At 56.5% G+C, this 134288-nt stretch overlaps 7 protein-coding genes, 2 long non-coding RNA genes and 1 pseudogene across 19 annotated transcripts in view; 6 read left to right on the top strand and 4 right to left on the bottom strand.

The window, feature by feature from the left end:
* The window catches only part of COL1A1 (collagen type I alpha 1 chain), a 16770-nt gene extending 4515 nt beyond the window's left edge, over nt 1-12255 (top strand). Inside the window, exons 10-51 of the mRNA XM_030839747.2 lie at nt 49-102; nt 223-276; nt 606-659; nt 747-791; nt 908-961; nt 1077-1121; nt 1289-1342; nt 1594-1692; nt 1779-1823; nt 1921-2019; nt 2149-2202; nt 2347-2454; nt 2533-2586; nt 2854-2952; nt 3131-3184; nt 3271-3369; nt 3997-4050; nt 4252-4305; nt 4423-4476; nt 4576-4629; nt 5074-5118; nt 5210-5308; nt 5569-5676; nt 6083-6190; nt 6399-6452; nt 6667-6720; nt 6917-7024; nt 7112-7165; nt 7285-7338; nt 7478-7639; nt 7728-7835; nt 7989-8096; nt 8203-8256; nt 8361-8468; nt 8901-8954; nt 9069-9176; nt 9519-9572; nt 9865-9972; nt 10064-10346; nt 10453-10643; nt 10929-11171; nt 11286-12255. Of these exons, the coding sequence (XP_030695607.1) occupies nt 49-102; nt 223-276; nt 606-659; nt 747-791; nt 908-961; nt 1077-1121; nt 1289-1342; nt 1594-1692; nt 1779-1823; nt 1921-2019; nt 2149-2202; nt 2347-2454; nt 2533-2586; nt 2854-2952; nt 3131-3184; nt 3271-3369; nt 3997-4050; nt 4252-4305; nt 4423-4476; nt 4576-4629; nt 5074-5118; nt 5210-5308; nt 5569-5676; nt 6083-6190; nt 6399-6452; nt 6667-6720; nt 6917-7024; nt 7112-7165; nt 7285-7338; nt 7478-7639; nt 7728-7835; nt 7989-8096; nt 8203-8256; nt 8361-8468; nt 8901-8954; nt 9069-9176; nt 9519-9572; nt 9865-9972; nt 10064-10346; nt 10453-10643; nt 10929-11171; nt 11286-11432 (3699 nt within the window). The 3' untranslated portion in view covers nt 11433-12255. The remainder of the gene's footprint in view (nt 1-48; nt 103-222; nt 277-605; nt 660-746; nt 792-907; nt 962-1076; nt 1122-1288; nt 1343-1593; nt 1693-1778; nt 1824-1920; nt 2020-2148; nt 2203-2346; nt 2455-2532; nt 2587-2853; nt 2953-3130; nt 3185-3270; nt 3370-3996; nt 4051-4251; nt 4306-4422; nt 4477-4575; nt 4630-5073; nt 5119-5209; nt 5309-5568; nt 5677-6082; nt 6191-6398; nt 6453-6666; nt 6721-6916; nt 7025-7111; nt 7166-7284; nt 7339-7477; nt 7640-7727; nt 7836-7988; nt 8097-8202; nt 8257-8360; nt 8469-8900; nt 8955-9068; nt 9177-9518; nt 9573-9864; nt 9973-10063; nt 10347-10452; nt 10644-10928; nt 11172-11285) is intronic.
* Nucleotides 12256-15531: 3276 nt separating this feature from the next.
* LOC132594289 (uncharacterized) lies at nt 15532-38539 on the top strand. The gene is made up of 4 exons (XR_009560472.1): nt 15532-15940; nt 16309-16471; nt 19994-20151; nt 38141-38539. It is a non-coding gene; the product is annotated as an uncharacterized lncRNA (long non-coding RNA).
* On the bottom strand, nt 20904-29519 carry SGCA (sarcoglycan alpha). Its single transcript, XM_030840119.2, has 9 exons — nt 29483-29519; nt 28480-28602; nt 28222-28376; nt 27957-28029; nt 27416-27614; nt 26827-26989; nt 25716-25924; nt 25488-25514; nt 20904-21084 (listed from the first exon to the last, which is right to left on the bottom strand). Exons 1-9 carry the CDS (start codon nt 29517-29519, stop codon nt 20904-20906), a joined length of 1167 nt encoding a protein of 388 aa, XP_030695979.2.
* Nucleotides 24246-24773, top strand: LOC115843751 (histone H1.9-like). Its single transcript, XM_030840121.2, has one exon. The coding sequence runs from the start codon at nt 24246-24248 to the stop codon at nt 24771-24773; it is 528 nt and encodes a 175-aa protein (XP_030695981.2).
* On the top strand, nt 33910-35070 carry LOC115843618 (small ribosomal subunit protein eS17-like; annotated as a pseudogene).
* Nucleotides 38540-42935: 4396 nt separating the features above from the next.
* PPP1R9B (protein phosphatase 1 regulatory subunit 9B) lies at nt 42936-59297 on the top strand. The gene is made up of 10 exons (XM_030840236.2): nt 42936-44824; nt 48717-48849; nt 50164-50284; nt 52145-52249; nt 53287-53422; nt 54011-54163; nt 54274-54327; nt 56842-57071; nt 57383-57479; nt 57671-59297. Exons 1-10 carry the CDS (start codon nt 43451-43453, stop codon nt 57722-57724), a joined length of 2457 nt encoding a protein of 818 aa, XP_030696096.1. The 5' UTR covers nt 42936-43450; the 3' UTR covers nt 57725-59297.
* Nucleotides 53163-61961, bottom strand: LOC132594112 (uncharacterized). Of its 3 annotated transcripts, XR_009560285.1 has the most exons (5): nt 61769-61961; nt 57355-57543; nt 56603-56850; nt 54868-54979; nt 53163-54569 (listed from the first exon to the last, which is right to left on the bottom strand). It is a non-coding gene; the product is annotated as an uncharacterized lncRNA (long non-coding RNA). The 3 variants fall into 3 exon arrangements; XR_009560283.1 differs by having other exon boundaries at nt 53163-54979; nt 61769-61960; XR_009560284.1 differs by lacking the exon at nt 57355-57543 and having other exon boundaries at nt 53163-54979; nt 61769-61955.
* An 887-nt stretch (nt 61962-62848) lies between these two features.
* On the top strand, nt 62849-77614 carry SAMD14 (sterile alpha motif domain containing 14). 2 transcript variants are annotated; one of them, XM_030840244.2, is made up of 10 exons: nt 62851-63459; nt 66914-66968; nt 71463-71629; nt 72063-72351; nt 73072-73159; nt 73250-73324; nt 73431-73590; nt 74797-74916; nt 75004-75159; nt 75972-77614. In XM_030840244.2, the coding sequence occupies exons 2-10, from the start codon at nt 66926-66928 to the stop codon at nt 76125-76127; spliced, it is 1254 nt and encodes a 417-aa protein (XP_030696104.1). In that variant the 5' UTR covers nt 62851-63459; nt 66914-66925; the 3' UTR covers nt 76128-77614. The 2 variants fall into 2 exon arrangements, with proteins under 2 accessions (XP_030696111.1, XP_030696104.1); XM_030840251.2 differs by lacking the exon at nt 66914-66968 and having other exon boundaries at nt 62849-63459.
* A 254-nt stretch (nt 77615-77868) lies between these two features.
* Nucleotides 77869-94280, bottom strand: PDK2 (pyruvate dehydrogenase kinase 2). Of its 5 annotated transcripts, none has more exons than XM_030840253.2 (11): nt 94038-94280; nt 92047-92188; nt 84786-84857; nt 84254-84438; nt 83696-83785; nt 83431-83508; nt 80992-81068; nt 80803-80901; nt 80527-80634; nt 79744-79857; nt 77869-78940 (listed from the first exon to the last, which is right to left on the bottom strand). In XM_030840253.2, the coding sequence occupies exons 1-11, from the start codon at nt 94153-94155 to the stop codon at nt 78800-78802; spliced, it is 1224 nt and encodes a 407-aa protein (XP_030696113.1). In that variant the 5' UTR covers nt 94156-94280; the 3' UTR covers nt 77869-78799. The 5 variants fall into 5 exon arrangements, with proteins under 5 accessions (XP_030696113.1, XP_060146261.1, XP_060146262.1 ...); XM_060290278.1 differs by having other exon boundaries at nt 93946-94083; XM_060290279.1 differs by lacking the exon at nt 94038-94280 and adding an exon at nt 93647-93782.
* Nucleotides 94281-94967: 687 nt separating this feature from the next.
* On the bottom strand, nt 94968-127472 carry ITGA3 (integrin subunit alpha 3). 4 transcript variants are annotated; one of them, XM_060290536.2, is made up of 26 exons: nt 126636-127472; nt 125994-126201; nt 118604-118731; nt 118223-118302; nt 115858-116107; nt 114251-114337; nt 113682-113889; nt 113027-113223; nt 111268-111356; nt 111005-111141; nt 110751-110837; nt 109738-109805; nt 109527-109663; nt 108781-108930; nt 108592-108689; nt 108146-108293; nt 107796-107870; nt 107106-107185; nt 106919-106996; nt 105760-105862; nt 105471-105653; nt 105168-105290; nt 104317-104430; nt 103261-103359; nt 100776-100901; nt 94969-99517 (listed from the first exon to the last, which is right to left on the bottom strand). In XM_060290536.2, the coding sequence occupies exons 2-26, from the start codon at nt 126197-126199 to the stop codon at nt 99362-99364; spliced, it is 3207 nt and encodes a 1068-aa protein (XP_060146519.1). In that variant the 5' UTR covers nt 126200-126201; nt 126636-127472; the 3' UTR covers nt 94969-99361. The 4 variants fall into 4 exon arrangements, with proteins under 4 accessions (XP_060146520.1, XP_060146519.1, XP_060146518.1 ...); XM_030840232.2 differs by adding an exon at nt 100273-100414 and having other exon boundaries at nt 99381-99517; nt 125994-127472; XM_060290537.1 differs by lacking the exon at nt 126636-127472 and having other exon boundaries at nt 94968-99517; nt 118528-118731; nt 125994-126131.
* Between the last annotated feature and the right edge of the window lie 6816 nt (nt 127473-134288).

Raw genomic sequence — 134288 nt, 5'->3', positions numbered from 1 at the left:
TTCCAACTCAGGGGGCACGGGCACGATGGCCTTTTCTCTTTCTCTCAGGGTGAAGCTGGAAAGCCTGGTCGTCCTGGTGAGCGCGGGCCTCCTGGACCTCAGGTGAGCAGGAGGATGGCGTGGCTGCCTCCAGGCTTTGCTGCATTTGGGCTTCATTTGGGAGCTGTGTCCACAGTGGTGTCTTCTAACAGCCCTGCCTTTGTCCTTTTCTTTTCTCTCCAGGGGGCCCGGGGATTGCCCGGGACAGCTGGCCTTCCTGGAATGAAGGGACACAGAGTGAGTCACCTTTGTGTCATCTAAGTTCCCAAAGTCCCAGTATCGCATTCCAGCCCTTTCCCCAAAGGATCCTGGTGTGCGTCGTGGTGGGTGGCAGCTATATAAGTTCCAAGGGATAGAGAGTAGACATCAAAGAGAACTTCCCTCCATTGGGAAGGAAATCCCAATAAAGGGGTGGAGTGAGATCTTGGGCCAGTTGGGATTTGGTCTAGCTCAGACACAGGGAGATAGCTATGATGACCTCCTGAGGTTCCTCCTGAGGTCTGGGTGGCTGTCAAGGTTGTCCACAGTCTCCACAAGGTCTCACGTTGGCCCTCTTCCTATCTTAGGGTTTCAGTGGTTTGGATGGTGCCAAGGGAGATGCTGGTCCTGCTGGTCCCAAGGTAAGAAGCTGTATGACTGTCATGGTCCTCCACCTCCCCTGCAGTCCCACCATGAATGAATTTCTAACTCTATTCTCTGCTCTGTAGGGTGAGCCTGGTAGCCCTGGTGAAAATGGAGCTCCTGGTCAGATGGTGAGTGTGTCCAATTGTAGAAGGAAGAGAGGGAACAGGACGTAAGGGCAAGATGGGGGCTTGGGGAGAGGGGTGTGTCTCCTGTCTCACTTGGCTTCTCTTGGTTTTGTTGTCAGGGCCCCCGTGGTCTGCCTGGTGAGAGAGGTCGCCCTGGAGCCCCTGGCCCTGCTGTAAGTACTCCTGGCCCCTTGGGGGACTCCAGGTTCTGGAAGAGGTTCCCCAGGAGCTAAAGGGACTGAGCAGTGCTCAGTGAATGTAACCGGGGCTTTCCCCTCTCTCCTGCAGGGTGCTCGTGGAAATGATGGTGCTACTGGTGCTGCTGGACCCCCTGTGAGTACAGCCCTTAGACCTCAGTGCCTGGGATTGCAGAGGGGTCTCAGTGTCAGCTCTTGGGTCTGATACCAGGGGCAGGACTGAACCCCAGGACCTCTTCTGTCCCAGGGTGTGACTTGCGGCTGCCATCTTCCTTCTCACTAACATCTCCCTTTCATTCACAGGGTTCCACTGGCCCCGCTGGTCCTCCTGGTTTCCCTGGTGCTGTTGGTGCTAAGGTGAGACCCCCCCACCCTCCAATGAGCAGGGTTCCCACAGGCCAAGGGGTGGGCATCTCCCTGCTCCCCAAACCAGAGGGACCCAGAGTCAAGAGAGAAGCCCAGTCCCCAACACCTTTGTCCTGGGGTCCCCTTCTCTGATCTTGGAGTCCTGACTCTTGGTCTCCTGTCATGGCCCTTCACCCCCTGCCATCCAGCCATGAGGTTGGACTCCCAGGGTGGCTCCTGACAGGTTCTTTCTTCCAATCCAGGGTGAAGCTGGTCCCCAAGGATCCCGAGGCTCTGAAGGTCCCCAAGGTGTGCGTGGCGAGCCCGGCCCCCCTGGCCCTGCTGGTGCCACTGGCCCTGCTGTAAGTGTCACCTCCTCAGTACCCCCGTGCCTGTCCCTAACTCAGAGTCCTTGCCTGTCACTCACCCACCTCTCTCTGTGTCACAGGGAAACCCTGGTACTGATGGACAGCCTGGTGCTAAAGGTGCCAATGTAAGTATCCTGCAGGTTTCAGAGCCGCCCCTGGTGCCCACCTTCCGCCCACCCTGTGCCCTCCACTCCTGGGCTTAACTTGTTCTGCCTCCCGCAGGGCGCTCCTGGTATTGCTGGTGCTCCTGGCTTCCCGGGTGCCCGAGGCCCCTCTGGACCCCAGGGTCCCAGCGGCCCCCCTGGTCCCAAGGGTAACAGCGTAAGTACTGCTCTCTCTCTTCTGCCCCACCCCATGAGCTGGCTCCCGTGGCCCTTGTCTGGGAAGCGTGAAGATCCAGGCCAGCTGAGCATCCCCACTTTCCACTCATCTTCCTCTCCTCCCACTCAGGGTGAACCTGGTGCTCCTGGCAACAAAGGAGACACTGGCGCCAAGGGAGAGCCCGTAAGTCCCCCAGCAGCCCCTTGGGGGAGGTCCAAGGAGGAACGGGAGCCCCTGGTCCTGGACACCCAGCCTCAAGCCTGCTCTGGAGCTGGTACCAGGACAGCCCCTCACCACAGGCTGCCCCCTCCTCTCTGTCGTCTCCAGGGCCCCACTGGTATTCAAGGTCCCCCTGGCCCTGCTGGGGAAGAAGGAAAGCGAGGAGCCCGAGGTGAACCCGGACCTGCTGGCCTGCCTGGACCCCCTGGCGAGCGTGTAAGCACCCCCTTCTCAGCCCCAGTGCCGGCCTGGTGCCCACGTGTCTGAGCTCACTGACCTCCTCTCCTCCCACAGGGTGGACCCGGTAGCCGCGGTTTCCCTGGCGCAGATGGTCTTGCTGGTCCCAAGGTAACCTCTCTTCAGGGGTGGGAGGCTAACCCTGCCGCTCCCTGGACATTACCTTCCTCTCCCAGATGTAGTCAACCGTCTCCCACTCCCACCGCCCAGTCATTAGTGCCCATACTGGGGCTGCAGACCTCTCTCTTCACACGTAGCCTCACCTTGACCTTCCTACCACCACCAACGCCTCTCAAAGCACCACCCACAGCCCGGGAGGGAGAAGAGGCCAGCCCATGACAAAGAGACCCTAATTGTTGCTGTGACTCCCCCCACCAGGGTCCCGCTGGCGAACGTGGTGCTCCTGGCCCTGCTGGCCCCAAAGGTTCTCCCGGTGAAGCTGGTCGCCCCGGTGAAGCTGGTCTGCCTGGTGCCAAGGTGAGACCCCAGCCCTCTGCCCGGCTTGGCCCATGACCCTGCCCATCCTATGAGGGTTCTGGAGCAGGACCACAGATCCACCTTCTAGAATGTCCTCCGCCCCAGCCTCCACTCTCCTTCTCCCCGTCTTCCACCACCCTTATCCCCCACCCCACTCACACCTCTCTGCTCCCCCTAGGGTCTGACTGGAAGCCCTGGCAGCCCTGGTCCTGATGGCAAAACTGGCCCCCCTGTAAGTATCACTCCCCCAGGCCCACATCAGTCTCCTGACCTCTCACCCTCTGTCCTCACCTCCACTTTTGTACCTTCCATCCTCAGGGTCCTGCTGGTCAAGATGGCCGCCCCGGACCCCCAGGCCCTCCTGGTAGCCGTGGTCAGGCCGGTGTGATGGGTTTCCCTGGGCCTAAAGGTGCTGCTGTGAGTACTCAGTGAGGCGTATCACAGGGACAGACACCCTTGGGGCGAGGGTGGGGGTGGGGGGAAGAGTCCTTGCTCTGGGGCCACCTCTGCCACTGACTTGCTGTGTGGCCTCAAGCCACTCATTACCCCTCTCTGGGCCTCAGTCTCCCTATTCCATAAAATGAGAGGCCTCTCCTGGCTTTACTACCATTGCTCTATCCCTGGAAATAAGTATCGTTGGCCCCCAAACACACGCACACGCACACGCACACGCACACGGGGATAGGATGGGCCTTTTACATGATAGTTAGCCCCAAATCTTGGTGGGTTCTTTGAGGTTCAAAAGAAGATATCAGAAGAGATGAGAGCCCTTTGCAGCTCAGGTCACCAAAGGCATACAATGGGGAGAAGAAAAGGAAGAGGGTGGAGAGAGGGGCCTAAGGGGCGGGTCGTCTGGGAGGAGAGGGCTCAGGGAGAGGCCAAGAGATGGAGCAGTGGAAGCCAGCAAAGGCCTTCCTCAGGGGCCAGAGCTGATTGACAGATTCAAAAGCTCCTTAAAAATGCCACTCAAAGTAAACGGGAGGGACCCAGGAGGCCCCGGTTCCCCACTTCAGCTCCCTCAACCCTAACTCTGTCTCCCCACAGGGAGAGCCCGGCAAGGCTGGAGAACGAGGCGTTCCTGGACCCCCCGGCGCTGCTGTAAGTATCGCCTTTTGGTCCCTGTCCCCTCCCTGCCTCCGCCCACGTCACATCCCTACATCCTGCAGGAGGGATGCGGGAGGCTCCAGCCCATCCCCAGGGCGTCAGGACCCCCAGCCCCCAGGCCCCCTACCTGTGCTCTCCTCCTCAGCTGCCCGCCCACCTCACCACCCTGACCCCTTTTTCACTCTCTCCCCATAGGGTCCTGCTGGCAAAGACGGAGAAGCTGGAGCCCAGGGACCTCCCGGACCTGCTGTGAGTGTCCCTGACGGGGAGGCCTGGGGAGGGGGTGCTGTGGGGCAGGAAAGGGGAGATAGCCCGCGTCCCCCTTCTCCTGAGCTTTCCCATGACCGCAGCATTTCCTCCTTGCAGGGCCCTGCTGGTGAGAGAGGTGAACAAGGCCCTGCTGGCTCCCCCGGGTTCCAGGTGAGGCCTCACGGCTGTCAGGCTGTTGGAAGAGCGGCATGAGCAGCACCTCTTCCAGATTCTAATCCCTCGCTTCCCTCCCCCATTTCCCACCTACAGGGTCTCCCTGGCCCTTCTGGTCCTCCTGGTGAAGCAGGCAAACCCGGTGAACAGGTAAGAGGTAGCAGGCCGCTGAAGAGATGGGGAGTGCAGGGAATACAGAGGGAGAGTCCGGCCCCCTAGCTAATCAGACAACCATCAACTAGAGGGATCAAGGTTAGACTCGAGGAAGGACTTCCCATCATGAAGGGTGCTACACAGAGGGGAGCAAAGAGCTGCACCTCTGTGTGATAGGATCTGGAAGGAGCTGCATGGCTGCTGGCCTGGATGACTTCTTTTTAGAGCTGCTGGAATACTCTGGCTTTCCCTCAACCCCAAGTCTGGGGAGGGTGACACGTTCACGAGGAGGAGTAGAGGGATAATCCCGGTTCAATGCTGAGAAGGGATTGGTCTCCAATCACAGACCCCAAGGGCTAGCCCCCAGGTGGACAAGAATGTTTTCTAGTTGGGAGGACCAAGGTGGGTTCTGCTCACTGTGTGTCCCTCCCTCCCGCTCAGGGTGCTCCTGGAGACATTGGTGCCCCCGGCCCCTCCGGAGCAAGAGTAAGTAGAGCCTCTTGCCGCTTCTGCCAACATGCCCCGTGCTTGGCCCCGTCTCTGCAGCCGCCTCATGGGCCCTGTCCTTTCCTTCTAGGGCGAGAGAGGTTTCCCCGGCGAGCGTGGTGTGCAAGGGCCCGCCGGTCCTGCAGGTCCCCGTGGATCCAACGGTGCCCCTGGCAATGATGGTGCTAAGGTAAGGGCAGCACAGGGACCAGGTCTCACCCTTCCTGTGATGGGGGCTGCCTGGCTGTGACCAAAGCCGGCTGGATGTTGGGGAGGGATGGAGGGACAAGACTGGGGGGGGTCCATGTGCAGCCTGAAGTTCTGGGCTGTGAACCTTTCCTCTTAGCTAGTACCTGTCTTTGGCCTCAGAACCAAGCCTGGGAGAAATTAAGAGGGGGCTCAAAGCTGTGACCCACTTCTGAGACTCCAATCTTCTTGGTTGTCATACAGGGCGATGCTGGTGCCCCTGGAGCCCCTGGTAACCAGGGCGCCCCTGGCCTTCAAGGAATGCCTGGTGAACGAGGTGCAGCAGGTCTCCCAGGCCCTAAGGGTGACAGAGTAAGTTGAACTCCCCCCTCCCTCGAACCCTGTGTGGTTCCCATCTCTCTCTGCTTCAGATCCCTCAGCATCTCTCCTTCTACTCCTTTGGGTCTTTCCCTGTTCTCCTTAATCCTCCTTCTTCTCTGGCCTCTTGGCTGACGAATCCTTACCTATAGTCCAGGCCCTACCCTGCCCATGTGTTACCATGGCAACAAGAGGTGGGAGGGGGGCTCCTGGACGAGGAATCCCTCTACACAAAGCAGGAGCTTCTTAATCTAAGTTCCCCGGAATCCCCACACAGACACCTTTCCCCTGAGAGATCTTGAGTCCTTGGCACACGTGGGGGCAGGGCAGACACAAACAGGATGCCATAGGTCACCTCCTTGCCCCACACTGGAAGTCTCAGGCTTTCCTATGTCTTTAGGGCGATGCTGGTCCCAAAGGTGCTGATGGTGCTCCTGGCAAAGACGGCGTCCGTGGTCTGACTGGTCCCATTGGTCCTCCTGGCCCCGCTGGTGCCCCTGGTGACAAGGTGAGACGGCTGCCTCCCCACCTTCTTCCCTAACACACAGCTTCCCCAGCAAGCCTGGGCACAGCTCTGCAGGGGGAGGCAGCTCCTGCCATGCTAAGCTGGTGATCCAAAGGTGGGGGGCCAGGAGGGAGGAGGACTCTCCTGGGTTATCCGCCAGGAGTATTCAGCATGGGCCCCTGACCCTGCACCTCTTGTCCCTCCCTCTCAGGGTGAAACTGGTCCTAGCGGCCCTGCTGGTCCCACTGGAGCTCGTGGTGCCCCCGTAAGTACAGAAGAGCCAGTTAAGGCTCCATACTCCAGCCTTCTCTCCCTTCGTACCGCCCCTGGCCCTCTTTCTGGCCCTCCTCCACCTTGGCTCCCACCTGCTCTGGTCCCTGTGGAGTTCTCCTCAGGCCCTCCTTCCCCACCCTCCAGTCCGTCCCATCCCACCTTCCCCCAGATCAGGGCATCTCTCCATTTGCCTCCTTTTCTTCTAGGGAGACCGTGGTGAGCCTGGTCCCCCCGGCCCTGCTGGCTTCGCTGGCCCCCCTGTGAGTACCAAGATCCCTTTCATCTTCCATCTCCAACTAGGCCCTGGGGCCTTGAGTGACTGGTTGAGGAGAGAGGCATTGGCCTGATTCAGAGAAGCAGGGTGGAGGGGGAATTGTCTCCTGCCTGGAGTTCCTGTCCTTCCTCAGCTGACTTCCTAGGCTCACCTTCCACTCACCACACTCCCTCCTCCCCCAGGGTGCTGATGGCCAACCTGGTGCTAAAGGCGAACCTGGTGATGCTGGTGCTAAAGGCGATGCTGGTGCCCCTGGCAGTGCTGGACCCACTGGACCTCCCGGCCCCATTGTGAGTATCTCGCCGTCTAGGCCCCGAGCTGCCAGCAGGCTGGATCCAGGACCGGCCCAGCCGTGACGCCTCTGTGCTCTCCTACAGGGTAACGTTGGTGCTCCCGGACCCAAAGGTGCTCGTGGCAGCGCTGGTCCCCCTGTGAGTATCTCACTCTGATTCTCGGCCGAGGCTCTCCCCAGCCCGCGTTTGGAGATGGGGCGGCTGGGCCAGGTGAGGGGCTGTCCTCCCTCTGATTGCTTCTTTGTCCTTTTCTCCAGGGTGCTACTGGTTTCCCTGGTGCTGCTGGCCGAGTTGGTCCCCCTGGGCCCTCTGTAAGTGTCTGTGGTGGAGACTCCACCGGTCTGGGAGGGTATGGGGCACAGGCCGTCAGGAGCGCGGTGGGCCCGACTACGGCTTCCGCAATGCTCCGGAATCCGATGGATTCTGACGGCCCCAATTCTCCCCAACCAGGGAAATGCTGGACCCCCTGGACCTTCTGGTCCTGCTGGCAAAGAAGGCAGCAAAGGCCCCCGCGGTGAGACCGGCCCCGCTGGGCGTGCTGGGGAAGTCGGTCCTCCCGGTCCCCCTGGCCCCGCTGGTGAGAAAGGAGCCCCTGGTGCTGATGGACCTGCTGTAAGTGCACTACGCTCCAGACGGGTCCAGAGTGGGGGCAGCGTCCCTGGCCACTGGAAGTCACCTCACCCCCACCCGTCCCCCACAGGGCTCTCCCGGCTCTCCCGGACCTCAGGGCATCGCTGGACAGCGTGGCGTGGTCGGCCTGCCCGGTCAGCGAGGAGAAAGAGGCTTCCCTGGTCTTCCTGGCCCCTCTGTGAGTGCCCCCTCACCTTGCGGATCCAGACGAGAACAGTTGCAGGACTTGGAGGGCGCAGGGTGGGGGTGTTGGGGTCAGCGGGGACAGAGGAGGCGGGTCCTAAGGTCCTCTCCCACCCCATCCCTGGCCTGACCCTTTCTTCTCCCTCAGGGTGAACCCGGCAAACAAGGTCCTTCTGGAGCAAGTGGTGAACGTGGCCCCCCTGGTCCCATGGGCCCCCCCGGATTGGCTGGACCCCCTGGCGAGTCTGGACGTGAGGTAAGCGGTTGCCGGCCCCACGCCAGTGCCATCGGTGTGGCCGTCTTGGCCTTGGCCTGAGCCTCCCTCCCCTTGGCTGCCGTTCACCTTCCCCCACTCTCTGCAGGGAGCCCCTGGTGCCGAAGGATCCCCTGGACGAGATGGTTCTCCGGGCCCCAAGGTAAGACGGCTGCACCCTGGGGCCACAGCCCCACCTGCCGCTCCACCTGGCCCTCTCAGCTGGGGCTGACCCGGATTCCCCTCCTACCCCCATTCCCCTCTCAGGGTGACCGTGGTGAGACCGGCCCTGCTGGACCCCCTGGTGCTCCTGGTTCCCCTGGTGCCCCCGGCCCCGTCGGCCCTGCTGGCAAGAGCGGCGATCGTGGCGAGACTGTAAGTAGCTGGGCTCTGGCTTTACCGTTTCTGCTCAGGCCAGGGACTCTCCAGCCTGCCGAGGGGTCTGCAGATGGACACCTGGCTTCACCTAAGCAGGGGAGACGAGGAGGCCTTGCAAGATGTCTGGGCCCCTGGCCTCCCTGGAAACACTGAGCCACAGCTCAGCCTTGAGACCCCTCCTCCCGACAGTCCCGCTTCCCCCGAGGAATGGGGTTTGTTCCCAGGTGCTCACCCCAGCTTCCGTGAGGCCTGAATTTACACGAAGATTCACCTGGGGTCAGGAGAGAACGGATATGGTGGGAAAAGATGAGAGGAAAGAGGGATTTGGCCAAGGGGGGGGTCTCACCTGCAGCTCAGGCCGTGCCAGCCCTCAGCTGGGCTCTCCCTGACCAGGATCTAATGCTCTAATGCTCTCTTTGCTCTCCCTAGGGTCCTGCTGGTCCTGCTGGTCCCATTGGCCCCGCTGGTGCCCGCGGCCCCACCGTAAGTGCCCTGCTCTGGCCCTTGTGTGCTCAGAACCCTTGTCCAGATGTGGACTGCACCCCCTCAGTGCTAACAGAACTTCCACCTGACAGCCTGTCCCCATCTCTCTTCTAGGGACCCCAAGGCCCCCGTGGTGACAAGGGTGAGACAGGCGAACAGGGCGACAGAGGCATTAAGGGTCACCGTGGCTTCTCTGGTCTCCAGGGTCCCCCTGGCCCTCCCGTGAGTATGCCCAGCCCCTCCCCAGCGCCCAGCTGCCATCTTGTCTTCTTTTATCATCTCCCCAAGTCCTACTGTGTGATGGGGGAGGACACTTTGCCTCGGTTTCTCTCTCTGGACCGTCCTTCTCCTCCCTAGTGGGGACTGGGGTCTGAAGACTAATGGGTATTTCCAAGTAGCCTCTGAGAGAGTGAGGGGTGCGCAACGAGGGATCGTGGGAGGGGTCTCAGCCTATGGACACCCTGGGGCTAGACTTCCAGAATAACAAGGTGGCTGGCAGGGGGGCAATTGCTGGCCACATTTGACCTACACTCGGCCTAAACTGTCTTCGCATCTCTCCTTCAGGGCTCTCCTGGTGAGCAAGGTCCCTCCGGAGCTTCTGGTCCTGCTGGTCCCCGCGTGAGTTGTGTCTTCTATTTATCTGCTCTTCCTGGGTCCCTCGCCTCTCTGGAGAAGGGTCTGGGGCAGGGGATGAAAGAAGGGAAGGGGGTTCTGGACCACCTTATGCAGCCCTCGCCTCCCCCTCCCCACTGCTTCCTACCACAAAATTTCCTGGCCCAGCTGTGGGAGTGAGCCATAATGAGGCCGAGGAATCAGAGCCCAGGCAGAGTGGGTTGTGGGCTTCTCTGCCAGAGCTGGGGTGGGCCCGTGCTTTCTGGCAGGCTTTCTCCAACCAGCTTCCTCCCTGCAGGGTCCCCCTGGCTCCGCTGGTACTCCTGGCAAAGATGGACTCAACGGTCTCCCAGGCCCCATCGGTCCCCCTGGTCCTCGTGGTCGCACTGGTGATGCTGGTCCTGCTGTATGTGGTCCCCCACCTTGTCTGCCCATGGCCCTCCAGCCCCGAAAGCACTGAACCCCGGTAATCCCCCCTCTCCTCCCTCTCTGCACAGGGTCCCCCCGGCCCTCCCGGACCCCCTGGTCCCCCTGGTCCTCCCAGCGGTGGTTACGACTTCAGCTTCCTGCCCCAGCCACCTCAAGAGAAGGCTCAGGATGGTGGCCGCTACTACCGGGCCGATGATGCCAACGTGGTCCGTGACCGTGACCTCGAGGTGGACACCACTCTCAAGAGCCTGAGCCAGCAGATCGAGAACATCCGGAGCCCTGAAGGCAGCCGCAAGAACCCTGCCCGCACCTGCCGTGACCTCAAGATGTGCCACTCCGACTGGAAGAGCGGTAAGGGCTGGCCCGGCTGTGCCTCCTCCCGCCGCGGCGGGGCTGAGCCCTGAGGCGCCCACATCCCGCACCTCCCCTGACGCCATCGCACTCTGCTCCACTGCAGGAGAATACTGGATTGACCCCAACCAGGGCTGCAACCTGGATGCCATCAAGGTCTTCTGCAACATGGAGACAGGCGAGACCTGCGTGTATCCCACTCAGCCCAGCGTGGCCCAGAAGAACTGGTACATCAGCAAGAACTCCAAGGACAAGAGGCACGTCTGGTACGGCGAGAGCATGACCGGCGGATTCCAGGTGAGCGTGAGCTCGATCCCGTAGCCGCTCTTAGGGGATGGGCTGGCCCGGGGCTCAGAAGGGCCTGAGGGTAGGTCCTGGGTGGACCAGACCTCTGCTAAGTGTGATCAGCTGGGAGGCAGGAGACCCGGGTCCTTGATACGGGGTCAAACACAGGGTGCCTGGGGGCAAGGGGTGCCACCTCTGGACGTAAGGTTCACTAGGATGCTCTCAGGGGACTCCGGGGGGGAGGCCAGGACCGGAGGCTCCAACAGCCACTCACTCTTCGCTCTTCCGCTCCCACAGTTCGAGTACGGCGGCCAGGGCTCCGATCCTGCCGATGTGGCCATCCAGCTGACCTTCCTGCGCCTGATGTCCACTGAGGCCTCCCAGAACATCACCTACCACTGCAAGAACAGCGTGGCCTATATGGACCAGCAGACTGGCAACCTCAAGAAGGCTCTGCTCCTCCAGGGCTCCAACGAGATTGAGATCCGGGCCGAGGGCAACAGCCGCTTCACCTACAGCGTCACCTACGACGGCTGCACGGTGAGTCCAGCAGGGCCCCCGCTCTGCGCTTTGGCTTCCCGGGCAGGCTCAGTCCCCCACCCCCTCACTGCCACTTGGTGACACCCCTCTCCCATTGTCTCCCTTTCACCCCAGAGTCACACCGGAGCCTGGGGCAAGACAGTGATCGAATACAAAACCACCAAGACCTCCCGCTTGCCCATCATCGATGTGGCCCCCTTGGACGTTGGCGCCCCAGACCAGGAATTCGGCATCGACGTTGGCCCTGTCTGCTTCCTGTAAACTCCCTCCACCCCAACCTGGCTCCCTCCCACCCAACCCACTTGCCCCTGACTCTGGAAACAAAGAACCCAAACTGAACCCCCCAAAAAGCCAAAAAAACGGGAGACAATTTCACATGGACTTTGGAAAATATTTTTTTCCTTTGCATTCATCTCTCAAACTTAGTTTTTATCTTTGACCAACTGAATATGACCAAAAACCAAAACTGCATTCAACCTTACCAAAAAAAAAAAAAAAGAATAAATAAATAACTTTTTAAAAAAGGAAGCTTGGTCCACTTGCTTGAAGACCCACGTGGGGGTAAGTCCTTTTCTGCCCTTTGGGCTTATGACACCCCAACGCTGCCCTTTCTGCTCCTTTCTCCATGCCTTCTTGGGGCCTCCCCTCCACTGCTCCCCGAATCTAAGTCTCCCCGAAAGACGCAGGAAACAATGCATTGTCTGCCCAGCAACCAAAGGCAATGTTGAAACACCCAAGTGGCCCCCACACTCCCAGCCTACTCCCTTCACCCAGAACCCCCGAGCCCTGGGGGAACCCGGAGTTCTCAGACTGCCAAAGAAGCCTTACCATCTGGCATCCCTGTTGCCCCGGCAACATACCCCTCTTTGTTTTTGAGGGGGAGCATGCCAGGGGCACCACTGGCCCTTCACCACCGGGTTTGGAGAAAAGTCAGGAGGGGCCAAGACAGAGCAGAAACGTCGGATTTGAGAAACATGCCAATCCCCCTGTGCTACCCAGCTGGGTGGGAGAGACTGCTCTGTTCCTTGTGTAATTGTGTTGCTGAAAGACTACCTCGTTCTCGTCTTTGGTCTTTGTGTGTCACCGGGGCAACTGCGTGGGGGGCGGGATGGGGGCAGGGTGGAAGGGGCTCCCCGTTTTATATCAAAGGTGCTACATCTCTGTGATGGGGTGGGGTGGGGAGGGAATCACTGGTGCTATGGAAGTGGAAACGCACCCCCCCTTAGGCCAGCAAATGTTCCTTTTTGTTCAAAGTCTTTTTTTATTCTTTGTTTTTTTTTTTTTTTTTTTTTCTCTCGTGGATGGGGACTCGTGAATTTTCTAAAGGTGCTATTTAATGTGGGGGAGAGAGTGCCGGCTCCAGACAGGGTCACTTGCTCTCCACCCTCTCTTCATCCCCCTCGGCGGCGCCTCGCACCACCTCAGGCCTCTCTCCTCTCTCTCCCCCGACCTCTCCCGCCTCTGAAACCCTGTCAGCTGCATCCCATCCTCACGGCCTCTCTTGTAGTCTGTTCTGCGTTCTCTCTCACTGGGTTTCAGAGCACAATTTCCCAAAGCACAAAGCAGTTTTTCCCCCTAGGGGTGGGAGGAAACAAGAGACTCTGTACCTATTTTGTATGTGTATAATAATTTGAGATGTTTTTAATTATTTTGATTGCTGGAATAAAGCATGTGGAAATGACCCAAACCTATCTGCAGTGGCCTCCTAATTTCCTCCCTTGGAGTTGGTGGAGGGGAGTCCTGGGGAGGGAGCTTTGGGATGTGGGTGGGCTCTCCTTCAGCGTCTGTCCCTTCCCTTCCCCTCTCCCTCTAGCACCCTTGACGGACCCTCCCCCTCCCTCTTGCCTTTCTTACGCCTTTACCCTTTCTCTTAACTCTCTCCTGCCATCTTCCTTGCATGTCTCCCATACCCTCTTGTCCCTTACAGTGCCAGACAGGCAACCCACTTGTGCAACAACACACACACACACACACACACACACACCTCCCTGCAGATCCTGCCCTGCCCAAACCTCATGCCCATGCCCATCAATGCCATTAACTCTCGCTGCTCCTCCCTCCTGCTGGGGGCACCCTGCAGCGTTGGGGGGCTGTGGTCAGGGCACTGGGAGGCCCGTGGTTGGTGGAGGGAGGTGGAGTCCCTGGGAGCCCCCCTGGGCAAATGCCTAGGGTCATCTGGCCTCTTCTCTGTTCTAGCCCCCTCTGAGCTCCTCCAAGGGAGCAGTCAGCAATACAACATGAGACAGGGCTGCTGAGCCTGCCCTGAGGGCCAGAGGAGACCTGGAGAAAACATTGCTTCCTCCTCCTTCTTCTGGTCTCCCCTGGGAGGGAAGGAGGGAACCACCAGCCCTCAGGAAATCCTCCCCAGGGCCTTGGAGAGCTGCAGTCCAAGTACTTATCAGCTGCTACCAGGAAGGTGACAGGCCATCTAAGTCCCCAAAACATGACCCCTGGGTGTGTGGCGGCCTGGGGAGATCGTTTTGCCCAGCCCCTGCCTCCTGCCCTTTCCTTCTCATTTTTAGAAATTCCTGCTTCCTCTTCCTCCTTTCTCTCCCTCCCTTCCTTTTTCCCTCACCCTCTGTCTGCCCCTCCCTGCTGACCTGAGAGCCTGAGGCCCCCACAAGGAAGGTGACTGGTCAGCTCCCCAATCTCAGGGAAGAGGCACAGCAGTGTGCCGTCCGTGGGCACATAGAGGATCCAGGGAGTCAGAACTCCGGAGCAGACCAGGCGCCCAGAGACCTAGAGACGGGGAGAAGTTGACAGCTGTCCCATTCCTGCCCCCCTCCCAAGGTCTCAGGAACTAAACCTTTGGGCAGGAAAGGCCCTCATCCCTCCCTCAGGTCCACAGAGAGATGGACCAGTCCTCAGAGGCCGTTGTCTGCAATACTAATACCTTGGCTGTCATTCAGTAGTCGTGACGGTTAATTATGGCCTTTAATAATTCATCATTAGCACTTCTACCACATTCAGGAAAGTGTAGGACTGGAATCAGCCTAAAGAGGGCAAGAAATTGTGGCTTGTAAACAAAAGTTTATTCAATATGCAAATGACCCCAAGTTACCTCATGATCCTTTGATCAATCCATTGAATGATGGCCTGCCTGACACCAGCCTAGGCAACTCCCAGGCACCTGGACCTCCTGCCCCCTGAGGCCCTTGGCTGTCTTGGTCCCATCCCTATCTGTCGCACCGGCAGGTGCACCACGCTTCTCAACTTCCAGGCCTTTCTTTTTTTTTTTTTTTTTTTTTTTTTTTTTGCTGTATGCGGGCCTCTCACTGTTGTGGCCTCTCCCGCTGCGGAGCACAGGCTCCGGACGTGCAGGCTCAGCGGCCATGGCTCACGGGCCCAGCCGCTCCGCGGCACGTGGGATCTTCCTGGACCGGGGCACGAACCCGTGTCCCCTGCATCGGCAGGCGGACTCCCAACCACTGCGCCACCAGGGAAGCCCCAGGCCTTTCTTAGGTTTCAAATGTCTCATTGTCATCTCATTCTCCTGGCCAACCCAGGCTGAGTTTGACTTGAGTTTCCAAAGCTCTCCATGTCTATGGAATTCATCTCAGCCTTAAGACCAGACATTGGTGCCACTGTCTTGCTGTCATGTTTTCACCCTGTTATTCTTTTCAAGCCAAGAGGAGCTGGCTGAGGCCGGAAGCCAGGGGCTGAGACGCAGGGCTGGGTGCAAGTCTGGGTGTAGATGCCCGGGAGACTAAAGAGAGAGACCATGAGGTCAAGAGGTGGCCTTTCTGGGTGAGCGTGTGGAGTGTGACATCGCTGTGAACAGGAGTGAGCACGTGTGAGAGGAAGAGCACGTCCAGACCAGGCCCTGTGTGCAAGCAGCCCGCGGTGTGGAAGGCTCTAGGCTTGGGCTTGCTGCAATGATAAACTCATTCTCCATCTGCTGTCCAGTACGGTAGCCACTAGCCACTGTGGCTATAGAGCGCATGACATGTGGACAGTGCCCCCGAAGGACTCCATTTTAAATTTTATTGTAATTAATTTTAAAAGCTACCTGTGGCTCATGGCTACCATATTGGGCAGCACGGTAAAGGAGGGACTACACCTCTCACTGCATATGCACAACTCTACACGTGGGTACGTGTGTGCACACGCACGTATGAGGGCACGCCAGGTGACGCCGAGTGTCAGGGCGGTGGTGGTGGCAGAGCCCTGCTGTGCAGCCCCGCCTGTGTCATGTGGTTTGGGGCCAGAATGTGGTTGCAGAGTGTGTGCAGGACAGGAGGGGAGGGGGACAAAGGGGCCATTGTATCACATTCCCACCTCGAGCCCTCCTCCCCGCTGACATCACAGCTGCCCTAAATACAGCTGCCCAGACCCGCTGCCTGCACGGAGGCACAGCGTGGACTCCCACCCTGCTGCTCCGTGGGCTCACACTCGCTTCTCTGTGAGGGAATGGGTCATGCTCCTGTGGCTGATTTTTCAGTCAAATCCAGACCGAAAATTCTAGAAAGAGAGGAGGCTTCATTTGGATTTTTTACCTTTTTGCTCTCTCTCTCGGAATCGTGGGTCCATTTCGGGCTCGACCCCATCTCCTGGCAGGATTCTCTATAACCGAAACGTGGCGGATTTTCCCTCTTTTTTCTCCAGCTCCTTAACTGTCGGCTCCCCAGGTGCCCCCAAGACATTCCTGGCTGAGGTTGAGAGGGGCTTCCCTGCTGAGCATGGGCGCCTCAGGCCAGGGGCACACAAGGCCCGGTGAGGCTGCATGTGGGGCTCTCAAAGCCAAGACCCACAGGAGGAAGGAGAGCGAGGTGGGTTCCCCCGGCCTCCCCTGAGCGGATGAGAATGCGCCCACCGACCTAGGAGTAAACTGCATCAGTGTCCAAAGGGGCCCTGTACCCGTGGGGGTGGGGGGACGGTGGGGGGTCTGTGTACGTGCGGACTGCTTCCACACACAGATGGCGACCTGAGGGATGGGCCTGGGCATTTGAGACGTGTGTACATAGGCATGACAGAGGGCACAGGAGAGTCTGTGTGACGAGGATGAAAGGGGGACAGTAGAGCAGAGAGGAGTGTGGGGGAAATGAAGAGAGGCTGGAGGGGTGGGGCACCATCCTCAAGTCCAGGGCCGCAGGGCTCTAGTGCGGGTGAGCAGCTGTGTCTCTGTGTCTCCTCCCAGGTGTGTGCTCCAGAGGGTACCCAATAGGGCTGAGAGATGTCCATGGATCAGGAAGCAAGACCCTGGAAGAAGGACGGCTCTTGTCTCAGAGGGTAATCAGGCCCTTACACACACAGAGGTCCAGTGCTTTGCGGAGGATGTGCATGGCAAGGCCCGGAGGGAGGTGAGTTTGGTCCACATGGGTGCTGGAGAGAGTGGGGTTTTCTCTGCGTAAGACAGTGGAGGAAAAGGAAAATGGGGTAGGGTGGGGACCAGAGCACATTTTAGACCAAGGAGGCCACATATTCAAGTGCTAGGTGACTTCACTGCTGTGAGGCAAAGGCCTGCCACTCCTCAAGGTTTCTGAAAGCTCTGACACATGCAGAGGCCTGGTGTGAGGAGGTGTTCTGGAAAGTGCCTGAGTTCTGGGTTTGGGTCGATCTGAAGTGGAGATACAGGAAGGACCATGAAAACAGCACTGCGGTGGTGGGATGAATTGGGAGATTGGGATTGACATATATATACACTAATATGTAGAAAATATTAACTAATAAGAACCTGCTGTATAAAAAAATAAATTTAATTTAAAAATTATAAAAAGAAGAAAAGCACTGCCCGATAAAAATACAAAGTGAGGCACACACGTGATTTCTCATTTCCTAGCAGCCATATTAAAAATATAAAAAGAAACAGGGGATGTTAATTTTAATAAGATATTTTATTTAACCTAAGATAACCCCAAATATTATCATTTCATCAGTACATTTGCAGCACATCTCAGTTTAGAAGTCACATTTCAAATGCTCAGTGGCCACAGGTGGCCAGCAGCTGCCTTACCAGACAAAGCGGGATTGGACAGCAGGTCAGCGCCAATGAGCAGGTGAATTTCAAGCTCCACCCTCATTCACAGGGAGAGCTTGAACTTTTCGTAGAATGGAAATTGAGTCCATTTAATCCGGATCTTAGGGGACAGGGAGATCTCACAGACCTCTGGTTTTGGGGTGACCATGTGCATGTTTGTATGTCATAAAGTCTCCGTTCTCGGGAGCTGCCAGATGACAGGCACTCACCTAGTTCTCCCAAATTCTCACAAAAGCCTCAAGACAGTTATAATTAATATCTATGAGTAAAATGTCAGAGCTGTGATTGGAACCCTGCTCTCTCTGGCTCCAAATCCCAGCAGATACATCAATGGAGCTCTCTATAACACGGGGTCTAAGTGTGTGCGTGCATATACCTCAAGAATAAGGAAGAAGTGTGCAGGTGGGGGCTGAGGCCAGCTGTAGGGGTCCCTGTGTCCCCTGGTAGCAGAGGGCCTTCTCACCAATTTGAGAGGTGGTGAGCTACCATCTAGAGTCAGGCCATGCGCAAGGGCTGTGTTTGGGATACAGGTGGAGACGCTGGGTTCTGTGGGCATCGTGGGCGTGGCACTGGAGGCGATCAATTCTCAGGAGGGGAACACAACAGCTATTTGTCCTTGGCGGTGAGGGACTGGGGTGTGACTGCCAGGTGGAATCTTGCCCCCTTGCCCTCCCCGCGTGCTGCCAGCGTGGCCGGGAGCTGGGAGCCCAGGCACAGCTCTCTGTCCTCCGTAGTCACGCCATGCCCCCAGCCCCTGTCTGGGCCACTTCCTCCCGGCCAGCAGCCAGGCTCTCGTGTGCTCCTGGTAGCTGAGCTGGGAGGGAGGCGCTGCCAGGATCCCAAGGCAAAGTCGCGCAGCAAAGGGAAGCGTGGTGCGGGCCTCGGACTCTCCCGTCCTGGCCAGCACAGGAAGAGCGCATAGGCCCAGGGTGGCAGCATGAGACTCGGAGAGGGCGGTCCCCTGCTCACGGGGTGGGGGGCAGGGATCAGGGAGGAGCCACCCCAGACAGCCCGCTGACCGAGTGGAGCTTCCAATCTGAGCAGATTCTGTGCAGCTCCAGGTTTCAGCCAGATGAGGGGCCCCGGGGGAAGGAAATTGCACATGAGAAGTCGGAGAGCCCATGTGGTTGGGGGTTGTTACCTAAAGAGTTCTTCAGCCAACAAACGTTTATTGAGCACATACGCGGTGCGAGCTCGGAGCCTCTTCCTGCCTCCACAGATGCTTCTGGGATTAACTAACTAATGGGTGTGGGGTGGCCAGCAGGGAAGGGGGAGGCACCCACAAGATAACGGTAGAAACTTTGGCAATGGCCTTGCTCACCTCACCCCCTTTGCCCAGAGAGGAGCAGCAACCTCCTTAAGAGCTCGGAGTGGCCCAGACCTGATGGCTTCCCTTCACATTCCTTCCAAGCAACCTTCCTGAGTGCCTGCTGTGTGCGGGTGCTGCACCCCCTGGGGGCACACAGAATCTTGCCCTCCTGGAGCTTACATTCTAGGGCCAAAGCGGACCCCAACAAGGCGCTCCTACAGGGCACATCCTATGGGAGAGCACGGAGGCTGGGCAGAGGGCTCTCTCTGAGCAGGGGAAAGGCCTCTGTAAAGACCTGCCATTTGGGCAGAGGCCAGAATGACTGCACTAAGGGGAAGTTGTGTGGACATGGGGACTGGGGGTCCCCGGCAGAGGGAAGAGCGAGTCGAAGGCCCTGAAACAGGGTTGTGTTAGAAGGCAGCGCGGCTGGGGCACACAAGCAGTGGGAGGGGTGGTGATGTGGTCAGGGGGGTGGACGGGGTCTCTACGCCTGGCCAAGAGTGTGGATTAACTCTCGGTGTCACGGGAAGGCAGAGGAGAGTTGACAGCAGAGGGGTGAGACTCCCTGATTTTTCTTGTTAAAGGATGGGCCCAACTGGTGTTGGAGGCGAGACTGAAGGGGCAGGGAGGAGGCAGGGAGGCCACAGGGAGGCTGTTGTGGGGGTCTGGGGTGAGATCCTGGAGCTGGCCTGGGAAGGTCGTTGTGGAAGCCGTGAGATGTGGATGGATTCAGGACATTTTTTGAAGGTGGGGATTCTGGGAAGTGAGAGAAAGGAGAGCAACTTGGGGTCCTCGTGACCCCCTTGCCTATACATTTCTGAAGAGCGGGATGCAGTGTTCAGAAACTCGGCTTCCTCTGGGGTCCTTGGCTCTGGGGGCATCGCCATTAGACTGGGGGCTGCCCTGCCTGTTTCAGCCTCCCCTCAGCCCCCAGGTTGGGCCCTTGCCTCCAGGTGAGAGAAAACTCCCATGCATCCCCCCTACCTTCCCCCTCCACACACACACACACACACACACACACACACACACACACGGGGAAAAGGGGTGATTAAGCATCAGGACAGCGGGTGGGGCCCAGGCCTAGTGTGAGGGGCGTAGAAAGGGGTGGCGAGGCCTCAGGGTGGGCTTGTCTGTATTCTGTTGGAGCTGCCCTCGGCGTCAGGGGCCTGGGCCAAAAGGCCCTGCTTCTCCCTCCCCCTCCTTACCTGGGTCCCCTCTGGGGCTTAGTCCCTGGCCTGTCCTCCCCAGGGAGCATGAGATGTGAGACGGGATGTGCCCTGACTGGTAGGGGCAGGGGTGGAGCCGGCCTGCTTTGGTTGCAGCCACCTGAGAAAAGCAAGCTGTGGCCGCTTCCTGGTCAGCCAGTCTCTCCAGGGCTCACGTGGGGACCAAGCTGAGCTGGTGACCCCAAGCTCAACAAGGGCTGTGCAGCGTCCTGTGGACCTCGACCCTGTCCCTGAGGAGCGTACCGGGAGGGGTCGCTGATCCGGGTCACTGATTCAGGGTCCTGCACCCCAACCCCCTCTCCATATCTAGGTTATGACTCCCAAAGGGACCTCCCCCCAGGAGATCTGGATGGGTGAGAGCCTGGATCTCCTGCTTCCAGAGCCCCTCAACCCTCCAGAAGGCGGCGTGGAGGTGGACATGCCAGGTTTGAAACCAAGCTCTGCCACTTGCCTGCTCTGTGACCTTGGGTAAGTCACTCATTGTCTCTCGGACTCAGTGTCCTTGTCTATAAAATGGGGATGGCGATCCAGATATCCCTCGCCATTAGGTTCATGGGAGGATTAACATCAGGGCTGCATATGCAGGTCCTTCGCTCTTACTTTCAGAGAATTTGAGAAAGGGTCAAGAGTCCAGAGGGCAAGGCGGCAGCTCCTGGCTCCCTCGAAGGGCTCCCCCAAGGCAGAAGGGGAAGCAGAGGCAATGAGGGCTGGGAAGGAGGCTGCTGAGAGGAAGGTACAGCGATAGATGAGCAGAACAGCAGGTTTTATTCTGGGCGACCTGATCCCAGATACCCTCATCCCATCCCATCCCATCCTCATCTCTCTGCTTATTCCAAGCCTGGGGTCCACTGGGACAGGAGCTGGAGTCGGAAGGAAGGATGTGGCCATGGGTCGTGGCTGCTCTGTGCGTGGGGAGAGAAGGGAGGATGAGGCCAGGGTTGGAACTGGAGCGGCAAAGAGAAGAGAGGGTGGGGGTCTGCGAGGACCAGGCCCCGGTTCTCCTGCCTTCCCCACCCTGACCCTCTGAGTCCAAGTGCTTGGCACTGGGGCCCACACACCTGGCACTGCTGAGCACCCCCCACCACTGCCTCGGAGGGGCAGACAGGTCTGTGTGCCCTTTCCCATCCGCCCCCCTCACCTGCCCCAGCCTTGAGACGGAGGCCACCTTACTCCCAGAAAAGAGGCTGGCACTGCCCAGCAGGACCCACCTGTGTGGGCCCTCAGTGCTGGTCCAGGATGAGGGGCACCCGGGCGCTGTCCACTTGCGGGGGCAGCCGCTCGCCTGTGCTCACGTTGAACATGGGCAGGGTTGAGAGTGGCCGGGGCACCTCTCGGCTAGCTGCCATCTGTCGCAGCTCCTCTGTATTCCCACGGATGGTACAATGGTGGACCATCTGGATACTGGGGACACAGGGCCAGCAGAATCATCAGCTCTAGGAGTCAGCACCCACTTTGGGGTCCAGCCTGGCATTATCTCTGAGCCACCCTGAAGTCTTCCCCGCCTACAATGTGTGGGGAGACACACACGGGATGGGTGGGGGAGGACAAACAGGAAGTTCTACGGTGTCAGCTTAGTGTCCAGTGACTGAGGCATGGGGTCTGGGTGCAGACATCCTGGATTCAAAGCTGTGTGTCCTTTGAAAGTTGCTTAACCACTCTGTGCTTCAGTTTCCTCAACTGTAAAATGGGGATGATAATAATAGAACCTACCTCCTAGGACTGTTTTGGAGATTAAATGAGAAAATGCAGGCTGGGTGTTTAGAAAAGTGCCTGGCACATGGTAAGAGTTCCTGAGATACTAAGACATGAATAGATACCTACAGTGGTATTTATTACCAGAAGCCAGTGTTTGCTGGGCTCTATATTGTTTTTATATTCTGATGGTGATCCCCTGTGTCCCTTCTAGCAATCAGTTCCCTCTTCTAACATTCTCTCCCAGCACCGAACCTCCCTCCCCTCCCCGTCATCCCCATCTTAGTCTGGCAAATCTACCTCCTTCACCTTTTCCTAGATTTGCCCAAGTTCTTTCCTGCTGGGCTTTGACTGCGTGTATTTTGGACCCTCAGACCTGGGCTGCACTCCCTCTGTAACTTGACCCCCTCCCACCCTGCCCCAGGCTGTCCCCAGCATTGCTTAGCTCCAGACACACACAGAGTCTTGCTTCCTGTCTGTGTTTCGGACCAAGGCTCCTTGAGGCTGGAATGAGGTCCCACCCTCACCGGACTGGAAGCCCCAGCAGCGCCCAAAGGACTGACTACCACCCCCTTTAGTAAGTCCTACCTGAGCTCTAGCTCCAGTTTCCCCTAAGAAGGCTGAGCCTCGTTCTCATCTGACGTTCTCATGGGCTTGCTTTCTGCTGTCCGAACTTTAGTTCGTTTTGAGAAGTAGGGTAGGGTAGCACAGTGGTTAAGCATGAGAACCTGCTTTGGGTCTGAGTGTGAGTTCCACTGCTTACTGGCTGTGTTACCCTGTGTAAGTTACTTAACCTCTCTGTGTCACCATTTCCTCGACTGTAATGCAGTTGTTGTATGAATTAAGTGAGTTGATGCAGAAAAAACATTTACATCTACTGGTCAGCATGCAGCAAAAGATAGCTATTATTGTGGGGAGACTTCCATGGCTATTATTATCGTTGGTGCTGTTTTATTGTAGTAGGCCCACTGATAAACTTGGCCTCCAGTGGAAGGATGTTTCCGAGCCCTTTTACATGAACCCACCCACATTTGTGGGCTCAGCCTGGAGACCTTTTCCCAGACTACCTGCTGGGTCAGACAAACAACAGGGACTTTTCAGTACGGACAATAAGAACTGGTTTTCTTAAAGGGGTGGGGGCCCCAGGCAGGGTGGAAGCAATCCTACTTACTGCTGGATCACTGATCAAATCTGGGAGGAGGAAATGATCCCTACCCATGCCCGTGTCTCAAGTCGTGGACACAGACTCCAGTTAGAGCCTGAGAGATCAGACTACAGAAAAGTTTTTCTAGCTTCCTACTGAATGTGCCGGGGAGGGTCAAGATGAGCTATTGAGTCTGGAATTTGGCAAGCAGAGTTGTCCAAAACACAAGTTTCCATTAGCAGGCAAGGGGAGGCTGAGAGGGGACGGGAGCAGGAAGCGTGTGGCAGCGGAGGCAGCCTGGCAGGTAATGATCCCTCCGGTGGGGGAGGCCTTAGTTGATGGGCCTCCTCCCCACTCCCAGCCCCACATCTGGGTCTCATTACTCTAGTAACACACACAGGTGGAAAAACGTTCTGCGGACAGTTTTCCAGAGCAGCAGCAGAAGTCAGACCCGCGGTGCCCTCCCCCGCAGTCCTTCCACATCAGCACTTGGGCAGAAAAACCAACTGGCAGGCATTCTCCCTCTCCACACACACACGCACGCACGCACGCACGCACGCACAGCCCCTTGAGCCCTGATTCTGACACACAGATCACAGGAGAGGGTCATTGGGCTGGAGGTTGGGCTAGAGGATGTTCTGACCAATAAAATCTGATGTAGGTGAAAAACAGGCAGCAGAATCACAATTTTGGATCATTTGAAAAATGAACCTGAACAGGCAGAAAGAAAAAAAATAGGATTTTGTAGAAATAAATCAACACAAAATCCAAACCAACAAGGGCTGATACCACGCGCACGCGCACACAGGGTAAAATTGCTTATTGACTCGAAACTGATGGAGGAAGCATAGTTTCCTGACACCAGCAGAGCTAGAAAGTTGACCCAGGAAAGGCAGACCTGGTGGAAGTAACTGGCCAGAAGAGAATCCCCGCAGTGGCAGGAGACGACACTCATCAAATTTGGCACAGGCCCCCAAATTGAGAAATAAAATCCTCCTTGTAAAATTTACATAGAAAATCACTGATCCCAGTGGGGGAAAATTCTACCAAATAAAAATGAAAGCAGAAAAAAAAGCAAATCTTTTTCATTGCTTTGTGTAAAAAGTTGATCAAGGAATTAAATCGACTTAGATAGATCAAGGAATTACATTGATGTTCACTCAGGAACATTTATTCCCCATAAAAATTCAAAAATGTTGGTATAATGCTGATTCTAAAAATGTATTGTTTAACCCAATGGATTTATATGGTGGGGTCAAAATGGGGGGGTTAAGGCGCCCTAGAGTCAGCTGGCGAGAACATACACACCCCGTGGGTCCACCTGCTTGGCTCACTCAGCCACAGCCCTTCTCCCCAGGCTCCCTGGCACGTCAGATGCCCACACTACCTGGCGTCTGCCCCACCCAGGGGGGAACAACGGGGCTCCTGTGACCCTCACAAGATTCTGGTGACCTCACAATGCTCCCCTGAGGTCACCACAGGGATAACCTTACCACCCTCTGCACCTGAGGCACAGCTCTGCTGAGGCCAGCGTGGGTGACCATCCTTAGCCCTCCTTCTGGCCACCCAGGGAGGGCAAGGCTCCGGCCAGAGCCCTACAGGGAAGCCTCTGAGGGAACCAGGAACTGGGACGCACCTCCTCCACCGAGGAGTAACTCAGGGGAGACTTCCAGCCACCATCCTGGAGGTCCTCGCACCCAGTTCCCTTCACTGGCCCCAGGAAGAGATGAAGAAAGACACTTCGCTGCCACCCCCATCTGGGCCCTTGGCCTCAAACAGTGCCCTGGGTGCAGTCCAGCAGGCCAGCACGTCCGGACTCCCGAGCAAGAGAGGGACTGGGTGCCACGCCTCCTCCAAAACCCACCGGAAGCCCAACATATCCAAAGTGATCCTGGGGGTCATGGTGAGCAAGGGGGCGCGCAAGCGTGTGTCCCTGGCTACCCTGAGGAAGGCCATCGCCACCAGCGGCTACAACATGACCCGCAGCGCCTGGCGCTTCAAGCGAGCACTCAAGAGGCTGGTGGACAAGGGCATACTCAAGCAGGTGACAGGCAAGGGGGCCACAGGCTCCGTCTTCATGGCCAGCAAGCATGCCTCCAAGTTCAAAGAGACGGCAAAGAGACGGCAACGGCAGCGGCAGTGGCAGTCGGGGCAGCGCCGGCCTGGGCAGCGCCGGTTGCCCATGGGCTCCAAGCAGGGGCACAAGAAGCTCGCCAAGGGGGTTCGCAGGGCGGCCAAATGCTGCCACAGTTAACCAGGAAGGCTGGGCAAGCAGGGAGGGCTGCCAGGCCCGCCACAGGCTCAGTGCAGTGGGGATAAAAGGAGCCTAACATTTCACACCTGCCTCCTGGAATCTCTGGGGTTCAAGGGAGAGGGACAGAAAGAGGTCTGGAGGCACAGAGGACAGGTAAGGCCATGGGTGGGGAAAACCTGGGCAAAATAAGAGTGAGATAGATTTGGGAAGGGCTGGAAGGATTGAAAGCACCCAGATATTAGCTGGTCCAACCGCATCATCTTGCAGGTGAAGAAACTGAGGCCAGAAAGAGTCACAGTAACTGTGTGGCAGAAAGCAGCCTGGAACCCAAGTGTCTGACTCCCAGCGAACTGTGGTTGTGTGTGTGTGTGTGTGTGTGTGTGTGTGTGTGTGTGTGCGCGCTGGAAGCCTTTTAAGTTGCTTTCTAAAGTTGCTTCTCAAGCCCTTCTCCCAGGGTGGCAGCAGATCCCTGAAGCTTGGCTAGGTCCCCTCTCCTGTCCCACTTTAGGCTCCTCCATGGAGACCAGAAAATGAGAAAACCAAGCCAGGACAGGTCGGGCCCAGCGCCCAACAGCCGAGGGCTGGAGCGCACAGGCCGAGGGTAGCTTCATCATCCCAGAGTAATTTGGTTTGTGTGCTGCTCATGGAGGTTGGAGGGTCCAGCCTGCTAGTCTAGGAGACCTCCCACCCAGCCCCCAGATTTCCCCTACTCACTCAGAGGTGGCCAGGTCTCTCTTCAACCTGGAAAAACAAGGGAGGGGATTAGCTATTATCCACAACCCCTCCCGGTGCCAGGCCAGGCAAGGGGCCCTTCCTCCCTTCCTGGCTGAGGACTCTGCTCCCTGAGGGATCTGGGTCCCCACGTGGCACCAGTGCCACAAGGAATCCCACAACGTGAGCACCAGCCCCAGTGCCCTCCCTGCCCTCAGCCCCCACACTCACCGTCCCTCCCGCCGGCAGCACATAACGTAGGCCAGGAGCAGGGTGAGCAGTAGGGCCACCAGCAGGGGCACCAGGAGGGTGACCAGTGCGTCGGTCAGGAATTCTCGGGCTGTGGCCTCGGTGGGTGGGCAGAAGAACGGGTCGTGCTCCAGGATCCCATCACCTGGCGTGGGTACCTCGTCTGCCGGCTCTGGCACTGACTTGTCCACCTGCTCAGAGAGCCCAGGGCTGACCCAGGAGTGGATGGCCAGACACAGAGAACCTCAGGGCGCAGGGCAGGAGTTCTGGGGCCAACCTGCTCTATGCAACTGCAGGGATTCCTCCTGCCTGGCCTCCCCCAGCTCATGTGACCGAGCAGAACAAGCACTGGTCTAGGTGCCAGGAAAGAAATTCTAGGAGAGGCAGGACCACACAACGGTTAGAGCACAGCTCTCATGTTTGACTGCCTGGGTTTGAATCCTGTTTCAGACAAGTGCTATGCTGCAATGACTTACCCCTAGGTGCCTCGGTTTTCTCATCTGTAAAGTAGGGACGCTAATAGTGGTACCTGTCTCCTGGGTGGTTGTGAGGATAAAACATGTTGATTGCATAGTGCATTGCCCATGGCAGGTGCTCAAGAATGTTGATTACCAGTTCCTGCCTGTGCTGTCGGTCAAGTCACAGGAAGGGTTCCTAGCCCTGGGAATAAGATCTCTAGGGACCCTAGACCCCTCAGCTCAATATCCCAAAGAGCAGTAGTGAGCATCTTTGGTTTATAACATGGGGGTGAGAGCTATCTGTCCCTTATTTTAGGCCAATTTGCTGTGACACCTTAGAGGAAAATAGAGCTGTCACACAGAGGCCCCAGGTGGAGAAAGGAGTTTGGAACCATCCTGCGGGAGTGATTGTTCTAGCTGTTCCGTTGGGCACAGCTGGGGCTCCAGGAGCGGGTGATCCCTTGTCTGGATCATGGGCTCTGTTGCCCTCTTGTGGAAGAAGGTAGAACATGTGTGTGCGCACGCGCCCGCGAGTAGATAATTGAAGAAACGGAAATGGGATGGGATGGGGATGGAGGAGACCGTGATGGGGGCCATGCCCCGCCCCCACCCCTAGAACCAGGGTCCCTCCTCACCAACAACACGTTGCACCAGTCAACTCGGAAGTGAGGTGCCAAGGTGTCATAGCAGGACAGCAGTGGAGGCTGGCCCTGGGCACAGCGAGCTTGGCTGTCCGGGGATGCCACCATCTTCAGGCAGGTGGAGAAGGGTGAGGAAGAGCCCACCTTGATGTATACCCTGGGCCCAGACAGAAACCACTATCAGAAAATTGGGGGTATCACTGGGCACTGGAGATTTGAGGGTTATGGTCACCCTGAGATCTGGGGTTATGGTGAGAGTACACAGAGCACCCATCTTCTGGGGCCTTGGCCCCCAGGAATGTCCTTTGATGGATGGATCTATCATGTCCTTATGGGCACCAGGAAGTGCAGAGTTCAGGGTAACTAGGGTTTGGGCCCAGGAAGGGCAAGAGGGAGGAGATGAGGGGGTGGCCAGAAGGAAGTGGACAGTGATGTGATGCTGGGAAGTAAAGATGCGCACGGTGAGCGTGCAAGTGGTAAAGCCCCACTTGGAAGTTAGGGAGACCCATGTTCTATGCCCACCGCCTAGACAAAAGGCAAGCTGCCCCCTCCTCCAGGAAGCCCTCCTGGGCTGCATGCCTACCCTTCCTTGCGGCCCTCGATAGGAAGGGGGACTCGGCCCCCACGGTCCAAGGCAGAGGTGATGTTGAGCAGCTGGAGTTCCCCTGGCTCCCAGAGCCCCCCCAAGGCTGTGAGGAAACGGCCGGCAGGTGTCGAGGGCAGCACCTCCTCTACATCATGGCTGCGCACCAGGAACTCAGCCTGGTATGGTAGCAGGGGGCCTGGGAGGGCCAAGTGAGCACCTTAGGCCGCACCCAGCCCCCAGCCCTGCGTGGATCCTTCCTAAGCCTCCCACCATCCAAGCTGGTCCCCGTATCCCCTCAGCTCCCTTCCTTCCTCCCTAATACCCCCTATATCACAGGCCTCAAACGCCCTTCCTCCACACCCACAGCCTCAGTTACTCGCCCAAGCCTCCACCGTCTATCAGCAGAGCAGCCGAGAATACAACTCCAGAGTCTTTCCAGGGTGCCCTGCTCCCCACTACTCACTCTACACCCGCCTTCCAGGGGAGATCCCCCAAGACTGGCATTGGTGGGGTAGGGGTGGGGCGGGGCTGGCGGTACCTTCTGGGTCTCCAATCAACAGCACCAGCCTATGCCGGGTGGTGTCAAAGCTGTCCCGATTGTAGGCTGTGACCTGGAGGATGGGGTAGAGGGCTGAGAGGTGGGGTTAGGAGAGAACCTAACCCCTAACCCCGGGTGGTGCGGCTGGGCCTGGCGGGAGAAGACTGAGATAGCCCACCAAATTAGAGGCATGTGAGTCACGTAGATGAGTGAACGCCGGGTCCCTGTTGCAAGCGACACAGCCCACTGGGGCCCCTACTGGTACCTCGATGACCTGGCGTCCGCGATCTGCTGGGGTGGGGGCGCCATAGAGAAAGCCAGGCTGGTGGGGGCCGCGCTGGGCGTAGCGGAGCCACCTGGGCAGGTCTGGGTGTCCCTGGAGGTGGGCGTGGTAGGTGATAGGGACGGTGGCTGGGACAGCTGGCGGAAGGGAGGAGAGGGGATTGGAGACACAAGAGGAGCCTTCACCAGCCCTGGGCCAGGCGCCCCCAGCCCACCCCGGTGCCCCTCAGGCCCCTCTCACAGACGACGAGCTCAGGAAGGTGCAGGAAGTTTTCGCGATCCAGGGTGTGTACAAAGACGCGGCCCACGAGCGGGTGCAGGGTGGTCTGCTGGGCCTCGGTGCGCCCCAGCCCTGCCAGGAGACCTGTGGGGACCCACGACCCCCAGACACACGGCCCAGCCTCAGTCCTGGCCAGGGAATAAGGTCCCCTTTTCCACCAGCCCCTAGTGGCCCTGAGGGAGTGGAGACATGTGTGAGAGGAGGCAGATGGATTTGCTGGCTCCCAGGCAGGATGGGTTGGGGCCCTGGCTGTGCCGCACACTTTAATCAGTGACAAGACCCAGACCTTAGTTTGCTTTGGATTCACGGAAGCCCCTCACTCCTCATTTTGGGCCTCCATTGAGGGTCACAATGGGCAGGGACTGATGTCTGGCTGAAAGGGGTGTGGGGTGTGTGAGTGTGTGTCTGTGTGTGCGAGTGTGTGTGTGTGTTAAGAGCACTTGGAAAAGACCCCCAAGCTGACTGTGGGAGGCTGGAGGGGGTAGGAGGGAGGGAGAGGTAAGGACCCCTCGGAGGAGGCAGGTAGCCATTCTGGGGCCTCCACCCACCTCCCCTAATATACAGAGGGTAGAGGGCCCACACTGGAGGCCACTTAGGAGCTGAGCAAAGGGGAGCCTGAGCCCAGAGCCCCAGGGAGAGGACCTGCCCCAGTGACCCTCACACTCTCCCAGGGCCAAATTTAGCCTGGACCCAGAAAGAAGCCAGCCCATTAAAGGGCCCATGGCGCTCTGGGCCTGTGCAGTTAGGCCCAGCCTAGCCTAGGACACCTTGCCCCTCAGAGTTCCCAGCCAGCACCCCATATCGCAGCTCCCAGCCCCAGTTCCCTAGAGCCCCATGGGCTGTGGAATTTACACCCCAAAGTCCCTGTGGCCCTTGCCTCACCCCGACCCCCAACCCCTCCCCTGAGGAACTTCTCACCTCCCCCCCAACCTGGACCTCTCCCCTGAAGAAGACCCCAACTTACCCACAAGGAGAGAAATCCAGATTAGCACTGCTGCCATGGCTGTCCCAACCTGGCCCTGCCTGTGAGTGACAGAGACAGGAGCAGGGAGCAGGGAGGAGGGAGGAGGGAGGAGGGAGGGGGAAGGACGGGAAGATGTCCCAGAGCAGCTGGGCCCGGCTTCAGCCAGCGGGACCCTCCCCTTCCCCACCCAGAGCAGGCACTAAATCTAGGGTGGACACCCTCCTCACAGAGTGAGGGCCCTCCAATCATCCCCTTCTTAGGGCCAGAGTATATTTTCTAAACCATCAACCTGACTGCCTGAGGCCCCCCTTAAAACCCTAATGGCTTCCATCGCCCTGAGCTCCGCAGCGGCTGATGGCTCTCAGGCCCTGCCTGTACCTGGCCATGCTGTCCAGAATCCCCTCTCTTCCTCCTTACCCCCTCCCCGCATACACACACTACCCCAGGCTTCTGCCCTGCCTCCCTCTGCTGCCCCACAACCTGATCATCTCTCCTGAGTATACACCCCTTTGCACGAGCTCTTCCCTCTGCCTGGAGCTCCCTTCCTGCCCTAATCCTACCTTTCATCCTACCTTCTACTCACCTTGCAAGACGCAGCACAGGCATCCTCTCCTCTCTGAAGCCTTTCTGTCCTCCCTCCTGTGTGGCACAGCCAACCACACAGTGTTGCGGGGTGGCCTGGGATCTCATGATCTTTGCATCCCTGGACCTAGCCCAGGGCCTGGCAACTAGTAGGTGTAGGGGGCGAGGTGACAGCTTCATGAACAGCACGTGAGGGCACCCATTCACCCAGCCCTCTCCTCAGACTAGGCACCCCCAGCATGCCCCCCAGGTCCGGGAAGAGAGAGAGCTTTGGACAGAACCAACAAGGTAGAGACAGGGAGTAAAGGAGGCCTGCAGGCCTGGACATGAATCCCACCTTGACCCATTCACTGGAGAATATGGCCTTGAAAAATCATCTGCCCTCCCTAGGCTCTGTTTCCACGACTACGAAGTGGCAAGAACAGTGCTCTCCTCCGGGTGTCCTTGTGAGGAATCCACAAAATCGTGAATTCAGCACATATTACAGAGCACCTGCTATGTGCCAGGCACTGAGGAGGCAGAGATGAGCAGCCCCTACTCAGGTGGAGCTCTCACGTCAGCAGGTGATGACAGCTGCCCTCTGCCTGCTACTGTGCTGAAGGTTTTACATAGATTTACATATAGTAACTCATCCCATCCCCACGGCCGTTCCATGAAGCAGGTATTATCTTTGTCCCCATTTTACAGATGAGAAAACTGAGGCATGAAGGGTGTATAACTTTCCTGAGGCCACACTATAGACAGCTGAATGCATGTAAAGACCTCAGCCCGGTGCCTGACTCAGTCCAGGATGCCGCCAACGTCCTTGCCGGTGGGGTACCACTTCCCCTTCCTTCCTGCGTCTGCCGAAGGATCTCAGTACAGGTGTGATGGAAGCGGTGTGCCCTTCTTTCCCTGGACCACCCATTCAGAACAAGCAGAGGGGCACTCTCCCCAGATGCCCTGAGAAGGAGGCAGGGGACTGTGGGTGCCAGCGTTCCAAAATCCTCGGTACCTGTGTGAGCATTCTTCCTGGGCCTTGAGACATAGGGGGTTGCCACCTCATCCCCAGAGGCGAATGCCCCAGGCAAGGACATCTGGGACCTGCCCTGAGTCAGCCTGAGAGGGAGGGTGTTGGCCTGAAGATTGGGGTGACCGGTGGGCATGTTACTCAGTCCTTGTCCCTTCCTGTCTCTCCCCACATGACCATTCCACCTGTCCTTGGATAGCCAGCAAATTCCAGAATGAGTGTCCACTTAGGCTCTCAGACAGGGCAGGGTATGTCCCAGAGTCACCTTTGTACCTCTCTGCCTTCTCAGAGATGGAGGGCAAGAGGAAGAAAGGAGGCAGAGGAAAGTCAGAGGGCTCTGGGGGAGCAGGCAGAGGTGCCAGAGCCTGGCTAGCTGCCCAGGCCTCAGCCCCTCAGTGGCTCCATGTGATTCCCTCCCTCCCTGGCTGCTGCCTCTCCTGCTATTTTTAGAGCCACCCAAGCACACCCTCAGCTGTCTTAAGGTGGCATTGCCCGAACCCAGTGCCACCAGGCCCACTGAGGCCAGCCTTTCTTACTGATCCTTCGCTCTCTCCCCAAAATCAAGGGAACCAAGGACTGGGCCAGGAGGCAGCTGGAAGTCCCTTGAAAGTCTCCTCTGCCCCACAGATGACCTCCCCACCTCAGAGCTGTCTGGATTGCAATCTGCTGCTATAACAGATTGAGTGCCTTCCGTTCCTTGAGGCTTAAGGGTGGTGGTGGTGGGCGGGTGTCACAGGGTCTTTAAACCTATTCTGGAAATTTTAAAATAAAACTAAAATATATAGAATAATACAATGAGCCCCCGTATATCAATCAGCCAGCTTCAACAATGATCAACTTATGGCCAATCTCATTTCATCTAGAGCCCTCCCAGTTAATTTCCTCTGTCAATATTTCAGTGTGAATCTTTGAAAGATAATGACTTTTTAAAAATATAATCACAACTAAACTACCCAATGACATTATTTTACCATAAGGTTAATAATAATTCCTTAATATCAGATCTATAGTGCTCAACTTTCCAATTTCTCATAAATGTCTTTTTTTTTTTTACAATGTACTTGATTGAATCAGGATCTATATAAGATGCACACACTGCAACTGATCGATAAGTCTCTTTGAAATCTCTTTAAATCTTTGGAGTCTCCCTCCAACTAACTCTCTGTCTCTCTCTGCCCTTGGGGTAACCAGGTCATTTGTCATGTAATTTCCAAGTCTGGATTTTGCTGATTGCATCTCTACTGTGTTCTTTAAAATATTCCTCTGACCTCTGTACTTCTTATAAATTGTATCTCCTGGACATTGTTTTTTCTTGTAAATTGTAGTTGGATCGAGAGTCCTGATCAGGTGTATATTCCACTTTCTTTGGCAAGACCACTTCATAGGTGGTCATAGGAGCCCATCTTGAGCTCCTGATTTTGTCCTATCCAGCTGAAGCACCCATCTAGGTGAACTGGAGGGTCAGTTCTGCACCTGGGTTTTTCTCAGCCTTGTCTCCAAAAGCCCAGCCCAGGTTCCCATGCCTCTGCTTTACTCCTGCTACTCCAGCCCTGACCTCAGCTAGCTGATTCTCTGTCCCTGCTGCTTTGCCTTCCGCACCTGTCTCCCCAGCTTTCTGCCCCATCTTGGCCCGTCAGTGTCTCAGTTTAATCCCTTGGGTCCTTTGGCCCTGTCTCTCCCCATCTCAATGAATGTTTGCTGAATAAATGAATGATTGATTGAATAATATATCATCTCCCCAACTCTCTCATTCCACTTCCGTCTCTATGAACCTGTTTCTTGATCTCTGAGAGCCATATTTTCTTCATCTGCATCTAAAACGGAGGGTTAGATGTTGGCATGAGGGACAAAGGAAAGGGATTCTCGTCATTGTGATCTGACTGTCGCATCTGCCTCCCAGACTCCACCCACATCTTTCTCCTGCATCCTCTTCGCCGCCTCCAGCACTATAACAAAGGGTGCGATCTGACGGTCTGCCACGAGAGGGCGCATTCGCCAGTTCAGGCCCGGACTTGCGCCTGCGCATTATGGGGCCCGAGCCGGGTGGCCCGTTGGAATGGCAACAGAGAGCCCCGCCCCAGGCTACGGATACGCGTCAGAGGTGCTTGCTAAGCTCGGCGGCTAGAGGGGGCGACGGAAGAGGGGACCCACGGCCTCTAGCCCTTGCTTGTCCTCCCCTTCCGGGTCCGGAGGATGTTCTTCCAAACAGGGAGGAGAACCCGCGAGGAGGCAGGGCACTGGAGACAATGCCCTGTTTCCCACTCTCTCCATCATTTATATCATTTCTCCGACTTGAAACACTTCCATTTTTCCCCACCCCCACGACGTTTGGGGACACCAGCCTGAGGACCTAAGTGTACCCAGAATCCTACCCCCCTTTTATCGGTGAACTTCAGTCTTCAGAGGGGTTCCTTGAGCCTCGTGGCCGCCCAAAGCCATCAATCATGAGTCTGAGCATGCCAGAGACCATCCCTGGCCAAACTTTTTAGCTTAGAGGAGAAACACAGAAGGAGGGGGACTGTCTGAGGCTTCACAGCGCAGTGTTCCGCACAGCTCGATTGCTGCACTTGGAGCTTACAGCCCTTCCCTTTCTGTAAAGTGGGGGCAATATGGGTCCACGAGATAACGGAAGAAAAAGTGCTTTGTAAACTGTAAAGCTCTGGAGAGAGTAAGGGGTCTTTTATTTATAACAGTGCAAGGCAGGAGCCGCCCAGGGCCAGCCCACTGGCACAGCCCAGGAGCTGGGAGAGGTCAGATTTAGAAGCTACCACTCAGCGATAGAGGATTAGGAAATAAAAGAAACAAAATCTCACTCTTTTACCAAGGACCTGCCAACATGGGCCACGTTCACACCAAAACCGTGAAGAAGGTGGCCCGGGTCGTCAATGAGAAATAATACAAGTTCCTGGGCAACGAATTCTGCACCAACAAGCGTGTGTGCGAGGAGGTGGCCATTATTCCCAGCAAGAAGCTTCGCAGGGAGAAAGCAGGCTATGTCACACATCTGATGAAGCAGTTTCAGAGAGGCCCAGTGAGAAGTGTCTCCATTAAGCTGCAGGAGGAGAGAGAATTATGTGCCTGAGGTCTCAGCCCTGGATCAGGAGATCATTGAAGTAGATCCTGACACTAAGGAAATGCTGAAGCTCTTGAACTTTGGCAATCTGTCCAACCTGCAGGTCACTCAGCCCACAGCTGGGATGAATTTCAAAACACCATGGAGCCAGTTGACTCTGCTGTGCTGTAATATTTTCACCGTAAACCTTGGGACCAAAAAAAAAAAAGGAAAAAAAGACTCAGACTTTTTTTTGCAGATGGTATGATTATATAGAAAACCCAAGAGATTCCATAGGCATGTTGTCAGAGCTATTAAGAGAGATCAGCAAGGTTGCTGGACAAAGTTTAACATCCAAATACAAATAAAATACAAAATTCAGCAGTGTTTCTATACACAAGCAATAATTTATTAGAAACTGTAATATCTTTTTAAAAAGAAATAATTCACAATAAAATTAAAATTGTACAGAACCCAGAAAAATATTAGAAAAGATATCTGAAGATATTTGTGAAGAAAAACTATAGGCTATAAAACCATAAAAACTATAGGCTAAAAAAAGAATAAATTGAGAGATGTATTAAGTTTAGGGATGAGAAGCCTCAATGTCACTAAGACAGTTCTCTCCATAAAAATATGTCGATTCAAGGCAAGTCCGCTGAATATTCCAACAGGATTTTTCAAAGAGCTAAGCAATGATTCTAAAATTCATATGGGAGAGCAGAGGACCAAGAATAGACTAGACAATTCTGAAACGAAGACTTATTTAAGCGATAGTAATTAAAACAATGTGGTATTGGTGCTGGGCTAGACAAAGAGATCAATAGAATAGAGTGCCCAGAAACAGATCCAAGCATATGTGGAAATGTGATTTATGATGGCAGTGGCATTGCAACGTAATGAGAGAGAATAGGCAACTCAATAAAAAGTGTTGTGACAGTTGACTTTTCATCCATAAATATTAATTCCAGATGGATTAAAGACCTAAAAGTGAGAAACAAAACTTTAAAATAATTAGAAGAAAATGTAGGAGATCTCAGAGCAGGAAAAGTTTTCTTAGATGAGAGACACAACTCACAAAAGATTGATTTCATTACATCACAAAAAAAAAAAAAAGATTTCTTCTATGAAAATGACGTTATAAACAAAGTTAAAAGACAAGCAACAGCCTAGGTGATAATATCGGCAGCACATAAAGCAGATAAAAAGTTAGTATCCAGGATATGTAAAGAGCTCCTACAAATCAATAAAGCAAGCACAGAACTTTTGAGTGCCACCCCAAAGGGCAGTCTTTCCCTTATTCCTTGCTAACAGAATCCTGATTCAAAAGTCAGGGGTCTAGGCTTTGGGTGAAGCTGGGCCTTCCCCATCTGCATCAGGTGAACAGTGATTGGTCTAAATAGAGCATGATAATACAGTTCTTCTGGTCAACGATTAGTTTAGGTGTGGACCTGGATGCAGTTCTGTCCACTGAGACCAGAAGGAAGAGCTCCTGTGGGCCTCTAGGAAAAAGACACTGAGAAGAAAGCATCCACTTTCTTCTGCCTCTGGACACTGTTGTCTGCATGAGACGCCCGGAGCTGAGGCAGCCATCATGGACCATGGTGGGGCCAGTCTAGGAAGCAAACAACATGAGGAGGGTCTTATAGAAAGATGGAAAGAACCTCTTCCTTGATGTCATAGTTGAGTCTCTAAATGAACCAAACCTGGGACTCCTTGTTATGTGAGATAATAAAATTCCCTTTTTTGATTAAACCACTTCTAGTTGGGCTTTCTGTAACTTGTATCAACAGCTGCACTGGAGAGCAAAGGATGTGGACGTAAGCAATTTGCCTGGAGGAAACCCAGATGGCCAATAAGCATGATAAGATGCTCTACCTCAGAGGCAGGGAATGCAGATTCAAATGAGATACCACTTCACACCCATCAGATTGGCAAAAATAGAAAGTCTAACAAGAGCAGATGTTGGCAAGGATGTGGTCAGATAGGACATCTTGTACAAATGCTGGTGGTGAAAGCATAAACTGGCTTAGAGAGCAGCTTGGCAGTACTAGTCTAGGTGACAGGGTGCCTGCAACCCTGGCTTCCTGCTCCGAGCTGTGCACTCCAGAGATGGGTTAGACAAGCACAAGGGTGTTCATCGCAGCCCTGCTTATAACAGCAAAACACAGAAACAACTAAAAGGCCCATGAGTAGAGGAACTGATGAATAAGTTGTGGCTTATTCATATGATGAAATAGAAAACAGAAGTTAATATGAATGAACCAAAGCCACATGTATTAATGTGGCTGCATCGTGGAAAACACCTCAAGTGAAAAAAAGACGCAAAATGATACACACAGCATGATGGTCATTATATACATTTTAATAATACAGAAAACATTACCATACGCTGCTTTATGAATACTTAAATGTGTAGGGAAAGTATGAAATTATGGGCTAGACTTAAAAGGTAAGGAAATTCTGACATATGTTACAACGTGGGTGAATCTTGAGGACATCCTGCTATTCGAAATAAACTAGTCACAAAGGGACAAATACGGTATGATTCCATTTATATGCTGTACCTAGAGTAGTCAAATTCATAGAGACAGGAAGTAGAATGGTGGTTGCCAGGGGCTCGGGGGTGGGGCCTGGGGAGTTATTGTTTAGTGGGTAGAGAGTTTCAGTTTGGAAAGATGAAAAAGTTCTGGAGATGGATAATGGCGATGGTTGCATAACAAGGCAAGTGTACTTAATGCCAATGAACTGTACACTTAAAATGGTTAAAATAGTAAATTTTATGTTATGTATATCTGACAATTAAAAATGGTAATTTAAGAATTATGGGCTAGGGACTTCCCTGGCGGCGCAGTGGTTAAGAATCCGCCTGCCGGGCTTCCCTGGTGGCGCAGTGGTTGGGAGTCCGCCTGCCGGTGCAGGGGGACGAGGGTTCGTGCCCCGGTCCGGGAGGATCCCGCATACCGCGGAGCGGCTGGGCCCGTGAGCCATGGCCGCTGGGCCTGCGCGTCCGGAGCCTGTGCTCCGCGACGGGAGAGGCCATGGCAGTGAGAGGCCCGCATACTGCAAAAAAAAAAGAAAAAGAATCCGCCTGCCAATGCAGGGGACACGGGTTTGAGCCCTGGTCCGGGAAGATCCCACATGCCGCAGAGTAACTAAGCCCGCGTGCCACAACTACTAAAGCCCGCGCGCCTAGAGCCGGTGCTCTGCAACAAGAGAAGCCATCGCAATGAGAAGCTCGCGCACCGCAATGGTAGCCCCTGCTCGCCACAACTAGAGGAAGCCCGCGTGTAGCAACGTAGACCCAACGCAGCCAAAATATTAATTAGTTAATTAATTTTTAAGATTATGGGCTATAAAGGATGCATTCCAAATTTGTGAGAGTGGGTAGGGTGGGCAACAGGACTGGGGATAAAGAGAAAGGGGATTGGGGCTTGGTAGCGCAGTGGTTGAGAAGCTGCCTGCCAATGCAGGGGACACGGGTTCGAGCCCTGATCTGGGAAGATCCCACATGCTGCGGAGCAACCGGGCCCGTGAGCCACAACTACTGAGCCTGCGCGTCTGGAGCCCATGGTCCACAACGAGAGAGTCCAAGATAGTGAGAGACCCGCGCACCGCGATGAAGAGTGGGCCCCGCTCTCCGCAACTAGAGAAAGCCCACGCACAGAAACGAAGACCCAACACAGCCAAAAATAAATAAATTAATTAATTTTAAAAAAGAGAAAGGGGATTGAACCTGTGCCCCCTGCATTGGGAGTGTGGAGTCTTAACCACTGGACCACCAGGGAAGTCTCTGATAGCATTTATAAATTCTGTTTGTTATGTGATTCTCTGAACTTTTCTTTTTTTTTGGCCCCTACCAGGGATCAAACCTGAGCCCATGGCAGTGATAACACCAAGTCCTAACCACTGGACTGCCATGGAATTCCCTGAACTTTTCTTATTTTTAAAGAAACTTTTCAAACTAAAAGTAAAAAAGTAAGTGCACATTCTTTTTCTTTTTTTTTTCTCTCAGAAACAAGAGTTCTCCAAAGTAGAACTGCCCTGAAGTGGCAACATTTGTCACCCAACCCTCGCCCTCAAGGCCACCTGAAGTGCAAAGGATTGAGTGTGGAGCCTGAAAGCTGGCTTTGCAGACAGTACCTAGGCCAGGCGCATGCAGCCTGGCCGAGCCCGGTGGAACCAGTTGGGAGGGGAGCTGGCAGGGCCAGGATTCTCTCTCCTTTGACCTGGGGCAGGTGAGGCAAAGGCTGGTGGGAAGGTGACTCTGAGAGCCAGTCTCTTCCCCAGGCATCCACTGCAGATCCAGAGAGCAGATGAAAAACAGAAACCAACATCAAAACACAGGAATGTGTAATAATAGCAGTTGGAGCAGTTCTACGAATCTGCTGATGACAAAATAATATTGCTCAATCTTTCCAGTTATTTTTTTTTCTTTGACCTCCCTGCATATCTCTGGAGCTCCGACGGCTATGGCTGTCTGCTTTGCAAAATACATATTTACAAGCCCTCTAAGCTTAGCTAAATATAGGCTTTCTTTTAAAGCAGCTGATGATTTGGAGAAATCTTTCCTCTGTCCTAACCCTTCCCTGCCCCCAACACACACACACACACACACACACACACACACACACACACACACACACACACACACACACACACACACACACACACACACACACCTGACTCTTCCTTCTTGGTCTCCTTCCTGAATCTCTAAGAGGTATCTGAACTTTCCAAGTGACACTAGAATGAAGCGTGGAGGGTGGATGAAAGAAAGCGGGGCAGAGCAGAGGGACCCAGGCAAGCCAGTCTCCCAGCTGTGGGAGGACCCCAAGGGGCACTCTTTCTGCAGGGGCACTGGGGGACTTGAGACACTAAGAGGAAGGAATGAAAAACACTTTGGGAGGTAGAGAAGGAAGGTCACCTTCACTCCAGGGATGATCCCAAAAGCTTTGGAGGAGCTGCAGGCAGGGGGTGCTTATATTTCAGAATTTCATATAATAGACCTTAAAAGGAAACAAGAGGCCCTATAGTCCAATGAAGACACAGGTGGAGATGCAAATACCGATGCCCACTTTCAGTCGTACCTCCCCACACGTGTACACGTGTGCACACGCACCCATACACGTTCAGATATACATGTAATCAATAACAACCAAGCTCCTACTTTGTGCCAGGAGCTGTTCTAAATGTATTTAATTCTCACAACACTATGAGGTTGGTCTGTTATCTCCATTTTACACATGAAGAAATTTGTTGAAGTCCCTTAACTGGGCAGTGGCAGGTTGGAGATTCTAACAAAGATGGTCTGGCTGCAAAGCCCATGTTCTGCTCTGTTCCAGAATTGGGAACAACCAGGATCACCTATGCTCGGGAGACACACTCAGACATTCAAATTTGAGCAAGTTGAGGAAATTGGGGCTTAGGGAGAGGAAACAACTAGCCCAAGGTCACTCAGCAAATGGGTGGAGCTAGCGCTCGGTTCAGACCTTGTGAACCCTGGTCTCTTTCCTCCAAAACTGGTAAGTCACTTCCCCCTTCAAGTCTCAGCCTTCCTCATTCCCCCTGGGAAGGGGTCAGCCAAGGGCCGCTAAAGGCCCTTCAACACTGACATCCTGGATTTGAGCTCTCCTGTATATAAAACATGTACGCATAGGCAAGCCTTTCCAGCATCCTTGGATTAGCCCAAGTCCCTGGCAAAGGAGGACAGATGAAGGAGAGTGATTGGGGCAGGGGCCACTGGCTCACTACAAAACGACCAAAGAGCGGGGTCTAGGCCAGTCTTTGCTCAGATGACCCTAGCCACGGAAACACCACTTTCCGAGGCTGAGTCTCAAGGCCCCAGGGCTGGGAAGAGAAGGCAGCCTTGGCACCCAGCCTGGATGTGAGCCCAGGGTGCTAAGAGCTTGGGATTTATCACAAATCAGGTCTGTCCCTGCCTTCATCACCTTCATCACCTGTCTTTGCAGTTAACACCTGGTGTTTAAAACTATGAAGCCTCGGGCTTCCCTGGTGGCGCAGTGGTTGAGAGTCCGCCTACGGAAGCAGGGGACACGGGTTCGTGCCCCGGTCTGGGAAGATCCCACATGCCACAGAGCGGCTGGGCCCGTGAGCCATGGCCGCGTGTCCTGCGCATCTGGGATCAGAGGGCCCCCATCAGATTTGAGGGTAGGTGGGAAAACAGGGAGGAGCTTTATCTGGAGAATAAAGATTACCTCTCCCTATAGAAGCCTCCAGGCTTTTTAGCAAGAACTGGGGAAGGCACACACCCTATTTTCTGTGTTCCACACTTTCACCTCAGTTTACCCTTATCAGAGCACAGAGAGGCTAAGGGATTTGTCCAGCACCACACAGCTAGTAAGTGGTGGAGCCAGGATTTGAACTCTGGCAGCCTGGCTCCTGCGCCAGCTTTGGGAACCACTCTATTCCACGTCAGAGGTAAGGAAGGAACTTCCATTCAAAGACCATCAGGCAGCTCCACAAAGGAAAAAGTAGAGAAAGAATGGCTAAATTACCCTGGGAGATAAGTAAGGATCTGAGGATCACAGCCTGAGGAATGAAAATTAGGTTCACACCCTTCAGTTTGGGCGTAACCCTCCCCAAAGTAACCGCCCTCCTCACCCTCCCTGCAGGTGTGATTATTGCCTCAGGCAGGCAGGGACTGGGTGGAGAAGATAACAGCCATTCCCCACTCCTCTCACAGGCCAGCCGGCCTGGCGCCTGACCCCGGGGAAGGAGTGAGGTGCTAAAGCACTCATTGCTCCATAACAGCTTCTTCGGGAATACTGGCAGGGGGTGTCTTGCCCAGGAAATAACGATCCCCCTCGTTAGCCTCAGTCCTCCGAGCTCTGGGCTGGCTCCAACTGTCCTGCATCCCGAAGTACTTAAAAGAGTTTCACTCTTGGAAGTCTCAGGACAAGGGGGACTCAAGCATCCCGAGTCTAGTCCACTCCAAGCTGCTGCTGGAGATGTTGTTGGGGGTCGGGGTGGGGAGCGTCCACTGGGCCTGACTTGGTTCCCACCTCCTCCTCTCGTCCTTTAGAAGCTGGATTCCCCACCTGGCCAGAAGCATGGGCACTGACCCCTTGGGCTGGGACCAGTTAGAATGACTCACCAAAGGGTGTGGGAGATTCTGGGCGGAACACCCAGGGGCCTGTGCCCTCCCCCAATCCACACAAGAGCTTCTGAGGACACCGCCCAAACCCCCAACTAGGTGAGACTTCTGTCTCACCCAACTTCTATAGTGAGGTTGAGCGGGGGCGGGGGCGCTGTGGGTGGGGAGGTTCAAATCCCAGACTTGAGCTTGGAAACCCAAGTCCCAAACCTCCTGCTCAGAACCCAGATCGTTCCTCTCCGTTACCCTCAGGATTGCCAGCCTCAAGATCCAGTCCTGTGGTTCCTCGCCCCTCCCTGTCCCAATATTCAGGGTTCCCAGGCGGCTTCCCACACCCCATCCCCCACGCTCTTTTGCACGTGCTAACCAGTTTATATCCCACAAAACCCACACATATCCCAACAGTGGAGAGGTGAGAGGATTCCTTTCGACAGCCCTTCCAGGCAAGGGCAGTGGGTAGTGGGAGAGTGGGGAGAAGAGGAAGAGGATGGAAGGGAAGAGGGCGGGGGAGGAGGCAGAGGCTGCCGGAAGGCCCGAGATGCAGGAAGCAGCTGGGAGTGGGGGGAGGCTTTGTGCCTGAGTTGTTCTCTGGGTCCTAGGGTCCACAACGTTCATCATTTTCTGGGATCTGTGGAGTGAAGCCGTGCATCTGGATCTGTCATGGTCTAGGGGGTGGACCTTCACTCCCAGGCCCTGGCATCTGGGGAAGGGTAGAGGGCAACCCCAGGCCCCTTGTTGTGTATGTGGGGGTTGGGGGGAGCATCAAAACAGCTGCCAGGACAGGGAACGTATAGGTCACTGCCCCCCTTCCCCCTCCCTCCCCACACACACTTGCACACAGTGGCCAGAATCCTTTAGAGTAGAGATCCAAGCTAGAGCTCTCACTGGTGAAACTCTGGCCCGAGGCCTCCAGAATTCCTCCTCCAAAACTCCTTCTTCCTGTTTGAGAGGCAGGAGTGCTCTAGTAAGGCCGTGAAGACAGGCATACCACCCCCTTCTTTCCCAGCCTGGGTGCAGTGCAGGCAGGTGACAGGACACCCTCTTCAGAATGGCAGAGGGCAAAAGCCAGCTTCGGACTGCCACCTGGGTGATGAGGACCATCTCCTTTCTCTCTTCCCCTTCCTCCTCCACCATAAGGCCAGCAACACTGGGCCAAGGTTTCACGCGTTAAAGGGTGCAAAATGTTCCCTATGGGAAATTGTTAAAATGCAGATTCCAGGGCAATCTGAATTTTAAAAATTTTCAAAGTGAACTATACTAGGAAGCTCCGAGGACCTTGAAGGAAATGATCCTTTGCCCCTCCCCACTGTTCTCCCTCCACACCTCGGGTAGAGGAGGGCCACACTGAGACCACAGTGGTTGGCTTGCCAACCCCCAATATTTAGTGGGAGTGCGGTTATGTGGGTTGTGAAAAGCCACAGTCAGAGGTTGGGATGGAAGGGTTGAAGTGTACAAGCCAGCGTCTGGGGTCAGTGGAAGGCTGTGGCGAGGAACGGGCAGGGGAGGGGAATACAATCGCGTGGAGGGGAAGGGGAGGGCTCACAGGCTCCGGCCCCGGAAATCCGATCCCTTTAGGACCCAGAGGTGCCAGTCCCCAGCGGCGGCTGCGAGAAGGGCAGCCGCTTGGTCTCCGGCAGCCGCCGCTCGGGCAGAGCCAGAGAAAGACCGAGGCTCGGGGCGCGGGGGGGAGGGAGGGAGGGAGGGTAGTGCAGCGGCGGAGCGGCCCGGGCCGGCCGAGCAGCCATGGGCGCCCTGGTGCCGGGCCCCCCAAGAGCCAAGGCCCCCGGCCGGGGTTGGGGGTGCCGGGGCTACCAGCCCCGCTGACACCGCCTCGGACGATGTGAGCCGGCGCCTCCGCTGCTGCTTCGCGGGCAGGGCTCGCAGTCCCACCGGCCCCGGCCGCCGCTTTTCTAATTTGGGTGGGGGCGACCGTTCCAGGCCGCTCGGTCTTTGGTAGAGGGGCTGGCTGTCTTTGGCAGCTTGACTGGGGGAGGCGACCCACACAGGGCTCTCGGAGATATTTTTTCCCTTTTTTTTTTTTTAAAGCGAGGTTAACTGTTTTGAGCAGCTTGGTTTTGGGGGGAGGCTAAAAAAGGCCTTTCGGGGTTCCTTTTCTCTGGGGGAGGGGGCGGTGGTCCCGACTTGGCCAGCCGCCTGTTGGAAGGGGGGAGCGGGAAGCGTGGGGATGAGAACCCGGCTCCCCCCACTATGATGAAGACGGAGCCGCGGGGGCCCGGGGGTCCCCTCCGGAGCGCTTCCCCGCACCGCAGCGCCTACGAGGCGGGCATCCAGGCTCTGAAGCCGCCCGACGCGCCCGGGCCAGACGAGGCACCCAAGGCGGCCCACCACAAGAAATATGGCTCCAACGTCCACCGCATCAAAAGTATGTTCCTGCAGATGGGCACGACGGCGGGCGCGCCGGGCGAGGCGGGCGGCGGCGCGGGCCCCACTGAGGCCTTGCGGGCGCCCGAGCGCGGCGTGCGCCTGTCGCTGCCGCGGGCCAGCAGCCTAAACGAGAACGTGGACCATAGTGCCCTGCTGAAGCTGGGCACCAGCGTGTCGGAGCGCGTGAGCCGCTTCGACTCCAAGCCCGCGCCCTCCGCTCAGCCTGCGCCGCCGCCGCACCCGCCGTCCCGGCTGCAGGAGACGCGGAAGCTGTTCGAACGGAGCGTCCCGGCGGCCGCGGGCGGCGACAAGGAGGCCGCGGCGCGGCGGCTGCTGAGGCAGGAGCGCGCCGGCCTGCAGGACCGGAAGCTGGACGTCGTGGTGCGCTTCAACGGCAGCACCGAGGCGCTGGACAAGCTGGACGCCGACGCCGTGTCGCCGACGGTCAGTCAGCTCAGCGCCGTCTTTGAGAAGGCCGACTCGAGGACCGGCCTCCACCGCGCGCCGGGGCTGCCCAGGGCCGCGGCCGCCGGGGCGCCCCAGGTCAACTCGAAGCTGGTCAGCAGGCGGTCCCGGGTGTTTCAGCCGCCCCCGCCGCCGCCCGCCCCGTCGGGGGATGCCCCAGCCGAGAAGGAGCGCGGCCCCGGAGGGCAGCAGCCCCCGCAGCACCGAGTGGCCCCCGCGCGGCCGCCCCCCAAGCCTCGGGAGGTGCGCAAGATAAAGCCGGTGGAGGTGGAGGAGAGCGGGGAGTCGGAGGCCGAGGCGGCGCCCGCGGAGGTGATCCAGGCGGAGGTGACGGTCCATGCGGCCCTGGAGAATGGCAGCGCCTTGGCAACCACCGCCAGCCCCGCGCCCGAGGAGCAGAAGGCCCAGGCGGCCCCCGAGGAGGAGGCGGCGACCGTGGCGGCGCCTGAGAGAGGGGTGGGCAATGGCCGGGCTCCGGACGTGGCCCCCGAGGAGGTGGACGAGTCCAAGAAGGAGGATTTCTCGGAGGCGGACTTGGTGGACGTGAGCGCCTACAGTGGGCTGGGGGAGGACTCTGGGGGCAGTGCCCTGGAGGAGGACGACGACGAGGATGAGGAGGAGGGTGAGCCCCCCTACGAGCCCGAGTCGGGGTGTGTGGAGATCCCGGGGCTTTCGGAAGAAGAGGACCCGGCCCCGAGCCGGAAGATCCATTTCAGCACGGCGCCCATCCAAGTAAGTGAACCCCCTCCCCGCCCCCGCGCCGCCCCTGCCACGTGCACGCAGTCGCCCCCGCCTCGCCAGCCAGCCGGGTTTGGCAGGCTGAGTCAAGCCCTGTCACCCAGCCCCCTTCCCAGAAGTTACCACCCTAAGGGGGGCGTGGGGGACTTCCAGCTGTTTGTCAGAGGGGGAAGATTTTTAGGCCTGAGCCGGGGTGGCCTGCTCTGACCTGCCCTCAGGTTCCTGAGCCCGCTGCCCCGCCCAGCTCTGGGGCTCACCTGCCCTGCCCTGCGTGGGTCCTGGGACACCTGCTTTCCCTTCCTTTCCCAGACCTTCGTCCTCCAGAGGCTGCCAGAGGCGTGGGCTTGGGTGGTGGGAAGGTGTGTCTGTGTATGTGTGTGTGCGTGTGTATCTGTGTCCTCAGGAGAGCCTCCCCACTTTGGTCCTTACTCCACTCTGGGCTGGAGGAGCCTGGGGAGCTTAGAAACACCCCTGCTTTCCCCCTGCACCAGAGCTGCATGGGGGGATGGAGGAGCAGGAACGTGCAGTGGCCTGCAGCCCTTCCTCCACAATGTCTGTAGCCCTCACCCCAACTTTACAGAACTGAAAGAGGGAAGCAGGTCTGTGAGGTTGAGCTGAGCTGGGGCCATGTGACTCGGGCCCTGTTCCCCGGGGTGTGTGCTGGGCCAGCTCCCGAGGTGGGGGTACAGGGTTCCACGGGGAGCAGGCGCTTTCTGTGGGTTTTGAGGAGACTAGGCCTTCTGAGGGGTGTGGAGAAGGGAGGGGGTGAGGCTGGGAAACCCCCAGGTGCTTTTGCTCTTGGCCTTGGCAGGGCCCAGGCGCTCTTGCCTCATTCTCTGGGTGCCCTCTTTTTTGGGGACTCAGCTGCGTGTACACACACACACACACACACACACACACACACTATTGGTGATTGGTTTGTGGGTTGTGCCAGTGCCCTGAGATCCTCAGGAGAATGTTGATGGTGAGATCCCTGGGAGAATTAAGAACCACAGCCCTCCTACCACCACAGCCTTTCCTACTACCCTCCATTCTCGGCTGGCACATTCAGCCTAAAGGCTCGCTCTCATCACGCCAGGCTCAGCTGTGCCCAACTCCAAGTCTGCTTCGTGGGGGTGTCCAGGCCAAGGAAAGTCCAGCCTTTACCCCTCACCAGTCAAACCCTCATCTGTTTGACTGAAGTTTCCATAACTACTCCTGGACACTGAAGCTGCCCAAGTTTCCTCTCACCTGCCCCAGCATCTTAACCTCTGTTCCTCTCCCACCTCCACCCCAGGGGGCCTGAAAAGTGCTACTCCCCGCCTGGGCCAGCCCCTTCCCCCAGCTGTGACCTCACAGGCCCTTTCCCCTCCCCTCTCCTCTTCTGAAGGTGCTGGCATCCTGGAGGGAGAGAATTGAAGATTATGGGTGTTTCTGGGGACACTGAGGACAGAGGTGGGGACCACTGAGGCGGTCAGGACCTCCCCCCCCACCACCACCGGCAGTTCTCTGAGCTGTCTGATCCCCTCAGTTGGAGTTTGGTCTTTCAGCCCTGGGCCTCTGACTGTCTATATTTGACACCTTACCCTGATTTTTGGGTAGAAAATAGCACATGATTTGGAACAGTGCTCTCTGACTCCCTGGTGACTGTTGCTCGCCTGTGTGTGGGAGCCTGTGGTGTGGGGTGCCGCCTGTGCGTGTCTGACGTTTGACCTTACTGGGAATTTCCTCCCCCCACCCCCCAGTTTTTCCCTCTCTTTGCTGCGCCCCCTGCATTGATACTAAGTCCAGGTCTTGTGCCCCTTGGATGACCCAATTGTTGCCTTTACGGAGGCTTCTGCTGAGGACAGAGAGCTCAATTCCAGATTGTCACCTGGAGAGGGGAGACTGGGTCCAGGGCCCTGAGGTAGGCTGGGCACATGGTGGTGGGCAGTGGTGAGGGGTAGTCTGGGACCTCTGAGCCTGAGGCCTGGGTTTCCTGCAGGGGGCAGGATTTGATACGCTGAGAAAAGAGGGGAGGGCGAAGCCCAGGACAGGCTGTGAGGGTGTTATGGAGGGGTGTGTGTGTGTGTGTGTGTGTGTGTGTGTGTGTGTGTGTGTGTGTGTGTGTGTGTGTGTGTACACAATGAGGGTGTTATGGAGGGGGTGTGTGTGTGTGTGTGTGTGTGTGTGTGTGTGTTTACACAATGGGGGGGTTTTGTTGACCCAGGCCACCACATAGACTGAGGGATGAAGGGACCATCTCTGCTGGAGTAGAGGGTGAGGGTCAAAGGGACTCAGGTACAAAAGGGGGCCAAAGCCAGTTTGCCAGGTCTAGGCACACACCAGCCCCTGTCCCAGGGCCTGGGGCATATGTGCAAAGGGGACAGAGTCTCAGTGACCCACCCTCCAGTCTCATCCCGCCCTGTCACAGGCTAACCCCCGTGACCTTGGGCAGCGGACCTGGCATTTTGCACTATGTGTGGATGAGGTAGCCCGTCCCTCCCAGGAGCTTGGGGCTGCTGGCCAGATGTCAGGGGGGCAGCCCGACTACTGCACAATCCACAAGGAGCTTTTAAGGGTTTGTGTTCAACTTTCTCTGATGCTGTGAAGTTGAGGGCAGTGAGTTAAGTGACCACATGGACTCCTCCAGCTAGGAGCCCCCTTGTGGGAGTGGTGGGGCTTCGCGGGGGTGACACCAAACCAAAGCTGGGACACGAGAGTGCCGCTGCCGGCCTGGGTGCCCGTGGAGCCTGCTCCTGGAGGAGTGGGGCCCTGGCAGGGGCCTTGGGGGAGACGGTGCCCCACTTCAGCTGCTCAGGCCTCAGGCCCAGCCATCTGATAGAGCTGCTGCCACCCTTCGTCGCCCCCGCTTGGCTCCAAGTGGTACCAGCCTGTCGCTGCAGGCAGTGAAGCAGGAACACGTCATGGTACCCCAAATGGTGCTCATTAACCTCCCACCAGGGGCACCCTGCCTGGGCCCAGAATTAGGTACTCCTGCAGAGCCCTTGTCCTAACTTCTCTGCTCTTTGGAGGAGGGTCAGGCTGGGGAATTTCCCTTTCTGCTGAGAGACAGCAGAGGGGTACGGGGGACAGTAAGGCCGGGTTCGCTGTGGACAGTGTCAGAGGCTGCCACCTTCCCGCTCTCCTTGCTTTCTGCAGGGCACTGGGCCCAGGACCTCTGCCCAGGCCTCCTAGTGCCCTGGGGATAGGGGCGTACCTCAGAGAGCTGAGGTTCTAGAGGGAGACTGAGGCCTGGCTGTGCAGGCAAGGCCATAGGGGCTCCTCTGGCCTGCCCTCTCTCCATGGGGGTAGAGGTGGTCCTTCCTGCCTCCCTCCTCCACCCTGGCCTCCACTTCAGGTTCAGGTCAGCTGGGTCCTGGGTGCCCCTCTGCCTCTTTCTACCGCTCTCTCTCCTCCCTTCCCCCTCCCTGCGTCTCCACTCCCGTCCGCCACCCCCCAAATGTGGCATCCTCCAGCATCTCCTTCACTCTTTCTCCTCTTCCCCTCTTCCACTCATCCTGTTCCTTCCTCTCTCCTGCCGTCTGTGTCCGTGCCCACCCTCGCCTCTGTCTGGGACAGGGGCTGTCTGTCCATCTCTCTGTGACCTGGGGACCTGGGTTCCTGAGTGTGACCGTTTCTCCGGCATTGACCTTCCTTTCCTACTCCAGTTGGCCATGCTCATGTGGTCGGAGCTGCAGGGGAGTAATAATGGTGTGGATGCGGCAAGGCTGGCTCCCTTTCTCTCTCGCCCCACAGTTCCGGAACCAGAAGGGCCCCCACTCTGAGCTGGGGTCATTGCGGGCTGGGGGAGGCCTGTGTCAGGAGGGGAGCGCGGCGGGGGGCGCAGCCTGCCCGTTGGGCCCCCTCTCAGCGGTTTAGCGCTCGCCCTCCTGCGGGCTCCTCTGACAGGCGGCCTCCTCCCCAGGTGTTCAGCACCTACTCCAACGAGGACTATGATCGCCGCAACGAGGACGTGGATCCCATGGCAGCCTCTGCTGAGTACGAGCTGGAGAAGCGGGTGGAGAGGTTGGAGCTGTTCCCTGTGGAGCTGGAGAAGGGTGAGCCGGGCCTCCTGCGCCTCCTCCCCCGTGCCAGCTTCCACCCTGGACCCTCAGGCGCTTCCACAGAGACGTTCTGCTTCTACCTCTAACTGGGCCTCTGTCAGCGCCCCACGGCCCCACAGACTCAGCCCAGCCCAAGCTCCTACCGCCACCACCCCTGTCATGCTGCACTATGTGCTTCTGAAGTCATCAGGCCCCCCGGGAGCACTGGGGGCTGGGTCCTGGGCTGTGTGGGCCAAGCCTTGATGGGAGAGCGACGGTGGAGGTGGGGGGCAGGCCTGGGTGGAATGGTCACATCTAACTACGTCCTTGTGTACAGTGAGGGGGCCGGGAAAAGAAGGGAGGGGCCGCTATAAGAGCATTTAACAGGAAACCTGACCAGACTCGGGGGGATCCCCAAGGAAGTGATGCTTGAGTTGAGCCCTGAAGAGGAGATCAGGGGAGTGTGGGAGAGAGGAGAGACCTGGTGGATTCAGAGGGTGGGGGGAGAAGGGTGTGCAAACAAGGCCTTGTAGACCACTTTTTTCTAAGATGGACCGGAAGTCTTGCAAGGCCTGGGAAAGGTATTCTAGAGAGACCACACCAGGCTGTGCTGTGGGGTGAAGGGTTATAAGTGGATGGAGACGGGCCACTGCGGTGTGGACAAGACGATGGCCATGCGGGAGGTGGATGAACAACTTGAGAGCTTCTTAGAAGGTGGGATCGGCAAGAGTCGGTGGTTACTTGGCTTCCACAGAGGGTACGAGGGGGCGGGAGGAGTCCAGGTGGCTCCCAGGCCCCATGGAGGAGTGGCAGACAGGAAAAGCCTGTTTGTGGGGGAAGATCATGAGTTTGGATGTCAGAAGCCCGTTAGACAGGCGGGGGCAGCAGCTGTGGAGAGAGGAGTGGGTCTAGGGGGAGACAAAAGCGGGAGGTCTTGAATTGTAAAGGCTGTGAGCAGCGATGAGACTGCTTAGGGAGGGGGGAGATCATCCCCATCGTGGCTCCCTCAGTGGTCCTGTGGCCACCACACACCTGCATCTGCATCCAGACAGTACCCCTCAGCACCTCTGCTGCCCGTCTGTTCTTTGGATGGGGCAGAGGGCAGGCAGTGACCCAAGAGCATCCTAGTTGGCAGAGAAGAGGTGGCCAGAACCATGTCCCTTCCCCAGGTGTGGGACACCCCCACGTGGAGACTGCTTCTTGAGGTGAGGCCATACCTCAGCGTGAGGGTAGGGGATGGGGAGTCGCTCACTCTGTCCCCTGCAAGCCCCAGGCTGGAGCTCCTCACCCCACCCCCCTACCTGCTTCTCATCACCCTCTGCTTCGCAGATTCCGAGGGCCTGGGCATCAGCATCATTGGCATGGGGGCCGGGGCAGACATGGGCCTGGAGAAGCTGGGCATCTTCGTTAAGACTGTGACTGAAGGCGGTGCGGCCCATCGGGACGGCAGGTACCGCCTCCCCTTCCCTGATCAGCCATCATGTATGGGGCGGGCCACTACCTGTGTGGGCTCAGATGTTCGTGGAGCACTGCTGTGCCAGGTGCTGGTCCAGGCCCTGGGGGTACAGTGAACAGAACAGGCGGAGTGCTCGCCCTCGTGGCACGTGCATGCTAGGGGGCTGTGTGTAGGTGGTGTGTGTCCTGGTTTTGAGTGTGTGTTGGGCCATGGGGAGGAGAGCACGGGTGTGGAGGCTCTGTCCTAGCAGAGTACCTGTGAGCTTTTTTTTCGTTTAGCAAACACTGAGCCTCCGACCCTGTTGTAGGGCTGGTGCCAGGCGCTGGGGAGTCAGTGTTGAGGCCTTGCCCTCAGGAAGCATGCAGTGTAGTGAGGCAGATGGATGAGTAGTGGATACACAGAAAATGGTGAAACAGAGAAAAATACAGGGTGCCACTAAACCCTAAAACAGGAGGGCTTGACCTCTCTGGGTAACAGGGAAGTCTTCCTGGAGGAAGTGATGTTGGAGTTGAGACCCAAAGCATGAGCAAGAGTTAGCTAGGCTGAGGGAGTGGGGCAGGCAAGGCATTGCAGGCAGGGCACCGAAAGCAGGCAGGTATAGCTGGAGCTAGAGACCACAAGGGATCAGGTGTGCGGTGAGGCTGGAAGAGCCAGTGGGGGCATGCCAGGGAGGAGGCTGCTTCTTGCCTGTGTGCCTGTGTTTGGCCTCTGAGGCTGGAGGGTGTGAGTTCTGTGGGTCAGAGGGCTCAGGAAGACCCCCTGGAGTTACGGGCAGCCCAGTGACCCCTCTGGAGCCTCCCTACTGTGTGTGGATTGCAGAGGGGGAGCGGGAACAGCTGTAGGGCACCCCTGGGTTATTGTAAGTTAAAGGCTGATATCAGGGGTACCTTGTGGTACCTCTAAGCACAGACCCCTCCACGTGACAGAGGTGAGTGAGTGTCCTTGTGAGGACCGGGGTCATGATGCTGGAGGTGGGGTTGCCTCATTCAGGGAGCTTCTGTCTGCTGCAGCCCAGGTGGCATGGCGGGCTGGGGTTGGGGGGTCAGAGAAAAGGAAGGAAGGCCATCCCTGCTCTTTCACTTACCCCTCATTTGAACTTTCCAGAGCCTTTCCCATGGTCTCTCGTTGGCCGGGTGGGGAGTGTGTGTGCATGTGAGAGTGTCCCCACACGGGGCGTGTTGGTGTGAGCTGTTTACAGTAGGCTGTCTCCTCCATTTCTGTGTGGGAGCCCTGCGGGGAGGCCTGGCACTCTGGGGGGAGGTGGGAGTGGAGGAAGGAGGTGGCCGAGGGTCCCTCCCACGCTTTCGTCCCCCTCGGCGGCCTGTCTGGACCACCCCCATCTCCTTGTGTGGAGAACAAGGGCTTCCAGCACCACAGCTGGGGCGTGTTGGGGGCTGTGCACCTGTATGGGGCAGGGGGTGGCCCTGTGGGGCTGTGTGAGAACACAGGTCTCAGGCATTGGGAGGAAATCTGCAGACTCGGGTCTGCACGGAAATGGACGTATAAGACGGCTGTGCGCTACGTGTGCGCGGCAGGCCCTTGCTGCTGTGCATGGCCGTGATGAGCTCTGTGGGTGTCGCACTGGTCCGCCGAGTGTGGTGGAGGAGGGGAAATAGCTCGTGATTGTCATGGCAAGTGTGCTTGCCACCATTCCTGGTCCTGGATGCCTGGTCTCACTGCCCATGGGCCTGGCTGATACCTGGTCCTCCGGCCTCATGCATCTTATGCAGGCAGACAAAGTACCAGGTCCCTGTGGGGACTGAGCCTTGAGTTACTGATGGGAGGGGGGCCATGTCTACCCCAGCTCCACAGTTCGCCTCGTGACCCCCCCCTAACCAGTGTCACCTCCCTTAGGATCCAGGTGAATGATCTCCTGGTGGAAGTGGATGGAACAAGTCTGGTGGGAGTGACCCAGAGCTTTGCAGCCTCCGTGCTCCGGAACACCAAGGGCCGTGTGCGGTGAGGCCCGGGAGGGTGGGGGCGGTGGGCAGTGGGAGCAGACAGGAGGCTCAGCCCTCATCTGGCCACTTTGCCCAGCTGCCCACGCCTAGTGAAGACTCTGGGTGGCCCAACTTACAGAGGAGCTTTCACCATCTCCCTGCCAGAAGGAACTGCTGTGTGCCTATCCCCTGCCCTGTCTGCCTTCGCATCTCTAGCCCCTGACTGCTGCTAGCCACCAGCACTCAGGCTTCAAGGCCCGTTGTCCACCATGCCTCCACACTGGCCTCTTGGGCTTATTCTCCTTTCTCCCTGCCTGTCCTGACTCATTCATTGAAGATCCAAGACGTGCAGGGAGAACGCCATCCAAATTGCAGTTCATCCCTCCCTCCTCTCTAGCCTGGTGATTCCTGTGAAGACTCTCCTCCCTGGGTCTGTCAATTAAAGGGGTTGGGTTAGAAGCTCCCTACGTTCCTCTCTGGCATAACATTCAAGGACCACTCCCTGCCCCCTCCAAGAGGGGCAATGCCCCCAGAAAAGGGTGGTAGAGAAACAGGATGTGGGTGGCCACGGAGAGGAGGGGCTGGTGCCTGGAAGTTCCACTATTTCCTCTCCATCCTAATCTCTAGTTGCCATCATCCCGCCCCTTCCTGAAGCTCAGGGCCTTGGAGTGCACACAAGACACCCGTCTACAGCCCCAGGGTCAGCTTCGCCAATCCCCTGCCTCGTTTTCTCCCATGTGGTGGGGGAAGAGCTCCTACGCTGGCGCCTCCCGAACTCCTGTCCCCTGTGGCCTAGCCTGAAGTTTGGCTGACGTCTCCCCTCCCCACAAACTGGCCAGAAGGGCTAGTGGGCCTCTGCTTCTCCTGGGAAGGAAACCCAATAAGGGCCCCCTGCTACCCCATTCATTATTAACACTCTGCAGTCTCTGGACTCAGTTCTTTCATTTCACCTCCCTGGGAGGACCTGGATGCGGAGAGGGGAATACCAGCGGGGAGGATGGTGGCATTTTCCGGCCAAGGACAGAGACAAAGGGAACGATGCTGGTGCCTCCGCAGATTTATGATTGGCCGGGAGCGGCCGGGTGAGCAGAGTGAGGTGGCCCAGCTAATTCAGCAGACCCTGGAACAGGAGCGATGGCAGCGGGAGATGATGGAGCAGAGATACGCCCAGTACGGGGAGGATGACGAGGAGGTAGGGACTCCGCCTGGCTGGCAGCGTCATCGCCCCCTGGTGGCTTGATGGAGTATTATAGCCGTCCTCTGCCTCTGCCACTTTCCAGGCCTTGTGAAGAACCCCAGAGCAACGCTCCTATCCTGGGGGAGCCCCCAGTCTGAGGGAGGCGATGCAGACCTTTCCCTTAAAGAACCTCTAGTCTGATGGAAGAGTCACACCCTCTGTCTTCAGAAAGCCTTCCTGGTCCTACAAGAAAAACGTAGTTCCCTCTAAGAGCCCCCACTCTGAGGGGACCTAGTCTGAGGAAGGAGACAGTTCCAGACCTCAGGGGACCTGCTGTGTGAGGGGGAAAGCAGAGGCTGTTTCTTCAGGGCCCTCAGTCTCACAGGGGAATTACCCCTGTCTTCTGGGGACTCTCCAGGCTGTTGGGGGTAGACACAAACCATGCCCCTGGGTGACCCCCAGTCTGCTGAGGGCAGCGTGAACCACACCCCTGGGTGGCCCCCAGTCTGACATGGGCAGACTGCTGCTGGCCTAGGCCCCAGTCCTCAGGGCTGAGGGAGGTTGTGGTGGGCAGGGTGCACAGCCGCCTGTCTCCCTTCGCAGACAGGAGAATACGCCACTGACGAGGATGAGGAGCTGAGCCCCACGTTTCCAGGTGGCGAGATGGCCATCGAGGTGTTCGAGCTGGCAGAGAACGAGGATGCCTTGTCCCCTGTGGACATGGAGCCTGAGAAGCTGGTGCACAAGTTCAAGGAGGTGGGCAGAGGGGTCCCTGGGCTGGTGGAAGGCAAGGGCAGGCTGGTATCCAGCCCCGCAGTACTGCCTGCCCCAGCCCGAGCTGAGTGCCTGTGCCCCTGCCCCCACAGCTCCAGATCAAGCATGCCGTGACCGAGGCGGAGATCCAGCAGCTGAAAAGAAAGGTAAGAGCGGCGGGGAGTGGGGGTGGGGCGCTGGGGGAACGACCCCTCCACCCTCACACTGCACACGCTGGCCCTTGCCCTCCACCCACAGGTGCGTGCAGAACCAGCCGCTCTGAGGTGAGGGAGGGTAGCGTTAAGAGCACAAGCTCTGGACCCATCTCTCCACCACTCACTTGCTGCTCTGGGTCTCATTCTCCTCACCTGTAAAACGGGTTGATAACAGTGCCAACACCGTAGGATCACTGTGAGGATAAAATAGAATAATACGCGTAAAGTCCTTAGTACAGTGTCTGACACATAGTAGGTGCTCAGTAAAAAGTTGTGCTGTTAGCCGTCAGCATTCTAACAGCTGAACGTGGATGTCTTCACGTTCACGCAGTCCCACACGTGTCCTCTACACACAAGCCCAGCGGTAAACGTAAACCATCCAGGGGTCCAGGCACGTGGTACCCACAGACTCACTCACCCAGACACCTAGAGACACCCACTCTGCTCAGACATAACACGGGGACAACGGACCCATGCTTCACATGGCAATACCTCTGTGTCCGTCTGCTGTGTCCGTCCGCTGTGAGACACAAGAAGAGTGTCACAGGACGTGCGCATTCTCACAGAGATGCTGATGCTACCAGTTGGTGCACACACGTGACATCTACAAACACACATGTGCTATGTACAGACACCCACATGAGCACACTGGGTGCCCACACCCTCACAGGCATAGATACACAGACTTCTGATACACAGTCTGTACTGGGTCCCTGCTGGGCCTGGACATTAGGAGTCCCAGTTCCCCTGGGGCTTCCAGTGTGGCAGGGAGAGGCAGGGGCACATAGGGACTGTGCAGACATGGTACACACATGTGCACTCCCACATGTGGGCTTAGACCAGCACACCTGGAGAGAGGAGAGCGTGAAACAGCCCCAGGGGGAGGGCAGGGTTTAGATGACTGAGGCAGGGGAAGGGCATTCCTGGCAGGGAGACCAGCGTGAGCTTGGAGGCTGGCTTTGGAAGGAGGCCCACAGGCTGTGGCAGCCGTTCCCGTGGGGGAGAAGTGGGAGACAGCTGGACTGCCAGGGTGGGCTACGCTTGCAGTGTCCTGACACCCTGCTAAGGGCTCCAGCCTTGATTCTTTGGCCGTATGGGGCCACGAGGGGGAAGGTCACTGCCGACAAAGTGGGAGGCGTGGGGGTGAGCAGGACTTGGAGGCCGGCGAACCAGTTAGAAACCCGGGGGATGTCCCGGCAGGGATGGGCAGGGCTGCCCAGGGCACAGGCAGAGGGAATGGATAGGAAGGGCGGGTTTGAGTTGCATTTTCTAGGGTGAGGTGACAGGCCTTGTTCCTGGGTAGATGCGGAGCATGAAGGGGAGGAGCTGCTGGGCGCCTTCTAAGTGCTCAGCGCCATCTAGGACCTGTGATGGGCGAAAGCAGATTTGATCCTTGCCCTTGTGCGGCTTAGAGTCTCTGCACCGACACTGGTATCACAGAAGCTGACCCGGGCTCTAGAGGAGAGGACAGGGCCGCTGAGCTACAGCCAGCAGAGCCTGACGCAGCCGGGCTGTGTGTGGGCTGTGCTGTCAGAGGGGAATCACGGGAGACTTCTAGGGAAGTGATGCACCAAGGAGAGGGCCTAAGGGTGAGCTAGTGGGAAATGACGAGGCGGTGGGAGGGTAGGTGTGGGCATTCCAGGCACAGGGAACGGGGAGGCAAAGGCCCTGCAGCAAGAGGGAATGTGGCAGGTCTGAGGATGTGCACGAAGGCCTGTGTGGCTGGGACACAGAGGGCAAGGGGTGTTTGCAGCCAATGAGGTTTGAGGGGCAGGCAGTGGGGCTTGAAGCTGAGCCCTGGGGTGGCAGTGAGATGACGGCACCTTTGGATGGAGGTGGGCTAGTCAGAAAAGGAGGAATAGGTTTGTGTGGGTGGGGGCAGGGTGCCTCTGAGGAGCTGGGAGTAAATCTGGGCTGGAGGTGCGGGGCTCAGTACACAGAGGTGGTGAAGGAGGTGAGTAGAGAGAGAACAGAGTCCCCAGGACTGGGCTGTGGGCGCTGGGAGGTCTGCACTGGGGTGGCCAGGGAGCTGGGAGAGGAGCCAGGACTGTTGAGGAAGCCACAGAAGCCAGGGCTGCAGAGAGGGGATAGAGGGCAATGGTGACCCTCACCTGCCCTGCTCCTTTACCTCCACCATCTCACTGCAGCCTCTGTGAGCTTGGCAAGGAAGGAATCACTCCTGCTTTACAGATGGGAGGACTAAGGCTTAAGACAGAAGTGGCCTTACCCCAAGGCCCCGAGCTAATCAGCGATGATCCTGGGCCTCCGGCCTTCTAGGAGTGTGGCACGTGTCAGGGCCCCTGGCTGGGAAGGCTGAGGTTGTGGTCCCACCTCGTCCCTCTCCAGCATTCGGTTCTCAGGCCCAGCCAAGGAGAGTCAGTAGCTGGGGGGCAGTGGGCTCCGTATCTGCGGGAATCATCCAGCGACTCTGGCCCCCGCCAACCCAGGGGTGTTTCTTCCTCTCAGCTGCAGAGCCTGGAGCAGGAGAAGGGGAGGTGGCGGCTGGAGAAGGCCCAGCTGGAGCAGAGTGTGGAGGAGAACAAGGAGCGCATGGAAAAACTGGAGGGCTACTGGGGCGAGGCCCAGAGCTTGTGCCAGGCCGTGGACGAGCACCTGCGGGAGACCCAGGCCCAGTACCAGGCGCTGGAGCGCAAGTACAGCAAGGCCAAGCGCCTCATCAAGGACTACCAGCAGAAGTACGTGGCTGGGGCTGGGCTTCCTGGGCCTAGGGGGGCTGAGAGGCCTGTGGTGGCCTTCCCTCCCCACCCCAGCCAAGTCGGGAGGCAAGGAGCACAGAAGTTGGAGGGCCCTGTGGTGGGGATGCCCGGGTTTGTAATGACTGGGCCCCAGAGGCTTTGGGAGGAGCTGGGACCTCCCGCCCTGAGGACAAGGAGCCGGCAAAAGCGGCCCAGGTGGAGCCGAGGACGGGGCCGAGGACCCTGAGACGCTCTGGATGGAAGCTAGACCAGACCCCCTTACCCACTGTCTGTCTCCCACTGGTACCCAGGGAGATTGAGTTCCTGAAAAAGGAGACGGCACAGCGCCGGGTTCTAGAGGAGTCAGAGCTGGCGAGGAAGGAAGAGATGGACAAGCTCCTGGACAAGGTAGGCCCAGGGGTGCCCTAGGGGCAGGCAGGTCAGCCCCCCTCTGGCACACACCCTGTGGATCCTGCAGGGAGAGAGAGGAGTCATGCTGCTGGCTGGGAGCTCAGGGTCATGTCTCCTTCAGGGGGGCCCGAAGGGCAGGGACCATGCCCAGCGCCCAGGCCTGACTCCCTCTCCCCTTTGTTTTTCAGATCTCGGAACTGGAAGGAAACCTGCAAACACTGAGGAATTCCAATTCTACTTAACAGGAATCATTCCTTGACCGGACAATAATTAATCCCCTCCCATTGTCCTCCTCCCTCCCCTGTCCTCAATACTTCACCCCGCCCCCTACCAGCCTGGGGACAGGTGCCCCGACTCCCCCACCCCTCCACCCCACCTCCCCCAGCTTCAGGGACCAGAGGGCCCATATTACAGGCCCCCTTAAGGTGGCCCCGGGCAGACAGGTGGCTGGAAGGATGGCCTCCTTCTAGCCTTTGGGGCTGAGGCACAGAGGCCATGGGATGCCACGGGCTGGCCTGGGTGGTGGATGGACACGAGGACCTGCAGACCAAACTGCCAGACGTTACAACCTCCAGCCTTTGTCTCTGGACTGGAAAGGGGCCGGGGGCTCTCCCAGCATCTCACCACCTGGAGGCTGCTCCCTGCTCACGGGGCTCCTAGGCGGCCCCTGGGCCTCTTGACTTGAGTCTACCTTCCTGTCCCTTCCCCGCTCCCCCGTCATCGTGCTGTTCTGTTGCATCCTGACCCTCCTGCTGGGAGGGGTTGCCTCTACACCTCTCCTCCCATCCCTGTCTGCCCTCCCAGGATGGGTAGCGTCTACCCAGAGCCTGGAGGCTGGGCCTGGCCCTGCACTGATTTCTCACGTATCCTGCGTGAAAAGGGGAGAGTCCGGGACACCTGATGTCCAGCTCCCTCTTTGCTCGGGGCAGCAGCCCTCAGTCTCTCCTTGTGCCTCCCCTCCCCCAGGTGCCAAATAGCCATAACCTCTTCCTGGAACTGTTCCGCGGCCTCTTTGGGGACCAGGTTTCCTGGCCAAGCTTGGGAATGAGCGGGAGGACAGGAGGTCAGCTTAGGGGGCCTGGTTTTAGGCAAGGGGAACATTTGTCACTGGAGAGCCAGGCCCTGTCCTACCCTACGCAGGGCCACACCTGGAAGCCTTGTACCAACATGGCAGAGTTTCAGCCTCACCCCACCCACACCCACAGTTTTCCAATGTTTTGACTGGAGGGCAAAATTTTACTACTTTTCATCTTTTTGGAGACCAGGGCTGCCCTGCTGGCAGCCTGCTTTCTAAGTGAAATCGACTCCGTTTCCCCACTTTAACCCCAAATTGGGGCTTGGACCAAGGGAGGTGAGACCCTCACCCCAGGTCCCCTCCCCTTTCAGATGACATCTCTCATTCTGCCTCTTCCTCATGCCCCTGCCTCAGCCTGGGTTTTTGTTCTTTTTTTAAAAAACGACGCTTGTTCCATCCATTTTGGCTTTTCCTCGTCCCCTGTAAATAGACCATGCCATCGATCAGTATTTCTCAGCACCCACTTCCTGCCCCCAGACGTGCGCCTACCCCCGAAGGAGCTGGCTGTCTCAGTGCCTGGGCCCGTGCACTTCACCTCCTCGGCCTCAGCAGATGGAGGGGGCGGGGCTGGGTGGGCGGGGCCGTGGGGGGGTGCTTCTGGTTTCTCCGGCCGGGGCCACCTCTGTCCCGCCTTCCACAGGACTGCGTCTCTGTATATAATATATATATGTATGTATTGTTCCCGGTTTTGTACGGACCATGCCCTCTGTCAGGTCGTCCCCATAAAAGCAGCCCCCAGAGCCTTGCTGCCTGGTTTCTTGATTCGCAGGAGGGGGTGGGGGGCAGAGATGCCAGTCTGAGCCCAGTGGTCTCCCGCTAGTGCTACCTCTGACCCTGAGGATCTTTATACTGAGAACGCTTGTTCCCGCAAACTCCATCTGCCACCATCCCCCCACCGCCCCCCATCCCTTCCGGGCAGGGCTGGCGTTTCTAGAGCTTTCCTTAGGCTCATCGCTTTCCTCTTTTTCAAGGTCTCTGATGGAATTCAAAGGATGGGTTAGATATAGTAAGGTGAACCCTGAGTCCCTCCCCTGAGACGTGTAACCTGATGGGGATACCCAGCCCCTAGTTTTCTGGAGGTGCAGCTGGGGGTGGGAGATGATATGTCAGAGCAATTTTGTCGCCTGGGTTCTAGAGATTCCCTCTGGCAGTAGCCAGAGAGGCCTTAAGTAGTCCTAGACCTCTGCTCTGTGCCAGCAGGTTTGGTTGCTAACTCGCCAGTTCTAATACCAACGGGTCTGGGAGTCCAGATGCCAGGGTTCCAGGGACAAACTTCAGTGAAATCCCAGACAGAGATGAGAGCAGGGGGCAGTGGGGCCTCTCCTTGCTCTGGGAGCTGTGTGCTATGTGTGAGAAAAAAGTACAAGACACTTGTGTTCAGTGGCCCGGCCACCAAGAGGATTCTCACAGTCCCCTTTGCCCTAAAGAATGGAAGTCCCAACATTAGGGCCCTTCAAAGTCACTTTGGTGGGTCCCTGACAAACCCGAGACAAGTGGCCTCTACCAGAACTCCCAGTGGCAGTCGGCTCCTGGGGTGGCCACTCCCTTCTGGATGGCTCTGTCACACAAGTCTCCTTCATGTCAAGCCAAATTCTGGCTTCCCATAGCTTCATTCCAAAAATCCTAGTTCTACACCTCAGGGCCATATATAACCAGTCCAATTCTGCCACCCACCTAAGATCACCTGGGAACCTGGAGATGGTGGCCATGCCTCTAGGCGTTTTCTCTTACAAGTGGATCTTCCTTGGAACACTGCTGGGAAGACAAATCCAGGTGGCTGAATCCCAGGATCAGAAACCACCAAACCACAAGGTCACAGGTCATATCTCCAGAGTTACAGGTGACTTGGGCCCTGCTCAGGCAACCTGGCCAAGAAGACCCAAGGAGGACTTCCCTGGTGGCAGAGTGGTTGAGAATCCGACTGCCAATGCAGGGGACCCGGGTTCGAGCCCTGGTCCGGGAAGATCCCACGTGTTGCGAAGCAACTAAGCCCATGCGCCACAACTACTGAGCCTGTGCCCTAGAGCCCATGAGCCACAACTGCTGAGACCGCGTGTTACGACTACTGACGCCTGTGCACCTAGAGCCTGTGCTCCGCAACAAGAGAAGCCACTGTGATGAGAAACCCACGCACTGCAACGAAGAGTAGCCCCCACTCGCCACAACTAGAGAAAGCCCGCACGCAGCAACGAAGACCCAACGCGGCCAAAAATAAATAAATTCATTAAAATAAAAAAAAGGTCCCAAGGAGTGAAGTGGCTGGATCTTCCTGGGTGGTGAGGCAGACACGGGGGTTGTGATGAGGGCTTCTGTTGATCTGACCAGAGCAGAGCATCCAGGGTGGGGTCCTGCCCCCGTCTGTCCTGTGTATTAGGTGAGGGGCTTGCACCCCGTATGTTCCAAAAGGTGGAATCCCTTTGGAAAGTAGCCCAAGTCAAAGCCTGAGTGTGGTGCGTGGCTGGGGACGGTGTGTGTGGCTTTGCGAGTTCCTCAGGCCTGAGAGGTGACTCACCTGTGAGCTATGTCAAGTAGCCATGGGCAAGCCTGTGTGAGGCGTTACCCCAGCCCTGCCCTGCCCCCTCCCCAGTTCTTAGGAGCTTGCGTAGGTTTGCCACAGCCCCAACATTCGCCATAAGGGAGGGAAATCAGATGAGGGGAGTTTCCCAGCTCCCAGAAATTTAGGGGGTCCTCCTGAGTCTTATGGTCTATAGGCACCCTCCCATAGAATGTGCCCCCAACATTGACATTACATACCTATCATCTGCCCACTCCCTACGGGGGCTATATAGTCAATCCCTCACTCCAGCCTACCACCCAGATTTCACCAAATGCCCACAAACTGTGTTTCCCAGACACAGCCCCGATAACACCTCCAGAGTCACCACTCCCTCCCCAGATCTCCACAGTCCAGCCAGCAACCCATGGCTGCCAGCAGATTCTAAAGACACCCAGAGATGCCACAACTCCCACGATCTCATTGGATCTTCAGCCCCTAAAGGTTATGAATTCTGTCCTTACCCATGGTCCTAAGACCATCCGGGCTCAACATGCCACCTCCCAGAGCCCCTCAGAGACCTGGGACTGCAGAGACTTTGGCCATCGGGGAACTCTATCCCTACAGACTGCACACTGCTCCCCTGGGCTCTGGACCCCCTTGCCCAACCTCACCACTTGCTCTTGAACAGACAAAGGGGGTAACAGAAACACCTACCTCATGGGTTTATCGTGAGGGTGACATAAATCATCTGAGAAAAGTGCCTAGCACAGTGTCTGGCATCCCCTGCACCATCTCGGGACCGTAGCTAGCTGTTGATTATCGTATTCTCTCCCCTGGCTGGCCTGCCACCACCTCCAGCTCACCAGGTCCAAGTCTGACCTCATCCCCCCACGCCCCCTCCACCTACGGGGCCTCCAGCCAAGGCCTGCAGTCATCTAGACCCCTCCTTCTCCTTCTGTGGCCAGCCAGTCCCCAAATCCTGTCAGTTTCTTCAATTCTACATCCTTAATCTTCCTCATCACGATCTTTGATCTTCGTGCCCACTGCCGTCACCTCTCAACAGCCTCATGAGCGGTGCCCCAGCCTTCAGGCAGCCTTCTCCAAAGGAGCCGAGGGGTTCTTCCTAAAATGCAGATCAGAGCCCCTCACTCCTCTGTTACTTTTTCCCCTGTGGCTGGTAGGATAAAGTGCAAGCCCCCCCCCCATCCTTCATCTTCCTCTCCTTTCCTCCCCACCCCCACAAGTCCCCCTAGCACTTCTACCCTGGCCTGGCCTGCAGAAGTAGCCAACAGGTCACCTCCTCCGGGAATCCTCCTGGATCACTTCCACACACAGCCCCCCGCCCCGGTCCTCACCCGTCCCCGGGCGAGGCCTGGCTCCCTCTGGTGTGCTCTCCCCGCGCTGAAGTGTCCTCTGTGAACCAAGGCTCACAGCACCCGCTCTCTTGAGGGCCTCCCCACTCGTCTGTCCCCCTGACAACGCTGCGAGAGCCACGACGGCCCGGACCGGGTCGGCTCTGCTCTCCACGGTCCCCTCGGGCCTCGGCGCATCCGACTGCTCTGTGGGCTTCTGTTGAATGGATGAATCAGGAGCCCTCACAGGCCTTGCAGAGGAGGCAGAAGCCCCGTAGGTCCTAAGGTGGGGCCGCATCTCCGTCCGCTCACACCCGCCCCGACTCCCGCGGGCCGAGAAGTAGTGGTAACTAGAATCCCCTCGCCCGGCTCCGCCAGCCGGGGCCGCCTCCTCCCTCCCCCGTGCTCCCGCTGCCTCCGCCCCTCCCTCCCTCCCTCCCTCCCGTTCTTTGTCTCCCGGGCGCCCGGCCTCCCCGCCACGCGCCCCCTCATCGCCCCTTCCCTGGGGACCCCCCGCGGATCCCCGTTGACACGACGCTAAGAGTATCCGCCTGCCAGGCGGGGGACCCCGCGTCCAGCCGGGCGGGGCGGGGAGACGGTTTCTCTCTCTCTCTCTCCCTCCCTCTCTCTTCTCTTCTCTCCTCTCCTCTCCTCTCGTCTCCTCTCGTCTCCTCTCCTCTCTCTCTCTCTCACACACACACACACACACACACTCACACACACACACTCGCACACACACGCACACACACGCACGGAGCATCCTCCCGTCAGGTCTCCTGGTCCAGCCCCTCCCGCCGTGCCTCCTGCTTCCTGCAAACCTTCTCCTTCTCTCTCCGAACTCCCCCACCCCCACCCCCACATTCCCTCCGGCTCCAAGACCCCCCTCGCTGACCCCTACCCCTACTCCCGGGATGGAGCGGATGGAGCCAGCCCGGAGCCCCCCGAGGCCGGGGTGACTGTCCCCCGCCCCTCTCCCGCCTGGCCCCAGCCCCAAACACCATGGGCCTGAGGGGATTCTGAGGCGCCGGACGCTGAAGATGACAGATGCTGGAGGTGAGGTATTGGGACCCCAAGAGCCCCAAGTTGGACGGGGAAGCGGAGCTGGGGGGGTCTCCGGCTTGCGGTGGGAACCCGAGTGGGGTTGGATAGGGCGAAGAGACAAGGACCTTTCTTCCCCTGTCCCTAGGGCGGCCCGCACAGAGCTAGGGTTCTGGGCCGTTAGGAGATGGGGTGGAGATAGGATTTGTGTCCCTAATCCTCTCCCTTTGCCCGAGGTCCGGAGAGATTAATTTTTTTAAAAAACTGGTGTTGGGGGAGGGGGGAGAGCTTAACCCCTTCTTGCCTGGTGCGGAGTTGGACTAATGGATCGGACAGAACTAGCCACTTGGCTCTGATTGGGCAATAGGGGCCCCGAGAGTGCAGAAGGTGCCCTGTCCTCCACCCCCACCCCATCTCCAGTGGTGCTTGCTGGATGCCCCCAGCTTGGGCCTTATGGGAGGGGGTCGCCCCTTTCTCTAGCTCCACACTGCCTCCCCCTGCCCCAGCCTCCTCTCCCAACCATCCCTCCCCAGTTGCACTTCTTTCTCGGGCTCCTTCTCCTCTTCCAGGGCCCCTTTCCTCTTTCCTTCCCCACTGAGGGCCGCCTCTCTCCTGGCAGCCGATTCTGCCCTTCTGCACCCCTCCCCTGGGCCTCACTCAGGGCTGCTGGAGCCCTGTCTCTACTGCTTCTTCCCCTGGCCCCGCTGCCGCCGCTGCTCTCAGGCTCATCTCCTTCTTGCTCTTTCTTCCTCTGCAGCTCTGTAGACTGACTCTCCACCAACCTGTCTCTGTCCTGCTCCCCATTTCCTCTCCAGGGCTTGTGTACCCTTTCTTTGTCTTTCTCCTTCCCCTGGGTCCCAGGAAACTTAGAGTTCACCTGCCTCCCTTTCTCATAGGGAAGGGTCAAAAGTTATTGGTGTTCTTCTCCGGGAATTGGGAAGTTTGGGGAGGAAGGAGTGGCCTGGTAGAGTCAGAGCCCAGACTGCATCCAGAGAACAGGTTCATTTCTACCTTGTAGTGGTTACCTGGTTTGAATGTGCATGTATGAGTGTGGCGTGTGTGTGTGTGTGTGTGTGTGTGTGTAGGAGTGTAATGTTGTAGGAGTGTAAATGGGGGGGATGTCTAATTTACCAAGGTTCAGTGTTGGAAGGGGGGGTGGGAAGGGCCTGGTGACATTCTGATGTCATGCTTCCCAGAGTTCCCCAAGGGACAGCGTAGGAAGGGTCCCCCATACACCCCCCAGGGAGTTAGTTGTTGAAGAAAGCGGTTTGTGCTGAATCAGAATTCATTCGGCACTGATGTGAGCTGGAGGCCCCAGCCCACCCCAGAGCATACCTGAAAGAGGATGGCATCCACAAGAGGGTCTCCACCCTAAACTGGGACCTTGAATAAAGAGCACATGGGCTCTCCATTCTCAGGTGGTCTAAGAGAGGAAGCACCCTCAGGGAACCTCCATTCTGATGGGAGAGGCAGTTCTTATCTTCAGAGATTCCCTCTTCTGATGGGGAATACTGCCCCTTCTCCTCAGGAGCTCCCATCTGATGTGGCAGAGATATGACCCAGTTAGGGAATCAACGAAGTATGAAAAATTACTCATTTCCTAGTAGTGGGGAAGAGTGGATTTAGAAATTATATAGACAAATGAGAGGAGTGAGGGCTATCTGGGACAGCTTTCTGGAGGAGGTGGCAGCTAGGTCCTGGTCAGATGAGCTTTGCGATTGAAGGAGGGAATTTAGTTCATTCTTAGGGGCAGCCTCTCTTCCCATCTACCCCTTCAGGACAGGAAGAGAGGTTCTAGAACTTCTCTGTTACTAGCACCCAGGGTTGAAGAATGGCAGGAGGGTTCCTGGAGGGCCCACATCCCTGGCTCCTTCTCATACCTCATTTCCTGCTTGCAGCCCCAAGCACCCGCAGAGCCTGGGGTGGAGGTAGCTTTGAAGCGTATCCGGTCCTAGCGGGTATGGACCAGCTCCCTTACCTCTACCCCTGTCCCTTCTCCCAGCAGTGTTCTTTCCTCATGAGCAGGTTCCCAAACTGCAGATCACCACCCAGGATAGAGCTGAGGGGCAGGAGACTGTGGTCAAGGTCGAGTTCTGCCTCTTAGCTCCTGCATCTCAGTTTTCCCATCTGTAAAGTGGGGACACTAAGAGTCCCGAGCCTGGACAGTTCACAGTGCGATGAATCTATGTAATAACAGAAGAGGAGAATCGGAAAAGACCAAGCAGGCATGAGGTAGCTTTCCCACACCCGTCAAATGGGTGGTCTAATGCAGTGCTCTGCCCTTCTCATGGGGACCTGAGTGTTAGAAGTAATTGGAGATTACGTCCCAGGCATGCAGCATGCCCCTGACCCTGAGCTTCCTCCTTCTCCCCTCATCTGATATTCCCCTGCTTCTCTGACACCCAGGCTTTGGTTTAGGGATGCTGCAATCCTACATCTGCTAGGAAGCCTGCCCAAATTGTTCCGGCTACATATATCCTGCTTTCCCACCTGCCCTCCCTTTCTTACTTCCCACAAACAAAACCAAACCCCTGTCCATCCATATGTCTTCCCAGAACATTATCTGATGCATCATAGAGATTTTGCTCTACACTGTTCTGCTATGGGTACTCTTTATACCCTTCTGCATCTGTGAGTCTGTCTTGAACTGTGAGAACTGTGACTTTGTCAAGAACAGTGGCCCTGTTGATGATGCCAGCTTCCTGAACAGCTCATGTTCAGGAAGACAGGTGGTGAGTGCACCAGTGATGAGAGTGGGGGGAGGCAGGACTGGGTGATGGATGGGAAGATGGATGGGTGGATGGTATAAATTGACGGATGTAAAAATGGGTGGATGGTTGGACGGGGCGGATGGTGGATGGATGGGTGGCTGGAAAGATAGATGTTTGGACAGATGATGGATGGGTGAATGAGTGGACGGTGAATAGGCAAGTAGATGCATGGATAAGTAGGGACGTAAGTAGGTGGGTGGATGGAAGAACCTGGGTTCTCATTTTGATCTTGCCATTAACTTATTATGCGATCTTAGATCAGTCATTCTCCTGTCTGTTTCTTTATTTGTAAAATGAGAGGATTGGATTTAATAGTCTCCAAGATTTCTCCCAGATTTGATATTGGACAGCTTATGATGATTAAAAGCTTTTAGGGAATGCTAATGACGGAAGGGCCCAAGACAGTGACGGGGAGAGAAGTTCAGTGACCCGTGTGCAGGCACTCAGCAAATCAGCTTGGACCCGGGCTGCAGGACAGCCTGTGTCTATACCCTGGACTCGCTTCTACCTCCTGCCTGCCCCAACCATCTGGGCTGTGGTTCAGATGATTTCTCTTTCAGGGGCCAGAGAAAGAGTTGTAAGGAGAGGTGAGGGCCGGAAGGCTAGGAGCAGGTAGCCGTTGGCAGCTCCCTTGCCTGCACCAACCTGAACCTCTTATCCATGGTCTTCTTCTCCTCTTTCTCCTCTTGTCCTCCCAGCTCTCTTGAGTCATGGCTTCTTCAAAGCTCCGAGAACCTGCGGATGAGGTTTTCGGTAAGTTCTGTTTGGCTCTATCTCTAGCCAAGGCTATCGGGCCTTGGGGGAGAGGAGTCCTGGTAACTTCAGTGTGTGTGTGTGTGTGTGTGTGTGTGTGTGTGTGTGTGTGTGTGTGTGTGTGTATTTTGGCCTTACAGCCTGATTTTTTGTCACCATTATCTGAGTAGATATCCAATTACAACACGATGATAATAAGGGTCCCCATTTATTAAGTGCTTGTCTCATGCCAGGTACTAGGCTAGCACCCCCATTTCACATGCACAGTATCATTTAACCCTCACAACAAGGCTAAGGAGTGTGCCCACTTGTCCTACGCCTAGGACACGGAGCACAGAAGTGACTTGCTTTAAAGATCACACTGCAAGTTAGTGGCAGAGCTGGGACTAAAACTCCAGACTGCCTAACTCCCTGCTGGCAGCCACTGTGCTGTATGTACACCAGTATTCCCCAGCGCAGGTGACACAGGTTACCTCCGAGCTGCATAAATAAGGGACCTCATCTGCATGGATGTGCAGGGAAATCAAAAATGCATAACACACACTCAGCATCTACATCCTCGGGGCACCCCCAGACCGACCCCCCTGTGTTCTCACTGGGGTGCATGGACACCCCCCCACTCCATCATTTACCCCCTGCAGCCTTTCTATTGTGTGGATTAGAGAAAGACCACTGACGGGGCACAGTTCCCAGCATGCACTGGGGTGGAAAGGCTGTTTACCAGCTGGGTTGGGTGGAGGACGCGGTGGAGGCAGAAAGCTCGCGGTGGAGGCAGAAAGCTCGCGGTGGAGGCAGAAAGCTCGCGTATGCAGCCCTCAGGACTCTCAGCTGGGAGGGGCTCCTAGCTGTGGAATGCCACAGGGCCTCCAGTTTCTCCACCCCTGCCTCTCATCTCTACCTTCCTTGCCCTCTCCTCCTCCCACTTCCCCGCTCACCTCTCTCTCCCCTGTGGCTGCCACAGGCCCCGGCAATGCCAACGCCGCCCGCCGGAACTGCTGCCTCCTGGCTCCTGGGGAACTGCTTCCCGGCCTGGCCTCCCTGGGGCCTGTGCACGGAGGCTTTGCCTCGGGGACGCCCCCAGCCTCGAACTGTCTCTGGGCCTCAGACTCTGAGTCTCTCCATCCCCACGCAGGCCCAGCCTGACCCCTGGCCTGGCAGAGGCGAGCTCCCCGTTCCTTGGGCTTTTTGGCCTCCGCTCCCCCACCCCCGACCCTTCCTGTTTTCCTTCTCCCTGACCTGCTGAGGTAGCTGCCTGCCTGGCAGCCTTCCTGAAGAGAAAGGCGATGAAATATTCATGACTTCCCACTGCCCAGGGCCGGGCTAACTCCCAGGGAGAGAGGGAGAGGGAGAGCAAGATGGTGGGAGGGATGGACAAGGTGATGAGGGCCTGGTAGAGTAAGGGACCAGAGGAGAGGCTGGCCCCACCTTGCCTCAAAAAGCCCCAAGCCCCTTAGGAGTTCCTTTGCTCCCTAGACCCTCCACGGTAAGATGACCATGGTTTTGATGTGGCCCAGATTCAGGTGCAGAGAGCCCTTCTCCACGGCCCAGGGCGGCTGGGCACCAGCTGCGCGCTGGACGGGTCGAGGAGGCTCATGAGCTCCCTTCCAGGAGCCCTGCCTACTGTCCTTAACTCCCTCTGCACCCTGGGCCAAACTTTCCTCTCCAAGGAAAGTAAGGGCCTGTAAGGTGAGGGGTTGGACTCACAAGTCACTCCCATCTCTGCCTCAGAGGACGTAGAGAGGGCTTGGTGGTTACACACGGAGCCCTGGAGCCGGAGCCCGAAGGCCTATGACCCTGGCCTGCTCTTCACCAGCCCTAACCCTCGGGCAAATGAAGGCTGCCCTGGGGGTTCTTGGAGTCGCTTCCTCCTTGGGTTGTGGGGAGGTTTAAAGGAGCTAGTAACTGTAAAACGCTCAGAACACTCATATACACATACACTCTCTCACACACACACTATTCTATGCCTGTGTTAGTGCAATGAACAAAAGAGAGAAACGTCTGCCTTCACGGAGCTGACGTTTTAATGGGTGGAGAGACAATAAACTAAATTAGTAAAATATATGGTATGCCAGAGGATGACAAATGATATAGGAAAAAATTTAGCAGTGGGGGTTTGGGGGGTATTCTAAATTGGGTGGTCTCTCAGTGAGAGAAAGCATTTAAGCAGAGACTTGAAGGAGGTGAGAGAGAGAACTGTGCAGAAATCTGTGGCAAGAGCCTTGCAGGAAAGGGAAGAGGAAGTGCAAAGGCCCTGAGGTGCAGGATAGCTGGTGTAAGGAAGAGCCAGGAGGCCAGGGTGGCTGGAGCAGAGGGAAGAAGAGGGAGAGAGTCGCTGAGCTGCCTGAGTCTGGAGGCCGTGGTAAGAACTCGGCTTCTTACTCTGTGAGAGATGGAAGTCACTGGAGGGTTCTGAGCGGAGGGAGGCGTGACCTGGGCTGACATGTTTTATCAGGATCACTCTGGCTGCCGGGTTGAAATTAGGCCGTAAATGGGAAAGGGAGGAGGAGGGAAGACCAGCCGGGATGATCTGTAATAATGGAGGCAAGAGGTAGTAGTGACCTAGACCAGGAATGCTGTGTGTTCTCCCTCTCCTTTCCTCTCCCCTCCTCCTTCTCCCCACATGTATACATGTATGTAAGTGCATGTGTATAGACACATATACACAATATTTTACTGTGGGAAGTCAAAAGTAGAGAGACTAGCACAATGTACCCCATCATACGCTTACGTACTCATCTCTCAACCTCAACCATCATCAACTCATGGACAGTCTTGTTTCATCTACATCCCCTTCCACTCTCCACTCCTAGTCTCCTGGATTATTTTGAACCTAACCCAAAACATCATGTCATTTCACCATAAATATTTCAGCATGTCTAGATATATTTCCAAAGTAGAGCTAACAGGAATTGTGGACGGATCAGTTTGCAGGGTGAGAGGGAGAGGGAGGAATCACGGGTGACTCCAGGGGTTTGGCCTGAGCAGCTGCAAGGATGGAGACGCCATTCACTGAGCTGGGCAGACCGGGCAGCTTAGGGGGTAGGGAGGTCAGGTGTCCAATTGTGACATATACGTTGAAGATGCCCATTGGACATCCAAGTGGAGGTGTCAAGTAGGCAGCTGGACACATGAATTACCAACTGGGTCTGAGAGGAGTGACTGGGTGGACAGTGGGGCCTTTCAGTGAGCCAGGGACAGAGAACCAGTTTGAGGCAAGGTGGTGGGTTCGTTTGATGGGCTGAGTTTGAGGTCCTTGGGTGATTCTGACATGGTAAGTTCCCTGGCAGGTGCTGAGGTGCCCAGACTTGGAATTCAGGGGAGGGGTCAGAGTTGGAAATAGGTATAGGTAGTAGTTCAGCCACTGGGGTGGCTTAGGGGGTGTCTGCAGACAAGGGAAAGAGGAGCAGGCAAGGCAGGGCCTTGAGTGATGGGATGGGGTCCCTGAGATCATGAGGGGTGGAGTGGTGAAGAAAGGTCTTAACCCATGCTGAGGTCTGGGAAGAACCTGTTCTGCCTGGAGAAGCTCAGGGTCACTGCAGAGTGAAGGTTGCATTCTCCGATGGAGCAAACGGAAAGTGAAACTTGGAGCAGGAGGGTCTATGCATAATCTGTTGGGTTTGCCTACTCTTCCGCCATGTCCTCATCCAGGACCTAGCCCTGGGCCACGGACCCCAGGACGGGAGAGACAGCCTTCAGGGGTCTGTAGGCTTTCCTCTCTGCCACCACCGCTGGCTTTTGGGGGTCCCTCTGCTCCAGTTACCTGTGAGCCCTCTAGATGCTCAGCAGTGCTGTCTCTGAGCATGACCTTGAGCGTGGCACAGCAAGCCAGTGTCCCCAGCAGGGCCAATCTCTGGAGCTAGACTAGCCAGGCTCAAATCCCAGCCCACTGCTAGCTGCTGGCCTCAGTCAAGAGACTTAACCTCTCTGATCCTCAGTTTGCTCAGCTGTGAAATGTCCCTAGCAGCTGTGCCTAGCCTGCGGGTTGTTCTAGGTAGACAAGGTGTTGTATGTATGTCCTGGCGTGTAGTGGGCGCTTCCTCAGTGGTAGCAGTTACAACCATGCTCTCTCCGGCCTCATCCTCCAGTCCTTCCCTCCACAAACCTGCCCTCCCATTGCCCTGGAGGTGCCCGCCCCCAGCTTCCCTTCCTCCCAGGACTGCATATACCAGTTTTGCCACCCTCCTCTCTTGTAAACTCCCATCCAGACCTTAAGACCCAGCTTTGGTGTTTCCTCCTCCAACCCATCCAAACAGAGCCATCCTGTCCTCTGTGCCCGTGAGAGGTTCCATCACACACTGTATGTATGAGCTGATATGTCCAGCTCCCTGCGAGACTGTGAAAGACCCAGCTCTCCATCTCATAGGACTATCAGTGCCCTGCACTTGGAGACATTTGTTGAATGCCTGGGTGTGAGTACAGGTGGCCACTTGAGGTGGGCCTCCGGGATTGCTGTCCTCATGTGTCTGGTCTCTGCCCCTCTTCCCTGGTTTGCAGACCTGGACTTGGCTGTGCCAGAGACCGTCAGACTGGACAGCAGTTTACACAAGGCCCGAGCCCAGCTACTGGCCAAGGGCCGGAGACACAGGCCCTCCCGCTCGAGGCTTCGGGACAGTGCCAGCTCTGCAGAGGATGGTGAAGGCTCCGATGGGCCCGGAGGCAAGGTTGGGGCAATCCACCCAATCGCACATACCCCAACCCACCCTTCTTGCTCCTGGATAGTCCCTCCAAACCACTCTTCCAGGGAAACCACACCCCTAGACTTCTGACATAATAAGGCTAACAAATATTAGCTGCAGTTCAATTCCGGCTCATCTCATCCTTTCAAGGAAGGTATTATCCCCATCTTCCAGACAACGAAATTGAGGCTCTCAGAGGTTCACTAACAAAGTCACACAGTTAGTAAGTGAAGGAGGCGGGATCCAGCCCCAGCCCATGTGACCGGAAGTCCCGTTTCCCACCTCTCGCTGCCCAGCCACCTCTCGGCCCAAGGCACGAGGAAACCCTCCCTCCAAGTCCCGGAAGGACCTAGGAGCCCGCGCTCCCCTCCGGGAAGAGGGGAGGAGGGTTGGCGGTGAGCGGCTGCCCCTTCCCCAGGTGACCGATGGCTGCGGGAGCCCCCTGCACCGGCTGCGCTCACCTCTGCACTCGGGCCCGGGGTCCCCAGCCGGGAGCTCCTTCTGCCTGGAGCCCCCGGGGTTGCGGCGCAGCCTGGACGAGGACGAGCCGCCGCCCTCGCCGCTCGCACGCTACCGACCCCTGCACAACGCCGCCTCGCACGAGGGCCTGGCCGCCGCCTCCTGCTCGCCGCCGCGCTCCGCGCCCTCGTCCGACAGCTCGCCCAGCTTCGTGCGCCGCCATCCCCGCGCCGAGCCGCACAGCGAAGGTGAGCGGCGGCCGGCGCGGCGCCCCCTGCTGGCAAGAGGTCCCTTGGGCGCCGAAGTGCGTGGCGGGATCCGAGGGGCAGGGTGGCTGGGGAAGGTGGGGAATAAAGACCACGGTTCTTTCACTCATTTCCCGAGCGCCTTAATATGTGCCAGGCACTGCTGGGCACTGACACAGAAGAGCAAGCAGATGCAGTTCTCGTCCTCACGGGGCTTATAGGTTCGAGCAGAAACAATCAAATCATCCATTGATTAAACGTATAGTTACAAGGTGTATTAAGTGCTATGTGAGAAAACAGTGCGCGGGGTGGGAGAGCATATATCAGCGTGAAAGCATCCTGGGAGCAGTTGGGAGCATCCTGGAAGGCTTCTCTGAGGAAGTGACATGTGAGCCAAGATTAGAAGGTTGGCTACAAGTTGGACAAGATAAAATTAACAGTAAACAGCAGTGGTCCCTACGTTTTCAGCGTGGTTTATGGTTTGTCTAAGGCTTTCATCAACATCTTATTAGGTCTCATGAAACAGGCAGTGTCATTATCCCCGTATTTGAGATGCAGGAAGCTCAGAAGGTAGTAACTTGTCCTAGGTCACACAGCTAGTGAAGGGCACCAGAGCCAGGTTACCTGATTCTAAGTCGAGAGAATTCCTACCACCTCACTGGCAGCTGGAAGAGGCAGACAAGCCACCACCCAGGCTATTTTCTTCCTTCTCTTCCACAAAAGATGACAGCCGGGATGCCAGCCCACCTGAGCCCGCCAGCCCTACCATCGGCCTGGATAAGAAGACTCGCCGCAAGTTCCTGGACCTGGGGTGAGTGGAAGAGGGGCCAAGAACAAAGGCTTGGGGATGGGGGTAGCACAGTGGGCAGCACTGTCCCACTCCCCCTCGCCCTCCCCACAGGGTCACCTTACGCCGAGCCTCCACTAGCAAGAGCCGGAAGGAGAAGGGCAGCAACCGTCTGTCCATGGGCAGCAGGTAAGAGGTACCCACAGCCCCTCAGCCGCAGCTTTTGCCCCCAGCTCCCTGGGGGCCCCAGCCCTTGCCTTGGTGCCCACACCCATGCAGGGCGCTCTCTCCACAGGGAGTCGGTGGAGGGGTCCGGCAGGTCAGGGGGCTCCCCGTTCCTGCCCTTTTCCTGGTTCACAGACAGTGGCAAGGGCTCGGCGTGTGCTGGCAGCACCACCTCCCCGGCCTGCTCCCCTAAACACGAGCGCTTCAGCCCTAAGAAGTCAGCTTCTCAGGTGAGTCTGTGGCCCTCTGGCTCCCATACTGGCCCCCAGACTCAGGTGACATGAAGACATACTTCCCCCTGGCTTGGGCTGGGATCCAGGCATTCCTGGAGTCCATCTGTCTGTCCATGGAGCCATTCCGTGATCCATTAATTCATCCAGTTTCTGAGTTCAGGCATTCGCTCATTCACTTGTTTATATGCTGAGTGGCTCCTTCATTGATTCGTTCATTGCTGCCTCCAGGATCCCCTAGTACACACCCGGCCTGAGGGCTCCTCTATCCCTGCTATCTCTCCTGCCTGGCTCAGTTCTGGCCCCATGTCCTGTCTTAGGAGCTGGGCTACGTGTGTGGTGTGGTGATGCTTGGGGGAAGCAGAGATGAACAGGACCCCAACCTAGCTAGTGCTCAGAAAGTGCACTAGCTGTGGGAGAAGTGAGACCGAGTAGCAGAAGCAAGAACGGGCAACTGTTTACGTTCCCCGGGACTCCGCGGTCTACAAAGCTCTGAGCGCATGTTTTTGCTTTACTCTCACAAAGGCTCAGTGAAGTGGGGGAGGCAGACACACTCACCCCCATTGTACAGATAAGCAAATGCAAGCCCAGACTGAAGGCATGTGCCTACAGACTCAGTTGGATTTAGGTGCCAGGCGCTATGACTCCCAGCCCTGTGCTTGTTCTGTGATTCTGTTCCTTATGTGCAGCCTGGTCAGAGATCAGAAAACTGGAAATTCAGGGGAGAAGGGATCCCTCCCTTTCTTCCTTCCCTTGTGCTGGGCCCTGGTGAACAGACACAGCCCAGGCCCTCACAGAGCTCACAGTCCAGTGAGGACAAAGACATCTAACCAGGTTTTTACGAGCCAGGGTGCTAGAGGCCATGCTGGGGAGGCACAAGGCAGAGACGTCCGACCCAGCGCGAGGGAATCCCAGTCCGCTGTCTAGAATGCGACACCAGTCTGACCTCCTCCATTCCTGCTAACTACTCCGCCTGGCTCAGTTCTAGCCCCACGTCCTCCCAGAGGCCTCAGATGCGATGTCTCGCACGGGTTGCCGCGCCCTGCGTGGCCGCCTAGCTCCTGGCTCACTGCGAGGGCCCTGAGCAACTCCTGGTGCCCAGCCCTGGGCTTCAGCTTCCTCTGGATGGGGCTGGAGGGCCGGGGGTGACTGCCTTGCGCTTGGAGGTGAGCTCTCTCCTCAGCAGCGTGCCCCCCTCCTGTCTAGGAATCCACTCTGAGTGATGACTCCACACCCCCCAGCAGCAGCCCCAAGATTCCAAGTGGTCCCCGGCAGGCGGCCAAGTGTTCCTACCCCTACCACACACTGTCCCAGTCTTCGGATGAGGTAAGCAGGCCCTGACGTCTGACGCAGCCAGGTGTGCGGGCCACGGGCCACGCCTTCCCCCCTCACGCTCCTTGGTCTCCGCCCCAGTTTCTGGATGAACCTCTCCCCACCATCTACCACTGGACCAGTCAGCAGGTGGGCCAGTGGCTGCACAGCCTCAACCTGGAGCAGTACGCTGCTGAGTTTGCTGCGAGGCAGGTGGATGGGCCGCAGCTACTGCAGCTGGATGGAAGCAAACTGAAGGTGGGTCAGAGTACGAGGACCACGACCCAGCCAGAGCCTGAGGCAACCTTCAAGAATTAGGATCCCCTCATCCTGACCTTTCCACTCCCGTTAAGACCACTGCCCTGGCCTCTGACCTCTAGGCAAGATCCCCGGCCTGATCGCTGCTCTCTAGTCTGGGTTCCCAGTCTGACTCCAGCCCAATTCCTCAGTTTGACCTTCAAGCTCCAGCCCAAGTCTCCAGGTTGACCTCTGACCTTGAGGACTAGCCTATCCTCTGACTCTTCACTCTAATCAGTCTCCCGCGGTCATCTCACCTGATTCTTGGAGTCTTAGTCTCCAAGACTAAGAATCTTGGAGGCTGGTGGTTGTGGGAGGGAACGAGTCGGGGCGGGGGGGTGGGGGGCGGTGGCAGGGGGCTTCTGGCCTGTTGTGCACCCTCTGCTGAGCTGCTTGGGGAAGCGGTGGTGCAAAGAGTCCCCCAGGAAGTCTCTGGGATGGAGAGGGGACTCAGCTACTGACTAGCTGTGTGACCTTGGACATTTTGCTCCCCGTCTCTGGGCCTCAGGGGATCAGGCAGGGTCATGCCGAGGCTGAAATCCTGAGTGGAGGAATATGGGAGCCAACCCTCTACCCTCATCTCTCCCAGTCACTCCCATTCCAAATTCTTGCCCTGAGGGTTCTGATCCATCAGCAAGTCTGGGAGGCGGAGGCTGAGGGCTGGCAAGAGCTCCGGATAGAATACACCTGGGGCACAGAGAACCCGGGGCTTGGGTTGGCCAGGCCTGGGTGGCTCCGGGGCTCTTCCCCTCACCCTTGGATTCCTTCCCCAGAGCCTGGGGCTCAGCAACTCACATGACCGGGCGCTAGTGAAGCGGAAGTTGAAGGAGCTGGCAGCGGCCGCTGAGAAGGAGCGCAAGGCCCAGGAGAAGGCTGCGCGGCAGCGTGAGAAGCTCCGGCGCAGGGAGCAGACGGCCAAGAGGAGCTAGGGGCACGGGCGGGCAGCTGCTGGGCTCTGAGGGCACAGGCCGCCCGGGGAAGTGGGGCCTGGCCCCATGCTCTCAGGAGGAACAGCCCTCTCACCCTGTCTTCTATCTGGACCCAGATTCCTCAGAAAGGGAGACCCCAGGGGGAGGACCCAGTAATAAACCCCATTTCAAGGACTCGTCTGGCACAGGGTTCCTGGGGGAAGTGGCAGATTATGGGCAGAGAAGCCAGGGCTGAAGCAAGTCTGGGAGCCCAAAAGTGCCTGAGTCATTCCGACCCTCTGCCCTCAGGCCGTGGTGGTCCTGGGACCAGCAGTGAGTTAGGAGGCCTGCTTACCTACCAGAAGCCCTGGGCTCAGGTGGGCCGGGCATCTCTGCAGGAGCAGGTAGATAGAGCAGCTCCTTGCCAGCTCTCCCAGGTGACTGTGTCAGGAGAGCCCGTTCTGCTCCGCAGGGAGGCTGGTGGGCCTGCAGCACGTTGCATGCAAGGTGGGCTCCCAGTCTGCACTCCTCAACAGGAGGGCAGAGAAAGCAGCATGACTACCCCACATCATCTCTGCGAGGACTTCAGAAGGAAGGGAGGAGGCAAAGCTCCTCCTTTTCCCTGTCCCTGTCCTGTGGGTCTCTGTTGAGATAATGCCCTTGCAGGTCTGCCCCTCCTGAGGCCCAAAGCCTGGTCTTTGACCCACTCTCCAAGCTGGGCCCACTTCTGCTGCTCCCTCAGGGGCCACCTGGGCCCTCCCTGAGGACAGAGCAAACTTGGGAGCTGGTGGCCACGGAAGACACCCCCTACCAATGCCTAGATGGTCCTGAACTGGCGAATCCTCATCCCAGCCAGAGAGGCAGAATCTGGGAGGTCCCCCGGAGGCTGCTAAACTGGAGAGGTCCATCAGCCGTCCCCCATCTGCCCTGGTCCCTAGCGAGGCCTCAGTGGGTTCCAGAACTGGCAGACAGCGCGGGCTCCGGTTCCTGGGCCACAGGGAGGGGTGGGGCCGGCTCCCTGGGTGGGGGCGGAGTCCACCCCAGCAGCCCAGAGCAAGCCATCTGTCCTTGTAGGGAGGGAGTGTGCGGCTACGGTGCTGGCCAGCGGCGAGCCCAGCTTCTGGAGCGCTGGCCGGAGTTAACAATGAGGCCAGCGGCCTCTGATTAGAGACCTCCCTCCTCCTCCCATCCGTCTGGAGCGGTGGACAGGACCCGATGCATGCCTGCTCCCCTCGTTCCAGCCCAGGCGCTGTGGCCTGAGGGCTACCCCTATTCCTGGGTCTCAGTCCTTTCCTCCTCTCTGCTATCTGTGCCGGGAGAGGGGCTTCAGAGAGGGGACTGAGATATGGGGGCATCAGTACCATCTGGGCCCAGAGGAGGGGCCAGTGGGGAAGGTGAAAAGTTCCCAGGTCCTTGAAGCCATCAGGAGTTATCTGGGTGCCCACCTGCATGTGAAGGGGGAGGCGGTACTCAGTTTATTTCAATAAACACTTACGACGTGCCAGTGACCTTTCTGTCTGCCCCAGCTGGGGGGTTGGGCTGGGCCCCGAATGTGGGAGGCCACAGTCCCGTCCCTGGGTGCCGCACCGTCAAGTGCTCTGAATGGACAGCTGTGGCCGCTGTTACACTCGGCACGCACTGAACCATGTCCTGAGCCGGGATCAGGTGTCCTGAGCGCGTCATGTGTTGGTCACAGGGGCTGCAGTCTGTATGCGTTTATACGTGAGGATCTCCCTCCCCCAGGAAAGCAGCAGGGCTGCAGTCTCATTTGATCTCCTCTTTACTGTGGATGTCACTGTCACCATCACAGCCACTGGGAGGAGCACACAACTTTAACCCCCTGTGTGCTAAGGGAAAGGGCTATAAAACTAGCTATGTACACACAACGTTCTAGGGAGAAAGCCACCCCAAGCACACGCGGGCACAGTGGGAACTGGGGTCTGGAGCTCGGTGGGGGACCGTGTGTGGCAGGCAGGTGGACGCATGTGAGGACATGCAGGGGAAGGGCTCGGGTGGCGGCAGAAACATCGCTGGGCCCACCTGCAGGCTTCAAGCAGCTTGGCTGGACGGCCAAGCTCTGGGTCCTCCCAGGCTCCTCGGCTTTAGGGGTGAGCCCCAGGTGAGAAACCCCTCCCCCCTAACTTTGACCTTAAACTCAGTGGAGGAAGAGACTGTAGGACCAGGTCCCCAACCAAGGGTCCCCTCCCACTATGCCAGATGTGGCGGGTACCTGGCCCCTTCCTAACACTGACACCAGACCAGGGCCAGGGTACCGGCACGGGCCAAGGGAATAAGGCAAGCAGGGGTGTCCACTTGGAAGGCCAGGGCTGTGGAAGGCAGTGAGGGGGACCTAGGACCCCCAGCAGAGAAGTGGCAGCTCTGGGCTCAGAGAGAAAGAATGCCATGGAAATGTATCTCTGGGACACCCTATCAGGGTGGAGGCATCCCCCAATCCTCAGGCATTGCCCACAGAGACTGGACCCAGGGAGATCCCCTAGGAGTCTCCACAGGGACAGAGATTGGCACTTAGGGGCCACCACAGACCGGTCACCGCAGTGATTTCCACAGAGACAAGAAGCTGGTCATCAGGGAGAGCCTCCCCCAACCTGGGGTGGGGACAGGGAGGGTCACCATGGTGGCCGGATGCAGAGACAGCAGTCCATCCTCCTGGGCGCAGATGAGTGGGGCGGCCTCTAGCTGACACGGTACGTGGACGTGTTCTTGGGCTCTGTGCTGGGCACACACCAATCGCCGGCCTCCTGGATGGTCTGGTAGTGGCGCCAGGCTGACTTGTTGTAGACGGGCAGGCGTTCCACCGAGTCCGTGGACAGGGCCTGGACGGCATCAGGGTCAGCCTCTCCTGCTTCCCTGCGCCTTGCCCCCTCCTCGGCACTCCAGCCTTGCCCCGGTACACTCTGGTGGCCACTGACTGTGGCCCACATGTTAGCCCAGCCAAGTGCCAGACACGGGCTGAGATGACTAACCCGGAAAGACCCATGAGAGGGTCTGTCCCTTCCGTGGCTCGCTCCTGCCCATTCAAGAAGGCTGTTCACTTAAAGGTCAGGGAGGGATAGGAAGGAGGCCAGGCTCTGTGACCCTGAACAAGGTCACCAGCTCTGGGCCTCAGTCTCCCCCTGAGCTGAATCAGGAGTTATCTGTGGTCCCCCCTTTCCTTTTTTTTTTTTTTTTTTTTTTTGCAGTACACGGGCCTCTCACTGTTGTGGCCTCTCCTGTTGCGGAGCACAGGCTCCGGACGTGCAGGCTCAGCAGCCATGGCTCACGGGCCCAGCCGCTCCGCGGCATGTGGGATCTTCCCGGACCGGGGCATGAACCCGTGTCCCCTGCATCAGCAGGCGGACTCTCAACCACTGTGCCACCAGGGAAGCGCCCCCCCACCCCGTTTCCTTCTGAGTCTAGCAAGTCAAGGGTTCCCAGAACAGGGTCTTACTCATGCAAACCACAGACTCCCTGAAACTGCCTGCCAACTTAGGAGTGCCTGGTGGCTGGGAACTATAGCTTCGCTCTGATTCTCAGTTTGGAATCAGGAAAAGGTTGGAGGGATGGAAAAGAAACCTAATAACAGGCCCGACCTATCAGCAAACTCCCCCAGCCAGACTCTGCAGGCAGGGGCACTCACCTTGAGATAGATGACAGCGTCGGTCCCAAAGCCCTCCATGGAGAAGAGCTGCAGGTCCCCCTGGAAGTACTTGGCATACAGGCGGGAAATAGGGAGCCCATACCCGAAGCCAGCCTGCAAGGGGGTGAGAAGGGAGCGTGAGGAGACACTGGCCCTGGGCTTCCTGGAACTGCAGGGACCCGATGTGCTGAGTGAGGAGGGCCAAGCTGGGGTCGTGCACGGGGACTCCCAGAACTGGGGTGGGGAGGGGACATGAGAAAGGGACAGCTCTGAGGCAAGGTGGGGACCGTGGGATAAAGGAAATCGGTCTGGCAGAGGGAGGAAGGCTGCGGAGCATGGGGCGGGTGGGGAGCAGTAAGCAGGGCAGGGAGAGGGGCTCGGGACTGGTAGCCAGGGGTCTGGGCAGGTCACGGGGCACCTCTCTGTCTCAATTTCCCACACCCAGCTCTGCCTACTCTGCTGGGAACGGACAGGGAGGTGTTGGTAAGCTGAACAACTCCAAGAGAGAGGTAGTTACTTGTGGAGAGAGAGAGGGGAAGGGAGAGTTGAGCAACAGTGACAGACAGAAGACACCCACAGATAGGTAGGTAGGTACAGGCTGGGAGAGACAGGAAGAGCAGGGAGGCCCAGACTCAGACTCACACACAGCCACACAAGGACGGAGGGACCATGGGAGGTAGGGAAGCGAGAGATGGGCAAGAGTGACAATTTGATAAGAGACCCGAAGGCCAACAGGCATCCTTCAGGAGGCCAGTGGGGGGAGCCAGAGAGAAGCCGTCTCACCAGTGGGGTTCCCCCGGTGCCAGGCTGAGGCGTGGGGGCTGTGGAGTACATGTAGCTGAAGAGGCGCTCAATCTTCCTCAAGGGAACACCCCCACCTCGGTCACTCATCTGGGGGACGTGGGACACGTCAGGGTCTCCAGACCTCAGTTCTCTCCACACCCCACCCGACCTTCTCAGATCTTCCTCACCCCCAGGGGCTTCCCTCAGCCCATCTCCTGGCAGGAGGGAAGTCTCCACACCACTGCTCTCTGGTCCCCAAAGTCAAGGGTCACATACTTTGATGGAAAGATCTTCCTCGCCCAAGGCCACCATGACCTTGAGAGGTGGGAGAGTGAGGCTGGATTCATGGCTTTCCACAGTCGCTCGCATGGCATTCTGTGGTGGAAAAGGGGTAAGACACAGTGAGAGCAACCTAGACCCCACCACTCCCACCCCCCACAAAGGACCATCCCCCAGCCTCCTCACCTTGAAGAGTTCAAAAAGCATGTGGTAGAGGTGGGAGGGGACATAGACCATGTGAATTGGCTGTTTGGAGTTGGATGCTGCCAGGGAAGTCCAAACCACAGATCAGGAAATTGTCAGGAGGTCAGCATTCAGCATTCATTCACCAGCATCCAGCACCCAGCACTCAACCACCAACCACTGTCCCTCCATCGTCCATCCATCTGCTCATTCGTTCATCCGTCTAGCCATTCATTCAGTGTCCATTCATCCATCTCTCTCTCTGTATAATATCCATCCATTGTACAGTGTCTGTCTGTCCGTCCAGCCATCCATTATCCATCCATTCATAGTCATATCCATTCAATATCTATTCGTTCCTCTATCTACCCATTCAATGTCCACCCAACCATCCAATTGTCCCTCGATCTATGTATCTGTTCAAACATCTCTTTCCCATCTATCCATTCATTCAAAGTACAGATCCATCCTTCCATTCATCCACTGTTTATCTACCCATCTATCCATCATTCATCCACCCAAATAATATCTGTCTATCCTAAATGTAGCCTACTAGCGTTCACCTTGATACCAGAATCCCCTGTAGAGCCTTTTCACCCAGAGGAGAGGGGAGGGGGCTGCCCAGGTGATTTTGACACCAGCATCCTACTTCCCAAGAATCACTCTATCCTGGAGAGTTTTCTTGGTTTTATAGACTGAGTGTCTCTTCCTGGTGCCTGGCACAGAGCTTTGCATGTAGCAGCAGCTCAGTAAATGTGAGTGGATCAATGAATGAAGGAAACTCGGGCCCTGTGCTGAGCAGTGGAGACATAAAGTTGCATAAAATTCAATCCTACCCTCTCAGAAATTCAAGTCTAGACAGAGAAACGCACAACTGACTTTCACATTAGGTGTTGTGCCCAGAGCTGTGTGCTAGGCCCTGGGCTTGACCCCAGGGATCCTGAAGTAAAGCGGCCTGTCTCTGCCCTTTGGTTTCTGCCAAGTGATTCAAACAGAGCAATTTAGAGGCACACCTGGGGCAGGCGGTGCCTAACTCTTCCTGGGAAGTCCGGGAAGGCTTTTCAGAGGAGGAGGACTTGATCCAGGTCTTAAGGAAAGACTAGGATGTGGGCAGTGCGACTTCCAGGCACAGAGGTGTGAACACCTCAGGTTTCTGGCCCACAGGCCAGGGTGGCTGAGGAGCAGGTGGGTGGAGGGGAGGGTAGAGGCCCTGATCCTCCTCACCCCTGCACCTCCAAGGTATTTATCCAGTTCACCCCCTTCTTTTCCTCTCTGCTGCCTTCCCTTCCCCTTGCCTGAATCTGCAGTGACCTCCTAACTGGTCTTCCTGTGTCCTCTCCTGCCTCCTCCAACCTCTAAATATCTTTTTTTTTCTTTAATATTTATTTGGTTGCACTGGGTCTTCGTTTTGGCAGGTGGGCTCCTTAGTTGCGGCTCACAGGCTCCTTAGTTGCGACATGCATGTGGGATCTAGTTCCCTGACCAGGGATCGAACCTGGGCCCCCTGCATTGGGAGCACGGAGTCTTAACCATTGTGCCGCCAGGGAAGCCCCCTTTAAGTATCTTTAGAATGTTACTCAGATCCTGTCATCACCGGGCTTCAAACCTCTGGTGGCTTTCTGCTGTTCTCAAAATCCCAGCTCCTGTCTGTGGTCCACTGGCCCTGCATGCCTAGCCTCTCTCCCACCCATCACCCCTTTAATCTCCTAACCCCACCACACTGTTCCTTCTGGTCCTTGACTACCCCATCCAAAGTAGGACCCCTGTAGCCATCCTCTTGTATCCGTTATTCCCTTTCTCCTTTCAGTAATAGATGCCTCCCTCCCCTGAAGTTTTGACTAGCACGTGACTACCCAGCTAGAGACTAAATTCCCAGCCTCCCTTGCAGCTGGGAGACGTAGGAAAGTGCTGTGTTCAGCTCTTAGGCCCTGCCTTCTACATCCTCTTTCCCCTTCTCCAGGCTGGAACTGAGACATGAGGGTGGGTAGCCAGCTTTCACCATTCTACCCCAGGGGCTGGGGAGACGGAAACCTCTCTCTCAAATTAAACCAGTTTTTGGATTTTGGGAAGACAGCCAAACTCATATCCCACCTAATACACTGCTCCTATCCATCACTGTCACGTTACCCCATTGTGTTTCCTTCCTGTCACTTATCATGACCTGAAGTTATCTTGTTTGTTATTTGTTCATTGGTTAAAGGTCCCATTCCCCAACCTCCCCAGTACCGAGAATGTAAGCTCCGTGGGAACGGGGACCTTGCCTGTTGTGTTTACTGCTTAATAAATATTTACCAGATAAATTAATAATAATAATACAATAATAGCTCTGCTTCTCCCTCATCCAGGTAACAGTTCATTTCCTGAGTCCCACCTCACTTTCCTCTCCCATGTGCCCAGCGCTTAGACAGACAGACAGGCAGACACACAGCCTCACTCCCTCACCATTGATCTCCTGGATCTCCAGGTCAGGTGAGGCCATGTAATACTTGTCACACAGGAGCTTGGCCATGTCGTAGGCATCTGAGAGAAGAGAGGGGTCATCAGGGAATGGGGTGACCTCTCCCCAGCAGGCAGTCCTCTTGGCACCAACACTGAACCCATGGGGACGTGGCCCCCACCCACTGGGGAATGGGTCACCGTCTGGCCAGGTAAGATTGGGGGATCACTGGGGCTCCTCTGTGGGCCAGGCACGGTGGGGACAGCTCACCTTTCACCACCTCAGAGACGCTGCAGTTGGGGTCGATGCTGCCGATGTGTTTGGGGTGGGCTGGGTTGGTGCTGCCGTCAAAGATCAAGGCTGCGGGCGGGGAGGGCGGGCGTGGTTAGCGGGGCCACACAACCCCAGCGCTCCCTCCCCCCCCCCCGTTCTCCAGTGCTCCACCTCTACTTCTGACACTTCTGACCCTGATGCCGCACCCCCCCACCCTCTCCGCCCTGACCCCTGACCCCTCCAGCCCTGGCCCAGGCCAGTCTTGGACCTTTGTAGGCCTGACGCAAGTCTTCTCAGAAGTTTCCTCCCCATACATTGTACGTTATATTTAGTCTTCTCTTTTGCTAGACGTTTAAAAATAATTTTTACCTTCTTGTGTAATTAATGACTGGCTACGATTTCTCAACAATCATAGTTAATACTCCTGGAGTAAGAAACACCAGACAACCACCTGTGTCCTAACGTAAAGAGACTTTTACGAACGCCCCGCAAAGAGGCGACGCGGTTTTGCCTTCTGTAAACATGCGAACAGCGACCGGCCCCGCGCCCGCTCACTGTGCTGGTTGATCAGCATGCGGATGGAGATGCGGCTGAGGTAGAAGCGGTCCAGGAAGTACTGGATGTTCTGGTTGGAGACGGGGTCGTCGCCGTAGGCGTCCTTGTACTCCAGCACGCCCTGCGCCATGGTGGGCACCACGTCATTGTGGCGGTTCCGGATGGTGACCAGGGCGTCGGTGAACCTGCGATGGGGGTACACGTTGGCCCTCACCCTGCCCCAGCCCTGGGACACCCTCAGAAGCACCCCGCTTCTCTCCATGGTGCCTTCACCCACTCGACTCTCCCCAGCCCACTCCTCCGGAAGCCGACCCCAAATCTCCCACCGCCTGCCTGACGGCCTGGGAGCTCCACAGGGGCGGGGCCTGGGTCCCCCCATCAGACTCAGGGCACACCAAGGATCGGGGGCTGTCTGCTCCCTCAGACTGGACACCCCTGAGGGTGGGGGCATTTCCTTCATCCCGCTGGCATTTCTGCCCCCGGGGCCGTGGCCCACACCTGCCCTCCCGCCCCCAGCCGAGGCCTCACTCACTGGCTCAAGGTCCGATGGTCCTCAGGGTCCTTGTCCAGGAACTCCATGATGTCCAGGAGACTCTGGACATACCTGTGTGCGGGAGGGGGCGGGGGACGCCTCAGCCCCAGGCCGGGCCCCGGCACACCTGACTCTGCTGACCCTGCTTCTGTCCTGCGCCTCCAGTGGGCGCCGCCCAGAGCTGGGCCGCGTGGGTTCTCTCACTCTGCTCCCTCCGTACGTGAGTCTCCCCAACGACACCGCGAGTTATGCAAGAAAGTCTCTAATTTGTTGGTACCTAGAGTGCCTCTGCTTGACATCCTAGAATACCAGTCCTCAAAGGGGGTTTGGTGACCACCCCACCCACAGGTCTCCCGGATTAGGAGACTGAGGCCCAGACCGGAGAGGGGCCTTGCCCGAGACCAGCAGTGAGGGCAGGCTGGGGCGAGGCACTTAGCTCCCCAGGGCCCGTCGTGGAAGCAGATCTTAGTGTTTGTCCCGCAGGGTTGTTTCTGCATCCCACGGGCACGGGGGCAGAGTGGCCAGCCCAGAGCTCTCCCAGAGCAGGGGTTCAGGGAGGCCCAGAGCTCTCCCAGAGCAGGGGTTCCGGGAGGAAGATGACAGCCTTATACTCCCGACTCCAGGCACCAGGAGCTGTGCAGGCTCCTAGGGAACTGGATTGTAAATGGTGGGTGGGAAGGACTCGGGGTGGGGTGGGCATGCCCAGCTCTGACACTGGGTAGGGCTGGGGCCCACGGAGAGCCTGAAGCGACCCGGGCTGCCCAGATGGTGCCAACCTGGAGCCACTGTCCCCCCCGCCCCTACTGCGAGGCAGGACGCCACTGCTTCCCTGCTAACGCCTCAGCCCGCGACAGCCCATTCTCCTGGGGAAGGCGGAGAGCTGAGCCTCTCTCCGGCAGAAACACTTCCAGCCGGCAGGAAGGAGGGGCCACCGAGAGCTCTGACCAGGGCGGGGGGGGGGGAGGGCCCCCGGGGCCTAACAGTGTCTCTAGAAGAGGCCCCCACCACAGTCGGAAGCATTCCCAGGTACACAGTGCTTTGACCCTGACAGGTAAGAACGGCAGTAATTAGCCCCATTTCACAGTCTCCTCAACTGAGGCCTGAAGCAGCTCCACAGCTGGGAGGTAGTATAGTGAAGACCGGCCTCCAGCGCACCTGCCACTGTACAGTGCTGGCTGCTCGAAGTGCTCAGCCCGTGGGGCCTGCGGTTCCCTCTGCCTGGAGTGGCCTGCCCCCTCCACCCACTAGCTGCTACTCTCCCCTCTGCTGCTTAAACCAGTAGAGAAGAGGGTAAAAGGGCTAGCTTTGAAGCTGGCTCTGCCGAGTTCCTGGCTGGGTTTTTCCACTTTGAGCTGCGTGGCTCTGGGTAAGTCATGGAACCTCTCTGGGCCTGAGTTTCCTCATCAGAAAAGGAAGGGTTTTGGACCTACTGCTGTCACTGCTTTCTGGTGAGAATTAAATGTGATAATTAACACGGTGCCCAGCAAACAGTGAGCACTCTCTAAACGTTTGCTCTTGTTTCGAACAGTGGTTCAGACACTGTCAACAGCTGAGTGCACCCTCTGGGTCCCCAGGCGGCACACGACACACTTCTCCTGGTTGTACTGGGCAAAGACTCGGAATCACACCATGTCTGAATCTGTCACGCTCTGGACGGCCACTGATGGCAGGAATGGGGCCGTGCTCGCCCTGCTGCGCCTGCCTGCCCTCCCCACCCAGGGCCCGGCACGACGCCTGGCAAGAGGTGGCGTAGTCACTGGTAGGCGGAGCCGACAGCAGAGGAGATCAGCTCCCCCTCAGTACCCCCGCAGCCCCAGCAGACAGAGCGGCCCTCCTTCGGCCCCACCGCAGGCTCCCTGGAGAATAAGAACAGACGACACTTACCCAGTGACTGTTAGAGCTCAGAGTCTACACAGGGTCTCTCATCTCCCAGCAGCCTTCATGAGCATGTGGTATTTCCCCCCTTTTGCAGACAAGGAAACCAGCTCAGAGAGGGCAGGTAATATGCCCCAGGCCACACAGTAAGCATTCGCGCTGGGATTCCAACCCAGGTCTGTCTGATGCCAAGTCTACACCACACGGTCAAGTGCTCACTGTCTACACCGGTCCCAACAGCGATGCTGATGGTGAAGGCGGCCCAGCATCTACTGGCGCCGGCCTTGTGCCAGGGCTCTGCTCTGTGTTCCCCTACTTCGACCTCCACAGTGACCCTGTGTGTTGGGGGGGTGCTACCGCTAGACCCATTTTACAGATGAGGAAGTTAACATGCAGAGCTGGGATCCTCTCTCACAGGCCTGTGTTATCCCTCATTCCTTGACCACACCCAGAAGAAAGCGTCAGGCTCATGGGATTCTTAGAGGGAGAGGGGATTTGGGAGGAGAACCTGCGAGTATGCAATGGTGGCGACAGGCAGAGAGAGGAGAGCGAGGAGACCAGCTGAGGGGTGGGGGCCCTGGAACCCCTTCCCAAGACCCTGGGGTAAGCAGAGAGAGCTAGGGGCCCCTGACCAGCTTGGCCAGGAGCGGGGGCGAGGGTAGGGTGAGCGCTCTCGCTGCGGGCCCCGCCCCTCTGGGGCTGCCTAATGAACCATAGGGCGCTGTCACGTGGCCAGTGAAGTAGAACAAAGGGCACCAGGATGGACTGGCAACGAGCAGCGCCTGCGGGCAGGGCTCTGGGGAGAGCGGCAGCCTCGGGCCTCCGTCTCCTGACTGTGAAGCAGGGTTTAGAATCCCTGCCTGCCCCCCTCGCAGGGCCATTCCTTCAGGGCAGTGGTCCTGAGTGTACTCTTGGAAGGAAGAGGAGAGGATGACAAAGATTCTCCCAGGGGAACCTTGACTCTGGCCTGAAGCCCCCCAAGGGCCTGGCAGACCAGACCTCAGCCCTGGGCCAGATCTTGGTCCTAAACAGGGAAAGACGCTGGGGAAGGAGTGACGCTGGCTCCTGGGCTGCCCACCCCCGAGGGCCAGAGAAAGAGCTGGGCTTGGACACTGGTCTGGACCAGTGGTGCAATGACAGATGCGCAGCCTGCCCCGGGCCTGGCAGAGCAGGCAGTGGGGCCAATGTGACGCCCTAGGGAAGGCCTGGCCTGCCGACCCCAACAGTAAACAAGGCCGCCCAGGACTTCCTGGGTGAGATCTAGAGCTTCCTTCCCCTCCCCTCCACCGAGGTAATGTGGAAGCCCCAAACCCTGCCTCTGGGGCTTTCCAGCCATTCCAGAGCCCTGGATTTAGGAGCTGGGAGTGGAAAACGGAGAGAGGAGGGAGCGAGACAGCGTGTGTGTGTGTGAGTGTGTGGGTGCGCGTGTGTGAGCGTGTGTGTGCGCGCGCGCGTCTGTGTGAGCGTGGGTGCGTGTGTGAGCGTGTGTGTGCGCGCGCGCGCGTGTGTGTGAGCATGTGTGTGCGTGTGCGCTTGTGTGTGTGGGTGTGCGTGTGTGAGCGTGTGTGTGTGCGCGCGTGTGTGAGCGTGTGAGCGTGGGTGTCGGAATGAGTGCCCGGCAGCTGGGGAGGAGGCGTGTGCAGCCTTGCGTGGGGGCAGAGGAGTGGTAAGCATGTGTGAGTCTGGGCGCCTGCGGGTGTGTGTGCACCACGTACTAGTGTCCACAGCCGCTGGGGACCAGGGGTGTGAACAAGGCAAAGGCCCTGCGAGGAGGGGAGGGGGGCAGACGTGTCCTCCATCTATCTGGAAGCTGCTTGTGGAGGGGTGATGGGCACGGCCCTGAGCCAGGCCGACCTGGGTCCCATTGCTGGCGGTGCCACTCAGGTTCCCGTGTGTGAAGTGGGCTTCGTAGCAGCAGGCGCGGATTAGAGGAGACGATGCTGGTGCCCGGTCTCCATTCTGATTACCTAAGTGGTGGCTGAGGGATTCAATGGCAGGGTTTGGCCCTGGGCGCCCGGAACCTGTGAGGTGGTCATTCTTTTCAAGGGCAAGGACTGGGTTTGGGGTCTACATACTTGCTGACGCAAGAGAAGTTCATAGAAGGTGCTGGTGATACCCCCTGCCACCCCCTTCCCTGCAGCCCTGCCAAGGCTCTACTGGTGACAGGAGGGACTCGCTGTCGTTTGATTCTACTCTGCAGTCATCACTCAACCCTCCCTTTTCTCGAAGTACATCCCCACCGACTCCACGCCCTTCCTCAGGCTGTCTTTCTCTCCCGAGAGGAGGCAAGGTTACCCCTCTGTGCCCCCACAATACTAGCCATCAAACCCTCTCTGTAAAGAAAATCTACTTTCCCACTGACTTGCTCTGCGAGCTCAGAAATCTCTGACTCCTGGTCACTGTCCCAGAACGCGGTTCTCTCCTTTCCCTTCAGGAACGCAGCCTCCAGATCACAGAGCCTGGGCTGGGATCCTGGCTCTGCCAGATATTACCTGAATGAGCTCAGACAAGTTTCTTACTCTCTCTGAACCTCAGTTTCCTCGTCTACAAAATGGGGATAAGAACAAGGCCTACTTCATCAGGCTGTTGTGAAGTTAAATGAGTTAATACGTGGACACGCTTAGAACGGCTCCAGGCATGTCTGCTTCTGTCATCGTCATCATTATTATTACTACGCTGTGAAGAGAACCTCCGCCACAGCACATCGTCTTTGTCCCGGAGGTGCTGTTGCCAGAAGCTCGCAGACATCACTCACGCTTAGAGAGTTCCGTGTGCTTTCACATCCAGCAGTGGCATCTGACCCTTAGCAACAGAACGGATCCCCATTTTACAGATGAGGAAGCCGAGGCTCAGAGGGGCCACGTGGTTGACCAAACATTAAGTGTCTAGCAAGCAGCAAAGCCAAGCCTCAGAGTCAGGCATGCCGGCGCCACCACCCAGGGCTTTCCTCTACCTTCCAGTCACTTCCAAAACAGGTTCCCACAACACCAAGTCTGTCCGGTTGAAATAATACATCAGGTTTGTTTAGAGCCAGGAATTCTCCACTTGCCCACAGTGATTCCTGCCTGGAACCTTTCCCCAGCTGAATAGAAACTCCATTAGCTGTTGCCACAGATTAACTATTACCTCTGCTCCTCCAGAGAGCAGGTGCTCAGGGCTTGTCCATTTCCAAAGGGGAGGTTTTGCTCCTCACTCATCAGACTCTGAGGCTAGCGGGCCTCTTGCCAGGCTCTCTGATAGGTCGTCCCCCTCCTCTCCTGCAAACTCTACCCACCTCCACCGCCTCCATCATCCAAGCTGGCAAGGGGGTTCCCCCAGATAGGGAGGTCTGCCCTCTCTCACAGGCAGCCGCCTCAGAGAGTCCTTCCTTCCCTCAGACCACAGTCTCTCTTGCTGCAGCTGATGCCCATTCTCCGGGAACAGTCTCAGCAGGCCGTCTCTTCAGTGTGACAGCACACTCTAGCAATACCTTGGCCTGCTCCCCTCTAAGTGAGTCATGCACTGGGAAGTCTTCCCTTTTGTCTAACTTCACTCCCTCCTGCTGCTGCTGGACATTACTTCCCAGCTCTGAGGGAAGAAAAACGTCAGGCCAAGCCCCCCGACATGTGTAACCGCGTTTCAGGAAGGGACTCTGGGGGCCTCGGGGGCATCGCGGGCAGTTCAGCAGCTCCCTGCCCTCCCTCCCCACATCCCCTGACTCTTCTAGGAACACGGTGTCCAGGGAGGGGCCTGGAGTCAGGGACCAGCTGGAGAGGCAGCCAGGTGACTCAGCCGGAGGAGGGCTGGGGAGAACAGATGGTACCTTCCGTCCCTCCCCATGCCTTCCACACTGCCCGATGGCAGGAAATGCCAGTTGGCTCAGAGGTCTTGGACCTCTAAGGGACAGGGCCCAGCGAGGGGTGACCTTGTTGGGCCACGTGCAAATCAGGCTCTGCCCTCTGTCCCCCCGTCCACCTTCACCGCTTGCAGTAACAGCACTGTATCCACAAAGTGAGCGCTCAGATGCCCCAGCCGGGCCCTCTCCGGCCTCTGCACCTTTGCACAAGCAGTTCCTTTGGCCTGGAATGCCCTTCCCTCCCTTCTAGGTCAGGGTTCAGTTAGGCACCCTGTAAGGCCAAGTGACACGTCACCTCCTCTCTGCGTCCATTTCAACTGCCCCACAACTTTCTGATTCAACTGAAATTCACTGTGCACACATCATGTACCTGGTCCTTCCTTACCTTCTCCTCATTTAATTAGAGTAAGTCACGCATATGCATATTCATGCATAGAAAAAAGCTGGAAGGGCACCAATAAAGGGCACTTACAAAACCTTAACAGTGTGTGGTTAAGGGGTGGAGGGTAGTGGTTGGCATTCCCTTTTATCTACTTTTCCGTGTTCTCCAGGTGTCAACGTGAACATGTCATACTTCCGCAACGAGGGGAAAAACCCAATCAATGTTATTTTAAAATAACACTTCGCTTTTAATTTAAATAGAGCTAACTTTTCAGCGGCTTCCTGCTCCTGCCACTGTGTAGCTCTTAGCTTGCCCTCTTCTACTCCCCCCGTGCGATCACAGGCTCCCTGAGGGCCGCTGCTGCCTGTTTAACCTAACACGGCACTGGGCTCGAAGTAGGTGCGGATGCCGCGAATCCGAAAGGAAACCACAGTCACACCACACCTGCCACCGCCAGAAGCAAGGGCAAGATTTCTGCACACACGCCACTGAAGATCAGCCGTGATGACGCATTTACATACCCAGTTACACAGCAAATTCTTGCTCCTTCTCCATGTGACTGTCCTCTGGCTAATGGCATTCAGGTACTTATCCCTGGACAGAGTTTCTGAGTAAACTTTACTGAGGATTTCTCTCTGCTACTGCTGCTCTGTGCAATAAACCTTTGGTCTTTGCCCATCCAAAGCTCTCTGGAGTTGGTACTGAGCCATCCTTGCATCTATTCCAGTGTTTTCCAACATCCAAAACACGCTGACGTGTTTGGATTATATAATTTGAAGGTTAGCTTCTTCCGGTGTCTGCTTCCCACAAAGTTGCCTCAGGTAAATACTACCCAACAGGTGCCAGATTTTCAGGACCAGGGCTGGTGGCAAATGCCGACATTAGCCTGATTTGGGTTTGGGGCTGTGAAAATGATGATTTCCTAGGTGGATCCTGTGTTTCCAGAGAATGGAGGGTGGTGAGTATAGGGCTGTGTCCCCTAGACATGGAGGCCACGAGCTTGATCTGAGTCCCTGCTCTGGCCTAACATTCCCACTTGACCGCAGGAACCCCCCTACCTCTCCGAGTCCCTGTGCCTCTCCTCTTTCCCCGCCTCCCTCAAGGTTCCTGGGAGCAGGGGGCATCTGACAATGGGGTGGGAGGTGCGGGGACCTATTCAGGGGTCTCACCAGCTCTGTACCAGCTGCACCGAGGGTGTGCTCAGCACCCGGTCGGGAAGCAGGTTGATTTCTTTCATGATGTTGGCCAGGCGCACGGGCAACTCCTGCCTGAGGAAGGTGAATGAGGTTTTCTCACAGGCATTGCTGGACCCTGGTGGGAGAGGGAAGGGTGAGCTCACAGAGTTACAAAGCACTGGAGCCAGAGGACATCTTGGGGGTGGGGGCGGGGTCAGGTCACTACATCCTTTATTTCCTTGAGGGTTCAGAAGAGAAGAGATGGAGGCATGGGACAAGGAGTCTTTCCTGACCCCCCCCTGCATTGACCACCACACCACCCAGCCTAACCCTTAGAGAGGTTGCATCCTCTCCTCACCCCCAGCTGAACCCTGCTTGCCTTCAACCACAGGGAAAAGGGCCACCCTGGGCCCACAGGGAGCTGCCTCCAGCCCAAGTTATTCACTTCTCTTTCTTTCCCTCCTAGTAGATACTCACTTCGGGGGGGTTGATCCAGGTGGGCAGAAGGGCCTGGGAAATCCATCCCTACCTTGGGATGAGCTCCCTCTGGCTGAGGGGAGCTATGCTCGGACCACCGCAGCTGCAGGGTCCCAGTGTCATCTCTGGCCCAGCTGGTCTTTATGCCCACTGTAGAGCTGCCCTATGTTAATGCCCGCCCACCTGTGAGGTAGACAGGGCCTGAGAACCGGGGCCCAAATACTTTGATCCTTGGTCTGGCTTGAAAATGAAGAGGGAGTAGAGGACTGAATGAGGCCATGGCCTAGAGTCAGGAAACCTGGGTTCTAAGTCCAGGTTCCACTTTTAACTGTCATCCAGTGCATGTCACCATCCTTCTGAAGGTCTGTTTCCCTCACTGAACTCCAAGTGGGGGACCAAACTCTACTGTGAGCCCCTCCCTCCTGTGACAGTTCTGTTAACTGGGGTCCAGTCTGGACTGGACAGATGCTGGGGGCTGGGAGTGGGCTCAGGAGGCTTTCCTACATGGGCGGAGCTCAAACAGGGAGGGGGGTAGGCGGACAAGTCTTGGGGAACAGATGCCCTGTATCATGGCTGCCACCTCCCCGCCCCGTCCCACCAGTGACACAGCTGTAACCTAAGCCAGGCTCTGTCTCCTCAACTCTTGAGAGACCCGGGCAACCCCCCCTGATCTCCAGCTGGCACCATGTGTGAACAGACAGGGTCCACACAATGCCTGTTTCAGTCCCGACGTTGGCACAGCCTTGCCACCCCCAGAACACTGATGGTAGGCGACCCTGGCCCAGGATCCCAGGGGGGCAGCCAAGGATGGGTAGGTACAAGCTACCTGGCTCCATCTCATGGTGCCCCGGACCCCTGCCCAGCTGGGGTAAGGCGGCCAGGCCACAGCAGATGTGATCTGCAAGTGTCCTTGCCCTCTAGGACAGCTGGGAGCCAGCTCCTTCAGTGCGCGGAGGTGGACCGGCCAGGGCCTCACTCCTGTTGACTCATCTGAGAGAGCCCCCTCCCCCAAACGACCCCTCCGCGCCCACCCCCGCGCAGGTCTCCTTCCAGATGGCTGCGCCTCCCAGTGCTGCCTTGTTACCCCCACCAGCATCCCCCTCATCTCCTCTCTGACCTTCACTTTTAGAGTCGACAGGACAACCCCCAGTAACCCTTTAGTGCCTGGTTACACCCTCCTGCTCCAACGTCACCGCCTCACTGCCCCTTCCTCTCCAAGACCCCTCACAAAGCCCGGGAAGACATCTTGGACCCTTCCTTCTCAGTGCCCCCCCCCCTTCCTGCTAACAGTTCAGTCTCTTCAGTAACGGTGCCCTTAACCCTTTCAAGCCCGGCGGCCGGCCCCTTCCTCCCCGTTAACCCTTTCCTGTCTGGACCCCTGCAAGCAAACCTTCCCTGTCACTCGGCCTCCCTTACCCTCCTCGTTAATCCTTCATGGCCAGGACTCCTTCACTCCACCTCCACCCCCCGCGGGCCCTCGCTGCCAGCCGCCTCCCGCCCACTTGTACCGAAGTCCAGAAACTGCTTCATGGAGAGCGGGGACGGGGAGAACTTGCTGAAGTGCTCGATGTACTTGGGCGCCCCTGCCAGGGACGCATTCTTCAGCAGCGCGCGGACCCAGCGCATGGCGGCGGCGGCGGCCGCGCCTCGGGCTCGGGCTCCGGTCCCCGCCCGGGTAGCGCTGGCGCTCCGTTCGGCCCAGGTGGGCCCAGCGCCGCAGCAGCCGCCTACACCCCACCCTGGCCCTGACGGGTCTCCGAATCCCGGCCAATCGGCTCGTCGCGGCGCCCCGACGTTGCCAATGACGGCTCACAAACAACTCCGGGAGAGCCAGTAGCCTCTCGCCCCGGCACGTGGCTGCCCCTGGGCCCACCCCCTTAACACGTTGTTTACCCGGAGCGGCCTGGTGTTTTCGAGAGGCCTCGCGGAGAGCCCGCCTCCCGGGCGTCACCACGCGCTTTCCTCCTCTGCTCCTAGCCCGGGTTAACCCCTCCCTCCCCAGAGGCCCGTTATTCCCTTTCCTCTTACACTCCTTCCTTTCCCCGCTCCCTCCCTGAATCTCCTTCACTTGCCTTCCCTGAGATTGTCCGGGTAGCTTTCAACGCATTCCTTTCCTCCCAAAGGGGTCTGATTCACCTGTCCTGAATTCCACGCACCTGCTTTCCCTCAGGGGGTCTGGTGGGTTTCCAGTCCTGATGAGTGACTCAGACTGTGAATGTTTGCTAACTTCGGGTTCGGGGTGCAAGCCCACGCTAATCCCTCATATAGATATGCAACCCACCCACTTCCACAAATATCTAAGCGCTCAGGAAAAGGTGGCATTTTGCTTTTCCAGTTAAAAAACACCCAACCCCCTAACTAACGCCTAGCGGCGGCTACAATAAACTTTTCAAAACACTTTTATTTTATTACTCCCTACTCATTTGACCTGAGAAAGCAACCTTTTCTGCCCTGGGCTTCTTTAGAGAAAGGTCCTTTGAGGTGATTTGTGCTGGAGGCCGAGAGCACAGCCTTGCCCAGCAGCAGCCCGGCTCTCTCGTGGGAACATAGCGCGCCCTCTTGTGGTCGAACGCCGTAAGTCCTGTTCCCTCCACCCCTCCCGTTTTCCCCTTTGAGGTGTTTTTCACCCTTCAGTCCTTGTCTGGCACTCACCAAGAGCCTAACAGGTGCTAGGCTTATATGCTGGGAACGGGAAACATAGACAGGATTGGGACATGGTCTTTTCCCTTGATTATTTCAGTTCTCAGTTTGAGAGAGAGCTGCATAAGTAAATAATAGTTATAACAGAATGCAATTACAGCCAATGCAGAGCTACGTGCAAGGCGTCACGATGGAAGGGATCTCTTAGCTGAATGAATAATAACCTATGTGCCAAGAACTGTTTGCATGCATCATCTCATTTAATTCTCCAGACAGCTCTACTGTGCTACTCTTATCCCATTTTATAGATGAGGAAAGAGGTTCAGGGATCATTTTCAACTGCAAATCTGAAGGTGTTACTTCTCTTGCTCACAGCCTTTTGATGGCGCTCCACTTCTTACTGGAGCCTTTCTAGCTCTCACATGATCTGATTTGGCCTAAACCTCCAGCCTCATCTCTCCACATTCCCTGCTCAACTCCTAGCCATACTTATCTACTGCCTTGAACCAGCCTCCAATCTCCCCGCTGTTGCTAATGCTGTCTCTTACCCATGGACCATTCTTTCTTCTCACTTTCACCTACCCTTCTTCAGGCCCCTGACCCCCCAGGCTGGGTTATGGGCTCCCTCCAAAAGTTCCTTAGGCCTCCTGATCTAGCACTATTTTAGCTCTTATCACACCAAGTGGTAATCATCTGCTGACTCATCCGTCTCCCCAACTAGACTTTAAGCTCCACGAGGGCAGGGCTGTCTTGGTCTTATTCACCACTGTCTCCAGCACCAGGCCCAGCACCCAGCACATTGAACGGAAAAGAAGGAGAAAAAAGAAGTTGGGGTCACTGGGAAGACAGGCCACAGAGGTATCAGGGAGGACCACTGAACATCCCTCAGGCTAGCCATTAGGTCATTGACAACGTTGGTGAGTGCAGTCTTCAAGTTGCCCAGAAGAGTGTATGAAATACTATATGTGAAAAGCCAAGCCCTATGCCTGGCACACAGTAAATAATTAATAAATAGCAGCTATTACTATTATTATCAAAACTAAAGTAACAAGGAAAAGGCCATGACCTCTGAGGCTACATGTAAGCGACAGAAAGATTTCCCATGATCGTCCCCTTAGAGCTGGACTTCTGTAATGAGGCTCTGAGCTTGGATTAAATTCCTCCTGCAGAGATGGCTGAAGGGTGGTAATGGGAGTGGTGTGGTGTATCAGTCCAGCTAGGTTAGGTGATGGGAGGTAACAAAACCCCCCAAATTCCCAAACTTCCCACTAAATGTACAACGTGGGTTGGTGGGGGGCTGTCAAGGCCTGACAAAGCTTTATCTCAACACAGGCTTCCACAGCAGCAGAGTTAGGAGAAGCAGAACTGGGAGAGGCACCCCCAGCAATGAACTGTCTCAGCCCAGAATTGATCCCCTTCCCTCTGGCTGACAACTCATCGGCCGGAATGGCCTCACGTGGCCTCATCCAACCAGGAGGGCCCAGGAAACGCAATCCAGCCCTGTGACCAGAGAAGAGCATTACCTTATGGATTCTTTTAGTGATATAAAAGCCAAGACCCTCTTCTGAAACTGTTCGGAGGTGCTGCAGCTCCAAGGAGCTCAAGAAGCTTGGCGTTAGAAAGGGTCCTTTTCTATAAAGCAGACATTGCTGCATCTCTGCCAGTATGTTTCTTTCACGAAAGGGTAGCTGCACCAGTCCTGGAAAATGACTACTTATTCTCACAACCGTGTGTGTGAGACAGACAGTGTGTTCGTATCCAAACAGGTGCTCACAGGAGGTGGGGGGCTGGGCCCGTGAAGCTGGCCAGAGGGATGTGGAGATCCCACTTCTTTCTTCAGCAGGAAGTGGTTGCAGAGGACTGGACCGAACTGCACGGAACTCTGCTCAACCTGAGCTGGGCTTTGACAAGCCTACACGTGTATTATTCCTGGCCCAGTGAATGACCCAGATTCTGGAAAACAAACTGAGGTCTCCAGTTACTGGTTGAGAGCTCTGGGTAGGGGCTGGGGTTTTCCTGGAGGAATTGGACATTTCACTGTCAATCAGTGACAAATCCCAGCACAGAAAGTGAGGGGGTGGGCTCTGGTAGAGAGTGGGGAGGGCAGACAGCTGGCACAGGAAGGCAGACACGTCAGGAGGAGCCCGAGACAGCGGCTGGGTCTGAGGGCTCTGAGTAGCTGAATTGAAGATCTGCCTCTAGGCTTCTCTGGGTGGTAATTTCCGGCCTTCTTTCTTGCCAAAGGTCACCGCCTTAGGGACAATTAACAGAAGGACCTGTGCCACGATTTAGGACAACCTTAGCGCAGAGGAGGCAGCGGAGAGCTTGACCCGCCGTGGACTGTGGCTGTGGACTCAGGACAGCAGCACGTCTGGAGCAGCTGCCGCTGACTAAGACTCCAGGTTCTCCCGCCCAGAGGCTAGGACGTGGATACTATGACCTTTCAGTTTTTCCGGGCTTGGGTCACTGGTCCACCTTTTGCTCGACTCATCACGGGGCCTAGGGCTGGCTGTGGGGGAACTGAGGCAGTAAAGCAGGTTCTTGTCTGAATTTAGCCACCAGACGAGGGCTCTCGGCTCTCCACCTGTGCACCCAGCCTCACTGCACCATTCCCCGGGCCTACCTGCTTCTACAGCACAGTGGCTTCCGGCTTCTTCCAGACCCTGCCCTCTACCACCTCTTCCCCAGGCCTGGCGCACTCACCACCAAGAAGCCATTTTGGGTTCCATCCAGTCTACTCGGGTCTTTTTCATTCATGTTCTGGATCTCAGTTATGTGACCATGACCATCCCTTAGACTGGGACACCCCTGAGAACAGGAGCAGGTGTCTCCGCCATAGAGCTTCCCCCTCCCAACCTCTATGAGCCCTGCACCTGGCTTTGTCCACCTGGGGGTCGGCTAGGTAGCATGATCCGTCAGACCGAATGGCATTGGTGAGGCGTGGGGGTGGACGGAGGCAGAAGCAGTGTGTACAAACTGGGAGCTCTTTACTGGCTGCCGTGAGAAGCCTATATACAAAGAAGGCACGAGGAGGGGGAGGGAGCTCCCCTGCTACAGTACCATGGAAGTGGGCAGGGGTTGGGGAGGGGGCCTGCCAATGGGGAGGGGGCCTGCCAATTGGCAGGGGTCAGGAGAGGCTTTCTGGAACCAGCCTCAACTTCTGGAATGGGCCACAGGGGAGAAGGCAGAGCTAACCTGGCTCTGAAAGCCAAGGACAGCCAAGACCTTCACTTCTAGGTCTCCAGCCCACGGTCAGGGGGGGCAGAGGGGGTTCTGGCTGATGTGGCATCGTGGGGCTCCCTCCCTGTTCTACATTCAAGTGTCGCTCCCTCTGTGATCTTGTGGGGGTCCCTCCAGGCCAGGATGGTAATGTGGCTGAAAGGTGGTATCTGCTCTGTATCCTTCCAACATCTCCCTGGCCCAGGACCAGTCCCCTCTTCTGTTGAGGATTCCATTGTGCTCCCAGGGCAGTCCCAGCACAGTGTGTCCTGGCTGCCTAGCACTGTGTCCATCTTTTTTCTTAGGGCTGAATTTCCTGCTAGTGCATGGAACGGCCATGGCTGAGGACAGAGGTTTCGCAACGATTCATGAAAGAAAGCCATCCTGGGGACCTTCCTTCTAGTTCCTTCTGCTCTTGGGTCTGAGCATGCCGGGTCCTGTGAACACCCCCTTGGACAACCTTAGGCAGGCTCCGACTCTCTGGCATGGGTATCGGGAGCTGCACCGGGGGCCTGTCAGTAGTTTTCATCTTGAGGACAGAGTCAGTCCAGTGACTGTGGCGCACGATGGGTCCAGTGTGACAGAGGAGGTGTCACCACATTGGGGGCCTCTTCCTCCTGGCTCTGGTGGAGGCCCTTTGGCGTGGTTACGGCACAGGTAGAGGCTGGGACACGCATGTCCATGCACCATCTGGGGCGCACAAGCACAGTCCACAAGCAGTAGGACCCATATGTGCTCACATGTGTCCAGGGCACAGGGCTGCAGTGCTCAGCAATGCAGGTTCCACGGCCCCAGCCCTCCTTCGGGGAGAAGGCCATGGCTGGAGGGCACGTGCATACACTTGAACAGGTGTGTGTGCCCGAGCCTGCTGGTGCCAGCCAAAGGCAGTAGCCCCTGTGGACCGTCAGGGCATAACTTATGATAAATAGAAGAAGGGGACACTAGGGGAGCAGGGGTGGGATCAGGGAGGATGTCAGTAGTATCGGTCGCGAGTCTGCCAGCTGGTCACCCAGTGCTTCTTGGTGGGCAGGGTGCTCCCTGGAGGTGGGTAGCGCTCCTCCTCCCGGATCCGCACCCCGTGGTACTTGGGCATGATCCGGTAATAGCGGGTCCGCTTAAAGAAGTCACACTGGAGAAGGGGAGAAGAGAAAGGCCCTTAGCATCCAGCTTTTGCGCCAGTGGGAAGATGTGCCCAGCCCCTTCCTTCCCCACCCGGAGGTCCTCAAAGCCAGGACCGCTACCCAAACACAATGCCATCTCCCTGCGCTGAGATGGGGAGGACAAGGTTCCCCATCCCGGGCCCCAGAGGAAGGAGGAGTTGAGGAAGGCAGAGAGGAGAGGGAGAGGCAGATGGAGACAGAGGGGCAGTCGCTGAGACTGCTGACGGAATGGCTGGGAGGGGTGGTGATCTACCCTGACCACAGTGTCGGGAGGGGTCAGTCTGTCACCCCAGGGGACTCCCAAGAGGAAGAGGGCTGGTTCCCAGAAGAAGGACTCTACTAGTGCCCTCGTTCTCTAGAGGTGGGGATGGGGGTGTGGAATCACTCTGAAGTTTGTCTTGTGGTCTACAAAGATGGGGCCTGGCCTCGGCCTTGACCCTTTCCCGATCCCCAGAAAGCAGAGGGCGCACAGGGAGGGTTTTATGGTTCCCTCTGGGGGTCCCAAGTCCTTGAGGGGCTCAGTGGGGAGGCTGGTGAGAGCAGACACCCCGAGCTCTCCCAGGGTGCGGAGAAGGAGGCCGACAGAGTGGCCTGTTCTTTGTGGTGGTGCTGGGGACAGAGTGACGTGCAGAGAGGGCCCATAAAGGAAGAGGAGCAGACAGAACAGAGTCAGAGGCCCCAGCCAGCTGGGGGCTTGGGGGAAGGGGCCCGGAGGCCGCGTTACCCAGTGGACCAGGGGTGGGGGGCTGCCCCCCTCAGTAGTCGTCCGTCAGCCTCTCTGTCTCTGATGGCTGGCTCTTCATCTCCGCCTTCTGCCTCTTAGCTTCATACAGGGCCCGAGTGCGGGCTCGCTTGAAGAAGCCGCACTGCGGAGGGGAGGAGGTGGGGAGGGGCCATCAGGGGGGGGTTGGGGGGTCCTTGCCAGCAGCACTCATGAACGGGGGCCCGGATGCCTGGGTCCCAGCCCCAGCTTGGTGATGTAGCAGGAGCCAGAGCTCCCGGTTCCCCTTTCTGGCTTGCAGGTCCCCCCATTAACCCAGGCAGGAGCATCCTGGGTGAGATGAGGATGGGGCAGGGGGTGCGACTGGGAGCTGCGAAGAGGTAGGGGGGACTTGGGGGACGGGGGGTGAGACGGAAGTGAGGACTGAGATGAAGGGAGAGTTGGGGAGGGTCTGCTGGCAGGAGGTCCCAGAGCGGGCGTCGCAGTGGCGGGCTGGGTGTCCTCACCTTCCACAGCAACAGAATGATGAGCCCGAGCAGCAGCAGCCCGGCGCTCACAGCCACGAGCACGAGCCACAGCTCGATCTCGGCCGGCAGCTCCTCCACCAGCTCGGAGTCGATGTCCACGGAGAACTGGAGGGGTGAGAAGGGGCTCAGCCTGTACCCGCGCCCTCAGCCCCAGAGCTCATCCCTCCTGCTCCAGCTGGACCCAGGACCCTGCTTTTTTTTTAGTTGCACATTTTTAAGTTTTTATTTATGTATTTATTTTAAACATCTTTATTGGACTATAATTGCTTTATAACAAAGTGAGTCAGGTATACATGTACATATATCCCCATATCTCCTCCCTCTTGCATCTCTCTCCCTCCCATCCTCCCTATCCCACCCCTCTAGGTGGTCACAAAGCACCGAGCTGACTTCCCTGTGCTATGCGGCTGCTTCCCACTAGCTGTCTGTTTTACACTTGGTAGTGTACATATGTCCATGCCACTCTCTCGCTTCGTCCCAGCTTACCCTTCCCCCTCCCAGCGTCCTCAAGTCCATTCCCTAGTACATCTGCGCAGGACCCTGCTTTTTGATCTACTGCCAGTAGGGGGAACTCAGGGACTGGAAAAGCCCCTGCCCGCCCACTGACAGCCACAGATTCCTCCATCCTCCCCTTTCTCCACAGGAGCAGCCTCAGATCTGGGAGGCAGCCTGTAGTCTGGGTTTGTGACCCACACATCTGGGCTTGGGTACCAGCTCCATCCTTCACAAGCTGTGGAACCTTGGACCAGTAATTTCACCTCTCTGAATCTCCATTTCATGCTCTCTGATAAGGGGATCATAATGCCTACCTCATAATCCAGTAGAGACCCAAAAGTAAAACCAAAAGCATGGGTTCTGGGGCCAGACTACCTGGGTTCAAGCCCTAGCTGTGTTATTCACTAGTTGTGTGACCTTGGGCAAGTCACTTAACCTCTCTGTTGTTCATCTATGAAATGGGGATTATGCTGATAATACCTACATCATCACAGGTTGCTGGAGAGGATTAAATGTGTTTAATATGAGGAAACTGCTTTGAGCGATAGCTGGTGCACAGCAACACTCCATAAATATTTACAAACAACAAAGAGTGCACAGCATACAGTACAGTGTTTTCTTCCTCTACAATGAACATATATATATAATATATATGTTTTATAATATGAAGTTATTTCATATATTTTAAATATACATTTATATATGGAAAAATATTTTTTCTGATGCTACATTATTATTTCTTAAAAAGTTATTTAGGGGGCTTCCCTGGTGGCGCAGTGGTTGAGAGTCCGCCTGCCGATGCAGGGGACACGGGTTAGTGCCCCAGTCCGGGAAGATCCCACATGCCGCGGAGCGGCTGGGCCCGTGAGCCACAGCCGCTGAGCCTGCGCGTCTGGAGCCTGTGCTCCACAGCGGGAGAGGCCACAACAGTGAGAGGCCCGCGTACCGCAAAAACAAAAAAAACAAAAAAAAACATATACATATATATATATATATATATATATTTGCCTTTTTAGTTTCCTTACTCTCTTTTGCTGTACACAGATTTAAAATTTCATAGTCTCTTATAACTGATTCATTTTGCTGTACACCTGAAACTAATACAACATTGTAAATCAACTATACTCCAATAAAAATTTAAAAAATAAAATAAAATTTCATATAGTCTAATTTGTCAAATTTTTCCTTTGTGACTTCTGGGTTTAATAAAATAACTCCCTTTTTCCATAATTAAAGATTATTAAATTATTTCCTGAATTTTCTTCTGGTATAATAGATTTTATTTCCGATATTTAAATATTTAATCTAACTCAAATGTGCTTTTGTTTACGGTGTGGGGCAGGGGTTTGCCTTTACTTTCCAAATGTGTTCTCCCAATACTACTTGTTTACCTTTTTCTCCTGATTAAAAATGCCATCTGTATAATAAAGTCAATTTCTATCCTGTTCCATTGATCTTTCTGGCCCTTCCTATACTACCTTAATTCATTTTAGGAAATGTATCATAATGTATTTAACCAAAACTTCATTCACCTCCTATACCTCTCCCCTTCATATCTCCACTTATATCCCTTTCATAACAAATTATTAGGGATTTTGTCATATTTATTCTTCCATATGTAACTCAGAATCAAGTTTGGGAACTTTCTTTTCAAGTTTCCACGGAGATGGCACATCTTCACAGAGATGTCGTGCAGATCAAATGAGCTCACGCAGAGGTTCTCAACCCTGGCTGCACGGTAGAATCACTGGGGGGCACTTTTTAACATACCAACACTGGGGTCCCACCTCCACAGACTCAGATTTCATTGATCAGGGGTGTAGTCCAGACACCAGAAGTCCTCCAGAGGATTCCAACGTGCTGCCGAGATTGAGACCACATAGCTAAAGCGTGCGAACATGCTCTGGAAAGATGCCCTGTTCTCCCATGCCCTGGCCAGGCACTGCTGTCTCCTAGCACGGTCACTCACCCGCACCGTCTTGTTCTCCATGTTGATGGTGGGGACGCTGGTTCGGAGGAACAGGGTGGCCCAGCTGGCTACCCTGACTCGGTCAAAGTCTTTGTAATCCTGGAGGGGGGAAGGATGGGTCAAAAGAAGCAGCTGAAGCCCCTCTGAGCCTCTCTCCTGACCCTCCCTCAGGGTCAACAACAACCCCCAGGACACCATCCCCCCATCCTTAAGCAGCACCCAAAAGGACCTGACACCAGGCCTCTCCTCCACACACGAACACACGTCATTCATTCATCCGTGCGTCAGGTCCTGTGCTGGATGCTGGGGACAGCAGAGACAATGAAGGTCACCGTCTAGGTCCGGCCTGTGGGCTAAATCTGGCCCATGACCTGCTTTTGTAAATAAAGTATTTCTGGCACATAGACATGCCCATTCATCTATGTATTGTCTGCGGCAGCTTCGTGCTACTGTGCAGAATTGAGTAGTCGCAACAGAGAGCACGTGGCCCACAGAGCTGAAAAGACGTTTAATCTAGTCATTTACAGAAAAAGTTTGGTCTAGGTGGCACAAGATGGCTGGCACTGCAACCCAGAGCAGAGCATGGTGAGTGGCACGCGTGGTTTCTGAGAAAGTTCTGTGCGTGTCCAGAGGGGAGAGGTCATTTTCAGCTGGAAAAGTCAGAAAAGACCTCGCTGGTGGTCTCTTGAGGGAGACTGTGAAGCCTGAACAGAAGTTTACATGCAGAGATAACAGAGGCGAGCTGGCATCCCGGGGGAAGGAACAGCACGGACTAAAGCAGGGAGGTGGGAAAGCGATGGACACGTGACAGAATAATGAACATGTGAGAGACGGTCATCTTGGCTAGAGACAAACTTATGTCATATCCCCCACGCAGATGCACAGACTAACACTGACACAGCACACAGCAACAGGTGCACAGCCCAGCAGGTATCAATCTCCAGGCAGTCACTGACACACACTCGGGCACACACATGCACCCTGGCCTCATCCTCTTCCTGTTGCTCTCCCTGCCCGGAGGGGTGGCAGTGGAGACCTCCAGACCCCAGCACTGACCTCGATGAAGGTGCTGTTCCACACTCGTGCCTGCACTGTCACGTTGGTGATGACGGGGGCATCAGGAATCCGGCACTCCAGCCACACACAGCGGGTGTGGTCACTGCCACAGCTCTGAGGTGGGCAGGGAACACAGAACACGAGACAGTCTGGGTCTCTAGATTCTTCAGGCTTCGCCCCTGGCTTTGTCCCACCCATGGCTGACCTGAAGGGGCCTGCCCTAATCCCTTCACTCATGCACACTGCACTTACGTGTTTAAGGCACATTCTTTGGGCCAGGCATATATAGATGCCAGCGACAGGGGGCACGGGAATCTGATCCTTGTTCGTGTAAATGGGGCCCAATCCCAAATGCCACCTTTCCAATGCCTTCCCACGCTGAGGCTTTGTTCCTGCCGGCTCCCTTTACTTGGAAGGCCACTTCTCCCTCTCCACCCAGCTAGACCTCAGCTTACTGCCCAGGCCTGCTCCCCTCTCCCTTCTGACAGAGGGCGCCCTGCACCCTGTCTTCACCTTGCCTCTCCCCATTCCCAGCCCTAATGATCAAAGCTTTGAGCATCTATATCACTCCCAACAGGTTGGGGCTCCTGGGAACAGAATCAGTATTGCTTCCTTCAGTCCACTGTACTGGCTGCTCCCCAACACAAGGCAAGGGCAGCGGGGTCCCTCTGAGGGCAGAAGATGAGTCCCCCCCCCGACTGGAGGCTCCTGAAGGCAGGGGCCACATCACCTCATCAGACTGGGTTCTCCTGGGGCGTAGCACCTGTCTCCCTTGCTTCGTGTGCCCCCAGGTGCCCACCCACCCTGTGATGGGCAGGCTCAATCCCCTCCAACCTTGCCCCGTCACTCACCAGCTGGATCTCAGACTTGGCTTTTTTGGCAGCAGCCAGAGTGACCGGCAGGGGGCCCTGGCCTCCCCCGGGGTCCAGCTGTCGCCGCCTGCGTTGTGGAGATGGCGGCCTGTCCCCAGGAACCTGAGGGGGAAGAGGTGATTTGCTGGAGGGAGGACCAAAGGTGAGGAGAGGAGGAAAGGGCAGGTGGAGGGGCAGGCCCCAGAGATGCAGGAGGGGAGGGAGAGGAAGACGCCGGCCTTTCTGTCCTGCAGCTTGCAAAGGCAATGAGATGCAAGTGAACGCTTCCCCTGGTGTCCTTACAGAGAGAGTGAGGTTGAGAGGGTTGACGAGGTCTCCAGGTGGCCGGCAGTGCCAGGACCCATTGCCGTGGACCGTGATCTCCGTGGGGTATAGCAACCACTTGCCATTGCTGACTTCATACGGCCACTCCAGCCCCAGGATCAGGGCACCAAGGGCTGCCAGCCCTTCCCCCACTGGGTCCACCTGCGGGTACAAGGGGTGTCATGGCTACTGTCTCCTGGAAAACCACCCCCATCTCACCAACCCCCACCCTCACACCCTCAGACCCTGGACCCAGAGGTCCCCTTACCTGGAACTCATACTTGAGGGGGCTTCCCACATCCTCCACAGTTTTCATGCCAGACTCACCCATCACTGTCCCCCCAAAGAAGCTTTGTAGCCGGTGACTCACCCTAGGGGTAAGAAAGATGCTGGAGTCACAGGGGATGGGAGGGGCCCTTGCGGGGGCGGGGGCACCAAGGTTAACTACAACTCCTCTGATATCAGGCAGACCTGAGATAAACCCCAGCTCTAGCATTTACTAGCTGTATGGCCTCAAACAAGTTATTTATCCTCTCTGAGCCTCAGTTTCTTCATCTGTAAAGTGGGGTTAATCTGTTAAGCAGGGTCACTATATAATGGGGCTGTTGTGAGAAGACAATGAGATGATGTATATAAAATCCTTAGCATTGTATATACATGCCACATCTTCTTTATCCATTCATCTGTTGATGGACACTTAGGTTGCTTCCCCTAGAGTCTGTCATACAGAGGGAAGTAAGTCAGAAAGAGAAAAACAACTACTGTATGCTAACACATATATATGGAATTTAAAATTTAAAAAAATGGTCATGAAGAACCTAGGGGCAAGACTGGAATAAAGACACAGAACTACTAGAGAATGGACCTGAGGACACGAGGAGGGGGAAGGGTAAGCTGGGACAAAGTGAGAGAGTGGCATGGACATATATACACTACCAAACGTAAAATAGATAGCTAGTGGGAAGCAGCCGCATAGCACAGGGAGATCAGCTCTGTGCTTTGTGTCCACCTAGAGGGGTGGGATAGGGAGGGTGGGAGGGAGGGAGACGCAAGAGGGAAAAGATATGGAGATATATGTATATGTATAGCTGATTCACTTTGTTATAAAGCCTAAACTAACACACCATTGTAAAGCAATTATACTCCAATAAAAATGTTTAAAAAAAAAAATCCTTAGCACAACAAGCTCTCATGAAATGGCAGGGCCACACCAACACCTTAGCCCCAGAGTTTCTGATTCCTCCACTGCTACCTGCTTTGCAAGGAGAATAATAATAATAGTAACAATAATGATAGTGATGTTGTTATGTCTTGGCCTAAGGATACCAAGCCAGGAGAGGTGTCTCAGAGGAGCTTGAGAGACACCTTAGGGAGGGGAGACCCTAGCTCAGGCCCAGCAGGCTGGGGTTGGGGGGAGTGGTACCCACATGCTGAGCGAGGCCTGGAGTGTGTAGTCCACCAGCAGAGTCAGGGTTATGGGCCACAGGTCATCCTGGTGACTTGACCTGGGGAAAGAATGGGGAGGGGAGGGGAGGAATGTGTCAGCTAAGGCTGGGGTGGGGGGGCCCAGGACATCTCAACCCCGACATAGCCTGGCTTCTCGAGGTCACTCACGTGGAGAGCTGCAGCTGTGCCTGGAGTTCCCTTGTGTGCAGGGTCACCCCAATGACCTCGAAGGCAATGAGCAGCTCCATCTGCCATGAGGGTGAGGGAGGCAGAGAGGGGCGTTTGGGGCCAGGCAGGGGTGATGCCATGGGGAAGCGAGGGGCTGAATGCTACGCTAAGGAGTTGGTTCTCTGGCCTCCTCCTCCCATTCAGGGTGCAGTCTCCCACTGCCACCTGTCTCCACTTTTCCACCTTCCTAGCCCCTTCTGTTTCCCTTTTCCCATTCTCTTCTGTTAGTAATATCTCTGCTACTTTTGAGCCACATGACCTTGAGCAATCACTGAAACTATGTAAGCCCATGTTTCCTTTCTGTAAATCAGCATCTACCTCCTCAGAAGGTTGTGAGAATTATATCATATAAAAGAAGCACAGCCTTGGGGTCAGGGCCTGGCACATAGTAGATGCTCAGCAAAATCGGTTTCCTCACCTCCACCTGCTCTAGCTTTGCGCATAGCTCCCTAGTGGCCCCATTTTTCTGTCTCTGGGTCTCTCCCCACCCCCTACTGTATCCCCCCCTCCTCCACTCTGGCTCTTTGCTTCAAGGAAGCCTGGGAAGCAGGCAGGCAGAGTGAAGATAAGGAACTCATCAGAGGAGTAGCCTGGGACCCACAGGGTTGGGAGGGTGTGGTCGGCGCTCACCCTCTGGTTCCGTTTGAAGGGGTTCCCCAGCTCGCAAACAATGGTCATGGTCTCGTTGGCTTGGCAAGCTCCAGGCTGAAGAAAGAAGACAAATCAGGTCTGGGTGGTCAGACTAGGGCTTGTCCCGCCCCTCTCCTGTGGTACAGGGCCTGAAGCCCTAGAGGCCTGAGAACCCATGTGTTCCCCTAGCAGCAGAGACGCTGCAGGCACCTGAGGAAGCCCAGCCTAGAGTAGTTGGGGGGGGGGCGGGGAACACATGGCAAATGACAACACATGTACATGACATGTATGAAGGATGCATATACGTGGTGAAGCCGTGATTGGGCTCCGAGGGGGCGGAAGGCACTCACGGGGCGCACTGAGGACAGCAGCAGGGCGGGAGGCACCGCCAAGGTGAGCAGCGCCTCGTGGGCGTCTTCCCCAGCCCGCTCCCGGCTTGGGGTGTTGGTCAAGTTGATGCTCAGCAGCAGTTTTCGGAAGTCTCTACTGTATGGGAGCCTGAGAGGGGAGGAGCCCCGGGCTGAGCCCAAAGCCCCGCCCCCGGGCCCGCCCCAGACCTGTTAGGCCCCGCCCCCCAGAAGAAAGCCCCTTTTCTGGCCAGGGAAGGCCAGTCTGAACAGCTCCCACCCCGCTAATTAAGGTCCCTCCTCTCCGATTCGCCTCTCTCTGAGACGCCTCCCCTCAGATCTTACCAGTTCTCTCCCCTCTTCCAGACCAATAGGGCCCCGCCCCTCAATTCCCCAAAGCCAGTGAAGTTCGCCCCACCCTTGGCCAAACCCCGCGGTCCAGAGCGCACCTGCTCAGCCGCTGCCCCAGCTCAGACACGAAGGCCGCCTGCATCTGCAAGTTGCTGTCGCACTTGTTGTCCGGCCCGCACTCCTTCTGGAACTGGACCTGGGGGTGGTCGGAGGCGTGGAGGGCCCACCACTCACAGCGCCCTCTGGCCCCACAGCTCTCCGGGTCCCTGTCCTTCGGCCCCACCCACCTCCGTGTGGTTCTCCAGAGCCTGCGCCTGGTTGAGGACCGGGTAGGCGTCCAGGGACCGAAGCCCCAGTCGGGGGCGCTCAGGCATCCGCAAAGGTAAAGAGTAGTTCATGGAGATGATGATGGGTCGGAGTTTGTCACGGACGTTGTCCTGGGAAAGGAAGGCGCGCTGAACCCAGCTCTGCACTGCCTTCCAAACCAAGTTGAATCCTCACACCATCCTAAACCCCTAGGGAGGAGCTGAAGGCCCCCACCCCGCCTCAACCCTGAAAACCCCCTGTAAGGTTGAACCCCCTCCCGTCTGATCACCAAATTGACCCCACTGGTACCACCTTGACCCACAAGTGAGAAGGTGGGGCTCCTCCTCTCCAGGGAACCCTCTGGGGGGAGGGTTGAGCTTCCCTTCATCCCTGGGGTTCCCAGGTTGAGTTCTTCCTTCTCACCCTGATGTCCCAGAGAGAGCCTGAGCCTGCCCCTACTAACGGATGCCTTCTCCCCAGAGGTGAGCTGAGGCAAGAATTTCACACCCCTCACTGTGGCCCCCATCCGTACTCCAAGGGTCTCCTCTCTCCTCTACCATGGGCTGGGTGCTGTGCACTGTACCCTCTACTTACCTATGGTCTTCCAGGCCGACCTGCCACCTCTGTCTCTGGGGAGACCTCATTCCCTCACCCTTGACCTTGGGGACTCTGGCTACCTCTTCCTGGGGCCATGGAGCCCACGTGCCACCCCTCGCCCCTCCCTCACCATCAGGAGCAGCTCCAGCGTCTGGCAGCGCATCTCGGGCATGGAGAAGAAGCCATGGAAGATAGCTGACTGACTGCGTGCAAAGCGGAGCCGGGGCGGGCGGCGGTCCCGGTCGGCCTCCAAAGTGTAGGCCAGGGCTGCGGTGCACAGTGTGGTCAGCAAGTGACCAGGTGAGCATGCCCTCCCCCTCACCCTGCAGCCCAGCACTCACTGATGTTCCGCCTGTAGTTGGGGTCCCCGGCACTCTGGTTGTAAGCAAAGCACAGCTCTACCTGCACACTGTTGAGGGTGGGGGACATGGAGGAGGGTCTGGTCACAGTGGGACCCAGATATCCAGGCCCTGGCTTTCACCCCCTTTCCTGGGCAAGGCGGAACAGGGCCCTTCAGGGAAAAGGCAGGGACAGAACTGGGGAGTCCACAGGGTTGGGCTGGGGTGTCCCTGGCCCCTTCCCTCCCCACTCTCATCAGAGCCATAGAAAACAGGGTTAGAGGGCACCAATGGGGAAACGGAGGCCCTGAGAGCAGGAGTTGCCTGAAGTCATTAGTCAGTTGTTGGCCCAGCCCAGTCTTGGGCAGGATCCCCAGTCCAGATCTCCCTCCCCACCCCACCCCCCACTCCCCTGCCCTGTCTCCCCCTGCCTTGTGATCCAGTACCCTCATTCACACACAGACCTTGGGGTCATCACCATCATTACTGTAACCATCTTAGCAACTAACATTTTTTGAGCACTCAGGGTTTAGAGAGAGCCATGCTAAGGGCTATTTGTATATTATCTCATTTGATTATCACAGCAGCCCTGTGAATCAGTTATTAACTTTGTTTTATAGGCAAGGAATCTGAGATTCAGAGAGATTAATTTGCTCAAGGTGGTTCTCTCTCCTTCCCCACATCCCATCACCTAACTGTCTTTCTCTTCCCTCCCCTTCCAGGATCCACCCCCCAGAGCCCATCCCCACCACTGCAATGGCCATAGCTGGAATTTGAACCAGGCAGTCAGAGCTCCCACTCTCAACCACCGTGCCCTATTGGCCCCACCCCCAATTCACCCATTACCTCCTGCAAGGAATTTTGCTTTTTAATGAGGTTGGGTAGGGAGGGCCATGCTTACCCAAGAATCAGCCCTTTAATGGTGGGATATCAGGAGTTGCCAGGGGAGGGTTTTGGGAGAGCCTTCCCATACATCAGGAGGAATGGGTGGGCAGAGTGGGGCCTGAGGGTCTCACCAGGAGCTGGCTGTGCAGAGTGCAGGGTCCAGTACAGATGGCCTGGCCACCAAGGTTCTGTGGAGGATGTTGATGACAGGCCGGGCCCTGCATGGAAAACCCACAGACATCAATGCCTCTGGCCTGTCCCAGGCCAGGCTGGGGTCGGGGCTCAGGTTTGCACGGACATGATGCTGAAGGTGGACCGAGCTGGGGCTCCATGCAGACAGGGATGGAGGAGAGAAAGGCCCCCATCCACTGTCGCCCTGGCTCACCGCAGCAGCACGATGTGGTCTGACAGGCTCCCCACCAGCAGGTCTGGGTAGAGGTTCTCATCCACATCCATCTGCCCACTCAGGGAGTAGCCGAAGGTGGCCAAGCCAGGCAGTCCCAGCTTCTCTCCGTCTATTACCTGGAGGCAGAGGGAAGTGGTGAGGACAGGCTCTGGGGTAGGCTCCAGGGAGTGGGGCTCAGGGGGAATAGGGAGGGGTGGATGAGGGAAAGGAGGAAGGGCCCCTCCGTCCCTGTCCATCCATACCTGCTGGGGCTGTCTGAGGAGCCCCCTGGAGCTGCCGTGGTAGATGTACACTTTGCCCAAGCCCTCGAAAGGGGCTCCCACGGCAACGTCTGGAGAAGAGATACAGTACAGGGTCACCCCGTGTACTATGGGCCCCACAGTTCCCCAACCCTGTGCTCCAGGCCACAGAGCCCAGCATGGCATTGACCTCCCTGTCAAGACAGTGCTCAGAGCATCAGGGAACAGAGCTCTGTGGCTCAGGATTAAAACTGGGACCACTGGGCACCCAATTGCCTCTTTTATATGAGGGAAATTAGGCCCAGAAGAGGGAAGTGACTTACCCAAAGTCACACAGCAAGTTAATGTGTCCAGCAGGCCTAAACCCCAGATTTCTGACCACTGGCTGTTGTTTGTTTTCCCTCATTGCAGTGCCTTCCTTCTCCCCACCAACCGCCCCTCCAGACACCTGGTCCTTCTAATGACATTTACCAGCAGGGCCACAAAAGCAGGTGTTATCCGTTGGTGACTTTGCCAGGTAGTTATCAAGCACTCATGTCATCCAGTCCTCACAAGAGTACTGGCAGTAGGTACTACTTTGTTTTGTTTTTTCTCTTGGCAGTAGGTACTACCGTCCCCACTTCATAGATGAGAAAAAAGGCTCAGGAAACCCAAAGTCACACAGCTAAGGAGTAGAGAAGAGGCTCTAAGCCCACGTCTGTCTCTGTGTGGGGGCTGGGATTTTAATCACAACACTCTAGTGAGCTTTACTTGTTAAAATGGCCAGGCTTTTAAATTCTAACCATTATTTGCACAAATAAATCCAAAACGTTTTGTCTTCTTAAACTTTCTAGTTTTCTGCTTTTGATCTGATAAGGTCTAGGTAACCAGAAAGCCAAGCTTGTTAGAAAAGGAAAAGGAAGTAGGTCCTGAGTGACAACTGGGCAACTCTTGTATCAGTAAGTGCTTGGGCTTCATTAACTAGACTTTCTAGCACCTGTTTTGTCTCTTTAGCGGCGCCTCTGCCTTCCTTTTGGTTCTCAGGTATGTTCTGGGAAGTTGAGGTTGTCAGAGAAATGATTTACAGATACGCCAGGTGCTCCCGTGGCAACCAGGCTCGACCCCTTGATTTGTCCCTCTCCTTGATACACCAGGTCTGATTGGTCCCCAAGTCCTGCAGAGCACTAATGGCATCCCCTATATCTGGGACGTCTACCTTGTCCCAGCGCTTAACGTCCCACACCTGATATACTATATTCTTGATCTTAACACCCCCAGCCTTGCTCCCCGCATCCATCCATCTCACATCTCCCTCCAGAATCATCTTGCAAGGTACCAAGCTATCATATCAAATCCCTGCCCCCAGATCTTTTTGGACACCGCTCTGCCATAACCCGAATATAAAGCCCTAGTTTTTCTGCCTGGCTTTCAAAGCGTCCACCCCACCCCTACACTACCTCTCCAGCCTCATCTCTGATGCGAACAACCCACACCTACTAGATTTGAGCACATCAGGCAAGTGGACCACACTCACGTTGTGCCCCTTCTCTTCCCTCCACTGTGCACACTCAGCCCAGCCTTTGATGCCCAGTGGTACGTCCACTCCTCCAGGAGGTCTACCAAGCTCGCCTCTGTGGGGGCTCCCTTTGCACGCTGTCTCTCCAGCACTGCTGTGAGCTCCCCAGACCTGGGCCCCAGCCTGTCTTCTCTTCGGACCCTGTCAAGCCTGGTATGCAGCTGGCTCTCAGTCAGTGGATGCTGGGGCAGGAGTGCTGGCTCATACCCTGGAATCCATCCTGGTTGATGTCACCGATGCTTGCCACGGAGAAGCCAAAGGCAGAGCGACTGGGGCCGTGAAGAAGGAGGGAGGGGTGGGCCGGGAAGGAGGTGCCTGCCTGGTTCATGAAGACATAAATAGCACCCCCTACCTCCTCTTTCCGCTCAAAGTAATAGGGGGCACCCACCAGGAGGTCCTGCCACCTGCACAGGAGAGAAGAAGGTGGAGATGGGACATGCAGCGTAACTCTTATTTAGCAGACACAACTGTGCCAGGCAGGGCACGTGACTCTACAAATGGCGCCTCTGGCCATAGGTCGTGGGAAGGACAAGGAAGCGTCACTGTGACCCGTCTAATAGAAAACACACGTTGTGGAGAAGCCATGTAGACACAGGTCACACCCAAACAGCCCACATCCACTAGAGCCATACAGATGACAGGCACAGACGAGGAGATGCAAGTCTCATGAAACTGACATGCAAATACCCAGAATCCCATAAAGTCTGATTGCAGATCAACATGCAAAATTGACTAGCCAATCCCTGCAAACAGCATGCAAAGAAATGCACAACTGCAAACCTCCATTTCTCTGCCCTGCTTTGGGCAAGCCCGCCCCCCTCACCATAATCCCAGCCCCAGAGAAACGTCCCTGGATTCTCACCCATCATTGTTCAGGTCTGCCAGGGCAATGGCGCTGCCAAAATAGGCGCCCACCTGCCTGCCCTCCAGCACCTGCCTCCTCCGCAGGTCTCCACCGGCCTCCTGGCTCAGCAAAAAGACAGCGCCCACATGTTGGTGCCGAGGGGCACCCGTCACAATGGTGGTGCTCGTAGGGTGCAGGATGGCACTGCCCACCTGCATCGTGTAGCCTGGGAAGCGGGGAAGGTGGTCAATCAAGGCTCCAGTAAGTTTTGTCCCCTTCTACTCTGGACCCACCTCCCAATATCCCCCCATTATCTTCTGTTCCTCTATTCTAAGTTGGGCAAGAAGGTGGACCTTGGATGCCCAGCCCCCAGTCCTGCCTGCACACTGGACCGTGAGCTCCATGAGGGTCATGACTCTGCATCTTGGGGGCATATAGGTGGTGCTCAATAACTGCGTGCTCGCTGAATTAAATGCCACTAGTCGCACTGCACCCTGGCCTCACTCTTCCACCAGACACTGAAGGTGAGAGGGCCACTGAGCCCCTTTCCTCCTCTCCACCCAAAGGGCCACCACCACAGGACTCACCAATGTAGAGGTTGCCTTGGTCCGCTGGGTCCTTGTAACTATATTCGGATAAATCCCAGTCCTTCCGCTGAATCATGTAGCTGTTTCCTTCACAAGGATTTGAGGGGGGGAGTATAAGTCACGACTCCTTTCCTCCACTATGTCCAGGCCCCCCACCTCCAGATAAGGATAATAATAACCCCTTTTATTTGTGAGTACTTCGCCATTTGCAAATCACTTCCTCTTTATTTTAACAATTCTGTGAGGTAGAACGATGACCCCCATTTTGCAGATGAGAAAAGTGAGGCTCAGGGATGGAGAGCTAGTTGTCCAGCTGGAATCCAGTCATCCAGGCACCCAGATACTAGATGACATTTCCCTCACCCTAGACACCGAAGCCAGACTCCACACCATTATCTCCTCGTAATCCTGCCCCAGACTCGGGCTGCCTACCCCTACCCTGCTCCCCAGGGCTGCTGCTGGAGAGTACCTGTGGCCCTGCCAAGAGTCTACAGGAGCAAGGGGTGGGAGGTAAGACTAGCAGAGCGAGCAGAGGCCTCGGCCTCGGGCAAGCCCAGAGCGGTGACTACGCCCTGCGCTACCTGTGGGTCAAGAGGACGAAATAAATAAATCATTGGGATGTAACATGGAGCATAAGAAATATAGTCAATAATAACGTAATCACTTTGTATGGGGACAGATTGTTTCTTCACTTATAGGGGTGATCATCTTATAATGTATTTAAATGCTGAACCACTATGTTGTACACCTGAAACTAACAAAATATTGTATGTCGACTATACTGCGATGAAAAAAAGCAAAACAAGATTCTGGGCTCCCTCTGCCTGTTGATTCTGCAATAGCAGGTGCAGTAAGGGAAAAGCGGCCACTGTTGCTACAGCCTATGTGGTGGAGAGAGGCAGGTGGAGGGGGTGTGAGCCGTCAGACTCCTGAGAGGCAGTAGGTGGCGTGGCAGATACAAGCATGACTTTGGATACGAGGAAATCTCTGCGGCCCTCCCAAAAGACTGCCCTGTATGTACGGACGTGAAAAGATGCCCACAGTTGATCGATGTGTGAAAAGGAAGTAGCAGAACAGTATGTTTAATGTGATTGTGTGTGTGTGTGTGTGCGTGTGTGTTAAGATGCCTATACATTCTAAAATAAGTCTGGAAGGAGCCACAAGACACTTAGCAGCATACACTGGGAAATGGGACAAGGAAGACGGGGGAGAAGAAGGGCACTTTTCCTCTTTACTTTACTGTACCATTTAGTAGTTGTACCAGGAACGTGCTTTATTTTTTAAGTTTTTAAGTGGTTAACCTGGAGTCAGATAGGCCTGCATCCAATACAGGTTTCAGAACTTACTGTTGATTTACTTCACCTCCCTGAGGCTCAGTTTTCTGTAAAATGAGTATAATAATACTCGTATTTTAAGATTAATTCAGAGAATAGGTGTAAAGCCTCTGGTACCTAGTAAGCACTTTAAAATAGCAGAGGTCGAGGTAGCTGCTGGTGTTGGCAAACGAATGCTCTCCTCTGCCCTCTCGTGTGGAGGCTCTGGCAGGCTGCCCTCGGGCCTAACGGGGTGGTGGCCTCTGCCCCCTTCCCTCCCCCCACGGTCCCCACCTTTCCAGTTGTAGGCACCAGGAGCGCCAAAGTACACAGTGTTTTGGGTGAAGCCGCCGCTGGCGCCCAGCTGACACATGCCGGTCTCCAGGTAGTCGGTGTTGCTGTTGCACATCTCGTTGTGGTAGGTCTGCCAGTCGTCACTGGGGTCCAGCTCCAGGTCGTTGCCCCTCACATAGCACTTGCCCACCATGCGCCGCTGGTCCTCCGACCCCGACCACAACACCTGGGTGTAGCGGTGGGCACAGACCTGGGGACCCCAGCCCCCCCCAACGCACACAGCTGAGCCCGCGGCATGGACTCAGGAGCAGTGTCTCCACAGCCCTGTGCGCCTCTGGCTTTGCAGGAGGGGAGTGGAAAGAGGTCTCCCAGCTTTTCTTTCTTCCCACAGTGGTGCTTGGACCTGCATTGCCTTTCCAGAATTCAAAAACCTGCTCTGAAGGCTGAGAACACTTCTGGAAGGCCAGAAGGTACTGGAGTTGAGAGTGACTGAGGGATCTTGGCAAAACGAAAAGGGAAAAGGATGAGAGAATGTGGGGTTCAGGCCCTTGGGTCTAAAAGGAGCTAGACACAGGGCTTCCCTGGTGGCGCAGTGGTTGAGAATCTGCCTGCCAATGCGGGGGACACGGGTTCGAGCCCTGGTCTGGGAAGATCCCACATGCCGCGGAGCAACTGGGCCCGTGAGCCACAACTACTGAGCCTGCGCGTCTGGAGCCTGTGCTCCACAACGAGAGGCCGCGACAGTGAGAGGCCCGCACACCGCGATGAAGAGTGGCCCCCGCTCGCCGCAACTAGAGAAAGCCCACGCACAGAAACGATGACCCAACACAGCCATAAATAAATAAGTAAAAAATAAATAAATACAATTAAAAATAATAATAATAATAATAAATAAATAAATAAAAGGAGCTAGACACAGAGCAGGTTAGGAATTTGCGTCTCTGCTGTCCCCTGATGGCCTCGCCCTCTTAATGAAAGGTCAGTATTAGAATAACAACAACCACAGCAGCAGCGGCTGACACTTACTGAGTGCTGACCGTATGCCAGACACAAGTCTGAGCTCTTCACATATTCATTCTTTTAAGCCTCCTACCAGCCCTATGGAGTAGGGATAATTATCTTCCCCATTTTAGATAAGGAAACTGAGGCACAGAGAACTGAGAAACCTGCTTAAGATCTCACATCTAGAGAGAGGCAGGGGATGTTCAAACGAAGGCTGTCGGGGCTCCGGGGTCTGAGCTCCTAAGTGTCAGGCTGTGCTGCCTCTCTTGAAGCTTCTCCCTGCACATGGGAGGTGCTCCATCAGAATAGGGTATTTGCAAAAACAGCCAGGGGCCAGGGGAAACCCAGAACCAGGCCTAGTTCTTGTTTGCTCGCCGTCTGTGTCCCCGTCCAGCTGTGAGCCAAACCCATGCTCGTACTGGCCTGAGCCTGTCCCGGGTAACTACAAGGTTTGTAGTGCGGGCTCAGTGCAGGGCACACAGGACGTGCTCACCAAAAACGGAATGAATGAATGGATGGGTGAGCAGAAAACTGCTGAAGGACCCAGGATCTAGAACTGACTTAAGTGGAAACCTGGACCCACACCATCCTTAACAAAAGACTAGAAAGGGTGTCTCAGTGAACTGGTCAAACCCAGAGCTTATGACAGTGTTCAAAGGTGACAGAAATCACAACGTGATCCAAAGGTGACGGCTATGGGGGTGACGGTTGACTGGAAAGGAGTGGGCTTTCTGGAACGATGTAAATATGCTATTTCTTTAGTGGGTGTTGGTTACACAGTTGTATAAACGCAGTTCAGTTGTCAAAACGCAACTGAAACAAAATTTGTACATTCACTGTATGTAAATGTTACATGAATTTAAAGATGAAAAATAAATTGTCTATCTGGGACTCAGAAATTGAGGAGGTGACAGCTGACAGCAGGGAGGGGGCCCCCAAAGCCCAGCCGGGTGAGCTGGGGCAGCAGGGCTGTGCCTCTTCCACCAGCCGGCCTCCCCGGAAGGAGTGCGCCCAGGCCGCACTGCCTGAGGCCCTCTCTGCCCTTTCCATCTCACAGTTCCCTCAGCTCATTCCTACGGAGGGTGAACACCACCCCCCCGTGGGGGCGGGCAGTGGGTGCTTCAGACAGGACCCAGGCTGGCCCTTGGAGAGCGCCAGACACCCTCCCTACCCCCAGCCCCTGCTACAAGTGCAGGATGAAGGGACACACATGCCGTGGAGACGTACAGCCACAGAAATGGACATTTGCAAGGCACCAGCTCATGCACAACGGACCCTTCTCCTGCCCTCTGCCTCCCTCCGAAGCTCCTGGGAGACGAAGGAGAGGGTTGGAGGGGGACACCGACGGCGAGCGCCCACTTACCAGGACTCTGCCCGCAGGGCCCTGGCTGGCCACAGTCACCCCGAGCCACATGTCCTCAATAATGTGATGGTCAGGGTCACCTGTGGGCATGGGAGGGGTCATGAGCCAGGGCACCTCACCCCACCCTCCCAGCATCAAGAGCACCCAGGGGGCAGGGGTTGGTCTCTCCCGGACCTTCCACTCCAGCAGGGCAGCCCTCCTTCCCCGCCTTCTCCAGCCCATCATAGTCCGAGCTCCACGAATCCCATCTGGTCCCACTCTAGGACTCCCTCTTCCCAGCCGGACAAGAAGGGACTGGAAGCTACCCGGGTGAGCCTTCTGTCTCTTCCAGTCATCCTCTCTGTGCCACGCCCTCCACCAGGCTCCTGTCCCCCTGCTCACTTTTCTCTGCAATGTCCATCCGTTCACAGTCGTTCTTGTGGGCAGTGAGTGGGCACAGGTACACAGCACCGGTCTGGTTGGTATAGCCATCAGGCACAGCAAGGTCCCGGGGGGCGCCAGCCAGGAGCCTGGGGGCAAGAAGGTAGGTAGACCCGGGCCCGTAGTCCCCAAAGCCCGCTTCAAACAACTCACTGCTGAATGTGCGTGGGCCGGGCATCCGCTCTGTGCCAGGCTCTGCCGTCGGGAGATGAATGGCTCCCCGCCCCTGCCCTCGAGGAGTGCCCAGGGTAGGGGAAGCCAGGCAAGGAGACAGACACCTGTGGTCAGTGCCTCATGAGAGGAAAGCAGGGAGCAAACCAGCCCAGACTCTGCGTGGGGGGCAATCAGGGAGGCCCACAGAAGAGGGGACCCTGGCCTGAGTCTGATGACCAGGGCTTACCAGGTGAAGAAGGGGAGGAGGGGCTCTGTAGGCCAAGGTCTGGCCTGTGCAAGAGCCGGGAAGCATGAGCAAGAGAGTGACTCAGGGACCTGAAAGGCCCTCGGTACAGCTGGAGGCCAGAAACACGGGGAGGGACAAGAGGCAGGGTGGGAAGGGCAGCCACGGAGGGATTTCAAGCAAGGGAGCGACATGGCCAGATCTCGGTTTTGGAAGAACTGTTTTGGCATCTGAGTGACATAATCAGATCTGGGTTTGGGAAGGAATGCTTGGCCTCTGAGATGAAGCCAGAGGGGAAGAGAGCAAGGCTGGGGGAGTCCTGGTCCTACCTCTTTGAGCCACATCTGAGGACTTAGATCCGGGGGCGGGCGCTGAAGAATGTGGGCAGGAAAGGACAACTGACCCTAAACCGGAGCTGGGTGAGCTGAGGTCAGCAGGGCCCTTATGTGACCTGGGCGATGTCTACTGTCCCCCCCCACCCCTGTTGAGACAGACATATGAGGTACAGGGGTGGTGGCAGGGGAGCTGGGTACCTGACACTTTGGACAGTGTGGCCCCGGGGCAGAGTTCTTGCTGCTGGGCATGAGAATAGGGATGCGTGAGGACTAAAAATCACCTTGTCCCCAGCCTGCCTGGAACCCCTCTTTAGGGACACCAACTGCAAGTCTCTGCAAGGTTCTTAGGGCTCTAGCAGCCCTTCCCATACCAGAGAGGTGACTAGAGGAGAGGAAGGCGGTGATCAGCTTTGAAATATCATCTCAAAAGACAGTTCTTGGACCACCAGAATCAAAAATCCCTGCGATATTTGTTAAAAAGGCAGATTCCTCAGCCCATCACAGACAACCTGGACTGAATCTGGGGGTGGAGCCCTGGAACCTGCTTATTTAACATGCACCCCAAATATTCACACCACAGTTTGAGAACCCAGCTCTACCACCCCCTTGCTCTCCCAGCATCATCTGTCTGCAGCCTCTGGACGTTCTGCCAAGACCGCCTCGTCAGTCCTGCTGGACCCAGCCTCCTGGGTGGCAGGCACCTCCTAGGTAGGTACCCCTCCATCCGGCCCCAGCAGTGCTGTCACCTGAGGCGCCCAGCTCAGAACCTGGGCGCCAGGCCCCCTGCCAGAGTCTGCGCGTGCAGAGCAACAGCCCTGCCTGCAGCTCCTGCCTGGGACCTGAGAGTGAGGGCTGCCGGGAGCGGGCAGGGCAGGGCCCGGGCATGCCAGGGCCTGGGTGCCTCGGCCCACTGGGTGTCAGGAATGCGCTGCCTGGGGGTGCCGGGAAGGGGACTCTGCCTGCACCTCACCTCTCAGCTCAGACCTCACCCTGGGGAAGGGTTCCTGGGGGCAGGGGTAGAGCTTCTCTAAGCAGAGCAGGGCTGGGAGCTCCGGCAGGAAGGCTGGCAGGAGGCCAGTGTGGCAGCCAGGCCCTGTTAGTCACCCTCTGTCTGGGCTGGGTGGGGTGCCTAGCGAGTCCACTGCCTGACCACCCATGGGCATCCGCCCCCAGCCTGACAGGTGCGAGAGGGGAGCTGCTGCCTGTGGGAAAGGAATATCTCAGCCTTGGAGCTGAAGGGCCTGGTTCTAGGTCTGTTCTGCCTCAAGGGACAATTTCTTTTCCCTCTCTGAGCTGTGAGTGCCTCATCTGTAAAATGGGACAGCAGCTGTCCCACCACCCCCCAGGGTTGTTGGGGGAGAAAGTGGGTTCATTCTTTGAAAGGGCCTCCCGACTATGAAGCCAAGGCCAACGTGAGCACTGTCGTTCTGCTTTCTTGTGGGACCAGGACTGGCCCTAGCACACCCCCAGGCCTTGCTCCGGGGACCCAGGAATTTCTGCCCCACTGGGTTAGGGGACCTGAAGCACAGGCACAGAGCAGACTAGTTCAGGTGTTCAGATGGGGCAGAGGATCCACGGCCTAAGGCAGTCAGTCAGGTTGGGGTGGGGCACTGGCAGCTAGTCATTCGACGGTGGGAGCCCAGATTTGGCTGGAGGTGGCAGCTGGGGGTTGGCTACAATGACCTTGAAGGGGTGGGTCCAGGCCTCAGTGGGCAAGGGGTCCCTGGAGAGCCCAGGTTGCATTCCAGGGCGAGCCATGCAAGGGAAGTGTTGCCGTGCCTACAGCTCTCTGGGCCCAAGTTGTCAGGGTGGGAGGTGGCTGAGGAACAGGGTGGCCACGCCCTCCCAGCTCCCTCATCTTAGAGGGAGTGGCCTGAGGGTCCCCGCCTCTTTGCCTCCTGTGGTACAGAGCAGGCAGAGCTGGGCATGAATAGCAATTGGATTGACATAAATCCCCTTACCACCTATACCCTCTCCACTCTCACCCCGCACCAGCCTTGTGCCCATTGATGGGCGGTGGGGCAGGGTCCTAATCCCAGCACCCCCCGCATCCCAGGCCCCTCCCTCCTCAGAGATTCCACAGAGAGCACCTCCCACCTCCCTGGAGTATTTTTAGCTCCTACTTGGCCTGCTTAGAGGCCCTTTAAGGCCCTCTGGCTCCCAGCCCAGGATCCAATGGGTCTACGGCCAGAGGACTGGGAGTAGATGGGGGAAGGAGGGTGCACAGAGGGCCGGGTCCAGCTTCCTCCAGCCACAGTCAGGTGTGGGAAAATCCAGAGGGTGGGAAAGCTCTTACTGGTATGTAAATGAATGTAAGTTACTATGCAAATGAGCACATTGCTCCTGCTGTTGGATCTGGTCCAGATCAAAGAGTCGAGAAGCTGATCCCTCTGAAACCACCACTGAGGTCACCCTCCCAGCAGCAGCCAGAAGTGGGATGCTACGTGGGAGACTGTGCCCAGCTCTGGGAGCAAGGAGGAAAGGAGACGGGACTGCCTCCTTCCTGGAGTCAGGCTGGGCTGGGTGGGAGCAGGTGACTTTCCAGGAGGTAGGGAGATGAATAAAATGACCTCGCAAGGGCTTTCAAACAGCTGCCTCTTCACCCTATCCTTAGGCTCCGGCCAGACAGCCCCTCCTGGCCTTTGTGGAGGCCCCTGAGCCCCAAGTTCTGGAGAAGCACTTTCTCACTCCTGCCCCATCACTCTTCCTGGGGCAGCTCAAAGCTAATGAACAGCCAGGTAGAAAGCAGTGGAATCAGAGGAGGCAGGGGAATGGGGCCCAGGGGTGTCAGGGCACCAGGCTGGCTCACCCCAGAGAAGAAGGCCCCCTGAGGGATACTGGGGTGGGGTGATGCTCAGAGAAACAGCCTGTAGAATTCAACTTCCCAGACTCCTCACCTCAGGAAGGCACTGGGGTAGCCCCAGTGGAAAGACTTCAGTTAACAATGAGGGTCCAGCGGGCCCCCATGCCTTACTCCTTAGGCCAGGAAGCCAGTTGGGGAGGGGGCCCACTCCAGCTCTGAGCCCTGGGGTGGGTTGGGGGCAGCTCTCAGATGCCTGGATCCCAGCTCTGTGCCAATCCCCCTGACTGAGTTAGCCATGTCCCCAGAGGCTTCTCCTGCGGTCGCTGAAACTGCAGTCCTCTCAATCCCCGCCTTACTTCTCCCTACGCTGCCCCCCAGCTCCCTTTCCCCTCTGGTGACGCAGCCCTAGAATCAGAGCAACAAGCCGGAGAAAGAGAGAGAATGAGAGAGGACAGGAGAAAGAGGCCTTGCTCAAGCCTCCAACAATAAAGAACAAGGCTGTTTTTCTCATTTCTTCTCCCTTTCCCTGGCTCCTTAGTATTTTTCCACATTGATCCCTTAGGGCATTCTTCATGTCATTTAACCTCAATCTCCCTTGCTGTTACCGCCATCCTCTTCCTTCTTTGTTTAGTTCTGACCAAGCCCCTTTCACTTCATTTTCTACAAGATCAGGCTTCCCTTACCTCCTGCCCAGTTTTAAGCTCTCTGGCTTGGCCTGGTCATTGGAGACAGCCAGAGAAAAAGGACGCTACGCATCCCCGCCTTCTGCTTGCAGCCACAGCGGCTATGCCCATTTCCTCTGGCACGAGCCTTGGAGGCTGCCAGGTGCCTACCCTGCCCAGGGAAACATGTTTTAGGAGAGCAAGTAAGCCTAGTTCCTGCCTACCTCAGGTATGACCTCATCTTCCAGGAGCTGCAGCCACCCCCGCCCCAGGCATCCCAGACACCCTCATTTCCAGGCAAGAGCCCCAGAGGTATGTCCCATAGCCCACAAGGTCAGGCCGGACCAGGACACCTGGATTCCCAGGAGGGAATGACAGAACAGGTGCTGGGGGAAGGAGGGGAGGTCAGTGACCATCTCCCCGAGGAATAGTCCCTCTGCTCTGAGGACCCAGGGGTCCTCACGTATCTCACCAAGAAGCCCAGAGAACCTTGGCTCCCTGTCCTGCTCCTGACCCCTCACTCCAGAGGCTGCGAAACTGGGACTGGGGTTGCAGTAAGCCTCCGATGTTGTGGGCATGGAACCTCAGTCTAGAGATGAAGGTGTAAGCCTCCCATGTTGTGGGCATGGAACCTCAGTCTAGAGATGAAGGTGATGGGGAACAAAGACACACCTGGGTTTTTAACCATTCCTGGAATAAGGCCATCTTTGAGAACATAACGAAAGCTACGCTCTCCCCTCCTCCAGGCCCCAGAACAAGGCACACACACGCAAGATTTTGCACACACTTTCCAGGATCCCTGCATCTCCTGAAAACCTTCAGTGAACTTCAGGCTAAGACTTCGCTCAGGATCATGAACCCTCCCCCTTTTCCAAAGGGACTTTGAAGCTAACAAAACCGCCACTTGACTTGCTGGATGCCCTGGGCTGTGCACTCAGGCAGCTGTTTACATCTGGCTATACAGCTGGCTGTAGCTCAGCCCAGCTGGCCCAGCTGATTCTCCCAAAGGGTCACGGGGCAGAATTCAGTGAGACGAGGAGATGACCCAAGATGCAGAACCACCCCTGGAAAAGTCTGAGGATACCCAAGTGAGTCCCCCAGAACGCTATCTAGACTACCTGCCTCTCCGAGCTTCATTAGTTTTAGAAACTTCCGGGCTCCTGGCAGGCCTAATGCCATCTCTAGCTGCCCAGGAAGAAAAGTGGGCCCCCTCTGCTCAGCCCTCTTGGGTGAGGTCCTTGGTTAGTGAGGGCGCATCCAGGTCCCAGCTTCAGCACAAGAGCCCTCAGCTGCCCCTGGGCGAAGAAGGCAGATGCAGAGCATTTTACACAAATTATCTCATTAAAAGCCCACCATCACCCCATGAAGAAGGCATGTGGCTCCCCTCCCCCTGACGTGTAAGATAATTAAGACTCAGGTATTAGTGACAGATTCAAGACAGGAAACTGGCAATGGGACTCGGGAGCCTCTTCTTTCTCCACAGTGCCAAGTTGCCAACAGAGGCAGGAAGGAGTACATAGATCCAGACCCAACCTCTCCTTGGGGAAAACTGGCCCAGAGAAGAGAAATATCCTGCTTAAGGTCACACAGCGAAAAAAAAAGGGGGTGTGTGTGTGATTACAGAATCTATGATTTACTCCAGCTTTGCATTATTTACCCTTGCTTTTCTGATATTCTCTTTACACTCCATTGCCTCATATCATACAGATTCAGCACTGAAAATCGGAAAATCTTTTTCTGGGCTGGGGCAGAAAGAGCACCAACATAGAAACGTGTCCTGATGATCACTTAGGGTCTCCAAAAGATGGAAGAGTGGCTAAGGCCAGACCGCAGCTGCTGGGGCCAGGCTGGGAAGGGTGTGGTGGCCCTAGCCTCTGCAGAAGCTAGATGGAATTGAGGCCAAGTAGGTAGGTGGCCTGGGCAGGGGCTGGACCAGGAGGGCAGGGAACAAGGCTGGGGCAGTCTGAACTTTGGACATTGCAACTTCCTCAAGTTTCTGCAGGTTCCAGCCAGAGTTGAGAAAGGCTTCAACACACCCTTTATCCGACCATGTCCTCTTGCTCAGCAGGGTTTGACATCTCAGGAGGTCAACCAGAAGGGCTACTGCCCAAAGAGGGCCTGCCTGTCCCGTCCTAACAACCTTCCCTCCCGTGGCAGCCTCACCTTCCCCAGCGGCCTCTTCCCCTAACTGCCAACCTCAGCACGCTGAGCCCATGCAGAGAAACTTCTCAAACTTGGACATGCCCCACTGGGCATGACCAAGGGGGGCGGGGGTGGCAACACAAGCATCTGGATGCGCTCCTTCCCCTCTCTCCCCTCTGCCTAGCTCTTTCTCCTCCTTGCAGCTGTTGGGGAAGGAGAACAGAAGAAAGAGAAAAACACTATTTCCCTCCTGAGACCAAAACAAACACACTCAGGGTTGAAGATTCAACATGAATCCATGGAATGCGAGGAGGACGTCTGGTGGGAGGGCATCACTGCTGGGGGTGGGGGCAGGTTGCAGAAGACCAAGCAGGAGTTGGGACAGCAGCTCCTCTCACTTCTACTTCTGCATCCTCAAGGGGTCAGAAGGAGCGCCTGGACAGCTCCAAACGCGCAGACTCGCCCATCACTTCACTTTCCAACCGCCAAGCATTTGAGAAGGCCCTTCAGTGTGGTTCTGCAGAGGGTGTGGCTGGCGGGGCCGCAGACTATGTGCGAGGTGGGGGCGGGCTTAAATGCATGTCCCCGTAGGTTCTTCCCAGGAAAAGGGAAAGGTGTTTATCTTGCAGTTTTCCCCAGTTCCCAGCCCTGGAGAGAAGAGGCATTCGGTATACTAAGCACCCAGTTCACTGAATGGGAGGGGGGTCAGGAAACGGGGACCCCACTTCTACTCTCAAGAGAGGTTTAAAGGCCTGAGGGGCTGAGTCTAGACAGGTTCTGGCCGGGTCAGCACTTGCCAATAATTACTGCCCCCATCCCACACCCAATCCCTTTACTTCCCGCCAAGCCTCGGCAGCAGAAGGGCTGCCTAGGTCCCCGCTCCCTTAATCGTCTATCCCCAGAGCTGGAGGCCTGCGAGCCTGGAAGCCAGCTGGCCCAGGGCTTGGACTCCACTCGGGATCCGCACCCTGTTCACACACTCTCCCATCCCACCCCGGCCAGTTTCACTTACAGGTAACGCTGCTGCCGCTCCGTCTGCCGATGGAGGGCGACCGAGTAGCCGAAGAGGCTGCCCGGGTTCCCGGCCTCCTTCACCACCAGGAATCGGGTGTCCAGGTTGAAGGCGGAGGCGACGCGGTCGCTGGCGGCCACCATCAAGGCGAGCGCGCAGAACATCGGGCGTAGGACGCGGGCGGCGCGGCTGGGGCCGGGGCCCATGGCTGCGGACGGGAGCCGGGGCCCGGGCGAGAGCGCGTGAGGGCGTGGAGCTGGGAGTGAGGACCTGTTCACCTGATCCCCCGCGCCACCGGAGAACACTCTGGCGTCCGCTTAATTGAGCCCCGAAGCGCTGATCAATTTCTGGCCCCCAGCCCTGGCCAGTTTCACGTCCGCTCACGGTCTGAGCTCTCAGATTCCCCTCTGAGGTCCGCGGGTCTGTTCTCCCGCCTGCACTGTCCCGGGTCACCGCCCCCCTGCCCCGGGCACCCTGCCCCCCAACTCGTGCCGGCCGCGCCCACTTGGCCGCACTGTCGCCTCCGATCCGGGCTCGGCAGCGGATCTGGGCAGGCAGACCTGTCGACAGCAAGGAGGACGGGAAGGAAGGGTCCCACCGCGCGCGCCCCGCCTCTCCACGCCCAGCCCCGCACCTCCCCACCTTGCGCGCCCAGCCGGGGCTAGGCTTTCCTTCCGGGGAAAGAGAAAAGGTCCCGGCTCGGCCGCCTCCTCTTAAAGGGGCAGCACCGCCCCTCCCTCTCCATCCTCCCTAACCCGGCTCCGCCCTCTCCCCCAAACACCTGTCCGGAGCCCCCGAAGGCTTGGATTACCCCTCCCCGCCCCTTGTTTCTCCCGAGAAGCGTCGCCTCCCGAGCAAGATGGATTGGACGGGCGGGGCCGGGGGGTGGGATTTGTCCCGCTGCTTTGCTGCGGAGGCTACAGCCGCTGGAAAGGCCGTTCCGGACGCGGCCACCTCTGTGGGTCCGGCTGGAGAGCCCCGGCGTTGGCGCATCTGGGAGCCGACATCCGCAAGCCACTGGCTGGAATGCCCTCGCCTCCGCCGCGCTGTGAGCCCCTGAGAGAAGGTTAGCGGTCTCTGGGCGTTCTTCCTCGTACGCAGCTCTTCACCGTCCTTGTCAAGATTTCTTTCTTTTGCCCACTCGCTCCCACCCACCCTGATCCGAGCTGGGAATGGTCGCTCAACAAAATCAGACAGATATTTAGCATTGGTAATAACCAAGCATCGCTAACTGTAATTAGCAACAAGACAGCGTTTTCCCCAAAGGGCTGCTCCTTCTGATATCTATTTTGTATCATGGATGTCTGGTAGATGTGGAAAGAAGTCCCTTCTCTTTAGAGTGTCTGCGTGGCCAGGGAGCTGGGCCCAGACTGGACCCATTTCTCATCCACCCTTGCCTTCAGGGCCCAGCCCAGCAGAATTCCAAAGGCCCCCTCCAACCACGCAGGCTCCAACCGAGCGTTTGGAGACGGCGGGGGACTCCAGCCCCCACTGGTGTGTAGTGGGTGGCGCCAAGGTGGAGGAGTTAGGTGGGCGAGGCCCAAAGGCCTGGTTATCCGCAGAAGAATCGAACTGAAAGGGAACTTAAAGAGATCACTCTGTATTTTCTTGAGTCTGACTAAGATTTCCCTTATTGCAGCACAAAGACCCATTTTTCCCCTGACCATTCTTTTTTCTAGGCTAAAGGAGCTTTCTTATTTTGGTCCAGGAGTTCAGTTCTCAGCTCTTACTTCCTTGAAATTCATTTTAGAGCCCCTATCTCTGAGAGTTTATGATAATAAGAAAACCACCATATAGTAGTGCTTGTGCAGCAGAAACTATGCGTTACAATTTTTTTTTTTTTTTTTTTTTTTTTTTGCGGTACGCGGGCCTCTCACTGTTGCGGCCTCTCCCGTTGCAGAGCACAGGCTCCAGACGCACAGGCTCAGCGGCCATGGCTCACGGGCCCAGCCGCCCCGTGGCATGTGGGATCTTCCCGGACCGGGGCACGAACCCGTGTCCCCTGCATCGGCAGGCAGACTCTCAACCACTGCGCCACCAGGGAAGCCCATAAATATTATTAAATTAAATTCTCACGGCAATCTTTGAGGTGTTATCTCTGTTTTAAGATGAGAAAACTGGGGCTCAGGGAGGTTAAGCAACTTGAAGGCTATGCAACTCGGATTTTAATCCTGTGTTATGTGAGCCGCCCTTCTTGACCACTTATGCTAATAATTAACATTTGTACCATACTCAGGGCAGATCTAGGTTTTGTGGGGCCTTGAAGCTTGTACAATTTGGAACCCTCTTTAAGGAAAAAGATAAAGAATTAGGAGTACAAAATCAGATTCAAAGAATTAGGAGTACAGAATTAGATTCAGAGCCTGGGAAGGGACTCGAGATGAACTTGTGCTTATGAATCCTTTCACCTGCAGACTCTCATATTCTCCTGGCCTCATTTGACTCCTCATTTGACTTAAGGAGGAACATGGATGTCCAAGGTCACGCAGCTCATGGGAGGTAGAGCTAGGACTGGAGGCCACTGGCCACAGCTGTGTCTTTAAGAGACAAACTCCAGATGTTGGTCAGAAAGCCAGACATGCCTAAACAAAAGCAGCTGTGATAGCAGCGTTCTCTGCGGTGTTTGGGGAGAGGACACTCATCCCTGTCTGCCCTTGGAGCAGCATTTGTTCCCAAGCTTTGACTCTCAGAGCTGCCCAGCCTCTCTCCATGGTCTGCTTTGCGGCCCAGAGTCTCCAGGGGTTAGGACATGTGGGGCCAAGGAACAGGAAGCTGACCTGGATGGAAGTTGAACAGTTACCTCGCTCTCCTTCCAGCTGGCTGCCGGGTCCTCCACCTCATTCTTAGAGAAGGAGGAAGCAGACGGGGCCAGGAGCCCAGGGGCCAGGGTGGACACTCAGTGTGGACAGGGGCCCCACCTGAAACAGCTTTGAGAGTCCTGTGATGACAGATGGGCTCCATGCCAGGTGTTATCTCTTCGGCCATCCCAAACAGGAATGACCAGCATGTCCGATCCCAGGGCTGGGAGCAGGAAAGGGATGAGGGATGGTTTTTCCACTCTGGGGGAGTGTCCAGAGGGAATGTGGGAGTGGGAGCACGGGTGCCTGGTAGGGGGAGGGCCCAAGCTAAGGAATGCGGGGGAGTGTCAGGCAGATCTGGGGGAGATGGAATGGGAATGGAGGGATGAAGGGACTGGAGGGGTCTCTGGGCTGGAGAGATGCAGAAGGAGAAATCCCCAGTTCATGCCAAAGGTCCAGAATCCTCTGATGTAAGTGACATTATCATCCACAGCCTCATCTCATCCCTCAGTTGACCGATGCCAACCCTTCCCAGTAGAGAAGGGACCCACCTAGAAATGTAAACAAGGAGAATAACATGTGTAATGAGGAGTCTGAGCCCAGTTTTTTTTTTTTTTTTTTTTTGCGTTATGTGGGCCTCTCACTGTCGTGGCCTCTCTCGTTGCGGAGCACAGGCTCCGGACGTGCTGTCTCAGCGGCCATGGCTTATGGGCCCAGCCACTCCGCGGCATGTGGGATCTTCCCGGACCGGGGCACGAACCCGCGTTCCCTGCATCGGCAGGCGGACTCTCAACCACTGCGCCACCAGGGAAGCCCTGAGCCCAGTTTTTGATGTTTGACTGCTGACACCTTTTAAGCCGTCCCCTCTCCCTCTTCCCCTTGTGCCTCCCACCTGGACAAGCTCATAGCTTGGTAATAAAAAAAAAAAGAAAGCCTGAGTGCTGTGCTGCCTCCTTTGGCGTCCATGGGAGATTCGAACCGTGCAAGCCACTTTCCTCACAAATGCTCACCTGGCCTCACTCCCTCACCACAGTAAAAACCCAGGCCAATCTCCTTTCCTCGCTCTGTCAAGCCATTTTGGACCTGTTTGAGAAGCCAGCCCTGCCCCTGCAGAGACCTCAGTTATGTAAATAATAAACCTTTTCATTCCCTCTTAGTGTGCGTGTGGCATCATCAGTCTTGACATTGAACCAAATCTTGGATGGGGTCCATCTGCCTCTGTGGGCAAACATGACAACATACAAACTGTGGGTTCTGCTGTAGAGTCAGGGAGGCTTCCTGGAGGAGGAGTATCTGGACAAGTGAGAAGGAAAGGATTATTAGCAAGAGGGAGCCTCAAGAGAAGAACGCAGAAGAGTTGGGGCCTAACTTGAGATGCAGTTTTCCCAGTTGTAACATGACAACGTCATATTCTGTAAAGGTACCTTCCATTTATTCAGTGCCTGCTGTGTTCATACCAGCCTCCTCTGCTGCTCCCGCCGCCCACACACAACACTTCCCCCCCTCCCCATCTCCCTCTCCCAGAGCCCCAGAGCACACCACTTGCTCACTCACTTCTCATAGGAAGATCAGTGCAGAGATGGAGAGATATGGATGGAGTGGAACTGTGGTTCCACGAGGGCTGGATGCAGGCTGTCTTCTGCCTTCTCACCTTGCGCAAGTTCCTTTCCTCCTCCAGGCCTCGGTTTCCCCATCTATGAAACGAAAGGCTGGAAGGAATCCCTTATTATTCCTCACCTGGCATCCCTCGTGTCCCAAGGCTCCTAATATTCCTTGAACTAAATGGACCAAATCTCAGCTATGGAACTGAGACTCCGGTCTCCATCTCTGACATGAACTGAAAGTGCAAATTACTGGGGAGGGAGCGAGGAGCAGTGAAGCATGAATGGGTTTATCAGATTTCCTTTCTCCTGTGCCCCAGATGTGGGGGTGGAAAGACATCCAGGCCAGGCAACTCCTCTGGCTCAGAATCTGTCAGTTTCAAGCATTCCTTGACAACCTGCTATGTACTGGCACAGAGCTGAGAACCCTCAGGGGTTCAAAGATGAAGGAGGGCTTCTTCAGGAGGGCAGGGTTTCATCCCCGCCTCACGTTCTGAAAGCTCTCAAATTTAAACATTGCATTATGTTTCAGGGCTGGTGATTATGGAACAATGGGGGTGTTAGAAAGAACATTTTGGCTACAGCGTGACGCTGGCATTACCAGGACGAACTGGACTGGGGAGCAGGAAGGGGCTGCTGTAATCATTTAGGCAATGGGTGAAGTGGGCTGAGCAGGGGCAGGGGCAGAGGGAGGGAGGGAGAGAGTGAAAAGGACCCAGGGTGCTGATTTGACTCGGACTTCAGGTACATGTGTGGTGGGGTACGCAGCGGGTGGGGGAGGGAAAGAGCAGAGGGGTTCCAGGGATAAATGGGCAGTGACCCCCACAGGGGCCTGGCGAGCAGGCTGCAGACATCAGGAAACTTCCCTGCTGGCCAACCCCTTTGTCTTTCTAGTTCCTTCAACCCTCTCCATGGTCCCGTTGCTGCCCGCCACGGCCTGGCCTTGCTGCACAAGCCCTGCCCTCCTGGCTGGGAGATTAGGACTCTATAGCATTCTCTACCTCATGCCAAGGTGGCCTCTTCAAGTTTGGGAGGCCACGGGGACCCACTTGGTAGCCCCAGCTGAGCTGAGTCACCAGCCCCCTAGGGCCTTGCCATTTCTTGGGGAGATGCCTTCTTATTGGCAGGGTTCTTATTGGCCAGGTGGGAAATCTGGACAGGTGGGGGGCTTCATCTGCCTCCTCCACACACTCCTACTAACTTCCTAGAGCTACTGCTAAGGGTGGAGGGCCATGTGTGGTTGTCTATGTTGATTGGAACATGTATCTGTGCACATGGTCCCTTGCACATTCACACCTGTTTGCCTATGTGACTATGTGTCTCTGAATGTTTTATGAACATTTGAATTCAGAAGGGAAGCTTACGTTTATTGAGCACCTACTGTGTGTCCCGCCCTTTATGTATGTTATCTTCTAATAACCTTATGAGGTGGAGATGTCTCCCACTTTACAGCTGAAAATACTGAGATGCCCAAGGTGCAAGAGGTGTGAATATCTCCTCCAGGCACCCTGCTTCCCCCATCCCCCAGTCATCTTGGCTGCCTTCTGTTCTTCCAGGACACACACAGCTTAGAAGTCACATCCTTGAGATCATCACCTGTCTGCTCTCCCTGGAGTAGGGATTCTGCCCTTGGGTTATCTTGGTCCCTTCTACCTCCCCAACCTGGTTTCAGCCCCCTCATCTCACTGAAACCTTATCCACTTGGGAACCAGCCTCCTCTGGGGGGCACGCCCGGTAGTCGTCTTTGGTCCTTTGCCCCTGACCTCTCTGGGGTGGCAGCAGTGACCCTGTTGACTGCCCTCTGCACCTTCTCTTGGCCTTCCTCCCGCACTATCTCTGCCCAGCACCCTCACCCCCTTGCGAGATTCCTCAGCCCACCCTGGGCTGCTGTTCGTGCTCATCCCTCTGCCTCCCCAGATCACCCTTTGTGTATTACCATCCTCCCCCATGCTGACAACCCCCACCCAAGCACCTCCAGGCTCCAGCCTTGATGTTCAACCCTTGCCAGTCACCTCCAGCTGGCCACCCACAGGCTTCCCAGATTCTGAGCGTCCAGAACGGGCTCAGCACCTCCCCCTTGTCCCCACAGCCTGCTCCCCTGTAACAGCCTCTGTCGCAGTGCCTTGCCCCTGGCAGGATTCCACAGACACGCCAGGGCTGGTCCGTGCCACTTGCTGATACCTCTGCCTCCCTACACCCCCTCGTTCACTTGGGAAATATCCACTTGTTCTTTGAATTCTTTCATGAGTTTTCACTTCCTTCCCTCACCCCTGCCCCATGCACCCCTGTGTACACACACACACACACACACACGGATGTAATCACTCGTGCATCTTCCAGGCCTTGCACTGACTTGTAGGCTGGGCTCATGGTATGATTAGAGACTGATAGGGCCGTGACCTCGGACAAGTCCCTTCACCTCTTAGTCTCAGTTTCCTCACTATAAATTGGACACAGATACCAGACTCACAGGTTTGTTGAAAAACAGCAGAACTGGGACCCAGAAGTCGCTCACTAAGTACTAGCTGTGCTCACTGTCCATTACACCTGTATTTCCAGCACCCATGACAGTCCCTCACACACAGTAGGTCTTCAACCACTGCACGTCTGGCTGAATTCAGTTGGCCACATACTGTTTATGGCCCTAAAAAAGTGAACCTGGTAGAGGTGAGTGAGAGGCCAGCTCTGTCTCATAAATACCCTCTTGCTCTCCTCCCCTCCCCTCCCCCACCGCAGGATCCTGTTGGGACAAACGTCTTGGCTCAGTGGGTTGAAAAGGAAAGTCAGAATTCTGAGGCATGAATTGCTGTGCCCACTGACTCACTTCCTCCTCCCCGCCCGCTCCGGACGGGCCAGGGCCCTGAGTAATGCAGGTTGTAGCCTCCTCCCAGCTCTCGCCCCTCATCCCAGCACCGCCCCATCCCCAACCAGCCCCTCACTTGGGACCTCACCCCTGAGCGGCCAGCGGCAAGAAGGGCAGTGGGGCGAGTTGCCGCTGATTTGAAATCTGCTTGCAAGTTTCAGTGAGCTAAAGAGTAGATTACAAGGCAGACGGAGCGGGGAGGTGCAAGCCTGCTCTAGGGACCCAGAGTCTGATGTGCAAGGCAGGGCACCCTTCTGGACTCTGATCTGGGAGACAGCAGACGTTCCTCCTCCTCATGGCCCTCTCCTTTCCTGCCAGGATCACAGAAATTCTCACCACTGGGCAACCTTTTTGTGGCTTAGGGCCTGTTTCCTGAAGGTTGCTATTAAAAGGCGGGGAGCCCTACCTGGCAGGGATGGGGCAGGATGTTACAGCATCACACACAGAAACCAGGGCCCTGGGGTATAAAATGACTCAGGCAGCCATGAAGGTGGGAGTGGTGGTGGCAGGGAGGAAATGGTGCTGGGGGAAGAGCTGGGACAAAGAATGATTTAGTGGGGAGTGGGCGGGGCAGGCAGGGGTTCCAGACAGGCCCCGGCACTGCCCTGTTCGCTTAACTGTTAGCATGATGAGGGCAATGACGGAGATTTCACTTTCCTGTACAACAATCCCCCAGGGGCTTGGCCTTTTCTCTCTGGGGGGTTGTCCTGGGCATCAGGGACTCATTTGAGGTAAAGAGTCAGATGGGGCTTGGAGGATGTGAAGGCCACTCCCGAAGTGGCTGAACTGCTCTGGACCACGCCCCCGACAGGTATAGCTCTGCGATGGGTGAGAGCACAGTCCACCACGGCTGCTGAGAAGGGAACTTACGAGTGGAGTGTGGAGAGGTGGGGGGCACTGAGATGCAGCAGGTAGGACACTGGGCAGTAATCACAAGTACAGCTGGCTGTAAGGGACACGCTCGGGAAAGCACTAGAGCCTGGAGTTTGGGCTTCAGCTTGCTGGCCTTGGAACTGGAGGGAAGTGATGGGTT

This window comes from Globicephala melas, chromosome 20 (genome assembly GCF_963455315.2).
Source record: "Globicephala melas chromosome 20, mGloMel1.2, whole genome shotgun sequence".
NCBI classification, from domain to species: domain Eukaryota; kingdom Metazoa; phylum Chordata; class Mammalia; order Artiodactyla; family Delphinidae; genus Globicephala; species Globicephala melas.
The sequence above is the reverse complement of the archived record's forward strand: the minus strand, read 5'-3'. Positions and strand labels throughout refer to the sequence as shown.

Coding starts and splice junctions, on each gene's coding strand:
- LOC115843751 (XM_030840121.2), top strand. CDS start 24,246: ATGAAGAAAGACACTTCGCTGCCACCCCCATCTGGGCCCTTGGCCTCA.
- SGCA (XM_030840119.2), bottom strand. CDS start 29,519: ATGGCAGCAGTGCTAATCTGGATTTCTCTCCTTGTGG. Junction 28,603..29,482: donor CTGGATTTCTCTCCTTGTGG/GTAAGTTGGGGT, acceptor GGGTCCCCACAG/GTCTCCTGGCAGGGCTGGGG. Junction 25,925..26,826: donor ACTGGTGCAACGTGTTGTTG/GTGAGGAGGGAC, acceptor CTCTCTGAGCAG/GTGGACAAGTCAGTGCCAGA.
- PPP1R9B (XM_030840236.2), top strand. CDS start 43,451: ATGATGAAGACGGAGCCGCGGGGGCCCGGGGGTCCCCTCCGGAGCGCT. Junction 54,164..54,273: donor TGGTGCACAAGTTCAAGGAG/GTGGGCAGAGGG, acceptor CTGCCCCCACAG/CTCCAGATCAAGCATGCCGT. Junction 57,480..57,670: donor TGGACAAGCTCCTGGACAAG/GTAGGCCCAGGG, acceptor TTTGTTTTTCAG/ATCTCGGAACTGGAAGGAAA.
- SAMD14 (XM_030840244.2), top strand. CDS start 66,926: ATGGCTTCTTCAAAGCTCCGAGAACCTGCGGATGAGGTTTTCG. Junction 66,969..71,462: donor ACCTGCGGATGAGGTTTTCG/GTAAGTTCTGTT, acceptor CCTGGTTTGCAG/ACCTGGACTTGGCTGTGCCA. Junction 73,591..74,796: donor CTAAGAAGTCAGCTTCTCAG/GTGAGTCTGTGG, acceptor CCTCCTGTCTAG/GAATCCACTCTGAGTGATGA.
- PDK2 (XM_030840253.2), bottom strand. CDS start 94,155: ATGCGCTGGGTCCGCGCGCTGCTGAAGAATGCGTCCCTGGCAGGGGCG. Junction 79,858..80,526: donor GCACCGGGGGAACCCCACTG/GTGAGACGGCTT, acceptor ACCCCCTTGCAG/GCTGGCTTCGGGTATGGGCT. Junction 78,941..79,743: donor ACGCTGTCATCTATCTCAAG/GTGAGTGCCCCT, acceptor GATGCCGTCCAG/GCCCTGTCCACGGACTCGGT.
- ITGA3 (XM_060290535.2), bottom strand. CDS start 126,199: ATGGGCCCCGGCCCCAGCCGCGCCGCCCGCGTCCTACGCCCGATGTTC. Junction 113,890..114,250: donor CCAAGGCAACCTCTACATTG/GTGAGTCCTGTG, acceptor CCCGCTTCCCAG/GCTACACGATGCAGGTGGGC. Junction 109,806..110,750: donor CTCTGCACAGCCAGCTCCTG/GTGAGACCCTCA, acceptor CACCCTCAACAG/TGTGCAGGTAGAGCTGTGCT.